This window comes from Haliotis cracherodii, unplaced genomic scaffold (assembly GCF_022045235.1).
Source record: "Haliotis cracherodii isolate W230 unplaced genomic scaffold, xgHalCrac1.p SCAF_14, whole genome shotgun sequence".
Classification (NCBI taxonomy): domain Eukaryota; kingdom Metazoa; phylum Mollusca; class Gastropoda; order Lepetellida; family Haliotidae; genus Haliotis; species Haliotis cracherodii.
The window spans coordinates 24,910,857-25,055,035 of NW_027266269.1; the positions used below are offsets into that span (position 1 = coordinate 24,910,857).

The 144,179-nt window shown below is 41.2% G+C and overlaps 3 protein-coding genes across 3 annotated transcripts; 2 read left to right on the top strand and 1 right to left on the bottom strand.

Annotated features, from left to right (window-relative positions):
- Positions 1-20,481: 20,481 nt before the first annotated feature.
- On the top strand, positions 20,482-104,543 carry LOC139460323 (serine-rich adhesin for platelets-like). The gene is made up of 10 exons (XM_071241815.1): positions 20,482-20,784; positions 33,395-33,469; positions 57,357-57,377; positions 66,302-66,325; positions 68,438-68,461; positions 69,825-69,848; positions 92,009-92,023; positions 101,406-103,086; positions 103,648-104,276; positions 104,412-104,543. The coding sequence occupies exons 1-10, from the start codon at positions 20,482-20,484 to the stop codon at positions 104,541-104,543; spliced, it is 2,928 nt and encodes a 975-aa protein (XP_071097916.1).
- A 1,027-nt stretch (positions 104,544-105,570) lies between these two features.
- Positions 105,571-107,085, bottom strand: LOC139460324 (uncharacterized). Its single transcript, XM_071241816.1, has one exon. It carries the CDS (start codon positions 107,083-107,085, stop codon positions 105,571-105,573), a length of 1,515 nt encoding a protein of 504 aa, XP_071097917.1.
- An 8,812-nt stretch (positions 107,086-115,897) lies between these two features.
- LOC139460326 (uncharacterized) lies at positions 115,898-121,547 on the top strand. Its single transcript, XM_071241817.1, has 3 exons — positions 115,898-116,052; positions 117,078-117,383; positions 121,481-121,547. Exons 1-3 carry the CDS (start codon positions 115,898-115,900, stop codon positions 121,545-121,547), a joined length of 528 nt encoding a protein of 175 aa, XP_071097918.1.
- Positions 121,548-144,179: the final 22,632 nt, after the last annotated feature.

The window sequence follows — 144,179 nt, forward strand, 5'->3', positions numbered from 1 at the left end:
TCTTTCCTTATAAATGATATAGTTGAATATTTGTGTTTTGACAATTTAGAAGTGCATTGGTACTGATTTGTTGGAATTCTTTTCTTTACTCTGGCAAATGATATTGTTATGTTTCATGGCACCATTATAGGTTGACAGAGAAAAGAAAAATTAACTACTTGTTGTTACTAATCGCAATTAAAAATCAATGTGAAAAGTCATGCAGAAAGGAAATCCCATTGATATATCTTTCTATAAATATTTGGAGTTTTCTTCTGACTCTTGGTGTATCACTCAAGAGACATTATCACAGCAGGCTGTCACGGTTTTGTCAATTTTAAAAAAATCTACAATACACAATTTTGTTATTCTACCTATACATGTGTTCATATATTTGATGAGAAAAATTAGGGGATTCTATCCTTCACCTCATATTCTCCATGTACATGATATATTTCTAAAGTACCAAGTGTACCAAATATTTTCGCGAAGGCGTCTAAGACCGAAATTCTCTCTAAGTGAATCAAAATATGAATTATTGGATGCGACTATTATCAATATGACAATATTAGTTACACATGTGTATTTCTATCAGTATAAATCATCAGAAAAGGCTCTAGGGTTTTGCACTTAAAAGGAAGGAACTTATTCATTAAGCCTTGGTTTGGGTTTACCTTGGAAAGAGCAAGATTTTGGAAATATGAGGCGTTTTATTGGTTTGATCAAACAGAGATGTGTTGACATTGATAAACAATCATGGATGGATAAATCGGGACATGACTCAAAGCTCAGATATTACAGAAATATTATATTATGGCATAATTAAAAAGTACCTTTAATCTGTGCATGTTGATGCTTACCGTAGAGCAAACAACAGTTTAATGATTGAAGATGGGGGAAACGTAATATTCCAGATATAAATACTGATACCCCGTCACACAGGACTAACTACCAACTCAGTACTGATACCCCGACACACGGGACTAACCACCAACTCAATACTGATACCCCGACACACGGGACTAACCACCAACTCAATACTGATACCCCGACACACAGGACTAACCACCAACTCAATACTGATACCCCGAAACACGGGACTAATCACCAACTCAATACAGATACCCCGACACACCAGACTAACTACCAACTCAATACTGATACCCCGACAAACAGGACTAACCATCAACTCAATACTGATACCCCTACAAACAGGACTAACCACCAAGTCAATACTGATACTCCGACACACGGGACTAACCACCACCCCAATACTGATACCCCGACACACAGGACTAACTACCACCCCAATACTGATACCCCGACACACAGGACTAACCACCAACTCAATACTGATACCCCTACACACAGGACTAACCACCAACTCAATACTGATACCCCGACACACGGGACTAACCACCACCCCAATACTGATACACCTACACACGGGACTAACTGAAGCAGGTGGGGTGATAGAGGGGTGGTAGGTGAATGTCGATATGACTGCATGAAGGAGGGTTGTTGTTAACATCCAAGACAACGATTCAAACTGACAAAAACCTAACACCAAGAAGCAGCAAAGTTTTAAGTAGTTTGCATAGATTAGATTTCTGATAGGCGTTTGTAATAGGTCTTCCGTCAGTGAATGTGTGCTGAAATCACATAATACAGTTTGAAGTGATGACATTCGGTTGTAGATATAACTATGATATATAACGTAGTATATGACATAACAGTTTGAGTGACCAATCAATTTACTCTGTCGTTTTTACATATGTCACAAACATGTTTACTTATACAGTCAATTTGTCATCTATAAGAATAGAAAAATGGATAGAAAAGTCCATAGGTTTCGAAGTGCGGAAAAACGGTTAGCTGGGTAGACATCTTAATAGTGCCTAAAATCAAAATCGAAATATGTGGTTACTAAGCCTGTTCTACTAAAACATCCAAATATTTGGTTAATTATCATATGTGTTGATCTTATCTTAAAGACAATACTGTTAAGAGATATTGGTGCAATAGACAATATCGGTATTGAAGAAAGTACTTGTTGTGTTTCAGCCCGAAGTCAATACAAACTGTTACATATTCAACTGCCATAAGCATAATATTATTAGTAGAGGTAAGGAAAGAAGCACCACAGAAACATTCTTACCTTATTTGTTCGGTATTTATTAAATCTGCCGTTATTCTCTCTTGAGTGATGGTGAAACAAATTCATCTATGGAGAGACATTCTTACCTGAACTGATTCTGTGTCCACCCACTGAGTCTGAAAGATGAGCTGTGCAAAAATCGCATTATACTTCATACTGCTTTCAATTCAACACTGCATTTTGCTTCACCAACTTTCGAAACTACATCCTCTTTTTTGACAAATGTCACTGTGACGGGTGCAAAATGATATTCTCCTTGTTTGCGATACATCCTCTTCCATGTTGCTTACTTAAAGGTGCTACTGTGAGTTATGCAAAGTTTAGTATTGTCGTAATCTTATTTCAACTATTCCTTCCACGAATTGTATGATATTATTGTTTTGTGAACACATGCTTGAATGCTTGACGGGGACAGAACATGACGAATTATGATACATCTGCTCTTCTGCTTGTTGTCATTATGACTTGAACATTTTGAGCAATTTGCTTTGTGTGTCTCGATGGGATGTCAGTCAAAACGGACCAGCACCTCAACACGGACAAGTACATCGACTACTAATAAAGTGGTACATGCATAGCTAGAAACCAAAGTGCTAGGGCAGCCGATTTCCTCAATTCTAGTTTCTTTTTAAGGTACCCCTCTACGGCGTATACTCGTTGCTACATGAGCTGCAATATACTGGCTTCATATATCGATCAACCGCCGTCATATACATGTAGCTGGAATATTGCTGAGTGCGGCGTAAAACAGCAAACCGACCAACCGACCATATATCGATCATTGGGTACAGAGGACCTAGATAGTACCAGTGTGCCTGTCTGGTTCATTCATAATTTAAAAGCCGTTGCGCACGTAAAAAAACCATTCACCTGCTTAAAACTGACTCGATTCATGAGCTATTTTTGGCCGATTTGGGACCACTGATCTATTCAAATATAACGTACTACTCCAAAACGATTAAATAACATCCGATTCTTTCATAATACGTTTGATAAACATGCTTTTGGTAGAATATAATAGCATTGTCATTCGTCGCTCTATGTATTATAGCATCAATCGCTTCCGATGTACACATGTATATATAATAAGAGTCCTATACAAACCACCCTTACTCAGGAAACGTTTCCAAAAGTGACACACGTTTTGATACTTCCTGAGGGAGCACCTTCAATTCATATTGAGAGGATTTTAAAAAATCTATTGTTTAGACCTTTAATCTGATAAACACAAAGCCATATATGATCTATAAAGTTCTGTTGTGTTGAAACTTGATATAAAGATGGGACTATGCTCTTCTGTTTCATTTGTCAATATGTTTCAAAATTATGTTTTTAACTGGGAAATTGTACAAATTGGCCTGGTCATCTGGAGACGCAGAGCTATCCTCTCAAAGTTTCGTAGTCATAATGAATTATCATTAGTTGATTGTTCTTAGTGACCGTGCAAACATGCGTGTAGACGAGATGTTAATATGATTAAAAACCAGGCATAAAGCGGAACGGGGTAGTTGAATCATAAATCCGACAATATTACATTCTTCATCACTCGTAATAGTCTTTTCTGAAACAAAGCAGAATGAACAATTGCTTAGCAAAAGAGAAAAAATACTGTGTTTCATCAGGCATAATCACATATTCAGGAGGAGAATCTGCAATGTCGAATGTTTGTCAATGCAAAAGGTAATATGTTGCATAATAACAGTTGGTATAAAGCAAAATGCAATGTTGAATTATTGAAAGTAATATGCAAAACAATGTCATTTTAGCTGAGATCCTCTTCCGTACATGAAATATCAATCGGTACACATGGTGACATATTCAACGGACATATACATATTAATTTGAAAGATTCAAATGTATCAATACGTCCATCTATTAACTGGAACATGTACAAGATGAATACCTACAAATCCACACCTAGATACCTAAACATGTACCTACATACCAAATTATGTACCTACATACCCACCCTGATCACTACACACGCACACAGATACATTCATATCCAATTATATACTTACATACACAGTTTGCACCTGCATATTCAACCATGCACGTACATACCCCATTATGTACCTACATACCCAATCATGCATCTTCATACCTAATCATTTACCTATATACCAAAACATGTACCTACATTCCCAACGTGATAACAACATAGCCAATCTGATAACTACATACCAAATCATGCACCTACACATACAGCCTGATAATTACCTACCCGATCATGCACCTACATACCTGATATTGACATACCCACCCTGATGCCACAAACCAGCCCTTATAACTACCCATTCAACCTGATAACTACTTACCCAAATTGATAACTACTTACGAAATATGATACCTATATCCCTGACATGATACCTACATATCCATCCCGAGAACTACTCACCCACACTTTACCCACCTTGATACCTTAATAACCAATCTGATACCTAAAAAAACACACTCACACCTTCATAACCACCCTTATAAAATCATACACAAACTGATAACTACATACCCACCCAGATTACTACATACCAACCCTAATACCTTAATAACGAATTTGATACCTACATAACCAAACTTCTGTAATATCATACATAACTTGATAACTACATACCCACCAAGATATCTACATACCAACCCTAATACCTTCATAACCAACCTGATATATACATACCCACCCTGATACCTACATACCCAACTTGAAACTTACATACCCACCCAGATACCTACATACCCATCCTGATACCTTCATAACAAACCTGATACCTACATATCCACCCTGATACCTACATACCCATCCTGATACCTTCATAACAAACCTGCTACCTACATACCCATCCTGATACCTACATACCCACCTTGATACATACATACCCATCCTGATACCTTCATAACCAATCTGATACCTACGACCATGTATAATGACAAGAGAAAATCAATCCTGAAGCCAACTTGTGTTTTATATGTATCGACTGCCTAACTGACTGAGGTGTTTCCCTATGACAATCAGATAAAGACGTTGACGACACACTATCCGAGAAGTTAAAGTTCACAGATAACATAACTATTTTATTGAACTGTGATAGGGTGTCACGGTTGGCCCAGTCAACTAAGGCGCCGCGATTCGCTGTGCAGAGTTGCGTCCCTTGTGCTTGCTAGAAACCTATGATTGTGGGTTCGAATCCCGGTTCGCCCCGGTTATGTTTCTAGGTTTGTCAGCACCATAGCCGTGCTCATGGGTTTCACCGAAGTAGCAAGCGTTTGAGACCTGCATCACTTCGGGCTTTCCTCCCACATTAGGCAGACACGCCTTGATATGACTTGAATACTGTTCAAAGCGGCATTAAACAAAACTCACTCACTCACTCGCTCACTGAACTGTTCTAGCTTCAGGAACTCTTTGCCTTTGTATCATAAGATTACAGAGCCAGGTAGTGTCACGTCACTGACTTTAAAATCATAATGGCGGTAACCAATCCATCCCCCCAGGAAGGAAATCAGAAGGTGCGCATAAGGACTTAAAATCTTCTGGGTGAAAGAAATTGTCTACTCATAATATATCATATATGTATAATATATAATCACCAATAGTCTGATTCCAACTACACCATACATGTGTGCTTTCAGTGTTAGCTGGGTCAGGTCCTTGATAAATAAAACAATCCACATCTTTCTCTATTTCCGAATAATATGGGCCACATATATTTATATATCTGATACCTGAAATATCATTTTCACAGTATCTGTGTCATTTGTTTTCGCAATTACAAATAATCTTGGACATGATTTACATACCACATACAGAGATGAAGTCCATGTACATGTACGTGCAATACAACACAACCTTCATTCCCTTAAATGAAAATGCCCAAATCTATATCTAATTGAGGCAGGTTGGCAAACGAAACATTCGTTACAGGTGACAATGACGCACTCATCCCTGCATCCCTGTTTTAGTTCATAGTCATGGGATAAGGAACACAGGGCTCGTGATCTCTTCATTGTGTATTGCGTTCCCGAGTTGGGCGTTATCCTACGCACCAAGTGGTTGAAATATACACGCACAAATGGGCAGCGAACAGCTCATCCGCTTGACTGAAAACTATCTGATTGATCTAATTTTATTTTGGTGTGCACACAATGGAACAGATTGGCTTGTGTCCTCATGAAAACATCTTCTGTTTCAGCAAAGTTTGAAGGAGCTCCGTGTAAGTACCCCCATTTCACTTTCTTCCACCATGCGTGCTGAAACAATGTACCAAATTTAATCAATAGTTGGACATATCAGCTGCCAGGAGAAGCGGAGCGTAGTGTATTGTCTGTGTCCCTGTAGATGTGTAATAATACGGATAATGTTACACACTGGTGGTGCAGCTCACTATCCACCGCTAATAGTGAAACCACAGGCAACCTTATCACATCTTTACTTGCAACTTCTATATTCTGTCATTGACACTTCGGTAGAGATGCTGGTACCTGTTTCACTAGCCTGATAACGGTTCTAGCATCTATACCGAAACGTTGCAAGGAAAGAATCAAGAAGCTGGAAGCAGTACGTCAAATCTGTCTACAGTTAATGCTACAACTTCTAAAATGGCACTATAACATGTTAGAAAAGTGGGTCGTGCAAGGCTTATTACCCGTAGAGACATATACTGTTCAAACTGAGGTCTAGAGAGATTGCCAATCATTGTCTATACGTGTGCCACATCCCCGACCTGCATGTTTAGCTCTACCTGAAGAGCCAAGGTACCTATTCGGTATGCCCCATAATGTACCTTCATACCCAATCATGCACCTTCATACCTAATCATTTACCTACATACAAAAACACGTACCTACATTCCTAACGTAATAACTACATACCCAATCTGATAACTACACAGCCAACCTGATAACTACACGGCCAACCTGACAACTACATACCAAATCATGCACCTACACATACAACCTGATAATTACCTGCCCGATCATACACCTACATACCTGATATTGACATACTCACCCCGATGCCACAAACCAGCCCTCATAACTACCCCTTCAACCTGATAACCACTTACCCAAATTGATAACTACTTACGAAATATGATACCTATATCCCTAACCTTATACCTACATATCCACCCCGACAACTACTCACACTATACCTACATACTTGATACCTTAATAACCAAACTGATACCTACATAACCACACTCATACCTACATAACAACCCCAAAAATATCATACACAAACTGATATCTACATACCCACCCAGATACCTACTTACCAACCCTAATACCTTAAAGAATAAAGAAGCTGAAAGCAGTACGTCAAATCTGTCTTCAGTTAATACAGCTTCTAAATGGGACTATAAGATGTTAGAAAGGTGGGTCGTGCAAGGCTAATTACCCATAGAGACATATACTGTTCACACTGAGGACCAGAGAGATTGTCTCTACGTGTGTCACATCCTCGACCTGCATGTTTAGTTCCACCTGAAGAGCCAAGGTACCAGTTCTGTATGCCTGCTCTGATCTACAGATGGCCATGCCAGATTTGACGGAAATAATGACCAATATCATAAGTGGGAATTGTGATTCGAGTCTTGCAATCCTCACAAAGTAACGTTTATGCCGTTTGCTTTGTCAGCTAAAACACAATAGTCACCCGGAGAGTAAAGACATTTTATGTACGTTTCAATGACTATGTGTCTTTATAGTGGTCAAAAAGTAGTAGCATTTTATGTTTACAAGGAGATAAACATACTGTGTTTTCAATGTCGAGCAAAGTTACATTTCATCGCGCTAAATTGAACTCAAACTGAACGTGCTGTATAACCTGGCCGTACATGTTTATCTCAATTCTACCGTGACAGAATTTAACACGGACTCTTTAATGTTATCAATGAGATTGAGTTTAGCGCGCATGGATTGAGTCCAATGTTTTGTTTGGGTTGTGGATCTGAAAAAAAGAAAACGCCGATAAAAAAATATGACGTTTCCTATGCTGAAAAAAACCCACGAACAATAACTCCTCCACAAGAAGCAGGTGGTCTAGCTGTTATTGTTAAGAGACATATGTCTCGCCTGGTCACAGAAGTAAGGACTAATTGTGATTGTGTCCTTAGGACAAAACATTCATATCATCTGGTGAAAAGTGACAAGGATATATTGGTAGGATGTCAGTACATTCCACCAGAGGGATCTTCTTGTTATGATCACAGCATGTTTGCTTGTTGAGAATATTAGATGAGGTGAGGTGAAATAGCATTAAACTTCGCGTTCAAGAGAATTGCACTTATATAGCGACGTGCATGCACGTGTGTGTTTGGCTGCTTACTCTTACTAGTCCGGACTGATGGCGATTTTTAGTGCTAACCCACTGAGATACATCGCCGCAGTTTAACACGTATACCCCACTCAGACACAGTATACTGACTCCGAGCTGACCAGTCCTCCTTTTAGCCATCAAGTACCATCTTTTAACGTCTTTTGGTATGGCGCGGCTGGGGCGGATGCTCTACCACAAGACCATGAAGGTGGCCCTGTTGAGAAGATGATATTGTAAAATACAGAGATAGCTTTGATGTAATATTGGCTGGAGATTTTAATGCAAGAACAAAAGACCTGACCAGTTTCTTACTCTCAGCCAAATCAGCATTTGGTGTGGAACGTGTCATCAGAATGCAATAGATCTAAGCCTTGGTTCGGACGCCTATGTAAGATCAGTAGGGGGACGGTATCACCAGGCAAAACTTAATTTGAATAAACATAAAGGTTTACATAACAACGAGCAGTATAAAAACAGTAGTCGACCTTATAAGATCGTCAGATTCCTTGCATTTAAGTGAGTGAGTGAGTGAGTGAGTGAGTGAGTTTGGGTTAACGCCACTTTTAACAGTTTTCCAGTTATATCGCGGCGTGCCAGCTTAATGTGGGAGGAAAGCCCGAAGTGATGCCACTTCGGTGAAACACGCGAGTTTGGGTATAGTGCTGACACACCTAGAAACATAATCGGGGCGAACCGGGATTCGAACCAACCATAATAGGTTTCTGGTGTGCCCAAGGGACGCAACTCTGCACAGCGAATCGCGGCGCCTTAGACGACTGGGCCACCCGTTCCCCCTCCTTGCATTTAAACAGTATGTATCTTTGTAATGAATGTTATATTTGTGGTGACACTTTCTGAGCAAAGTACAGATTCTTGTATTTTGGGGTAAAGATAAACGAATGTAATCTTCTGGCAATGTGACAAGGGAAAGAATTGTGAGAAATTAACAACTAAATATTAAGTTACATCAGGACTAATTGCTTTATGAACTGCGAAATATGTGTTATGATTTTTTATATGGTATGTTACTCCATGAATTCAAGTATTTGTACAGTACATGCGATTTGGTAGCTTTTCGTTCAACAAAACGAACAGATAGAAACGAAATTACTATTATCTTCAACAGGGCCATGTTTGCTCATGATAAGACCATCAACATGGGCAAGTAATATTTAAGTGATTGATAAAAGTGCTCGAGTTGGTCCACAATGAATGGTATACTTGCCCTGGGACATGCATTTCATAACGCTAATCGGCAAAGTGCGAGGTGCACTGCGAAAGGCTCGGGGAACAGATTTCACGTGCTTCACGCAGGGCCAACTTACACAGTGGTCTCAAAGTTGAGCATTGAGTTTCTTGATATCTTTCAAAATACCTTTAACAAAACAATGTTTTTTAAGCATTTTAGGTGCTATAACTGTTGGACATGGTTTAAGTATGTCAGACCACTCGAGGGACGCGTGGTTTAACTGAACATGTCTACGATTAGACACTTTGTTTGTTTGTTTGTTTGTTGTGTTACGCCACACTCAGCAATATTCCAGCTATATGACGGCGGTCTGTAAATAATAGAGTATGGACCAGACAATCCAGTGATTGATATCATGAGCATCCATCCATGCAATTGAGATCGATGGCATGTATCAACCAAGTCAGCAAGCCTGACGACCCGGCCCTGTTAGTCGCCTTTTCGGCAGGCATGGGTTGCTGAAGACCTATTCTATCCCGGATATTCAGGGGTCATATCACTTGTTGATGCCATGAGGTTTTCAGATAAGAATAATGTGTGAGTATGTTCTCACACCACCTTTTAGCAATATTTCATCAATATCTTGGCCGGGGACTCCATAAATGGGCTTCATGTTGTCCACATGTGGGGAATCCAACATGGACCACTGGTGTCATACTTATAGACCAGTTTTTACATACTGGAATGCTGATGAGTATGGCGTAAAACGACATCAACTCATTCACTCGTCAGTGGTGTATATGTATTGCTTCGTCCAACACCACTTCAATTTCACAACATGCTATTCTTGTGGCAGTATATTTGGATGTGATGCTCCTCCCTTAAATTACATACTGGTAAGCTGGGATAAGTTGAGTTGTGACCTAATAATGAACCCGTATGAATATGTATGATGTCATCCCACTGGCGCCGTCTATTGTGAAGAAAGGGGTAGTGGGTAGTCCGCGACAAGTTGAACGATTGATATGTGCGTGTCCTGTCTCGGCGAGTTCTTGTGGCGAGTTTAACAGCACATTATAGTTCGTGCTGACGTGAGATACCCTTTGACTGTTGAAACAGTGACAGTAAATGGGCATAGATAACAACAGTTGAGACTTATCGCCACAATGCTTGAGATTCATTTGTCTATTCTTTCTACATGTATTTATGACATTATAGGCCAATTCTCCAGCCTGAGAATGTATGATTTAGCCATGCTTACCTAGCTTTGACATGAATCCACAATGTCATTTAGAAAGTGGTCAAATGTACCAAATGTTACATCTGGGATAGCAGTTTCTTCGAAAAGTACACATTTTAGTGCCTTTCTAGTTTGAATCCCATTCGGGATTCGAACCCACACTCTCAGCGTGAGGCACCTAATCGCTAGCACACAAAGTCAGCGATCTAACCAGCTCAGGCATGGAGAGTTCCACAAAAATGGAAATCGGATAACTGGTAGTCTAGATCACGGACCATGTATACCCCTCTAAAAAGAGTATATTGGCACGGCTCCCATTTCCAAAAGCTGTTAATACCATTTTTTGCAATATGCCATTTGGAAAGTGGTCCAATAAAACCAAAGTTATATTTGGGATAACTCTGTCTTAGTAGAATAGTACGGCGGCGTAGCCTAATGGTCAATGAATAGTATTTTTTCCCGAACGGGACTTAACCAAAAATGTACAAAAATGTGTACTTACAAATGAGTGTTTTCCCAAATATAACATTTGTTAACTTTAGTATCTATATTTTTTTGTAATTAACATCTAACAAACCATGCTTCCCGTCATATAGCTGGAATATTGCTTAGTGCGGCGTTAAACAACAAACAAACAAACAAACACAAATCTAACAATCGACTTCGAATTCTTGTATCAACATGTCACACCGATGGCGAATGTATTTATGAGCAAAACATGTGTCTTGGGGAGCATAGTCAATTTCATTGTGATGACCATCACGTGCACAACGTGTGTACACCAAACCAAATATGTCTGCCCAAATTCGGTGCACCGTTCACTTGCCTCAACCGCAATTCTTGGATTACGAGTAAGATAAGGATTTAAACAGTTTATGATTCTTACCCGCCACGCCGAAACAACAGCTTGCACTTCCCGTTGCAGTAAAATAGCTGGCATGTGAAGCACGGAGAAAGTTTGTTGTGTTGATTTCACGTAGATGATTGAATAGACCTCATTGTCACTTGACACGGGTTACCTGCTGACGTAATCTCAGTGAGTCGACGTTTTGTTTGCTGGCTGGGGAAATATAGTACAATATATCAGGACCATGTTGATGTTGATGTAAGTCACGATATGGCTGAAATATTGCCGATGTGGCTATAAATACTAAATACTCACTCACTCTGATGTTGATGTGTGTGTGTGGAACACACGTCTTTTAAACCAGGCTTACTTCCAAGCTGAAGTTCTCAACATTGCCATCGTTTTGTGCCCCTATAAAATCATTCAATGGCTTCCTACAAATCACTTCTCTCGTTGTGTTACACTGCGTCCAGTGTTTGGTGGATAGAGCGTCTGCCTTGAGAGTGATGGTTACTGGTTTGATCCTCTGGCCGCACCATAGACGTTAACAGATGGTACTTGTTGTTACCCAATCGGCATTTAGAGTGAGGAGTGAGTGAGGTTTTACGCAACCTTTAGCAATATTCCAGCAATATCACGGCGGGGAACACAAGAAATGGACTTCATACATTGAACCAATGTCGGAAATCGAACTTGGCATTTAGAGAATAATACCAGGCGTGGTTAGCTTGAGTCAGAAGAATGTCTCTGAGAGGGGAATTCCAATTAAACTGTGACATGGTATTTCAGTGGGGAGACATGTGTTAGGGGGTTGAGATTGGGAGACATGTGTTAGTGGGTTGGGAAGGGGAGACATGTCTTGGGGGTTTGGATGACTAGACATGTGTTAGAGGGTTGGGATGGGGAGACATGTGTTAGGGGGTTGGGATGGGGAGACATGTGTTAGGGGCTTGTGGAGACATGTGTTACGGGGTTGGGATTGGGAAACATATGGCAGGGGGCTGGGATGACTAGACATGTGTTGGGGGCTGGAATGGGGAGACATGTGTTAGAGGGTTGGGATGGGGAGACATGTGGTAGGGGGATGGGATGGGGAGACATGTGTTAGAGGGTTGGGATGAGGAGACATGTGTTAGAGGGTTGGGAAGGGGAGACATGTCTTGGGGGTTTGGATGACTAGACATGTGTTAGAGGGTTGGGATGGGGAGACATGTGTTAGGGGGTTGGGATGGGGAGACATGTGTTAGGGGATTGGGGATACATGTGGTAGGGGGCTTAGATGGGGAGACATGTGTTAGAGGGTTGGGATGGGGAGACATGTGTTAGTTGGTTGGGGTGGGGAGACATGTGTTGGGGGTTGGGATGAGGAGACATGTGTTAGAGGGTTGGGATGGGGAGACATGTGGTAGGGGGATGGGATGGGGAGACATGTGTTAGAGGGTTGGGATGAGGAGACATGTGTTAGAGGGTTGGGATGGGGAGACATGTGTTAGAGGGTTGGGATGGGGAGACATGTGTTAGAGGGTTGGGATGGGAAGACATGTGTTAGAGGGTCTGGATGGGGAGACATGTGTTAGAGGGTTGGGATGGGGAGACATGTGTTAGAGGGTTGGGATGGGGAGACATGTGTTAGGGAGTTGGGATGGGGAGACATGTGTTAGGGGGTTGGGATGGGGAGACATGTGTTAGAGGGTTGGGATGGGGAGACATGTGTTAGAGGGTTGGGATGGGGAGACATGTGTTAGAGGGTTGGGATGGGAAGACATGTGTTAGAGGGTCTGGATGGGGAGATATGTGTTAGAGGGTTGGGATGGGAAGACATGTGTTAGGGGGTTGGGATGGGGAGACATGTGTTAGGGGGTTGGGATGGGGAGACATGTGTTAGGGGGTTGGGAAGGGGAGACATGTGTTAGGGGGTTGGGATGGGGAGACATGTGTTAGGGGGTTGGGATGGGGAGACATGTGTTAGGGGGTTGGGATGGGGAGACATGTGTTAGGGAGCTGGCATGGGGAGACACGTGTTAGGGGGTTGGGATGGGGAGACATGTGTTAGGGGGTTGGGATGGGGAGACATGTGTTCGGGGGTTGGGATGGGGAGACATGTGTTAGAGGGTTGGGATGGGTAGACATGTGTTAGGGGGTTGGGATGGGGAGACATGTGTTAGAGGGTTGGGATGGGGAGACATGTGTTAGGGGGTTGGGATGGGGAGACATGTGTTAGGGGGTTGGGATGGGGAGACATGTGTTAGGGGGTTGGGATGGGGAGACATGTGTTAGGGGGTTGGGATGGGTAGACATGTGTTAGAGGGTTGGGATGGGTAGACATGTGTTAGGGGGTTGGGATGGGGAGACATGTGTTAGAGGGTTGGGATGGGGAGACATGTGTTAGAGGGTTGGGATGGGAAGACATGTGTTAGAGGGTCTGGATGGGGAGACATGTGTTAGGGGGTTGGGATGGGGAGACATGTGTTAGAGGGTTGGGATGGGGAGACATGTGTTAGGGGGTTGGGATGGGGAGACATGTGTTAGAGGGTTGGGATGGGGAGACATATGTTAGGGGGTTGGGATGGGGAGACATGTGTTAGGGGGTTGGGATGGGGAGACATGTGTTAGGGGGTCTGGATGGGGAGACATGTGTTAGAGGGTTGGGATGACTAGACATGTGTTAGGGGGTTGGGATGGGGAGACATGTGTTAGTTGGTTGGGGTGGGGAGACATGTGTTGGGGGTTGGGATGAGGAGACATGTGTTAGAGGGTTGGGATGGGGAGACATGTGTTAGGGGGATGGGATGGGGAGACATGTGTTAGGGGGATGGGATGAGGAAACATGTGTTAGAGGGTTGGGATGGGGAGACATGTGTTAGGGGGATGGGATGGGGAGACATGTGTTAGGAGGTTGGGATGGGGAGACATATGTTAGGGGGTAGGGATGAGGAGACATGTGTTAGGGGGTTGGGATGAGGAGACATGTGTTAGGGGGTTGGGATTTGGAGACATGTGTTAGGGGGTTGGGATGAGGAGACATGTGTTAGGGGGTTTGGATGAGGAGACATGTGTTAGGGGGTTGGGATGAGGAGACATGTGTTAGAGGGTTGGGATGGGGAGACATGTGTTAGGGGGTCTGGATGGGGAGACATGTGTTAGGGGGTTGGGATGGGGAGACATGTGTTAGAGGGTTGGGATGGGGAGACATGTGTTAGAGGGTTGGGATGGGGAGACATGTGTTAGGGGGTTGGGATGGGGAGACATGTGTTAGAGGGTTGGGATGGGGAGACATGTGTTAGAGGGTTGGGATGGGGAGACATGTGTTAGGGGGTTGGGATGGGGAGACATGTGTTAGGGGGTTGGGATGGGGAGACATGTGTTAGAGGGTTGGGATGGGAAGACATATGTTAGGGGGTTGGGATGAGAAGACATGTGTTAGTTGGTTGGGATGGGGAGACATGTGTTAGGGGGTCTGGATGGGGAGACATGTGTTAGGGGGTTGGGATGGGGAGACATGTGTTAGAGGGTTGGGATGGGGAGACATGTGTTAGAGGGTTGGGATGGGAAGACATGTGTTAGGGGGTTGGGATGAGGAGACATGTGTTAGGGGTTTGGGATGGGGAGACATGTGTTAGGGGGTTGGGATGGGGAGACATGTGTTAGGGGGTTGGGATGACTAGACATGTGTTAGAGGGTTTGGGATACATGTGGTAGGTGGCTGGGATGGGGAGACATGTGTTAGAGGGTTTGGGATACATGTGGTAGGTGGCTGGGATGGGGAGACATGTGTTAGAGGGTTTGGATGGGGAGACATGTGTTAGAGGGTTGGGATGGGGAGACATGTGTTAGGGGGTTTGGATGGGGAGACATGTGTTAGAGGGTTGGGATGGGGAGACATGTGTTAGAGGGTTGGGATGGGGAGACATGTGTTAGGGGGTTGGGATGGGGAGACATGTGTTAGGGGGTCTGGATGGGGAGACATGTGTTAGGGGGTTGGGATGGGAAGACATGTGTTAGGGGGTTGGGATGAGAAGACATGTGTTAGGGGGTTGGGATGGGGAGACATGTGTTAGGGGGTCTGGATGGGGAGACATGTGTTAGGGGGTTGGGATGGGGAGACATGTGTTAGAGTGTTTGGATGGGGAGACATGTGTTAGAGGGTTGGGATGGGAAGACATGTGTTAGGGGGTTGGGATGAGGAGACATGTGTTAGGGGGTTCGGATGGGGAGACATGTGTTAGGGGGTTGGGATGGGGAGACATGTGTTAGGGGGTTGGGATGACTAGACATGTGTTAGAGGGTTTGGGATACATGTGGTAGGTGGCTGGGATGGGGAGACATGTGTTAGAGGGTTTGGGATACATGTGGTAGGTGGCTGGGATGGGGAGACATGTGTTAGAAGGTTTGGATGGGGAGACATGTGTTGGGGGTTGGGATGGGGAGACATGTGTGAGAGGGTTGGGATGGGGAGACATGTGTTAGAGGGTTGGGATGGGGAGACATGTGTTAGAGGGTTGGGATGGGGAGACATGTGTTGGGGGTTGGGATGGGAGACATGTGTTAGAGGGTTGGGATGGGGAGACATGTGTTAGAGGGTTGGGATGGGGAGACATGTGTTAGAGGGTTTGGATGGGGAGACATGTGTTGGGGGTTGGGATGACTAGACATGTGTTAGAGGGTTGGGATGGGGAGACATGTGTTAGAGGGTTGGGGAGACGTGTTTTTAGATGAAGTCCATGGACATGTACGTGTAATGCCATACAATATTCATTCCCTTAAGTGAAAATACCCAAATATATATATATCTAATGACAGAGGCAGGTTGGCAAAAAAACGAAACATTGAAGGTAATCCGTTACAGGTGACAACGGCGCACTCATCCCTGCATCCCTGCTTTCGTTCATAGTCATGGGATAATGAACACAGGGCTTGTGATCTCTTCATTGTGTATTGCGTTCCTGGGAATACCGTGGATTTGGGTGTTATCCTACGCACCAAGTGGTTGAAATATACACGCACAAATGGCCAGCGATTCACTCATGCACTTGCTTGAAAACTATCTGATGAATCTTATTTTCTTTTGGTGTGCACACATTGGGATAAACTGTCTATGTTCTCATGAAAACATCTTCTGTTTCAGCAACGTTTGACCGACCGATATGTAAGTACCCCCATTTCACTTTCTTCCACCATGCGTGCTGAAACAATGTACCAAATTTAATCAATAGTTGGACATATCAGCTACCAGAAGTGCAGTGTAGTGCATTGTCTGTGTCCCTGTAGATGTGTAATAATACGGATAATGTTACACACTGGTGGTGCAGCTCACTATCCACCCATAGTGAAACCACATGCAACCTTATCACCTCTTTACCTGAAACTTCTATATTCTGTCATTGACACTTCGGTAGAGATGCTGATACCTGTTTCACTAGCCTGATAATGGTTCTAGCATCTGTACCGAGACGTTGCAAGGAAAGAATAAAGAAGCTGAAAGCAGTATGTCAAATCTGTCTTCAGTTTATACTTCAGCTTCTAAATGGGACCACAAGATGTTAGAAAAGGGTTATTACCCATAGAGACATATACTGTTGAAACTGAGGTCTGAAGAGATTGTCTATACGTGTCCCACATCCCCGACCTGCACGTTTGGCTCCATCTGAAGAGCCAAGGTACCTATTGGGTATGCCTGCTCTGATCAAATAACACGACCAATATCATGAGTGGGAATTGTGAAATCGGGTCGTGCAATTCTCACAACGTAACGCTTATACCGCTTGCTTTGTCAGCTTATACACAATTTTCACCCGGAGAGTAAAGACATTTTACGTACGTTACAAAGACTATGTGTTTTTATTGTGGTCAAAACGTAGTAGCATTTTATGTCTACAAGGAGATAAACATACTGTGTTTTCAAAGTCGAGCAAAGTTACATTTCATTGCGCTAAATTGAACTGAAACTGAACGTGCTGTATAACCTGGCTGTACATGTTTATCTCAATTCTACCATGACAGAATTTAACACGAACTCTTTAATGTTATCAATGAGACTGAGTTTAGCGCGCATGGATTGAGTCCAGTGTTTTGTTTGGGTTGTGGATCTGAAAAACAGAAAACGCCGATAAAATAAATATGACGTTTCTTATGCTGAAAAAGCGTTTGTTTACATCATTGTACCTTGCTCGCATATATGGCAGACAATGAAAGTGTGTAGCACTGATACTCCGTTTGTCTCCATGAAGCCGATACTTCCATGTCCCTGAAGAAAATGAATCAAGCCTGGCACGGTTTTTGTTGTACACAGCACGTCACTGTTATGAGGTCACACCGCACACGATATGACGTCATAGCTGGAAATAGAACGGCGCCGCATTTTAAGCTCTCTGTTGTCCCCCAAACTTGAAATACATGTTCTTTGTCAAATGGTAAAAATGCAGTGTTTGTGAGGGACAGGCCGTACTTAGAGAACAGAAGAATTTGCTTAGACAGTGACTAACATGATAATAACACTAGAGACATGCAATATCAGAGAGATTGCCCTCCTCTAAGCAATAGCAGAGAGACATCAAACCCACTCATATCTCCACCAGCAACTGTTCAACCTGGGGAAAAGGCAAAGTACAGTGACCCATAGAGGTGTCAAGGAAGAATAACAATAAACAACAAGAATTACAACTACAGTAATACAACAACAACAACAACAATCCCTAAAACATGACTAAGCTGTGTATAAAGTGTATTGATGTGTGTGGACTTGAATCCAAATTGATAAATCTTGACTTCTCTGGTTTTATTAATAATTTGGATATTGGTCTCTTTGCAGAGACCAAACTTGATGACATTCATACTATCAAATCTTCCTATGTGTTATGTTTACACCACGAACAGTAACTCCTCCACAAGAAGCAGGTGGTCTAGCTGCTATTGTTAAGAGACATATGTCTCACCTGGTCACAGAAGTGAGGACTAATTGTGATTGTGTCCTTTGGACAAAACATTCATATCATCTGGTGAAAAGTGACAAGGATATATTGGTAGGATGTCAGTACATTCCACTAGAGGGATCTTCTTGTTATGATCACAGCATGTTTGCTTGTTGAGAATATTAGATGAGGTGAGGTGAAATAGCATTAAACTTCGCGTTCAAGAGTATTGCACTTATATAGCGACGTGCATGCACGTGTGTGTTTGGCTGCTTACTCTTACTAGTCCGGAATGATGGCGATTTTATAGTGCTAACCCACTGAGATACCTCGCCGCAGTTTAACACGTATACCCCACTCAGACACAGTATACTGACTCCGATTTGACCTGTCCTCCTTTTAGCCATCAAGTACCATCTTTTAACGTCCTTTGGTATGGCGCAGCCGGGGCGGATGCTCTACCACACGACCGCGAAGGCGGTCCTGTTGACAAGATTATGTTGTAAAATATGGAGATAACTTTGATGTAATAATGGTTGGAAATTTTAATGCAAGAACCAAAAGACCTGACCAGTTTCTTACTCTCAGCCAAATCAGCATTTGGTGTGGAACGTGTCATCAGAATGCAATAGATCTAAGCCTTGGTTCGGACGCCTATGTAAGATCAGTAGGGGACGGTATCACCAGGCAAAACGTAATTTGAATAAACATAAAGGTTTACATAACAACGAGCAGCTTAAAAACAGTAGTCGACGTTATAAGATCGTCAGATTCCTTGCATTTAAGTGAGTGAGTGAGTGAGTTTGGTTTAACGCCACTGTTAACAGTTTTCCAGTTATATCGCGGCGTGCCAGCTTAATGTGGGAGGAAAGCCCTAAGTGATGCAGGTCTCGTTTACCACTTCGGTGAAACCCACGAGCATGGGTATGGTGCTGACAAACCTAGAAACATAATCGGGGCGATCCTGGAATCGAACCCACAATCATAGGTTTCTGGCGTGCCCAAGGGACGCAACTCTGCACATCGAATCGCGGCGCCTTAGACGACTGGGCTGCCCGTTCCCCCTCCTTGCATTTAAACAGTGTGTATCCTTGTAATGAATGTTATATACTATTAAAAAAAGTAGGGGATATTTCATTTTGCGAACATACTTGTAACAAATGCAAATGAATACGAGACAAAGTAATATAGATCCTTACAGAGGAAATTTTCCAGTGAAATTGCACGACTTTGAATTTGAAGGTTATACCCACCGTGGAAGGAAATTTGAAGGTGGAAACATCAGTTTAATTGTTTTTAAACTCAGTTACCAAACGGGTGACATGCGCCGACTTAAACAAAATGAAAGGTTACGTGCCCTTGGCATGCTACAGGTTGGCACAACACAAACCGTTGTGGCACGGGCGATGAACGTTTCACAGTCTGTCTGTCATAAGCAGATTATTGTCCAGATATCGTGCTACACATTCTGTTAACGATAGACGACGCTCGGGTCGACCAAGGGCGACAACTCATGCACAGGATCGATTTATCCGTACTTTAGCCTTGAGAAATCGTGTCATAACGGCTAATCAGATTAGAGCTCGACTACTAGCAGACACTGGTGTGAGAGTGAGTGCCCAGACGATCAGAAATCGACTGCACAGAGGTCATTTTCACGCCCGACGTCCTCGCGTCATTCCATGTTTGAGAGATCATCACATTAGGGCAAGACGCCGTTGGTGTTGGGATCGTCAACGCTGGGATAATCACCGTTGGAACAATGTAATGTTTTCAGATGAGTCGAGGTTCACTGTGCACTTCCTGGACTGGCGTAGGAGTGTGTCGTCGACGAAACGAACGTTTCCATGATGTTCGTCATCAGACACGATCAATTTGGGGGTGGATCTGTAATGGTGTGGGGAGGCATCACTGCTGCTGGAAGAACAGACTTACATGTTGTTGCCGGACGTGTCACAGACCAGTACTACCGGGACAACATCTTGGCAGCCCATGTTGTGCCGTTTGCACGTCGTCATGGCCGCCGTTTCATCTTCCAGGATGACAATGCAAGCTTTCACAGGGCCAGGATTGTTACAGATTACCTCCAACAGCAGCATATCACCACATTACCATGGCCAGCGCTGAGTCCGGACCTGTCCCCCATCGAGCATGTCTGGAACATGCTTGGACAGTAGTTACGTCAACGTCAACAACGTCCTACCACTGTCAAAGAACTTGGTGCTGCGTTGCAACAGGAGTGGAATTACCTTGACCAAAATGACGTGGGACGCCTCGTAAGGAGTATGCCATGTCGTATCCGTGCCTGTCTAGCCAACGGAGGGGTCTTTACCCGTTATTGACTTTGCTTTCATATCATGGCAACTTTGCTGTTTGACCCTCGGTTTGGTTTTGCCCTTAGTATGGAAAAATCTGTGCTTCACCGGCAGTACCAAAGGTGTGGAATAAATTGACAAATGTTCCCTTAATGTCTTTTCGTCATTTGTTTCCTCTTTGGGTTCACAATTTCCGTGAAATAAATCTTGTAAATCATCTCCCCTACTTTTTTTGGATAGTATATTTGGGGTGACACTTTCTGAGCTAAGTACAGATTCTTGTATTTTTGGCGGTTTAGTCCCGTCCGGGATTCGAACCCACACTGTCAGAATGGCGCACCTAATCGCCAGCACACAAAGTCAGCGATTGACCCACTAAGACACCAAGGCTTCCACGTGATCTTGACAACCAGTATCATTTATCTTGATGATAGAACAATTTCATGAAAAACCTTTGTCGTCGGCGGGATCGGAACCCGCACTGAAGATAAATGAATGTAGTCTTTTGCCAATGTGACAAGGCAAAGAATTATGAGAAATTAACAACTAAATATTAAGTTATATCAGGACTAATTGCTTATCCGTTTATGAACTGTGAAATATGTGTTATGATTATTTTATAGGTATGTGACTCTATGAATTCAAGTATTTGTACAGTACATGCTATTTGGTAGCTTTTCGTTCAACGAAACGAACAGATAGAAACGAAATTACTATTATCTTGATGAGGGCTATGTTTGCTCATGATAAGACCATCAACATGGGCAAGTAATATTTAAGTGATTGATAAAAGTGCTCGAGTTGGTCCACAATGAATGATATACTTGCCCTGGGACATACATTTCATAACGCAAATCGGCAAAGTGCAAGGTGCACTGCGAAAGGCTCGGGGGACAGATTTCACGTGCTTCACCCAGGGCCAACTTACACAGTGGTCTCAAAGTTGAGCATTGAGTTTCTTGATATCTTCCAAAATACCTTTAACAAAACAATGTTTTTTAGGCAGTTGAGGTGCTATAAATGTTGGATATGGTTTAAGTACGTTAGACCACTCGAGAGGCTTGTGGTTTAATTAAACATTTCTACGATTAGACACTTTGTATGTTTGTTTGTTTGTTGTTTAACGCCACAAACAGTAATATTCTAACTATATGACGGCGGTCTGTAAATAATCGAGTCTGGACCGGACAATCCAGTGATTGATATCATGAGCATCGACCCACGCAATTGGGATCGATGGCATGCATCAACCAAGTCAGCGAGCCTGACCACCCGATCCTGTTAGTCGCCTTTTCGGCAAGTATGGGTTACTGAAGACCTATTCTACCCCGGATCTTCACGGGTCATATCATTTGTTGATGTCATGAGCTTTTTAGTTATGAATAATGTGAGAGTATGGTCTCAGGTCACTTTTAGCAATATGTCATCGATATCTCGGCGGGGGACTCCATAAATGGGCTTCATATTGTACACATGTGGGGAATCGAACACGGACCACTTGCGTGATATTCCATACTGGAATGCTGATGAGTATGAGTATGAGTATGGCATAAAACGACAACTCGTCAGTGTTGTAGATGTATTGCTTCGTCCAACACCACTTCAATTTCACAACATGCTATTCTTGTGGCAGTATATTTGGATATGATGCTCCTCCCGTAAATAGCATATCGTTAAGATGGGATAAGTTCAGTTGTGACCTAATAATGAACCCGTATGAATATGTATGATGTCATCCCACTGGCGCAGTCTATTGTGAATAAAGGGGTAGTGGGTAGTCTGCGACAAGTTGAACGATTGATATGTGCGTGTCCTGTTTCGGCTAACAACGAGTTCTTGTGGCGAGTTCAATAGCACATAATAGTTCGTGCTGATGTGAGGTACCCTATGACTGTGAAAACGGTGACCGCAAATGTGTATAGATAACAACAGTGGAGAATTATCGTGACAATACTTGAGATTCATTTGTTTTTCTTTCTACATGTAATTAAGGACATTATAGGCCAATTCCCCAGTCTGAGAATATCAGGAAAATACAAATTCAAGTACTTTTTTCACGGAAACGTGCTAAAATGTGTGCTTTACAAATGATTGTTTTCCCAAATATAACATTTGTGAGCTTTGGTATGTTTATTTGTTCGTGATTAACACTTAACGAAACCAAGCTTGTCGTAAAAGGCGACTATGCTGGTCGTAAGAGGCAATTAACGGCATCGGATGGTCAGGCTCGCTAACTTGGTTGGATCGACTTGCGTGGATCGATGCTCATGATATCAGTCACTGGGTTGTCCGGTCCAGACTCGATTATTTACAGACTGCCGTCATATAGCTGGAATATAGCTGAGTGCGGCTTTAATCAAATGCAAATTCTGTGCACCGTCTTCTTGCCTCAACCGCATTTTTTGAGTTGGTTCTGGATTACCAGTAAGATAAGGATTTAAACAGTTTATGATTCTCCAAGCCTCGGCAAAACAACAGCTTGCACTTCCCGCTTCAGTTAGACAGCTGGCATGTGCATCAGGGAGAAAGTCCGTGATAATCCTGACAGATTGACGTTGGTTTGTTGTGTTGATTTTACGTAGATGATTGAATAAAAATCACTGTTCACTTGACAGGGGTTACCTGCTGACGTAATCCCAGTAAGTCGATATTATGTTTGATTGGCTGGGGAAATATTGTTTCAACATTGCCATCGTTTTGTGTCCTTATAAAATCATTCAGTGGCTTCCTGCCAATCACTTCTCTCGTTGTGTTACACCGCGTCCAGAGTTTGGTGAAAAGAGCGTCGGTCAGTATAGCGATGGCTAGTGGTTTGATCCCCTGGCTGCGGCAAAGACGTTAACAGGTGGTACTTGTTGTTACCCTGCTGGGCGCTCGGCAATTAGAGTGAGGAGTGAGTGAGGTTTTACGCCGCTTTTAGCAATATTCCAGCAATACCACGGCGGGGAACACCAGAAATAGCTTCACATATTGTACGAATGTCGGGAATCGAACTCGGCATTTAGAAAATAATACCAGGCGTGGTTAGCTCGTGTCAGAATAATGTCTCTGAGAAGGGAATTCCAATTAAACTGTGACATGGTATTTCAGTGGGCTAGCACCATAAAACCAGCATTACTCCAGAATAGTATAAGCAGCTACATTCACGAACGTGCATGAACGTCACTATATGAGTGAACTATACTGGACTATTTCTCCTCGTCTGACCTCGCCTCACCATCTACTTGTGTACATATCCTTGCTTCAAATATACCTGTATGTTAATGTATCGTATCTCAAAACCAATGTAAAGCTACATGTCATTCACACACAGACCATGTTGTCAAGAGGTTAGAGGTGCTCATTGACATCTTTAAAGTTATTTCACTGACTCAACACAGCTACCATTCACATTGTGAAAGCATGGACGTCACCTATCACTGTGTATACGGTAGCAGCCATCGTTTGAGAGTGTCCCGTTATCGGCTGCCTGCCATGTATATTGCGCACGTGACCTGAGTGCTAAGGCGAATGCCTGGCATGAATATGAGGATGGTGCCGTGCATGCGAGGGGCCCATATTTTACTAAACCGTCTCAGTGCATCTTCACATGTGAGTCACCAGCAAATCCACCTAATGGTAATCATCCCAATGTCAAGCTCATGTCTGGGAGATATAGTATTGTGGTGGTAGAATAACAAATAGATAGATTTGGACACGCATGACTTTGAGGAATTCCCTGACAACTGAGTTGTTGAACGTGACATACAGATTTCTTATTTGATATCATATATACTATTACACCGTTGGTCATGCCAGTTTATTGAATCAGTCTAATAATAGCTGTTGTTACGTCTAAGCTGTGAAGATCAATGCCATGTAGGTTATACATGATGCCTGGCATGTATTTAGAACCATGTCCACACCTTGCTTCACAAGCCATGCACAGTTTTTACCAGGGGGGAGACACGAGGTAGGGGATGGGATGGTGAGACATATTGTAGGGGGTTGGGATGGGGAGGCATGTGTTAGGGGGTTGGGATGGGGAGACAAGTGGTAGGTGTTTGTATTGGGAGACATGTGGTAAGGGGTTTGTATTGGGAGACATGTGGTAAGGGGTTTGTATTGGGAGACATGTGGTAAAGGGTTTGGATTGGGAGACATGTGGTAGGGAGGTGGGATGGGGACACGTCTTATGAAGGCAGGGATGGGGGAGACATGTATTAGGTGCTTTTGAAAGGAGAGACATGCATTAATGGGTTGGTATACTGGAGGTATGAGTTAGGGATAGGGATGGGGAGATATGTGTTGAGGTTTGTGATGGGGGACACGTGTGGTAGGATGGGAAGACATGTTGAAATAGGATTTGTGATGGGCGAACACGTGTTATTTCCATAAGGCATTTCAGTAACTGAACAGCTTTAAACAAAAGTGGAGAAAATACATGAACCCTATGACACATGCCAACCTTTTTTTATGTGCAATCTTCACCTCCTGAAAAATCCCAAGATGACGCCCTTCTGTCATACGTAGTCTGTTGTTGCAGTACTGACAGACATGTCTGTGAAACATGGATAAACCAGTTTGATATTATATATACAGTCAAATGAGAAGGATTCAGGTCATAGTTTCCTCAGCTAAGTTTCGTCTTAGATTAAATCACAAGAGCTGAAATTCGATTTTGATCACATTGTAGTGATGCTGTTGCAGTACTCAGCTGTCCCTTCACTAATAAAACAACTGTTTTACATCATATACGCTGACAATACTTTATAGGCACATCAAAAGTATCACCTACAGCAAAAAAAAATTAATTTAGTTTTCATGATGAGACACCGCACACAGGATTTTGGTTGAAATTTGGAGTAAGGATTAAGGGTAGGACTGGGGAGACGTATGTGTTATGGTTGGACATATATTTCGTATTATAGTTCTCCCAAACGGGTATTTCATCAGAATAGGTTGCCGAACTCCACCAATTAAAAGGAGGATCAGAAGCTGATTGGGTGTCATCGTATCTAACAGTGAACATACTGCCATCCATTGATTAGCTTTGCCTGGACTCGATTAGTTACAGGACATCCCGGTATACAAAGCAGCTTAGATATTGCTGGTTGAAATACAAACCAAACTATACACAATCCCCCTGAATGTATTTTACAACCATTATTTCTGTATAAGTGTTGCATGTTCCATGGTTTTTCAACGAAACCAGTGAGGAAACAGATCTTAGAATTTACCACTTTGGTGACATCCACGAGTCTGTGGTTAGATGAAATTGATCGTGTATCGTAAATCAACTTAAGGTCTAATGCAGGTTCAACCTCAGGCTTTTATATGAATTGATTTACGGATCCGCCGATCGTAAAAGTCAAGAAAGTATAACAAATATATAATTCTCAATTAAGATTTTTTTTCTTACTGCCGAGTCGGAAAATCCGTCACAGCGGTAAAATTTAGCACAATTTTTTTCATGCCAATCCCGACAAAAGACAAAGATCTCCACAACCCTCAAAACGTGTACACGTTGTGCGACAGGCAAGGGACCAGAGTAGCGGAGGCCAGTTCTCTGTACAGCTGCACTGACATACCGTACTCTCAGCTGTATGTGGGTTGTTTCCGCTGACTTGGGTGATGCATGTCATCGATCCCAATAGCTGGAATATTGCTGAGTGCGGCGTTAAACAACAAACCAACCTCAAACGTATAGGCACTGCTGTGAGGAGTAAGTGCGAGCTGCTTCTGCTGTGATGAAAGGCTGGAAGATAAGTACCGTACTTTGCTGAGTACAGTGCGCACCTCCTCTGGGGATGCAGTATCATTGGTGCCGTCGTGAATTATCTTGTTTGCCGCAGTGGTCTGGTACTGGCTTTATTACAGCCCAAAAAACATTAGCTGACACTCAAACATTATAAGAATGTAATACATCATTGTAAGGCAGGTATACCATGTGCTCATATACTAGTGAGATAAGGACACCAAAACAACAGCAAAGTCACAGATATATCTATTTTACGTTTTGTTTGATCACGTTGTTAATCAGAAACTTCCTCCCGTTGTCCTTTTTGCCCTCTCCCCGCTTTCACAGCCATATCCATCTCCAGAACACTGTACTTTACTTTGGTGAATAGGTTTCTGGAAAACTTATCCTCATCGCTCATTGAATTATTCTGTTTGATTAATAAGATTTCCAGGAGCAGTATATTCTGCAACGTTCTATCATATAGTGATTTATTAGTTGATCTATTTGATTCATCCTCTTGGATTATGCATTATAAGTTTAGTATAGTCAAGTATTTATTCAACATACTGTCAGAACGTTTGGTGTGGCTTGACTTATAGTGTTATTTGTGTCTCCAGACGACAGCTATAGTGTCTCATAAACGTGCTCACAGAATTGCGATCCAATTTTATACATGGCCGCCATTATTTTGTACAACTCAGGTGAGCTCGAGACTTGTGACTTGTGTCTCTATCTTCTATTCTTTAAGCCATATCAATAGTCGCGTTGTTTGACAGTCATATTTGAGTATAGAAATTATCGCAAAGATGCCATAGAAACGTCACTTAACTTTGCTTGACGCTATCAATGAGATTACTGTCATTCAGTGACAAACTATTTATTCAGATGCATTTAGCATCTATGGTTGTCATGTTTCACATGCAGTTTAATGGTTAGGAATTATTCACATAGACATGAGTGTTATGGACTTTTTTAGACTAGCAACAGTATTTATTTACTCCCTTCTCAACAGGCATGTCTAATCTGAGAGATAAGCTATTTAAGTCAGACCATTAGGCTCACACGCCACTTTAAGACTGTCAGTGTTCATTCTTTCAATAGAAAGCAGTTACACCCATGTGACCAGTGTAATTACTTTTGCTTTCTTCGTTGGACATCTTAATGGGAATGAAATCATTGTGTTATATTGATTTGTTATAATTTAGGCTAATCTAGGTTTCTTAATTATACACTCGGCAATGGGGTATTATATGCTTCAACAAATATCAAGTAGATCTTTGAGGATTATTTAATAGTGGTGTCAAGTAACTAACATATTGTATTTGTCTTGTTTATTATTATTATTTATTATTCCGCCATGTTCTGTGGAAGATTTCACACATCAACAAGATTATTAACAATCTGCATGCAGACCAGTGCATACCACAAACCAGTCATAGGTCCAGATATTCACATAGTGAGATCTACACTTGCCTGATATTACTGGAAATGTCATTTTGTGGTGGCCATATTTTATCATAGATCTGATCTTTATTCTTCAAAGGTCTTGAACAGAATATTTTGAATGCTTGCCTAAACAACGTAAGTTGTACATTTCTTGATGACATATCAAAAGTCGCACCGTTATGTGTACACGATCTTACATCTCAGAGTGAGTGAGTGAGTGAGTATGGTTTTACGCCGCTTTTAGCAATATTCCAGCAAAATCACGGCGGGGGACACCAGTAATGGGCTTCACACATTGTACCCATGTCGGGAATCGAACCCGGGTCTTCGGCGTGACGAGCGAACGCTTTAACGACTAGGCTACCCGACCGCCCCTTACATCTCAGAAACTCCGATTTCCGAGATGTTCCTTAAATTTTCAAGCATTATTACATGGAGAAAATACAGTCCTCTTACGTCAAACTGACAACCTGGTAAAAGTGCGGCTTGTTGAGCAACAGTACCTTAGTGCTGTCTTTGAATGATTCCGACCTTTTGAGTGCATCAGTGTTCAACGTCGAAGTATGTAATACTGCAGCCATATACCAACAGACTGTAAATAATCGTGTCTGATTTACAGATCACTTCTGACATAGAAAAAGTTAGTAAGTGTTTCACTCTGAAAAGCTGCAGCCATATTACGACAGCCTGTCAATACTCATGTCTGAGCCAGAAAAACTTGTGGTAAATCAGCTTCATTCAATAAGTAAGATATAATGAGACGCTGAAACAGATCAACATTGTGACCACTCGGTCATGATTTTAGTGAATGACAAGCATGGGTCACTGGGGAACTATTCTGTCATCACATCCCCATACCAGAGGTGTACATGGTCATTCATCTTGTATTACAGTATAGTTCTGTGATCTTCAGTTGCAAGAATCCTGATGTTTGATTTCCAGATTCATGTAATTTATAATCCTTTTCTGTCTACACTCATGCTTGTTTCCTCCAAAATTATGACATTGTTTCAGTGTGTGTGACTTGGGGTAATTGACCAAACAATAAACGGACCACTGGGATTAGAATCAATGTTTGTCGCGTAACAAAATCATGCAGACAATGACATTGGTCAGTTTGTTTACCTTCATTTACCTTGTCCTACCACAATGCATTTATCTTGTGAATGCCTGACCGAAAAGCCTGCCACTGAAAACGTCACTTTAGCCAGAATTACAGCTCAAACCCTTTAGTATTTCAAAGTATTGTAGAAAGTAACATTGCTTTTCCATATGTATCAGTCTTGTATAAGCTACAACCCAAATTACTTAACTCTTAATGTTGGTGTATATATAGTGTAAACAATGCAGCCATTGAGATACTTCTTAAAAGCCAGCACACCCTGTTGGTAATAGAGCGATGCCTTACAATGTACAATCTCTTCATGATTTATCTCATTGTGTCATTATTAAGTACAATCACTTGCCCAAGGACACTATCATGTTGTAACTGTCAAAACAGCACGTCCTGATAACCTGTTGTAATATTCCATATATAAATACTGGTACCCCGACACACGGGACTAACCATCAACTCAATACTGATACCCCGACACACGGGACTACCCATCAACTCAATACTGGTACCCCGACACACGGGACTAACCATCAACTCAATACTGATACCCCGACGCACGGGACTAACCATCAACTCAATACTGGTACCCCGACACACGGGACTAATCATCAACTCAATACTGATACCCCGACACACGGGACTAACCATCAACTCAATACTGATACCCCGACACACGGGACTACCCATCAACTCAATACTGATACCCCGACACACGGGACTAACCATCAACTCAATACTGATACCCCGACACACGGAACTAACCATCAACTCAATACTGGTACCCCGACACACGGGACTAACCATCAACTCAATACTGGTACCCTGACACATGGGACTAACCATCAACTCAATACTGATACCCCGACACACGGGACTAACCATCAACTCAATACTGATACCACGACACACGGGACTAACCATCAACTCAATACTGATACCCCGACACACGGGACTAACCATCAACTCAATACTGATACCCCGACACACGGAACTAACCATCAACTCAATACTGATACCCCGACACACGGGACTAACCATCAACTCAATACTGATACACCGACACACGGGACTAAATGCCAGCTCAATACTGATACCCCGAAACACGGGACAACCCATCAACTCAATACTGATACCCCGACACACGGAACTAACCATCAACTCAATACTGATACCCCGACACACGGAACTAACCATCAACTCAATACTGATACACCGACACACGGGACTAAATGCCAGCTCAATACTGATACCCCGAAACACGGGACAACCCATCAACTCAATACTGATACCCCGACACACGGAACTAACCATCAACTCAATACTGATACCCCGACACATGGAATTTACCATCAACTCAATACTGATACCCCGACACACAGAACTAACCATCAACTCAATACTGATACACCGACACACGGGACTACTCATCAACTCAATACTGATACCCCGACACAAGGAACTAACCATCAACTTAATACTAATACCCCGACACACGGGACTACCCATTAACTAAATACTGATACACCGTCACACAGAACTAACCATCAACTCAATACTGATACCCCGACACACGGGACTAAATGCCAGCTCAATACTGATACCCCGAAACACGGGACTACCCATCAACTCAATACTGATACCCCGACACACGGAACTAACCATCAACTCAATACTGATACCCCGACACATGGAACTAACCATCAACTCAATACTGATACACCGACATACAGAACTAACCATCAACTCAACACTGATACACCGACATACAGAACTAACCATCAACTCAATACTGATACCCCGACACACGGGAATAACTACCACCCCAATACTGATACCCCGACACACTAGTACTGGACTAACCATCAACTCAATACTGATACCCCGACACACGGGAATAACTACCACCCCAATACTGATACCCCGACACACTAGTACTGGACTAACCATCAACTCAATACTGATACCCCGACACACGGGAATAACTACCACCCCAATACTGATACCCCGACACACGGGACTAACCATCAACTCAATACTGATACCCCGACACACGGCACTAACTATCACGCCAATACTGATACCTCGACACACGGGACTAACTGCCACCTCAATACTGATACCCCGACACACAGGACTAACTGCCACCTCAAAACTGATACCCCGACACACTTGACTAACTGCCACCTCAATACCCCGACACACAGGACTAACCATCACTGATACCCTGACACACGGGACTAACCACCAACTCAATACTGATACCCCGACACACGGTACTAACTACCACGCCAATACTGATGCCCCGACACACGGGACTAACTGCCACCTCAATACTGATACCCCGACACACTGGACTAACTGCCACCTCAAAACTGATACCCCGACACACGGGACTAACTGCCACCTCAATGCTGATACCCCGACACACGGGACTAACCATCACTGATACCCCGACACACGGGACTAACCATCACTGAAACCCCGACACACGGGACTAACCATCACTGATACCCCGACACACGGGACTAATCATCACTGATACCCCGACACACGGGACTAACCATCACTGATACCCCGACACACGGGACTAACCATCACTGATACCCGGACACACGGGACTAACTGCCATCTCAATACTGATACCCCGACACACGAGACTAACCATCACTGATACCCGGACACACGGGACTAACTGCCACCTCAATACTGACACCCCGACACACGGGACTAACCATCACTGATACCCCAACACACGGGACTAACCATCACTGATACCCCGACACACGGGACTAACAATCACTGATACCCGGACACACGGGACTAACTGCCAGCTGAATACTGATACCCCTACACACAGGACTAACTGCCAACTAAACTATTGAACTCATGAAGCAGGTGGGGTGATAGAGGGGTGGTAGGTGAATATCGATAAGACTGCATGAAGGAGGGCTGTTGTTAATATCCAAGACAACGATTCAAACTGACAAAAACCTGACACCAAGAAGCAGCACAGTTTTTAGTCGTTCACATAGATTAGATTTCTGATAGGCGTTTGTAATAGGTCTTCCGTCAGTGAATGTGTGCTCAAATCACATAATGCAGTTTGAAGTGATAAGATTCGGTTGTAGATACAACTATGATATATAATGTAGTATATGACATAAAAGTTTGAATGACCAATAAATTTACTCTGTCGTTTTTTACATCATGTCACAAATATGTTTACTTATTGCCGATATTGTGACGTGTGTTGAATTTAACAATATATCTGATCAGCCACGATGGTGTGTTTCGTTATTGCCTATTCCTTAGATTCTCTTTTTTAAAGGGATACTCCAGTTTGAGGTATTCATGGCCAGAAATGATCACTTTACATAATTGTCTCTATTCTAATTATATGGCTGTATGCTATAACCAGTTCATCTTTGGAATGATAGTGCTTACATTTAAAAGACACATCTACTCTCACTTGCTGACAATTGTCTGGGCTCTGTCACAACTACTCTATGACAAATAAATTGACAGATGCAATCAATAATTATTTGTGCTGGATGTGCCGAATACGTCTCTGGAAATGAATTGCATGTGCGGCAAAAACAAAATGTCGTATTTCTGTAGATAATGAACATTGCAGCACCTATTCCCGGACTCAATACTTAGAGTAGTTAAAGACAAATATCAAATGTCATTGGTTGGACGTGTTGTGTGAGACCAAAATACAGGACTGTGACAGTGTAGACTTTGACAATGACGACTTTGACAGTGATAATGGAGACTGGTATTTGGTGAGTGTATAAAAGGAACATGCACAATTGCACATTATGTGGCAGATATGTGTAAAACAAAGATACATGGTTTACCTATACATGAATAAACCATTTGAAATCTTATCTTAGGCCATTAAAGACACCTGCTTGTCAAATTGCAATAAGAATAGAAAAATTGAAAGTCCATAGATTTCGAAGTTCGGGAAAACTGTTAACTATCTTAATAGTGCCTAAAATCAACATTGAAATATGTGGTTACTAAGCCTGTTCTACTAAAATATCCAAATATTTGGTTAATAAGCAGATGTGTTGATCTTATCTTAAAGACAATATTGTTAAGAGATATTGGTGCAAAAGACAATATCGGTATTAAAGAAAGTACTTGCTGTGTTTCAGCCCGAGGTCATGTCTGGAGTGGAGGAGACAAAGGATGGAGGAGGAGCAGAGAAGATGGCGAGGCGTGAATTACTTGTAAGTACAGATATACAGGACTGTGTTGTATATAGGGTGAAGGGTGGACAAACAGTGTTTGTGAACAGATGTAGGATGTGTGAGATATAGGTCCCTAGTTCCAAACACACATACAAACTGTTACAAATTCAAATGCCATAAGCACAATATTATCAGTAGAGCTAAAGAAAGAAGCACCAAAGAAAGTTTTTACCTTATTTTTTTGGTACTTATTAAATCTGCCGTTATTCTCTCTTGAGTGATGATAATACTAATTCAACTATGGAGAGACATTCCTACCTGAACTGATTCTGTGTCCACCTACTGAGTATGGAAGGTGTGCTGTGCTAAAATTGCATTTCACTTCATACTGCTTTCATAATTCAACACTGCATTTTGCTTCACCAACATTCGAAACTACTTTTGACAAATGCCACTGTGACGGGGGATAATGATATTCTCCTTGTTTGCGATACATCCACTTCCATGTTGCGTACCTGAAGGTGCTACTGTGAGTGATGCAAAGTTTAGTATTGTCGTAATCTTATTTCAACTATTCCTTCCACGAATTGTATGATATTATTGTTTTGTGAACACACATGCTTGACGGGGACGTACATGACGAATTATGATACATATGCTCTTCTGCTTGCTGGCATTATGATTGGAACATTTTGAGCAATTAGCTTTGTGTGTCTCGATGGGATATCAGTCAAAACGGACCAGCGCCTCAACACGGACAAGTACATCGAATAATAAAGTGGTACATGAATGGCTAGAAACCAAAGTGCTAGGGCAGCCGATTTCCTCGATTCTAGATTCATTTTAAGGTACCCATCTACGGCGTATACGCGTTGCTACATGAACTGCAATATACTAGCTTCATATATCGATCAATCGCCGTCATATAGCTGGAATATTGCTGAGTGCGCGTAAAACAACAAACCGACCAACCGACCATATATCGATCATTGGGTACAGAGGACCTAGGAAGTACCAGTATGCCTGTCTGGTTCATTCACAATAATTCAAAAGCCGTTGCAGACGTGAAGAAAACATTCACCTGCTTAAAACTGTCTTGATTCATGAGCTATTTGGGGCCGATTTGGGACCATTGATCTATTCAGATATAACGTACTACTCCAAAACGATTGGAGAACATCCGATTCTTTCATAATACTTTAGATAAACATCTTTTGGGTGGAAAATAATAGCAATGTCATTCGTCGCTGTATGTATTATAGCATTGGTGCACATGGGTTTGTTTGAATAAGAGACAAATATTACGAGTCCTATACAAACCACCCTTACTCAGGAAACGTTTCCAAAAGTGACACACGTTTTGATACTTTCTGAGGTAGCACCTTCAATTCATATTGAGAGAATTTTTAAAAATCTATTGTTTAGACCTTTAATCTGATAGACACCAAGCAACATATGATCTATAAAATTCTGTTGTGTTGAAACTTAATATAAAGAGGGGACTAAGCTCTTCTATGCTTCATTTGTCAATATGTTTCAAAATTATTTTTTCAAATTGGAAATTGTACGAATTGGCCAGGTCATCTGGAGACGCAGAGCTATCCTCTCAAAGTTTCGTAGTCATAATGAATTATCATTAGCTGATTGTTTTTAGCGTCCGTGCAAACATGCGTGTAGACGAGATGTTAATATGATTAAAAAAACTGGCATAAAGCGGAACGGGGTAGTTGAATCATAAATCCGACAATATTACATTCTGCATCACTCGTAATAGTCTTTTTTGAAACAAAGCAGAATGAACAATTGTTTAGCAAAAGAGACAAATACTGTATTTCATCAGACATAATCACATTTTCAGGAGGAGATCTAGAGTGTAGTTGGTCAATGCAATCTGCAATGTCGAATGTTTGTCTATGCAAAAGGTAATATGTTGCATAACAAAAGTTGGTATAAAGAAAAACGCATGTTGAATTATTGAAAGTAGCATGCAAAACGATGTCATTTTAGCTGAGATCCTTTTCCATACAAAAAATATCAATCGGTATACATGGTGACATACAAAGAAACAGACTGTCATATTCAACGGACATATACATATTAATTTCGAAGATTCAAATATATCAACACGTCTATCTATTAACTGGAACATGTACAAGATGGATACCTACACATCCACACACGTACCTACATACCTAAACATGTACCTACATACCCAATGATGTATCTCCATACCCACCCTGATCACTACACACGCAAACAGATACCTACATATCCAAGTATATACTTACATACACAATTTGCACCTACATATTCAACCATGCACGTACATACCCCATTATCTACCTACTACCCAATCATGCACCTTCATACCTAATCATTTACTTACATACCAAACATGTACCTACATTCCCAACGTGATAACTACACACCAAATCTGATAACTACACACCCAATCTGATAACTACACGGCCAACCTGATAACTACATACCAAATCATGCACCCACACACACAGCCTGATAATTACCTACCCGATCATGCACCTACATACCTGATATTGACATACCCACCCTGATGCCACAAACCAGTCCTTATAACTACCTATTCAACCTGATAACTACTTACCCAAACTGTTAACTACTTACGAAATATGATACCTACGAAAAATGATACCTATATCCCTAACCTGATACCTTCATATCCACCCCGACAACTACTCACTCACACTATACCTACATACCAACCTTGATGCCTTAATAACCAATCTGATACCTACATAACCACACTCATAACTACATAACCACTCTAAAAATATCATACACAAACTGATATCTACATACCCACCCAGATACCTACATACCAACCCTAATACCTTAAAGAATAAAGAAGCTGAAAGCAGTACGTCAGATCTGTCTTCAGATAATACTACAGCTTCTAAATGTGACTATAAGATGTTAGAAAGGTGGGTCGTGCAAGGCTTTTTACCCATAGAGACATATACTGTTCAAACTGAGGTCCAGAGAGATTGTCTATACGTGTGTCACATCCTCGACCTGCACGTGTATAATTAGTTCCACCTGAAAAGCCAAGGTACCTATTCTGTATGCCTGCTCTGATCTACAGATGGCCATGCCAGATTTGACAGAAATAATGATCAATATCATAAGTGGGAATTGTGAATCGGGTCTTGCAATCCTCACAACGTAACGTTTATGCCGTTTGCTTTGTCAGCTTATACACAATATTCACCGGGAGAGTAAAGACATTTTATGTACGTTTCAATGACTATGTGTCTTCAAAGTGGTCAAAACGTAGTAGCATTTTATGTCTACAAGGAGATAAACATACTGTGTTTTCAATGTCGAGCAAAGTTACATTTCATCGCGCTAAATTGAACTCAAACTGAAAGTGCTGTATAACCTGGTTGTACATGTTTATCTCAATTCTACCGTGACAGAATTTAACACGAACTCTTTAATGTTATCAATGAGATTGAGTTTAGTGCGCATGGATTGAGTCCAGTGTTTTGTTTGGGTTGTGGATATGAAAAAAAGAAAACGCCGATAAAAAAGTAAGACGTTTCTTATGGTGAAAAAATGTTTGTTTACATCATTATACCTTGCTCGCATATATGGCAGACAATGAAAGTGTGTAACACTGATACTCCGTTTGTCACCATGAAGCCGATACTTCCATGTCCCTAAAGCAAATTAATCAAGCCTTGCAAGGTTTTTGTTTAAGACAGCGCGTCACTGTTATGAGGTCACACCGCACACGATATGACGTCATAGTTGGAAATAGAACGGCGGCGCATTTAAGCTCTCTCTTGTCCCCCAAACTTGAAATACACGTTCTTTGTCAAATGGAAAAAATGCAGTGTTTGTGAGGGACAGGTCGTACTTAGAGAACAGAAGAATCTGCTCAGACAGTGGCTATCATGATAATATAACTAGAGACACGCAATATCAGAGAGATTGCCCTCCTCTAAGCAATAGCAGAGAGACATCAAACCCACTCATATCTCCACCAGCAACTGTTCAACCTGGGGAAAAGGCAAAGTACAGTGACCCATAGAGGTGTCAAGGAAGAATAACAATAAACAACAAGAATTACAACTACAGTAATACAACAACAACAACAACAACAACAACAACAACAATCCCTAAAACATGACTGTGTATAAAGTTTATTAATGTATGTGGACTTGAATCCAAATTGATAAATCCTTACTTCTCTGGTTTTATTAATAATTTGGATATTGATCTCTTTGCAGAGACCAAACTTGATGACATTCATACTATCAAATCTTCCTATGTGTTATGTTTACACCACGAACAGTAACTCCTCCACAAGAAGCAGGTGGTCTAGCTGCTATTGTTAAGAGACATATGTCTCACCTGGTCACAGAAGTGAGGACTAATTGTGATTGTGTCCTATGGACAAAACATTCATATCATCTGGAGAAATGTGACAAGGATATATTGGTATGATGTCAGTACATTCCACCAGAGGGATCTTCTTGTTATGATCACAGCATGTTTGCTTGTTGAGAATATTAGATGAGGTGAGGTGAAATAGCATTAAACTTCGCGTCCAAGATTATTGCACTTATATAGCGACGTGCATGCACGTGTGTGTTTGGCTGCTTACTCTTACTAGTCCGGAATGATGGCGATTTTATAGTGCTAACCCACTGAGATACCTCGCCGCAGTTTAACACGTATACCCCACTCACTGACAGTATACTGACTCCGAACTGACCAGTCCTCCTTTTAGCCATCAAGTTCCATCTTTTAACGTCTTTTGGTATGGCGCGGCCGGGGTGGATGCTCTACCACAAGACCACGAAGGCGGTCCTGTTGAGACGATGATATTGTAAAATACAGAGGTAACTCTGATGTAAAATTGGTTGGAGATTTTAATGCAAGAACCAAAGACCTGACCAGTTTCATACTCTCAGCCAAATCAGCATTTGGTGTGGAACGTGTCAATCAGGGTATCTACTGACGTAGACCAGAATGCAATAGATCTAAGCCTTGGTTCGTACGCCTATGTATGATAAGTAGGGGACGGTATCACCAGGCAAAACGTAATTTGAATAAACATAAAAGTTTACATAACAAAGAGCAGTTTAAAAACAGTAGTCGACCTTATAAGATCGTCAGATTCCTTGCATTTAAGTGAGTGAGTGAGTGAGTTTGGTTTAACGCCGCTTTTAACAGTTTTCCAGTTATATCGCGGCGTGCCAGCTTAATGTGGGAGGAAAGCCCGAAGTGAATGCAGGTCTCAGACGTTTACCACTTCGGGTAATGGGGCACCTAATCGCCAGCACACAAAGTCAGCGATCTGACCAACTCAGACACCGAGGCTTCCACTTGATCTAGACTACAAGTATCATTTATCTTGATGATAGAACAATTTCATGAAAAACGTTTGTCGCCGGCGGGATTGGAAACCGCACGGAAGACAAATGAATGTAGTCTTCTGCCAATGTGACAATGTAAAGAATTATGAGAAATTAACAACTAAATATTAAGTTATATCAGGACTAATTGCTTATCCGTTTATGAACTGTGAAATATGTGTTATGATTATTTTATACGGTATGTGACTCTATGAATTCAAGTATTTGTACAGTACATGCGATTTGGTAGCTTTTCGTTCAACGAAACGTACAGATGGAAACGAAATTAATATTATCTTGATGAGGGCTATGTTTGCTCATGATAAGACCATCAATTTTGGCAAGTAATATTTAAGTGATTGATAAAAGTGCTCGAGTTGGTCCACAATGAATGATATACTTGGCCTGGGACATGCATTTCATAACGCAAATCGGCAAAGTGCAAGGTGCACTGCGAAAGGCTCGGGGGACAGATTTCACGTGCTTCACGCAGGGCCCACTTACACAGTGGTCTCAAAGTTGAGCATTGAGTTTCTTGATATCTTTCAAAATACCTTTAACAAAACAATGTTTTTTAGGCAGTTGAGGTGCTATAAATGTTGGATATGGTTTAAGTACGTTAGACCACTCGAGAGGCTCGTGGTTTAATTAAACAGTTCTACGATTAGACACTTTGTTTGTTTGTTGTTTAACGCCACAAACAATAATATTCTAGCTATATGACGGCGGTCTGTAAATAATCGAGGCTGGACCGGACAATCCAGTGATTGATATCATGAGCATCGACCCACCCAATTGGGCTCGATGGCATGCATCAACTAAGTCAGCAAGCCTGACGACCCGGCCCTGTTAGTCGCCTTTCCGGCAAGCATGGGTTGCTGAAGACCTATTCTACCCCGGATCTTCACGGGTCATATCATTTGTTGATGACATGAGGTTTTCTGTTATGAATAATGTGTGAGTATGGTCTCAGGTCACTTTTAGCAATATTTCATCGATATCTCGGCGGGGGACTCCATAAATGGGCTTCATATTGTACACATGTGGGGTATCGAACAAGGACCACTTGTGTGATATTCAAAGGCCAGTTTTTTCCATACTGGAATGCTGATGAGTATGGCGTAAAACGACATCAACTCCTTCACTCGTCAGTGTTGTAGATGTATTGCTTCATCCAACACCACTTCAATTTCACAACATGCTATTCTTGTAGCAGTATATTTGGATGTGATGCTCCTCCCTTAAATAGCATATTGGTAAGCTGGGATAAGTTGAGTTGTGACCTAATAATGAACCCGTATGAATATGTGAATATGTGCCGTCTATTGTGAAGAAAGGGGTAGTGGGTAGTCCGCGACAAGTTGAACGATGGATATACGCGTGTCCAGTTTCGGCTAACAACGAGTTCTTGTGGCGAGTTCAATAGCACATAATAGTTCGTGCTGATGTGAGGTACCCTATGACTGTGAAAACGGTGACCGCAAATGTGTATAGATAACAACAGTGGAGAATTATCGCGACAATACTTGAGATTCATTTGCTTATTCTTTTTACATGTAATTTATGACATTATAGGCCAATTCCCCAGTCTGAGAATGTATGATTTGGCCATGCTTACTTATCTTTGACATGAATACATAATGTCATTTAGGAAGTGGTCAAATGTAACCACCGTTATATTAGGGATAATACTTTCTTAGCGGAATAGGGTGGCGGGGTAGTTTAATGGTCAAAACATTCGCTCGTCACAGCGAAGACCCGAGTTTGATTTTCCCCATGGGTATAACGCGTGAAGCCAATTTCTGGTGTACCCCGGCCTTGATATTGATGGAATATTGTCGAGAGCGGCGTAAAACCATACTCACTCAATCACTCAGGAAAATACAAATTCTAGTACTTTACTTCCCGGATGTGACTCAACCAAAAACGTACAAAAATCGGTGCTTTACAAATGAGTGTTTTCCCAAATATAACATTTGTGAGCTTTGTTAACTTCATTTGTTCATGATTAACACTTTACGAAACCAAGCTTGTCACAAAAGGCGACTATGCTTGTCGTAAGAGGCGACTAACGGGATTGGGTGGTCAGGCTCGCTGACTTGCGTGGATCGATGCTCATGATATCAGTCACTGGATTGTCCGGTCCAGACTCGATTATTTACAGACCGCCGTCATATAGCTAGAATAGTGCTGAGTGCGGCTTTAATCAACAAACAAACAAGAATCTAACAAACGACTTCGAATTCTGGTATCGACATGTTACACCGATGACGAAAAAGTCTTTATGAGCAACATGTGTGTCCACGGGAGCGTAGTCAATTTCATCGTCATGACCTGCACATGCACAACGTGCGTACACCCTCTCTTCCTGTAACAAACCAAATATGTTGGGCCAAATTCTGTGCACCGTCTTCTTGCCTCAACCGCATTATTGAGTTGGTTCAACTTATTCTTGATCACCAGTAAGATAAGGATTTTAACAGTTTATGATTCTCCAAGCCACGGCAAAATAACAGTTTGCACTTCCCCCTTCAGTTGAACAGCTGGCATGTGCAGCACGGAGAAAGTCTGTGATAATCATGACAGATTGACGTTGGTTTGTTGTGTTGATTTCACGTAGATGATTGAATAGAAATCACTGTTCACTAGACCGAGGTCAATCCCAGTGAGTCGACATTATGTTTGATTGGCTGGGGAAATATAGTACAATATATCGGGACCGTGTTGGTATCGTTGTGTTTGTGGAATACATGTCTTTTAAACCAGGCTTACTTCCAAGCTGAAATTCTCAACATTGCCATCGTTTTGTGCCCCTATAAAATCATTCAATGGCTTCCTACAAATCACTTCTCTCGTAGTGTTACACCACGTCCAGAGTTTGGTGGATAGAGCGTCTGCCTGGAGAGTGATGGTTACTGGTTTGATCCTCTGGCTGCGCCTTAGACGTTAACAGATCGTACTTCTTGTTACCAACTCGGCATTTAGAGTGAGGAGTGAGTGAGGTTTTACGCAACCTTTAGCAATATTCCAGCAATATCACGGCGGGGAACACCAGAAATGGGCTTCATACATTGTACCAATGTCGGAAATCGAACTGGGCATTTAGAGAATAATACCAGGCATGGTTAGCTTGAGTCAGAATAAAGTCTCTGAGAGGGGAATTACTCCGGAATAGTATAAGCAGCCACATTCACGAACGTGCATGAACGTCCCTATATGAGTGAACTATACTGGAATATTTCGCCTCGCCTCGCTCGCCTCACCTCATCTAACCATATTCTTGTGTGCATCTCCTTGCTTCAAATATACCTGCCTGTATGTTGATGTATCGTATCTCAAAACCAATGTTAAGCAACATATCATTCACACACAGCATGTTTTCAAGATGTTAGGGGTGCTCGTTGACATCTTTAGAGTTATTTCAATTACGCAACACAGCTACTATTCACATTATGAACCGTACCTATCACTGTGTATACGGTCGCAGTCATTTTTGACAGTGTCCCGTCGGGTGGTCAGGCTCGCTGACTTGGTTGATGCATGTCATTGTATCCCAATTGCGTGGATTGATGCTCATGATATCAATCACTGGATTGTCTGGTCCAGACTCGATTATTTACAGAACGCCGTCATATAGCTGGAATATTGCTGAGTGCGGCGTTAAACAACAAACCAACCAACCAATGACAGTGTCCCGGTATCGGCTGCCTGCCCTGTATATTGCACACGTGACCTAAGTGCTAAGGCGAATGCCTGGCATAAAGTTTAGGATGGTGTCGTGCATGCGAGGAGCCGATATTTTGCTAAGTCGTCTCAGTGCGTCTTCGACCGCCTCCGCAGTCATACCAAAAGACCTTAAAAGATGGTACTCGTTGTTACCCTGTCTTCTGCCCGGCAACAAGGACTGGTCGGCTGGGAGTCAGTATACTGTGTCTGAGTTGGGTGTTCATGTTAAACTGCGGCATGGCATCTCAGTGGGTTACCGCTATAAATCGGCATCAGTCCGGACTAGTACAAGCAGGCACACACACACGCACGCACGCACGCACGCACGCACGCACGCGTGCGCGCGACGTCAAACCCCAATTTCACATCACCTCAGTGCATCTTCACATCTGAGTCACTGGAAAATCCACCTCATGGCAATGTCAAGCTCATTTCTTGGAGATATAGCATTGTGGTTGTAGAATAACAAATAGATAGATTTGGACACGCAGGACTTTGAGGAATTCCCTGACAATAGAGTTGTTGAACATTACATACAGATTTCTTATTTCATATCAAACATACTATTACACCGTTGGCCATGAAGTTTATTGAATCAGTCTAGTAATAACTGTTGTTACGTCTAAGCTGTGAAGATCAATGCCCTGTAGGTTATACATAATGCCTGGCATGTATTTAGTACCATGTTCACTCCTTGCTTCACAAGCCATACACAATTTCTACCAGGTTACACTGCATTGTTACACTAGATGAAGTGTGAAGAAGTAACTTAGTTTTTGTACCTATTCGTATCTCCCAATGATCACATTGTTTATTTCAGGATCTGAGGGACGATTCATCGCTAAGTGTAATTATTTACCTTAGTTACAGAACACTGATGATATTCAGCTTAGCTTGCCTATCCATAACTAAATTCCCTTCTTTTGATACATGTTTCAAAGTAATCCTACATATCTGAATCCACTGACATGAATTTCGATTTTCTGTTTCAGAAGCAGCTTGAGGAGGAATTAGCGGTTAGTATATATTCTTTCCAGGTTTATGCCTTTCCAAAAACCCAGATTTGATATCTTCTTTTAAAACGTTCTATCATAATTGTGTTATGTTAGAAATGATCTTCGGGAACCCCTGACTGTGGAGGCAACTAACCGTATCAGCTTGTCAGGCTCACATACTTGGTTGATGCATGTCATTGTATCCTGATAGTGTAGATCGATGTTTATGATTGTCTGGTGCAGATTCCATTGTTTACATATTGACAATATGGAGCAGGAATAATGAAGAGAGTGGCATCAAAAATAAAAAACCCAACAACAAACAAACAAACCAGCTAAATGTCAGCATAGTCACACGTAACACAATATCAACAGCACATAATAGAGTGTGGTACTCACAGTCAAAAGTTCGACACTTTAAAGACATATTTATGTAGACGCAGATATAGATGTGTCAGTGTGTCAGAGTGTCACAGTCCACGCAGTGTACGACCTTCCACTAAACATGTCTCTGTAGATTTAGGTGTATTGCTTTCAGTGTGTAATACTCACAATCCTCTCAGTGTATGACGCTCCACTCGACATGGTTCCGTAGATGCAGGTGACACAGGTGACTCACATTCCACTGTGTACGACACAGTATTAGCCATGTTTCTGTAGGTGCAGCTGTGAGAAAGTGAGATTATCACAGATCACTCAGTGTATGACCCCCTACGAGACATGTTTCTGTAGACGTGGGTGTGTGTGTGTGTGTGTGTCAGAGTGAGATACTCTCAGTCCACTCAGTGTACAACGCTCCACTGGACATGTTTCTGTGGATATAGGTGTCTTGGTGTCAGTGTGAGATAATCACATTCCACTGTGTATGACACAGTACTACACATGTTTCTGTATATGTAGGTGCAGCTGTGTGAGAGTGAGATAATCACAGTCCACCGTGTACAACACAGTACTACACATGTTTCTGTAGATGTAGGTGCAGCTGCGTGAGAGTGAGATAATCACAGTCCACCGTGTACAACACAGTACTACACATGTTTCTGTAGATGTAGGTGCAGCTGCGTGAGAGTGAGATAATCACAGTCCACCGTGTACAACACAGTACTACACATGTTTCTGTAGATGTAGGTGCAGCTGCGTGAGAGTGAGATACTCACAGTTCACTCAGTGTGCGACTCTCCGCCAGACATGTTTCTGTAGATGTAGGTGTAGCAGTGTTAGAGTGTGATACTCACAGTCCAATCAGTTCACGTCCCTCTACAAGACATGTTAATGTAGATGTAGGTGTAGCTGTGTCAGAGTATATTTGGTTGGGATTGGAATACGTGTGTTAGGGGGTTGGAATGGGGAGACATGTGGTAGGGGGTTGTGATGGGAATGCGCGTGTTAGGGGGTGGGGATGGGGATACATGTGGTAGGGGTTGTGATTGGGAGCCATGTGTTAGGGTGTTGGGATGGGGAGACATGTGTTAGGGGGCTGTGATGAGTAGACATGTAATAGAGGGTTTGGATGGGAGAGACATATGTTAGAGGGTTTGGATGGGAGAGACATGTGTTAGGGGGTTGGGATGAGATAATCACAGTCCACTCGGTGTATGGAGAGACATATGTTAGAGGGTTTGGATGGGAGAGACATGTGTTAGGGGGTTGGGATGAGATAATCACAGTCCACTCGGTGTATGGAGAGACATATGTTAGAGGGTTTGGATGGGAGAGACATGTGTTAGGGTGTTGGGATGGCAGACATGTGTTTTGGGGAGATACATGTGGTAGGTGTTTGGATTGGGAGACACGTGGTAGGGGGTTGGGATGGGGAGGCGTCTTAGGAAGGTGGGGATGGGGGAGACATGTATTATTTGCTTTTGAATGGTGAGACATGCATTAATGGGTTGGTATAGTGGAGGTATGAGTTAGGGATAGGAATAGGGAGATATATGTTGAGGGTTGTGATGGGGGACACGTGTAGTAGGATGGGAAGACATGTTGAAAGAGGATTTGTAATGGGCGAACACGTGTTATTACTAGAAGGCATTTCAGCAACTGAACAGCTTTAAACAAAAGTGGAGAAAAAACATAAACCCTATGACACATGCCAACCTTTTTTTGAATATGTGCAATCTTCACCTCCTGAAAAATCCCAAGATGACGCCCTTCTGTCATACGTAGTCTGTTGTTGCAGTACTGACAGACATGTCTGTGAAACATGGATAAACCAGTTTGATATTATATATACAGTCAAATGAGAAGGATTCAGGTCATAGTTTCCTCAGCTAAGTTTCGTCTTAGATTAAATCACAAGAGCTGAAATTCGATTTTGATCACATTGTAGTGATGCTGTTGCAGTACTCAACTGTCCCTTCACGAATAAAACAACTGTTTTACATCATATACTCTGACAATACTTTATAGGCACATCAAAAGAATAACCTACAGCACAAAATAATTAATTTAGTTTTCATGATGAGACACCGCACACAGGATTTTGGTTGAAATTTGGAGTAAGGATTAAGGGTAGGACTGGGGAGACGTATGTGTTATGGTTGGACATATATTTCGTATTATAGTTCTCCCAAACGGGTATTTCATCAGAATAGGTTGCAGAACTCCACCAATTAAAAGGAGGATCAGAAGCTGATTGGGTGTCATCGTATCTAACAGTGAACATACTGCCATCCAATGATTAGCTTTGCCTGGACTCGATTAGTTACAGGACATCCCGGTATACAAAGCAGCTTAGATATTGCTGGTTGAAATACAAACCAAACTATACACAATCCCCCTGAATGTATTTTACAACCATTATTTCTGTAAAAGTGTTGCATGTTCCATGGTTTTTCAACGAAACCAGTGAGGAAACAGATCTTAGAATTTACCACTTTGGTGACATCCACGAGTCTGTGGTTAGATGAAATTGATCGTGTATCATTTGTCGTAGTTAAAATCAACTTAAGGTCTAATGCAGGTTCAACCTCAGGCTTTTATATGAATTGATTTACGGATCCGCCGATCGTAAAAGTCAAGAAAGTATAACAAATATATAATTCTCAATTAAGATTTTTTTTCTTACTAACGAGTCGGAAAATCCGTCACAGCGGTAAAATATATCACAATTTTTTTCATGCCAATCCCGACAAAAGACAAAGCTCTCCACAACCCTCAAAACGTGTACACGTTGTGCGACAGGCAAGGGACCAGAGTAGCGGAGGCCAGTTCTCTGTACAGCTGCACTGACATACCGTACTCTCAGCTGTATGTGGGTTGTTTCCGCTGACTTGGGTGATGCATGTCATCGATCCCAATTGCGTGGATCGATGCTCATGATACCAAACACTGAATTGTTTGGTCCAGACTCGATTATTTACAGACCGCCTTCATATAGCTGGAATATTGCTGAGTGCGGCGTTATACAACAAACCAACCTCAAACGTATAGGCACTGCTGTGAGGAGTAAGTGCGAGCTGCTTCTGCTGTGATGAAAGGCTTGAAGATAAGTACCGTACTTTGCTGAGTACAGTGCGCACCTCCTCTGGGGATGCAGTATCCAGGAAACAGATATCCGAGTATTATGACCAGTCAAAAAAAACAAAAAAACTTGGTCAATGAAACTATGCAATTTGCGACATGACGTTTTACGATTTGATGACAAGCCATGTGATGAAGAACGAAGCGTGGTTTATTTCCCAATAAAACATTGTTCTGTCATCTTGTCATTTCTGGAGATGCGAACATACGCTCGCAGCTTGATGACATTGTATAATTGACGACGTTATTTTTTAGAGGGAAGTGTCCAGTAAGTTATTCCCCTATAGATGTAGCTGGGCACCGCAGATAAATACAGTGTCCGAACGATTGCATCCAAAAGTGGGAGAGATATGACAATGGCGGTAATGGGAGAAAAGGTACAGATAATATCGACGCGAGGATTATGAGAATATGCGGAAATACTTAACTCCCCCTGTTCATAAAATGGACTTGTCCAACGTTGCCGAGGTTTCTTTTGAGGAAGTCATCATTATTAAAACACGAGTCAATATTTAAAGCTTGTAATTTTTTCAACATCTTTAAATAGTCTGTACAAAATGTTGATATCTCAAATAAGAAATAAACAGCTCTTGGTTGTTGTTTATCATACAATAAAACACTGCAGGGAGAGTAAATCACTCGGGACTGCACCCTTTATTTATTCTCCCGGTATAAACGATAAACAATTCCCACTCGTCGTTTATTTCTTATGTATGCAATAGTATATTACCATCACAGACAAGAATAGGATTTCTCAGGCATCTGACAACTGAAATGTGTTCACAATTTTCTGGGGGTCAAAATTGCATAAATTGCAGGAGAAATTCAACATTTGACAAAATTGGCTGTAACATTTTTATAAAGTCTTTGAACTATTCAAATAGTGTCTTTGATTACAGGTAAAATGTTCGGTTATCTGAATTTGGCAAACGTCTTGTTTCATATAACTGTTATTCTAATTCCCAGTCGAAACATTGATAAAAATCCTACTCACAAGATTTGAAAATTAATTAAAAAAAACATGATTTGAATCCATGCTTTTACTGAGAAAGTTATGCAGGAAAATGTGGGAACGAAAATCTTGTTTTTCACCCCTGGCCAACTGACAAGTAGACATGTGGACATTTCCAAATTTGACGGGTTAGTGACAAAAATGCTATTATTACTTGCCCGTGAAGAGATCACCCGTTTAATAAACATACAGCTGTATAACACATTGTGTAATACCAAAAAAACGTGCTTATGTACTCTCTGAACACGTTTCACGAACAAATATTGAAAGCTCTCAACATCCCTTGGCTTATTCAACGATACTGTGTGTGGAGATGATAGATCACTGAGAGGAGCTTATACACACTCGATGACCCCCGCAACCTTGTTGCTAGGTTGACGTCACATGGCATTGTTTCGCCGAAGGATCTTGCAAAAAAAATTCCACAAATTACGTCATCGTGTAGGTGTCAGCCTATTCACACCCAACAGTATAATTCTTCAAACGTTATAAATGGCCAGTAATAAATAAAATACTAAACTCGCTCCCGTGTAAAACCAATTTTATGAAACTCGTGAATAGTTGTGGTATCTGACGAGCGAAAGCAAGTCAGATACAACTATTTACTCTTTTCATAAAATTGGTATTACACGGGAGCTCGTCTAGTATTCTATATTTCCCTGTTTTTGTACGTGAACAATGACCTTCTTATGAATATGGAAATGGTTTTGTCGCTTTTATGTATTGGTTGACTGATTGGTTATCACATAACTTAAAAAAATGCACTGCTTTACATACGTGGGTCTTTGACCAATACTGATGTTATCCAATCCTGATATCATTCAGCATACTTTGCCAACTACCGGGTCAGTACAGTTGTTTTGTACTGGTCAAATACTATCCTACTCAAGGCGGATGTTGTTTATCCCTTCATTGGTGCCGTCGTGAATTATCTTGTTTGCCGCAGTGGTCTGGCACTGGCTTTATTACAGCTGACACTCAGACATGTAAGAATGTAATACATCATCGTAAGGCAGGTATACCATGTGCTCATATAATATTGAGATATGGACACCAAAACAACAGCAAAGTCACAAATATATCTATTTTACGTTTTGTTTGATCACGTTGCTTATCAGAAACTTCCTCCCGTTGGCCTTTTCACCTCATCGCTCATTGATTTATTCTGTTGGATTAATAAGATTTCCAGTAGCAGTATATTCTGCAACGTTCTATCATATAGTGATTTATTAGTTGATCTATTTGATTCATCCTCTTTGATTATGCAGTATAAGTTTAGTATAGTCAAGTATTTATTCAACATACTGTCAGAACGTTTGGTGTGGCTTGACTTGAGTGCTATTTGTGTCTCCAGACGACAGCTATAGTGTCTCATAAACGTGCTCACAGACTTGCGATCCAATTTTATACATGGCCGCCATTATTTTGTACAACTCAGGTGAGCTCGAGACTTGTGCCTTGTGTCTCTATCTTCTATTCTTTAAGCCATACCGATAGTTGCGTTGTTTGACAGCCATATTTGAGTATAGAAATTATCGTATAGATGCCATAGAAACATCACTTAACTTTGCTTGACGCTATCAATCAGATTGCTGTCATTCAGTGAAAAACTATTTATTCAGATGCATTTAGAATCTATGGTTGTCATGTTTCATATGCAATTTAATGGTTAGGAATTATTCACATAGAAATCAGTGTTATGGACTTTTTTAGACTAGCAACGGTATTTATTTACTCCCTCCTCAACAGGCATGTCTAATCTGAGAGATAAGCTATTTAAGTCAGACCATTAGGCTCACACGCCACTTTAAGACTGTCAGTGTTCATTCTTTCAATAGAAAGTAGTTACACCCATGTAACCAGTGTAATTACTTTTGCTTTTTCGGGGACTGAAATCATTGTGTTATATTGATTTGTTATAATTTAGGCTGATCTAGATTTCTTAATTATACACTCAGCTATGGAATATTACATGCTTCAACAAATATCAAGCAGATCTTTGAGGATTATTTAGTAGTGGTGTCAAGTAACTAATATATTGTATTTGTCTTGTTTATTATTATTATTTATTATTCCGCCATGTTCTGTGGAAGATTTCACACATCAACAAGATTCTTAACAATCTGCATGCAGACCAGTGCATACCACAAACCAGTCATAGGTCCAGATATTCACATAATGAGTTCTACATTTGCCTGATATTACTGGAAAATGTCATTTTGTGGTGGCCATATTTTTATCATAGACCTGATCTTTATTCTTTGAAGGTCTTGCACAGAAAATATTGAATGCTTGCCTAAACAACGTATTTATAGCACAAGATTAACTAGTCAGTTGGGCTGCAGCCAGCCAAGATTTTCTTAGGGATCGCTTGATCATGAGCAGGCAGGACTTGTTAATATTTCCATTGCTGGGGTAGAATACTGTCCCAAGTAGCTAAGGTTCTACTTTTGTGAGTCATTAAAATACGCACAAGGTAAATAACTAACCTTCTAACTTGACGTCAAAGCATGGAGCAAACGCTTCCTACCATTTCATTCACATCGACGCTGGTGTCAGTAAACAATGTAGCAGTAACGTGTGTAACTAATTAGATTACGAGAGTAGGAAAACTACATTTGTGCTTCACCAGATGCATTACACACCCCACAAACGTGCACACCTATCATCAACCATCAAAGAGCTTACACACGACACACGACCTCCCACGCCTATCACAAACCATCAACTATGTTTATACTATTATCTCAAATTATTTGTCTCTTTATAAGGGTAGATTGTTCTGTGTTTTTATTGATTTAAGTCAGCTTTCCATGACATTTTTAGGAGGTGTCTGTTTTGTAAATTATGGATTGGAAATGTGAAATGTAAAATATTTCGATTAATTAGCAACATGAAAGTGAAGTCAGGTGTTGCACTATTAGGTGGCAACACAGTTTTTCTAATTTGGTGTTCGGCAGTTGTCGCTGTTCTTATTTTCTTTCCTTATAAATGATATAGTTTAATATTTGTGTTTTGACAATCAGAAGTGCATTGGTACTGATTTGTTGGAATTCTTTTCTTTACTCTGGCAGATAATATTGTTATGTTTCATGGCACCATTATAGGTTGACAGAGAAAAGAAAAAATAACTACTTGTTGTTACAAATGGCAATTAAAAATCAATGTGAAAAGTCATGCAGAAAGGAAATCCCATTGATATAGTATCTTGCTATGAATATTTAGGAGTTTTCTTTTGGCTCTTGGTGTATCACTCAAGAGACATTATCACAGCAGGCTGTCACGGTTTTGTCATTTTTAAAATCTACAATACACAATTTTGTTATTCTACCTATTCATGTCTTCATATATTTGATTAGAAAAATTGGAGGATTCTATCCTTCACCTCATATTCTCCATGTACATAATATATTTTTTCTAAAGTACCAAGTGTACCAAATATTGTCGCGAGAGGCGTCTCAGACCGATATTCTCTCTAAGTGAACCAACATATGAATTACTGGATGCAACTATTATCAATATGACAGTATTAGTTACACATGTGTATTTCTATCAGTATAAATCAGCAGAAGGGCGGTAGGGTTTTGCACTTAAAAGCAAGGAACTTGTTCAATTAGCCTTGGTTTGGGTTTACCTTGGAAAGAGCAAGATTTTGGTAATATGAGGCGTTTTATTGGTTTGATCAAACAGAGATGTGATGACATTGATAAACAATCATGGATGGATAAATCGGGACATGACTCAAAGCTCAGATATTACAGAAATATTATATTATGGCATAATTAAAAAGTACCTTTAATCTGTGCATGTTGATGCTTACCCTAGAGCAAACAACAGTTTAATGATTGGAGATGGGGGAAACGTAATATTCCAGATATAAATACTGTTACCCCGACACACAGGACTAACCACCAACTCAGTACTGATACCCCGACACACGGGACTAACCACCAGCTCAATACTGATACCCCGACACACGGGACTAACCACCAACTCAATACTGATACCCCGACACACAGGACTAACCACCAACTCAATACTGATACCCCGACACACGGGACTAACCACCAACTCAATACTGATACCCCGAAACACGGGACTAACTGCCAGCTGAATACTGATACTCCTACACACGGGACTAACTACCACCCCAATACTGATACTCCTACACACAGGACTAACCACCAACTCAATACTGATACCCCGACACACGGGACTAACCACCACCCCAATACTGATACCCCGACACACGGGACTAACTGCCAGCCCAATACTGATACCCCTCGAACAGGACTAACTGCCAGCTGAATACTGATACTCCTACACACGGGACTAACTACCACCTTAATACTGATACTCCTACACACAGGACTAACTGCCAGCTGAATACTGATACCCCGACACACGGGACTAACTACCACCCCAATACTGATACTCCTACACACTGGACGAACTGCCACCCATATACTGATACCCCTACACACGGGACTAACTACCACCCCAATTCTGATACACCTACGCACAGGACTAACTGCCACCCCAATACTAATACCCCGACACACAGGACTAACTGCCAGCTGAATACTGATACCCCGACACACAGGACTAACTACCACCCCAATACTGATACCCCTACACACAGGACTAACTACCACCCCAATACTGATACCCCTACACACAGGACTAACTGCCAACTAAGCTATTGAACTCATGAAGCAGGTGGGGTGATATAGGGGTGGTAGGTGAATGTCGATATGACTGCATGAAGGAGGGTTGTTGTTAACATCCAAGACAACGATTCAAACTGACAAAAACCTAACACCAAGAAGCAGCACAGTTTTAAGTAGTTTGCATAGATTAGATTTCTGACAGGCGTTTGTAATAGGTCTTCCGTCAGTGAATGTGTGCTGAAATCACATAATACAGTTTGAAGTGATGACATTCGGTTGTAGATATAACGATGATATATAACGTAGTATATGACATAAAAGTTTGAATGTCCAATCAAATTACTCTGTCGTTTTTTACATATGTCACAAACATGTTTACTTAAAAAGTCAATTTGTCATCTATAAGAATAGAAAAATGGATAGAAAAGTCCATAGGTTTCGAAGTGCGGAAAAACGGTTAGCTGGGTAGACATCTTAATAGTGCCTAAAATCAACATCAAAATATGTGGTTACTAAGCCTGTTCTACTAAAACATCCAAATATTTGGTTAATTAGCATATGTGTTGATCTTATCTTAAAGACAATACTGTTAAGAGATATTGGTGCAATAGACAATATCGGTATTGAAGAAAGTACTTGTTGTGTTTCAGCCCGAAGGCAATACAAACTGTTACATATTCAACTGCCATAAGCATAATATTATTAGTAGAGCTAAAGAAAGAAGCACCACAGAAACATTCTTACCTTATTTGTTTGGTACTTATTAAATCTGCCGTTATTCTCTCTTGAGTGATGGTGAAACAAATTCATCTATGGAGAGACATTCTTACCTGAACTGATTCTGTGTCCACCCACTGAGTCTGAAAGATGAGCTGTGCAAAAATCGCCTTATACTTCATACTGCTTTCAATTCAACACTGCATTTTGCTTCACCAACTTTCGAAACTACATCCTCTTTTTTGACAAATGTCACTGTGACGGGTGCAAAATGATATTCTCCTTGTTTGCGATACATCCTCTTCCATGTTGCTTACTTGAAGGTGCTACTGTGAGTGATGCAAAGTTTAGTTTTTTCGTAATCTTATTTCAACTATTCCTTCCACGAATTGTATGATATTATTGTTTTGTGAACACACATGCGTGACGGGGACGTACATGACGAATTATGATATATCTGCTCTTCTGCTTGTTGTCATTATGACTGGAACATTTTGAGCAATTTGCTTTGTGTGTCTCGATGGGATATCAGTCAAAACGGACCAGCACCTCAACACGGACAAGTACATCGACTACTAATAAAGTGGTACATGAATAGCTAGAAACCAAAGTGCTAGGGCAGCCGATTTCCTCAATTCTAGTTTCTTTTTAAGGTACCCCTCTACGGCGTATACTCGTTGCTACATGAGCTGCAATATACTGGCTTCATATATCGATCAACCGCCGTCATATACATGTAGCTGGAATATTGCTGAGTGCGGTGTAAAACAGCAAACCGACCAACCGACCATATATCGATCATTGGGTACAGAGGACCTAGTTAGTACCAGTGTGCCTGTCTGGTTCATTCATAATTTAAAAGCCGTTGCGGACGTAAAATAAAACATTCACCTGCTTAAAACTGACTCGATTCATGAGCTATTTTTGGCCGATTTGGGACCACTGATCTATTCAGATATAACGTACTACTCCAAAACGATTAAATAACATCCGATTCTTTCATAATATGTTTCATAAACATCTTTTGGGTAGAATATAATAGCATTGTCATTCGTCGCTCTATGTATTATAGCATCAATCGCTTCCGATGTACACATGAATATATAATAAGAGTCCTATACAAACCACCCTTACTCAGGAAACGTTTCCAAAAGTGACACACGTTTTGATACTTCCTGAGGGAGCACCTTCAATTCATATTGAGAGGTTTTTAAAAAATCTATTGTTTAGACCTTTAATCTGATAAACACCAAGCAACACATGATCTATAAAGTTCGGTTGTGTTGAAACTTAATATATAAAGAGGGGACTATGCTCTTCTGTTTCATTTGTCAATATGTTTCAAAATTATGTTCTCAAATGGGAAATTGTACAAATTGGCCTGGTCATCTGGAGACGCAGAGCTATCCTCTCAAAGTTTCGTAGTCATAATGAATTATCATTAATTGATTGTTCTTAGTGACCGTGCAAACATGCGTGTAGACGAGATGTTAATATGATTAAAAAACAGGCATAAAGCGGAACGGGGTAGTTGAATCATAAATCCGACAATATTACATTCTGCATCACTCGTAATAGTCTTTTCTGAAACAATGCAGAATGAACAATTGTTTAGCAAAAGAGACAAATACTGTATTTCATCAGGCATAATCACATATTCAGGAGGAGAGTGTAGTTGGTCAATGCAATCTGCAATGCCGAATGTTTGTCAATGCAAAAGGTAATATGTTGCATAATAACAGTTGGTATAAAGCAAAATGCAATGTTGAATTATTGAAAGTAACATGCAAAACAATGTCATCTTAGCTGAGATCCTCTTCCGTACATGAAATATCAATCGGTACACATGGTGACATATTCAACGGACATATACATATTAATTTGAAAGATTCAAATGTATCAATACGTCCATCTATTAACTGGAACATGTACAAGATGAATACCTACAAATCCACACCTAGATACCTAAACATGTACCTACATACCAAATTATGTACCTACATACCCACCCTGATCACTACACACGCACACAGATACATTCATATCCAATTATATACTTACATACACAATTTGCACCTGCATATTCAACCATGCACGTACATACCCCATTATGTACCTACATACCCAATCATGCACCTTCATACCTAATCATTTACCTACATACCAAAACATGCACCTACATTCCCAACGTGATAACAACATAGCCAATCTGATAACTACATACCAAATCATGCACCTACTCACACAGCCTGATAATTACCTACCCGATCATGCACCTACATACCTGATATTGACATACCCACCCTGATGCCACAAACCAGCCCTTATAACTACCTATTCAACCTGATAACTACTTACCCAAATTGATAACTACTTACGAAATATGATACCTATATCCCTGACATGATACCTACATATCCACCCCGAGAACTACTCACCCACACTTTACCCACCTTGATACCTTAATAACCAATCTGATACCTAAAAAAACACACTCACACCTTCATAACCACCCTTATAAAATCATACACAAACTGATAACTACATACCCACCCAGATTACTACATACCAACCCTAATACCTTAATAACGAATTTGATACCTACATAACCAAACTTCTATAATATCATACACAACTTGATAACTACATACCCACCAAGATATCTAAATTCCAACCCTAATACCTTCATAACCAACCTGATACCTTCATAACAAACCTGCTACCTACATACCCATCCTGATACCTACATACCCACCCTGATACATACATACCCACCCTGATACCTTCATAACCAATCTGATACCTACGACCATGTATAATGACAAGAGAAAATCAATCCTGAAGCAAACTTGTGTTTTATATGTATCGACTGCCTAACTGACTGAGGTGTTTCCCTATGACAATCAGATAAAGACGTTGACGACACACTATCCGAGAAGTTAAAGGTCACAGATAACATAACTATTTTATTGAACTGTGATAGGGGGTCACGGTTGGCCCAGTCAACTAAGGCGCGGCAATTCGCTGTGCAGAGTTGCGTCCCTTGTGCTTGCCAGAAAACTATGATTGTGGGTTCGAATCCCGGTTCGCCCCGGTTATGTTTCTAGGTTTGTCAGCACCATAGCCGTGCTCGTGGGTTTCACCAAAGTAGCAAGCGTTTGAGACCTGCATCACTTCGGGCTTTCCTCCCACATTAGGCAGACACGCCGTGATATGACTTGAATACTGTTCAAAGCGGCATTAAACAAAACTCACTCACTCACTCGCTCACTGAACTGTTCTAGCTTCAGGCACTCTTTGCCTTTGTATCATAAGATTACAGGGCCAGGTAGTGTCACGTCACTTACTTTAAAATCATAATGGTGGTAACCAATCCATCCCCCCAGGAAGGAAATCAGAAGGTGCGCATAAGGACTTAAAATCTTCTAGGTGAAAGAAATTGTCTACTCATAATATATCATATATGTATAATATATAATCACCAATAGTCTGATTCCAACTACAACATACATGTTTGCTGTCAGTGTTAGCTGGGTCAGGTCCTTGATAAATAAAACAATCCACATCTTTCTCTATTTCCGAATAATATGGGACACTTATATTTATATATCTGACACCTGAAATATCATTTTCACAGTATCTGTGTCATTTGTTTTCGCAATTACAAATAATCTTGGATATGATTTACATACAACATACAGAGATAAAGTCCATGTACATGTACGTGCAACCATAATAAGTGGTTGAAATATATACGCACAAATGGGCAGCGATTCACTCATGCACTTGCTTGAAAACTATCTGATTAATCTTATTTTCTTTTGGTGTGCACTCATTGGGATAAACTGGCTTGTGTCCTCATGAAATCATCTTCTGTTTCAGTATGATGGCCAAGAGATCCATGTAAGTACCCCAATTTCACTTTCTTCCACTATGCGTGCTAAACAATGTACCAAATCAATGGGTGGACATATCAGCTGCCAGGAGAAGTGCGGTGTGGTGTTTTGTCTGTGTCCCTGTATATGTGTAATAATACGGATAATGTTACACACTGGTGGTGCAGCTCACTATCCACCAATAGTGAAACTACAGGCAACCTTATCACCTCTTTACCTGCAACTTCTATATTCCGTCATTGACACTTCGGTAGAGATGCTGGTACCTGTTTCACTAGCCTGATAACATCTGTACCGTAACGTTGCAAGGAAAGAATAAAGAAGCTGTAAGCAGTACGTCAAATCTGTTTCAGTTAATGCTACAACTTCTAAAATGGCACTATAACATGTTAGAAAATTGGGTCGTGCAAGGCTAAGTACCCATAGATACATATACTCTTCAAACTGAGGTCTAGAGAGATTGCCAATCATTGTCTATACGTGTGCCACATCCCCAACCTGCATGTTTAGCTCTACCTGAAGAGCCAAGGTACCTATTCGGTATGCCCCATTATGTCCCTACATACCCAACCATGCACCTTCATACCTAATCATTTACCTACATACCCAAACATTTACTTACTTTCCTAACGTAATAACTACATACCCAATCTGATAACTACACAGCCAACCTGATAACTACACAGCCAACCTGATAACTACACAGCCAACCTGATAACTACACAGCCAACCTGATAACTACATAGCCAACCTGATAACTACATAGCCAACCTGATAACTACACAGCCAACCTGATAACTACACAGCCAACCTGATAACTACATAGCCAACCTGATAACTACATAGCCAACCTGATAACTACACAGCCAACCTGATAACTACATAGCCAACCTGATAACTACATAGCCAACCTGATAACTACACAGCCAACCTGATAACTACATAGCCAACCTGATAACTACACAGCCAACCTGATAACTACATACCCAATCTGATAACTACATAGCCAACCTGATAACTACATAGCCAACCTGATAACTACATAGCCAACCTGATAACTACACAGCCAACCTGATAACTACACAGCCAACCTGATAACTACATAGCCAACCTGATAACTACATAGCCAACCTGATAACTACACAGCCAACCTGATAACTACATAGCCAACCTGATAACTACACAGCCAACCTGATAACTACATAGCCAACCTGATAACTACATAGCCAACCTGATAACTACATAGCCAACCTGATAACTACACAGCCAACCTGATAACTACACAGCCAACCTGATAACTACATAGCCAACCTGATAACTACATAGCCAACCTGATAACTACACAGCCAACCTGATAACAACATAGCCAACCTGATAACTACATACCAAATCATGCACCTACACACACAACCTGATAATTAACTACCCGATCATGCACCTACACACACAACCTGATAATTAACTACCCGATCATGCACCTACATACCTGATATTGAAATACCCACCCTTATGCCACAAACCAGCCCTTTTAACTACCTATTCAACCTGATAACTACTTACCTGCATTGGTAACTACTTACGAAATATGATACCTATATCCCTATCCTGACAGCTACTCACACTATACCTACATGTACATACCCACCTTGATACCTTAATAACAAATCTGATACCTACACAATCACACTCATACCTACACAACCACCCTAAAAATGTCATACACAAACTGATAACTACATACCCACCCATACGCTACCTATATACCAACCCTAATACCTTAAAGAATAAAAAAGCTGAAAGCAGGACGTCAAATCTGTCTTCAGTTAATACTACAGCTTCTAAATGGGACTATAAGATGTTAGAAAGGTGGGTCGTGCAAGGCTTCTTACCCACAGAGCTATGTGCTGTTCAAACTGAGGTCCAGAGAGATTGTCTACACGTGTGCCACATCCTCGACCTGCACGTTTAGTTCCACCTGAAGAGCCTATTCTGTATGCCTGCTCTGATCTACAGATGGCCATGCCAGATTTGACGGAAATAATGACCAATATCATAAGTGGGAATTGTGAATCGGGTCTTGCAATCCTCACAACGTAACGTTTATGCCGTTTGCTTTGTTAGCTTATACACAATATTCACCGGGAGAGTAAAGACATTTTATGTACGTTTCAATGACTATGTGTCTTTATAGTGGTAAAATAGTAGTAGCATTTTATATCTACAAGGAGATAAACATACTGTCTTTTCAATGTTGAGTAAAGTTACATTTCATCGCGCGAAATTGAACTGAAACTGAACGTGCTGTATAACACTTGGCTGTACATGTTTATCCCAATTCTACCGTGACAGAATTTAACACAAACTCTTTAATGTTATCAATGAGATTGAGTTTAGCGGGCATTTTAGGTTGTGCATCTGAAAAAAAGAAAACGCCGATAAAAAAATATGACGTTTCATTATGCTCAAAAAGTGTTTTTTTACATCATTATACCTTGCTCGCATATATGGCAGACAATGAAAGTGTGTAACACTGATACTCCGTTTGTCACCATGAAGCCGATACTTCCATGTCCCTGAAGAAAAATGAATCAAGCCTTGCACGTTTTTGTTGTACACAGCACGTCACTGTTATGAGGTCACACCGCACACGACGCCATAGTTGGAAATAGAATGGCGCCGCGTTTTCAGCTCTCTGTTGTCCCCCAAACTTGAAATACACGTTCTTTGTCAAATGGTAAAAATGCAATGTTTGTGAGGGACAGACCGTACTTACAGAACAGAAGAATCTGCTCAGACAGTGGCTATCATGATAATAACACTAGAGACATGCAATATCAGAGAGATTGCCCTCCTCTAAGCAATAGCAGAGAGACATCAAACCCACGCATATCTCCACCAGCAACTGTTCAACCTGGGGAAAAGGCAAAGTACAGTGACCCATAGAGGTGTCAAGGAAGAATAACAATAAACAACAAGAATTACAACTACAGTAATACAACAACAACAACAACAACAACAACAACAATCCCTAAAACATGACTAAGCTGTGTATAAAGTTTATTAATGTATGTGTATGTAAATTGATAAATCCTGACTTCTCTGGTTTTATTAATAATTTGGATATTGATCTCTTTGCAGAGATCAAACTTGATGACATTCATACTATCAAATCTTCCTATGTGTTATGTTTACACCACGAACAGTAACTCCTCTCGTTAAGAGACATATGTCTCACCTGGTCACAGAAGTGAGGACTAATTGTGATTGTGTCCTATGGACAAAACATTCATATCATCTGGTGAAAAGTGACAAGGATATATTGGTAGGATGTCAGTACATTCCACCAGAGGGATCTTCTTGTTATGATCACAGCATGTTTGCTTGTTGAGAATATTAGATGAGGTGAGGTGAAATGGCATTAAACTTCGCGTCCAAGATTATTGCACTTATATAGCGACGTGCATGCACGTGTGTGTTTGGCTGCTTACTCTTACTAGTCCGGACTGATGGCGATTTTATAGTGGTAACCCACTGAGATACCTCGCCGCAGTTTAATACGTATACCCCACTCACTGACAGTATACTGACTCCGAACTGACCAGTCCTCCTTTTAGCCATCAAGTACCATCTTTTAACGTCTTTTGGTATGGCGCGGCCGGGGCGGATGCTTTACCACAAGACCACGAAGGCGGTCCTGTTGAGAAGATGATATTGTAAAATACAGAGATAACTTTGATGTAAAATTGGTTGGAGATTTTAAATGCAAGAACCAAAGGACTGACCAGTTTCATACTCTCAGCCAAATCAGCATTTGGTGTGGAACGTGTCAATCAGGGTATCTACTGACGTAGACCAGAATGCAATAGATCTAAGCCTTCGTTCGTACGCCTATGTATGATAAGTAGGGGACGGTATCACCAGGCAAAACGTAATTTGAATAAACATAAAAGTTTACATAACAAAGAGCAGTTTAAAAACAGTAGTCGACCTTATAAGATCGTCAGATTCCTTGCATTTAAGTGAGTGAGTGAGTGAGTGAGTTTTTGTTTAACGCCGCTTTTAACAGTTTTCCAGTTATATCGCGGCGTGCCAGCTTAATGTGGGAAGAAAGCCCGAAGTGAATGCAGGTCTCAGACGTTTACCACTTCGGGTAATGGGGCACCTAATCGCCAGCACACAAAGTCAGCGATCTGACCAACTCAGACACCGAGGCTTCCACTTGATCTAGACTACAAGTATCATTTATCTTGATGATAGAACAATTTCATGAAAAACGTTTGTCGCCGGCGGGATTGGAACCCGCACGGAAGATAAATGAATGTAGTCTTCTGCCAATGTGACAATGTAAAGAATTGTGAGAAATTAACAACTAAATATTAAGTTATATCAGGACTAATTGCTTATCCGTTTATGAACTGTGAAATATGTGTTATGATTATTTTATACGGTATGTGACTCTATGAATTCAAGTATTTGTACAGTACATGCGATTTGGTAGCTTTTCGTTCAACGAAACGTACAGATGGAAACGAAATTACTATTATCTTGATGAGGGCTATGTTTGCTCATGATAAGACCATCAATTTTGGCAAGTAATATTTAAGTGATTGATAAAAGTGCTCGAGTTGGTCCACAATGAATGATATACTTGCCCTGGGACATGCATTTCATAACGCAAATCGGCAAAGTGTGAGGTGCACTGCGAAAGGCTCGGGGGACAGATTTCACGTGCTTCACGCAGGGCCAACTTACACAGTGGTCTCAAAGTTGAGCATTGAGTTTCTTGATATCTTTCAAAATACCTTTAACAAAACAATGTTTTTTAGGCAGTTGAGGTGCTATAAATGTTGGATATGGTTTAAGTACGTTAGACCACTCGAGAGGCTCGTGGTTTAAACATTTCTACGATTAGACACTTTGTTTGTTTGTTGTTTAACGCCACAAACAGTAATATTCTAGCTATATGACGGCGGTCTGTAAATAATCGAGTCTGGACCGGACAATCCAGTGATTGATATCATGAGCATCGACCCACCCAATTGGGATTGATGGCATGCATCAACTAAGTCAGCAAGCCTGACCAACCGATCCTGTTAGTCGCCTTTCCGGCAAGCATGGGTTGCAGAAGACCTATTCTACCCCGGATCTTCACAAGTCATATCATTTGTTGATGACATGAGGTTTTCTGTTATGAATAATGTGTGAGTATGGTCTCAGGTCACTTTTAGCAATATTTCATCGATATCTCGGCGGTGGACTCCATAAATGGGCTTCATATTGTACACATGTGGGGAATCGAACAAGGGCCACTTGTGTGATATTCAAAGGCCAGTTTTTTCCATACTGGAATGCTGATGAGTATGGCGTAAAACGACATCAACTCCTTCACTCGTCAGTGTTGTAGATGTATTGCTTCATCCAACACCACTTCAATTTCACAACATGCTATTCTTGTAGCAGTATATTTGGATGTGATGCTCCTCCCTTAAATAGCATATTGGTAAGCTGGGATAGGTTGAGTTGTGACCTAATAATGAACCCGTATGAATATGTGAATATGTGCCGTCTATTGTGAAGAATGGGGTAGTGGGTAGTCCGCGACAAGTTGAACGATGGATATGCGCATGTCCTGTTTCGGCTTACAACGAGTTCTTGTGGCGAGTTCAATAGCACATAATAGTTTGTGCTGATGTGAGGTACCCTATGACTGTGAAAACGGTGACCGCAAATGTGTATAGATAACAACAGTGGAGAATTATCGCGACAATACTTGAGATTCATTTGTTTATTCTTTCTACATGTAATTTATGACATTAAAGGCCAATTCCTCAGTCTGAGAATGTATGATTTGGCCATGCTTACCTAGCTTTGACATGAATACACAATGTCATTTAGAAAGTGGTCAAATATAACCATTGTTATATTAGGGATAATACTTTCTTAGTGGAATAGGGTGGCGGGGTAGCCTAATGGTCAAAAGATTCGCTCGTCACAGCGAAGACCCGAGTTTGATTTTCCCCATGGGTATAATGCGTGAAGCCAATTTCTGGTGTATCCCCGCCGAGATATTGCTGGAATATTGCCGAGAGCGGCGTAAAACCATACTCACTCAAACACTCAGGAAAATACAAATTCTAGTACTTTTTTCCCGGATGGGACTCAACCAAAAACGTGCTAAAATGTGTGCTTTACAAATGATTGTTTTCCCAAATATAACATTTGTGAGCTTTGGTATGTTTATTTGTTCGTGATTAACACTTAACGAAACCAAGCTTGTCGTAAAAGGCGACTATGCTTGTCGTAAGAGGCGATTAACGGCATCGGATGGTCAGGCTCGCTAACTTGGTTGGATCGACTTGCGTGGATCGATGCTCATGATATCAGTCACTGGGTTGTCCGGTCCAGACTCGATTATTTACAGACCGCCGTCATATAGCTGGAATATTGCTGAGTGCGGCTTTAATCAACAAACAAGAATCTAACAAACGACTTCGAATTCTGGTATCGACATCTTACACCGATGGCGAAAATGTCTTTATGAGCAACATGTGTGTCCACGGGAGCGTAGTCAATTTCATCGTCATGACCTGCACATGCACAACGTGCGTACACCCTCTCTTCCTGTAACAAACCAAATATGTTGGGCCAAATTCTTTTCACCGTCTTCTTGCCTCAACCGCATATTTTGAGTTGGTTCTGGATTACTAGTAAGATAAGGATTTAAACAGTTTATGATTCTCCAAGCCTCGGCAAAATAACAGCTTGCACTTCCCCCTTCAGTTGAACAGCTGGCATGTGCACCACGGAGAAAGTCTGTGATAATCCTGACAGATTGACGTTGGTTTGTTGTGTTGATTTCACGTAGATGATTGAATAGAAATCACTGTTCACTAGGCCGAGGTCAATCCCAGTGAGTCGACATTATGTTTGATTGGCTGGGGAAATATAGTACAATATATCGGGACCGTGTTGGTATCGTTGTGTTTGTGGAATACATGTCTTTTAAACCAGGCTTACTTCCAAGCTGAAATTCTCAACATTGCCATCGTTTTGTGCCCCTATAAAATCATTCAATGGCTTCCTACAAATCACTTCTCTCGTAGTGTTACACCACGTCCAGAGTTTGGTGGATAGAGCGTCTGCCTGGAGAGTGATGGTTACTGGTTTGATCCTCTGGCTGCGCCATAAACGTTAACAGATCGTACTTCTTGTTACCCACTGGGCATTTAGAGTGAGGAGTGAGTGAGGTTTTACGCCACCTTTAGCAATATTCCAGCAATATCACGACGGGGAACACCAGAAATGGGCTTCATACATTGTACCAATGTCGGAAATCGAACTGGGCATTTAGAGAATAATACCAGGCATGGTTAGCTTGAGTCAGAATAAAGTCTCTGAGAGGGGAATTACTCCGGAATAGTATAAGCAGCCACATTCACGAACGTGCATTAACGTCCCTATATGAGTGAACTATACTGGAATATTTCGCCTCGCCTCGCTCGCCTCACCTCATCTAACCATATTCTTGTGTACATCTCCTTGCTTCAAATATACCTGCCTGTATGTTGATGTATCGTATCTCAAAACCAATGTTAAGCAACATATCATTCACACACAGCATGTTGTCAAGATGTTAGGGGTGCTCGTTGACATCTTTAGAGTTATTTCAATTACGCAACACAGCTACTATTCACATTATGAACCGTACCTATCACTGTGTATACGGTCGCAGTCATTTTTGACAGTGTCCCGTCGGGTGGTCAGGCTCGCTGACTTGGTTGATGCATATCATTGTATCCCAATTGCATGGATCGATGCTCATGATATCAATCACTGGATTGTCTCGCCCAGACTCGATTATTTACAGACCGCCGTCATATAGCTGGAATATTGCTGAGTGTGGCGTTAAACAACAAACCAACCAACCAATGACAGTGTCGGCTGCCTGCCCTGTATATTGCACACGTGACCTAAGTGCTAAGGCGAATGCCTGGCATAAAGTTTAGGATGGTGTCGTGCATGCGAGGAGCCGATATTTTGTTAAGTCGTCTCAGTGCGTCTTCGACCGCCTCCACAGTCATACCAAAAGATCTTAAAAGATGGTACTCGTTGTTACCCTGTCTTCTGCCCGGCAACAAGGACTGGTCGGCTGGGAGTCAGTATACTGTGTCTGAGTTGGGTGTTCATGTTGAACTCCGGCATGGCATCTCAGTGGGTTAGCGCTATAAATCGGCATCAGTCCGGACTAGTACAAGCAGGCACATGTCGCGTGCGCGCGACGTTAAACCCCAATTTCACATCACCTCAGTGCATCTTCACATCTGAGTCACTGGAAAATCCACCTCATGGCAATGTCAAGCTCATTTCTTGGAGATATAGTATTGTGGTTGTAGAATAACAAATAGATAGATTTGGACACGCATGACTTTGAGGAATTCCCTGACAACAGAGTTGTTGAACATTACATACAGATTTCTTATTTCATATCAAACATACTATTACACCGTTGGCCATGAAGTTTATTGAATCAGTCTAGTAATAACTGTTGTTAAGTCTAAGCTGCATAAATCAATGTCCTGTAGGTTATACATGATGCCTGGCATGTATTTAGTACCATGTTCACTCCTTGCTTCACAAGCCATACACAATTTCTACCAGGTCACACTGCATTGTTACACTAGATTAAGTCTGAAGAAGTAACTTAGTTTTTGTACCTATTCGTATTTCCCAACTGTCATATTGTTTATTTCAGGCTCTGAAGGACGATTCATCGCTAAGTGTAATTATTTACCTAAGTTAACATCAGAAGAACACTGATGATATTCAGCTTAGCTTGCATATCCATAACTAAATTCCCTTCTTTTGATACATGTTTCAAAATAATCCTATATATCTGAATCCACTGACATGAATTTCGTATTTCTGTTTCAGAAGCAGTTTGAGGAGGAATTAGAGGTTAGTATGTATTCTTTCCAGGTTTATGCCTTTAAAAATCCCAGATTTGATATCTTCTTTTAAAACGTTCTATCGTAATTGTGTTATGTTAGAACTGATCTTCGGGAACCCCTGCCTGTGGAGGCAACTAACCGTATCGGCTTGTCAGGCTCACATACTTGGTTGATGCATGTCATTGTATCCTGATAGTGTAGATCGATGTTCATGATTGCCTGGTGCAGATTCCATTGTTTACATATTGGCATTATGGAGCAGGAATAATGCTGAGAGTGGCATCAAAAATAGAAAACGCAACAACAAACAAACAAACCAGCTAAATGTCAGCATAGTCACATGTAACACAATATCAACAGCACATAATAGAGTGTGGTACTCACAGTCAACAGTTCGACACTTTACAAGACATATTTCTGTAGATGCAGATGTAGATGTGTCAGAGTGTCACACTTACAGTCCACGCAGTGTACGACCTTCCACTAAACATGTCTCTGTAGATTTAGGTGTATCTCCTTCAGTGTGTAATACGCACAATCCTCTCAGTGTACGACGCTCCACTGGACATGGTTCCGTAGATGCAGGTGACACAGGTGACTCACATTCAACTGTGTACGACACAGTACTAGACATGTTTCTGTATGTGCAGCTGTGAGAGAGTGAGTTAATCACTCGCCTCGCTCGCCTCACCTCATCTAACCATATTCTTGTGTACATCTCCTTGCTTCAAATATACCTGCCTGTATGTTGATGTATCGTATCTCAAAACCAATGTTAAGCAACATATCATTCACACACAGCATGTTGTCAAGATGTTAGGGGTGCTCGTTGACATCTTTAGAGTTATTTCAATTACGCAACACAGCTACTATTCACATTATGAACCGTACCTATCACTGTGTATACGGTCGCAGTCATTTTTGACAGTGTCCCGTCGGGTGGTCAGGCTCGCTGACTTGGTTGATGCATGTCATTGTATCCCAATTGCGTGGATCGATGCTCATGATATCAATCACTGGATTGTCTGGTCCAGACTCGATTATTTACAGACCGCCGTCATATAGCTGGAATATTGCTGAGTGTGGCGTTAAACAACAAACCAACCAACCAATGACAGTGTCGGCTGCCTGCCCTGTATATTGCACACGTGACCTAAGTGCTAAGGCGAATGCCTGGCATAAAGTTTAGGATGGTGTCGTGCATGCGAGGAGCCGATATTTTGTTAAGTCGTCTCAGTGCGTCTTCGACCGCCTCCGCAGTCATACCAAAAGACCTTAAAAGATGGTACTCGTTGTTACCCTGTCTTCTGCCCGGCAACAAGGACTGGTCGGCTGGGAGTCAGTATACTGTGTCTGAGTTGGGTGTTCATGTTGAACTGCGGCATGGCATCTCAGTGGGTTAGCGCTATAAATCGGCATCAGTCCGGACTAGTACAAGCAGGCACACGCACGCACGCGTGCGCGCGACGTTAAACCCCAATTTCACATCACCTCAGTGCATCTTCACATCTGAGTCACTGGAAAATCCACCTCATGGCAATGTCAAGCTCATTTCTTGGAGATATAGTATTGTGGTTGTAGAATAACAAATAGATAGATTTGGACACGCATGACTTTGAGGAATTCCCTGACAACAGAGTTGTTGAACATTACATACAGATTTCTTATTTCATATCAAACATACTATTACACCGTTGGCCATGAAGTTTATTGAATCAGTCTAGTAATAACTGTTGTTACGTCTAAGCTGCATAAATCAATGCCCTGTAGGTTATACATGATGCCTGGCATGTATTTAGTACCATGTTCACTCCTTGCTTCACAAGCCATACACAATTTCTACCAGGTCACACTGCATTGTTACACTAGATTAAGTGTGAAGAAGTAACTTAGTTTTTGTACCTATTCGTATTTCCCAACTGTTATATTGTTTATTTCAGGCTCTGAAGGACGATTCATCGCTAAGTGTAATTATTTACCTAAGTTAACATCAGAAGAACACTGATGATATTCAGCTTAGCTTGCATATCCATAACTAAATTCCCTTCTTTTGATACATGTTTCAAAATAATCCTATATATCTGAATCCACTGACATGAATTTTGTATTTCTGTTTCAGAAGCAGCTTGAGGAGGAATTAGAGGTTAGTATGTATTCTTTCCAGGTTTATGCCTTTAAAAAATCCCAGATTTGATATCTTCTTTTAAAACGTTCTATCGTAATTGTTTTATGTTAGAACTGATCTTCGGGAACCCCTGCCCGTGGAGGCCACTAACCGTATCGGCTTGTCAGGCTCACATACTTGGTTGATGCATGTCATTGTATCCTGATAGTGTAGATCGATGTTCATGATTGCCTGGTGCAGATTCCATTGTTTACATATTGGCATTATGGAGCAGGAATAATGCTGAGAGTGGCATCAAAAATAGAAAACCCAACAACAAACAAACGAACCAGCTAAATGTCAGCATAGTCACACGTAACACAATATCAACAGCACATAATAGAGTGTGGTACTCACAGTCAACAGTTCGACACTTTACAAGACATATTTCTGTAGATGCAGATGTAGATGTGTCAGAGTGTCACACTTACAGTCCACGCAGTGTACGACCTTCCACTAAACATGTCTCTGTAGATTTAGGTGTATCTCCTTCAGTGTGTAATACGCACAATCCTCTCAGTGTACGACGCTCCACTGGACATGGTTCCGTAGATGCAGGTGACTCACATTCCACTGTGTACGACACAGTACTAGACATGTTTCTGTAGGTGCAGCTGTGCGAGAGTGAGATAATCACAGACCACTCGGTGTATGACCCTCTATGAGGCATGTTTCTGTAGATACTCACAGTCCACTCAGTGTACGACACTCCACTGGATATGTTTCAGTAGATATGGATGTCTTGGTGTCAGTGTGAGATAATCACATTCCACAGTGTACGACACAGTCCTAGACATGGGTGCAACTGTGTAAGAGTGAAATAATCACAGTCCACTCGGTGTACGAGTCAAACCTCTACGAGACATGTTAATGTTGATGTCGGTGTGTCACAGTGTGATACTCACAGTTCACTCAGTGCACGATCCTCTACTGGACATTGCTCTAAAGATGTTGGTGTAGCTGTGCCTGCGTGTGATACTCACAGCCCTCTCAGTGAACGACCCTCCACTGGACATGTTTCTGTAGATGTATGTGTAACTGTGTCAGGGTGTGATACTCACAGTCCAATCAGTGTACGACTCCCCGCCAGACATGTTTCTGAAGATGTAGGTGTAGCAGTGTTAGAGTTTGCTACTCACAGCCGACTCAGTGCACGTCCCTCTACAACCCATGTTAATGTTGATGTAGGTGTAGCTGTGTCAGAGTATACTTCTCACAGTTCACTCAGAATACCACTCTCTACTTTGCACGTTTCTGTCAATGTGATATATGTAAAGAGACCAGAGAAAATATAAGAAAAATAACAGAACTTGATAACTTGATGTATTTTTTCCATTTGCAGGCCAAGAATCATGCAGTACATAGGGTAAGTAAAGCTTAATTAATTGAAGACTGTGTAAATAGTGCTATTGCACACGACTTTTACTGGAATATGTTACTTTTCTTTACCCTTAATAAGTAAATAAAGAATTGCTTCCCTTTGTTTGGCCTCAAACACTATTCATTCCCTTTGTTGTTTATCAAACAAAAAAATATTAGTTTCATCCTTTCTAAATCCATTAATTTAATCTGACTATAATCCAACTGAAATATTTTAAACTAAGAAATTATTCGTGTGTTGTCATGTATTTATGAAGCGGCCCAGAGCTCGAGGTATAATTACCTGACACCTATCCCGAGGTGATGACCTCACACCAACCTGTGCATTCTCACAGGTGGAAATGTCACCCGAGTTGGTCTCAAAATATTGCTGTTATTGTTCTTAATTGACATGGGCGTTGATGGGGTTACCTATTTAGGATATGTACTGCATTATATTTGTTTGGAGTGAGTGAGTGAGTTGGGCCGCTTTTAACAGTATTCCAGTTATATCAAGGCGTGTCAGCTTAATGTGGGAGGAAAGCCCCAAGTGATGCAGGCCTCAGACGTTTATCACTTCGGTAAAACCAACAAGCACGGGTATGGTTCTGACAAACCTAGAAACATAACCGGGGCGAACCGGGATTCGAACTCACAATCACAGGTTTCTATCGTGCCCAAGGAACGCAACTTATTTGCTTGGGATATTGATGGAATAGTTAAAAGCTATGAAACGTACTGGAAGATATAACTGGTTTAACAAGGCTGATAACTAGCACAGACTGCGTTGATCCTCCCTTTGATATGTGTGAGTTTAAATGTTGTGCTATGTCTTGTCACAAACCCTTTACAATTAAGCAAGATAGACACAAAAAGTTTCAGCTGACGTACGTAATATATTAACGGGTGTTATTCATTACAATGACACTGAGGTTGTTTGAAACCCCATAGCTTGGACAATTCGGTAATTCGCTCAATGGAAACTAATAAATGGTTTTTCTCAAACTCTTGAAAATGTAAAAAAACTGTTTGCATTTCCCAGCACAGACACTAAATGTAATGTGACATGCATTATGGGAGCAGCGTTGACAAACCAAACGAAGCGTCATTATGTTATTTTAGAAGATGCACATCCAGAATTTTCTCCATATGATTTTGGTGTGTGGATTGTATGTTTTATGAAGACTACATTATTTTCATTTTAACAGAGTCACGTTCATATATTAGGGGGTTGGGTTTGGGAGACATGTATTAGGGAGTTGGGACTTGAGACATGTGTTAGGGGGTTGGGATTGGGAGACATGTATTAGGGAGTTGTGATTATGAGACATGTGGTAGGTGGTTGGGATTGGGTGACATGTATTAGGGGTTTGCGATTGGGAGACATGTATTAGGGGGTCGGGATTATGAGATATGTATTAGGGGGTTGGGATTATGAGATATGTGGTAGGGGGTTGGAATTGGGAGACATGTGTTAGGGTGTTGGGATTGGGAGACATGTATTAGGGGGTTGGGATGGGGAGACATGTATTAGGGGGTTGGGATTGGGAGACATGTATTAGGGGGTTGGGATGGGGAGACATGTGTTAGGGTGTTGGGATTGGGAGACATGAGTTAGGGGGGTGGGATGGTGAGACATATGGTAGGTGGTTGGGATTGGGAGACATGTGTTGCGGGGCTGGGGCTAGGAGACATGTGTTTGAGGGTTCGGATCGGAAGACGTGTGTTGCGGGGTTAGGATTCGGAGACGTGCTAGGGGTCGGGGAAGACATGTGTTAGGGTGTGGTTACAGGGGAGATATGTGTTGCGGGGTTGGGATGGGGAGACTTGTGTTAGGGGGTTGGGATGGGGAGACATGTGGTAGGTGTTTGTATTGGGAGACATGTGGTAAGGGGTTTGGATTGGGAGACATGTGGTAGGGAGGTGGGATGGGGACACGTCTTATGAAGGCAGGGATGGGGGAGACATGTATTAGGTGCTTTTGAAAGGAGAGACATGCATTAATGGGTTGGTATACTAGAGGTATGAGTTAGGGATAGGGATGGGGAGATATGTGTTGAGGTTTGTGATGGGGGACACATGGGTAGGATGGGAAGACATGTTGAAAGATTTGTGATGGGCGAACACGTCTTATTTCCATAAGGCATTTCAGCAACTGAACAGCTTTAAACAAAAGTGGAGAAAATACATGAACCCTATGACACATGCCAACCTTTATTTGAATATATGCAATCTTCACCTCGTGAAAAATCCCCAAATGACACCCTTTCCGTCATACGTAGTCTGTTGTTGCAGTACTGACAGAGATGTCTGTGAAACATGGATAAACCAGTTTGATATTATATATAAAGTCAAATGAGAAGGATTCAGGTCATAGTTTCCTCAGCTAAGTTTCGTCTTAGATTAAATCACAAGAGCTGAAATTCGACAGTGATCACATCGGAGTGATGCTGTTGCAGTACTCAACTGTACTTTAGAGGCACATCAAAAGTATCACCTACAGCAAAAAATATTTAATTTAGTTTTCATGATCAGACACCGCACACAGGATTTTGGTTGAGAAATTTGGAGTAAGGATTAAGGGTAGGACTGGGGAGATGTATGCGTTATGGATGGACCTTTATTTCGAATTATAGTTCTCCCAAACGGGTATTTCGTCAGAATAGGTAGCCGAACTCCACCGATTAAAAGGAGGATCAGAAGCTGATTGGGTGTCATCGTATCTAACAGTGAACATACTGCCATCCATTCATTCGCTTTGCCTGGACTCGATTAGTTACAGGACATCACGGAATACAAAGCAGCTTCGATATTGCTGGCTGAAATACACACCAAACTATACACAATCCCCCTGAATGTATTTTACAACCGTTATTTCTGTAAAAGTGTTGCATGTTCCATGATTTTTCAACGAAACCAGTGAGTAAACAGATCTGAGACATTTACCACTTTGGTGACATCCACGAGTCTGTGGTTAGATGAAATTCATCGTGTATCAGTTGTCTTAGTTAAAATCAACTTAAGGTCTGATGCAGGTTCAACCTCAGGCTTTTATATGAATTGATTTACGGATCCGCCGATCGTAAAAGTCAAGAAAGTATAACAAAAATATAATTCTCAATTAAGATTTTTTTTCTTACTGCCGGAAAATCCATCAAAGCAGTAAAATATATCACAATTTTTTTCATGCCAATCCCGACAAAAGACAAAGCTCTCCACAACCCTCAAAACGTGTACACGTTGTGCGACAGGCAAGGGACCAGTGTACAGCTGCACTGACATACCGTACTCTCAGCTGTACGTGGGTTGTTTCCGCTGACTTGGTTGATGCATGTCATCGATCCCAATTGCTTTGATCGATGATCATGATTCCAAATACTGGATTGTCTGGTCTAGACTCGATTATTTACAGACCGCCTTCATATAGCTGGAATATTGCTGAGTACGGCGTTAAACAATAAACCAAACTCAAACGTATAGACACCGCTGTAAGGAGTAAGTGCGAACTGCTTCTCCTGTGATGAAAGGCTGGAAGATAAGTACCGTACTTTCCTAAGTACACTGCGTACCTCCTCTGAGGATGCAGTATCCAGGAAACAGATATCCAAGTATTATGACCAGTCAAAAAAAAAAAAAAAATGGTCAATGAAACTATGCAATTTGCGCCATGACGTAGGAACGATTTGATGACAAACCATGTGATGAAGAACGAAGCATGGTTTATATCCCGATAAAACATTGTTCTGTCATCTTGCTCGCAGCTTGATGACATTGTATAATTTACGACGCTATTTCTTAGAGGGAAGTGTCTAGTAAGTTACTCCCCGTTCGCTCCCGTTTAAAACCAATTTATGAAATTCGTGAATAGTTGAGGTATCTGACGAGCGAAAGCGAGTCAGATACCACAACTATTCATAGTTTCATAAAAATGGTATTACACGGGAGCTCGTCTAGTATTCTATATGTCCCTGTTTTTGTACCTGTACCTGACGGATGCCAGTGGTGGGGCAGGATACGCTTACCTTTTCCAAAACTCCTGGTATAATCACTATTTGATAGTCATTCATAAATATATGCTTATGGTTTTGTCGGAATGGTACAATAGACTATGCTTTGGGCACAGATTTCCTATGAATATGGAAATGGTTTTGTCGTTTTTATGTATTCTGACAATTCTTCCATTGGTGTAACTGGTCGGAATGAAATCCGATTAAAATAGAGGTGGATGGTCACTTGAAAATCCTGACTGATTAGGAATCACATAACTTAAAAAACAGCACTTCTTTACATACGTGGGTCTTTGGCCAATACTGATGTTATCCAATGCTGATATCATTCAGCATACTTTGCCAACTACCGGGTCAGTACAGTTGTTTGGTACTGGTCCAATACTATCCTACTTAGGGCGGATGTTGTTTATCCCTTCATTGGTGCCGTCGTGAATTATCTTGTTTGCTGCAGTTGTCTGGCACTGGCTTTATTACAGCCCAAAAAACATTAGCTGACACTCAAACATGTAAGAATGTAATACATCTTTGTAAGGCAGGTATACCATGTGCTCATATACTAGTGAGATTATTTCATCCTATCTAAAATACAAAATATATTTTAAGATGCATAAATGTACATCATTGTTGAAAAAGAAAATATTGTTTTTGAAAAAAATGCCTAATAAGGTTGATTGGTGCCAAACCATCTTTATTTTCATAATTTTTTCTGCTCCCTATAAGAAATCAAAATAGTTAAGAAAAAATATGAATACATATATTACTTTCTTGAGTTTGCATAGATTTAGGTATGACTTAATTAATACATTCAAGTTTTAACAGGGTAATGTTATTGTTTTTCAAATGAGTTTCTTAATTGTTCTGAAGTCTTCATGTTTAGAAAAAAACAAATAATTATAGGCCAAAATACATAAATTATATTGATCTGGATAAACTCCACCCGTTGAAAGGGAAACAACTGCTGTGGTTGCAAAACATCTTGGTCGTGAGATGTACGGTTCGTCCTGCAAATATTGATCGTTTCCTGCATTAAAATTGAGTATTGTTTTAGATACAAATTATCTGAGTGTTTATTTTCTTAAAATATGAATTTAAGTCTCGATTATTTTAATATAACTTTGTAATATGTTTTGATCGATCGGCTCTAGATCAACACTTCGTTATAACGTCACATTTCTTATGTGGTTGATAGTTATTTTAAAAAAAAATACCAAATAGTATGGTTTGTTTCACTATTTCATCGGTATTTTTACATGAATTACCGGTAATTAACTGTTTCATTAGCTTTGTTATTAGCCTTGAAAACGCCCAGTAAAGAATTACCGGAGTCGCTCACCTGGTCCTGTAATATCCATTAGTTATCTCTCTTAGGTTACCGTCTTCTCATTCTGCTACTGAATCTGGTACTTTGGGAAGCCGAAATTCTCTGATATATCTCCACATATCACACCCCTTCTTCCCCTACAAATATTCTCTCGGTCACCAACTTTCGCGGAGATGGAAAACATCGTCACTACGGTAATGTTTTGCCAGCTGGGGATTTCCTGTACTAGACGACCTCGGGTATCCCCGATCCGAAAATAGTGCCGTCAATTATTTTTAGCCAGCCAATCAAAACGCGATGACACAACTCTCCACTCTCAGCAAACCAATCAGATTGGGTGACAAAAAAAAACCCACTGCGAATAAACCACTGCTGGCGATTGAAGATCAAGTCCTGTTATGGGAGAACTACATTTATGCTTCACCAGATGCATCACACACCCCACAAACGTGCACTCCTATCATCAACAATCAAAGAGCTTACCTCCCACGCCTATCACAAACCATCAACTATGTTCATGGGCGGATACAGAAGGGGGAGGGGGGAGGGGGGTGCCCCCCCTTTTTATTTCGAACAAAATCTTTATTTCTGTATAAATTACCACCAAAGACAATAAATAGATCCTAATTGTGCAACCCCCCTTTTCAAAAAAGCTGTATCCAATGATGCTTATACTTTTTTTGGGGGGGGAGGTGTCTGTTTTGTAAATTATGGAATGGAAATGTGAAATGTAAAATACTTCGATTAATTAGCAACATGAAAGTGAAGTCATGTATTTCAGTATGAAGTGGCAACACAGTATTTTTAATTTGATGTTCGGCAGGGATATCAGATGTCGCCGTTCTTGTTTTCTTTCCTTATAAATGATATAGTTGAATATTTGTGTTTTGACAATTTAGAAGTGCATTGGTACTGATTTGTTGGAATTCTTTTCTTTACTCTGGCAAATGATATTGTTATGTTTCATGGCACCATTATAGGTTGACAGAGAAAAGAAAAATTAACTACTTGTTGTTACTAATGGCAATTAAAAATCAATGTGAAAAGTCATGCAGAAAGGAAATCCCATTGATATAGTATCTTGCTATGAATATTTAGGAGTTTTCTTCTGACTCTTGGTGTATCACTAAAGAGACATTATCACAGCAGGCTGTCACGGTTTTGTCAATTTTAAAAAAATCTACAATACACAATTTTGTTATTCTACCTATACATGTGTACATATATTTGATGAGAAAAATTAGGGGATTCTATCCTTCACCTCATATTCTCCATGTACATGATATATTTCTAAAGTACCAAGTGTACCAAATATTGTCGCGAGAGGCCTCTTAGACCGATATTCTCTCTAAGTGAACCAAAATAAGAATTATTGGATGCGACTAATATCAATATGACAGTATTAGTTACACATGTGTATTTCTATCAGTATAAATCGGCAGAAGGGCGGTAGGGTTTTGCACTTAAAAGCAAGGAACTTATTCATTAAGCCTTGGTTTGGGTTTACCTTGGAAAGAGCAAGATTTTGGAAATATGCGGCGTTATATTGGTTTGATCAACCAGAGATGTGTTGACATTGATAAACAATCATGGATGGATAAATTGGGACATGACTCAAAGCTCAGATATTACAGAGATATTATGTTATGGCATAATAAAAAAAACCCCTTAAATCTGTGCATGTTGATGCTTACCGTAGAGCAAACAACAGTTTGATGATTGAAGATGGGGGAAACGTAATATTCCAGATATAAATACTGATACCCCGACACACAGGACTAACCACCAACTCAATACTGATACCCCTACACACGGGACTAACCACCAACTCAATACTGATACCCCGACACACGGGACTAACCACCAACTCAATACTGATACCCCGACACACAGGACTAACTACCACCCCAATACTGATACTCCTACACACAGGACTAACTGCCACCCCAATACTGATACTCCTACACACAGGACTAACTACCAACTCAATACACACGGGACTAACCACCAACTCAATACTGATACCCCGACTCACGGGACTAACTGCCACCCCAATACTGATACCCCTACACACAGGACTAACTGCTAGCTGAATACTGATACTCCTTCACACAGGACTAACTGCCAGCTGAATACTGATACCCCTACACACAGGACTAACTGCCAGCTGAATACTGATACTCCTACACACAGGACTAACTACCACCCCAATACTGATACTCCTACACACGGGACTAACTACCACCCCAATACTGATACTCCTACACACAGGACTAACTGCCTACCCAATACTGAAACTCCTACACACAGGACTAACTACCAACTCAATACACACGGGACTAACCACCAACTCAATACTGATACCCCGACACACAGGACTAACTGCCACCCCAATACTAATACCCCTACACACAGGACTAACTGCCAGCTGTATACTGATACTCCTACACACAGGACTAACTACCACCCCAATACTGATACTCCTACACACAGGACTAACTGCCACCCCAATACTGATACCCCTACACACGGGACTAACTGCCACCCCAATACTGATACTCCTACACACAGGACTAACTACCATCCCAATACTGATACTCCTACACACAGGACTAACTGCCACCCCAATACTGATACCCCTACACACAGGATAATACTGATAACTGCCAGCTGAATACTGATACCCATACACACAGGACTAACTACCAACTCAATACTCATACCCCTACACACTGGACTAACCACAAACTCAATACTGATACCCCGACTCACGGGACTAACTGCCACCCCAATACTTATACCCCTACACACAGTATTAACTGCCACCCCAATACTGATACTCCTACACACAGGACTAACTGCCACCCCAATACTGATACCCCTACACACAGGACTAACTGCCAGCTGAATACTGATACCCCAACACACAGGACTAACTGCCAGCTGAATACTGATACTCCTACACACAGGACTAACTACCACCCGAATACTGATACTCCTACACACAGGACTAACTGCCAGCTGAATACTGATACCCCTACACACAGGACTAACTGCCAGCCGAATACTGATACCCCTACACACAGGGCTAACTGCCACCCAAATACTGATACTCCTACACACAGGGCTAACTGCCACCCCAATACTGATACCCCTACACACAGGACTAACTGCCAGCTGAATACTGATACCCCGACACACAGGACTAACTACCAACTGAATACTGATACCCCGACACACGGGACTAACTACCACCCTAATACTGATACTCCTACACACAGGACTAACTGCCAGCTGAATACTAATACCCCGACACACAGGACTAACTGCCAGCTGAATACTGATACTCCTACACACAGGAATAACTACCACCCGAATACTGATACTCCTACACACAGGACTAACTACCACCCGAATACTGATACCCCTACACACATGACTAACTACTAGCTGAATACTGATACCCCGACACACGGGACTAACTACCACCCCAATACTGATACTCCTACACACAGGACTAACTGCCAGCTGAATACTGATACCCCTACACACAGGACTAACTACCAACTCAACTATTGAACTCATGAAGCAGGTGGGGTGATAGAGGGGTGGTAGGTGAATGTCGATATGACTGCATGAAGGAGGGCTGTTGTTAACATCCAAGACAACGATTCAAACTGACAAAAACCTAACACCTAGTCATGGATACAACCGTTAGTGCACATGGGTTTGTTTGAATAAGAGAGAAATATTACGAGTCCTATACAAACAACCCTTACTTAGGAAATGTTTCCAAAAGTGACACACGTTTTGATACTTCCTGAGGTAGCACCTTCAATTCATATTGTGAGGATTTAAAAAAATCTATTCTTTAGACATTTAATCTGATAAACACCAAGCAATATATGATCTATAAAGTTCCGTTGTGTTGAAACTAAATATAAAGAGGGGACTAAGCTCTTCTATGTTTCATTTGTCAATATGTTTCAAAATTATATTTTCAAATGGGAAATATGAACGAATTGGCCAGGTCATCTGGAGACGCAGAGCTATCCTCTCAGCTATCCTGATCACTACACACGCACACTGATACCTACATATCCAATTATATACTTACATACACAATTTGCACCTACATTCTCAATCATGCACCTTTGTACCCAATCATTTACCTACATACCGAAACATGCACCTACATTCCCAACGTGATAACTACATACCCAATCTGATACCTACATCGCCAACCTGATAATTACATACCAAATCATGCACCTACACGCACAACCTGATAATTACCTACCCGATCATGCACCTACATACCTGATGTTGACATACCCACCCTGATGCCACAAACCAGCCCTTATAACTACCTATTTAACCTGATAACTACTTACCCAAACTGATAACTACTTACGAAATATGATACCTATATCCCTAATCTGATACCTACATATCCACCCCGACAACTACTCACCCACACTAATCCTACATACCCACCTTGATACCTTAATAACCAATCTGATACCTACACTCATACCTACATAACCACCCTCGAAATATCATACACATCCTGATAACTACATACCGACCCAGATACCTACATACCAACCCTAATACCTTCATAACGAACCTGATGCCTACATACACACCTTGATACTTAAATAACCAATCTGATACCTACATGACAACACTTGTACCTTCATAACCATCCTTATAATATCCTACACAACCTGATAACTACATACCCACCCAGATACCTACATACCAAACCTAATAGCTTCATAACCAACCTGATATATACATACATACCCTGATACCTACATACCCAACTTGAAACCTACATACCCACCCTGATACCTACATACCCATCCTGATACCTTCATAACAAACCTGCTACCTACATACCCACCCTGATACCTACATACCCACCCTGATACCTACATACCCACCCTGATACCTTCATAACCAATCTGATACCTACGACCATGTATAATGACAAGAGAAAATCAATCCTGAAGCAAACTTGTGTTTTATATGTATCGACTGCCCAAATGACTGAGGTGTTTCCCTATGACACACTGATAAAGACGATGACGACACAATATCCAAGAAGTTAAAGGTCACAGATAACATGGCTATGTCTATTTTATTGAACTGTGATAGGGGTCACGGTTGGCCCAGTCAACTAAGGCGCCGCAATTCGCTGTGCAAAGTTGCGTCCCCTGTGCTTGCTAGAAACCTATGATTGTGGGTCCGAATCCCAGTTCGCCCCGGTTATGTTTCTAGGTTTGTCAGCACCATATCCGTACTCGTGGGTTTCACCGAAGTGGTAAATGTCTGAGACCTGCATCACTTCGGGCTTTCCACCCACATTAAGCCGACACGCCGTGATATGACTTAAATACTGTTCAAAGCGGCATTAAACACAACTCACTCACTGACTCACTCAATGAACTGTGATAGCTTCAGGCACTTTTATCTTTTGTATTATAAGGTTAGGTAAGAATACAGAGCCAGGTAGTGTCACGTCACTTACTTTAAAACAGTTAAAAATAGCAATAGAAATATGTACTTTACAAATCATAATGGCGGTAACCAATCCAATGCACTCTGGATAGAAATCGGAAGGTGCGCACAAGGACTTAAAATCTTCTGTGTGAAAGAAATTGTCAACTCATAATATATTATATATCATATGTATAATATATAATCACCAATAGTCTGATTCTAACTACAACATACATGTGTACTGTCAGTGTTAGCTGGGTCAGGTCCTGGATAAATAAAAAATCCACATCTTTCTCTATTTCCGAATAATATGGGCCACATTGTTTATATATCTGATACCTGAAATATCATTTTCACAGTATATGTGTCATTTGTTTTCGCAATTACAAATATTCTTGGATATGATTTACATACCACATGCAGAGATGAAGTCCATGGACATGTACGTGTAATGCAATACAACCTTCATTCCCTTAAATGAAAATACCCAAATCTATATCTAATTGAGGCAGGTTGGCACGAAAACGAAACATTGAAGGTAATCCGTTACAGGTGACAACGGCGCACTCATCCCTGCATTCCTTATTTCGTTCATAGTCATCGGATAAGGAACACAGGGCTCGTGATCTCTTCATAGTGTATTGCGTTCCTGGGAATACCGTGGAGTTGGGTGTTAGCCTACGCTCCAAGTGGTTGAAATATATACGCACAAATGGCAAGCAATTAACTTATCCACTTGCCTGAAAACTACCTGATTAATCTTATTTTCTTTTGGTGTGGACTCATTGGAATAAACTGGCTTGTGTCCTCATGAAAACATCTTCTGTTTCAGCAACGTGTGGACAAGTTCCATGTAGTTATAAGTACCCCCATTTCACCTTCTTCCACTATGTGTGCTGAAACAATGTACCAAATCAATAGTTGGACATATCAGCTACCAGAAGTGCAGTGTAGTGCAATGTCTGTGTCCCTGTAGATGTATAATAATAATAATACGGATAATGTTACACACTGGTGGTGCAGCTCACTATCCACCCATAATGAAACCACAGGCATAACCCTATCACCTCTTTACCTGCAACTTCTACATTCTGTCATTGTGACACTTCGGTAGAGATGCTGGTACCGGTTTCACTTGCTTGATAACGGTACTAGCATCTGTACCGAAACGTCGCAGGGAAAGAATAAAGACGCTGAAAGCAGTACGTCAAATCTGTCTTCCGATAACACTACAGCTTCAAAATGTGACTATAAGACGTTTCAATGACTATGTGTCTTTATAGTGGTCCAAAACTAGTAGCATTTTATGTCTACAAGGAGATAAACATACTGTGTTTTCAATGTCGAGCAAAGTTACATTTCATCACGCTAAATTGAACTGAAACTGAACGTGCTGTATAACCTGGCTGTACATGTTTATTCATTTTATAAAATCTTCGTTTGTGTGATGTTTACACCAAGAACAGTAACTCCTCCACAATAAGCAGGGGGTCTAGCTGCTTATCTTATAGAGACATATGTCTCACCTAGTCACAGAAGTAGGGACTCAATTGTGATTGTGTCCTAAGGATAAAACATTCATATCATCTGGTTAAAAGTGATAACGATACATTATTATGATGTCAGTACATTCCACCAGAGCGATCTCCTTGTTATGATCACAGCATGTTGAGAAGATGAGGCGATGCGAGGTGAAATGACGTTTAACGTCGCGTCGCCACTTATATAGCGACGTATAGTGTGTGTTTGGGTGCTTGAACTAGACCGGTCTGATGCCGAATTTATAGTGCTAACCCATTGAGATACCTCGCCGCAGTTTAAAATGTATACCCCCCTCAGACACAGTATACTGACTCCGAGCTGACCAGTCCTCCTTTTTATGGTGGCCGAGAGGGGACATGCTTTCTCGCTTTATCGCTTTCTCGCAGTATATATTCCCTCTTGTGGGTTTTAATCATAAAAGAGACCTGAGATTTTTCCACTCTCATTTCAAATTATACATATATAGGGAATGTTGAAATTGTCTCACTATCTACCTAAATATAATTTAACAGTACAGACAAATGTGCTTTTATAACAATCCGCGTATTTCTGCGTAAAAAAGAAATTGATTGATTTATGGCCCTATTTAGCCCCCAGGCCAAGTTATCAAAACAAATAGCAAATAACACCGCTCAATAGCGCTGAGTAGTACGTACTTCCTAAAAAGCAATAGTGTTTTCCTAAAAACAACGCTTATATCAATGTGTATTCTGTTTGCGGAGTAGATGTCATCAAAGTGGAAGTCCTCACCCAAGCAATGGTAATACTACCGGATGTCCATTATGTAATTTCTAGTTTCGGGATGACATATTGTTCTCAGTAACCGTAATGTGGAAATAGATAGTTAATTGGTTTTATATTCAAGTGGGTATTTCCGCTATTCAAAGTGTTCAGTGAGGCCGTCTTATCAACAGTCATTTCTGAGAAATAAATGCAAAGTATAATTACCGTATTCGACGTAATAAGCGCCCTGCTCTAATCAACGCCCACGGGGATATTTGCTAATATATTGGCTAGTGAAAATCCCAATTAGCTCCCCTTCCGATTGATTAATGTACCCAAGACCTATTTATTCGCGTATAATACGCACTCGTGCGTTATATGCACACTTAATTATGGGCAATTAAATTCGGTAAAAATATATCTGTCCTACATAAACATTTCAGGCTGTCAGCATAAACCACGAAATTTATCTTTCAACTCAACTTCTTTTTCACCAAAATATTATTCTAATTTTGAGAGCGCCCTGGGCGCTTATTACAACGAATACGGTTATTATGTCTACGCTAATTTTTTTGCATTTATAATTAATTCTAACGTTAATTTCAAGATTTACAGTACATACTATTCAAAGAAGTTAAAGAACACCCTATTCCTTCATATGACTATGGTAAGTCATTAGAGGAATCGAGAAAGCGATAGAGCGAGAAAGTGATAAAGCGAGAAAGCGATAGAGTGAGAAATCGATAAAGCGAGAAAGCGATAGAGCAAGAAAGGGATAAAGTGAGAGAGCGAGAAAGCGAGAAAGCGATGTCCCCTCTCGGCCACCATACCTTTTAGCCATCAAGTACCATCTTTAAACGTCTTTTGGTATGGCGCGGCCGGGGCGGATGATCTACCACACGACCACGAAGGTGGTCCTGTTGAGAAGATGATGTTGTAAAATATGGAGATAACTTTGATGTAATATTGGTTGGAGATTTTAATGCAAGAACCAAAGACCTAACCAGTTTCTTACTCTTAGCCAAATCAGCATTCGGTATGGAACATGTCAATCAGGGTCAATCTGCTGACGTAGAACAGGATGCAATAGATCTAAGCCTTGGTTCGGACGCCTATGTAAGATCAGTAGGGGACGGTATCACCAGGCAAAACGTAATTTTAATAAACATAAAGGTTAACATAACAAAGAGCAACCTAAAAACAGTAGATGACGTTATCTGATTGTTAGATTCCTTGCATAAGTTAAACAGTGTGTATCCTTGTATTGAATGTTATATACTGAACCGCAAAAAAAAGTCACCATGGATAGATGTATGAGAAACCTTATTTGTCCAAACACTGTATACATACTTTGAGACATATTAAAAAGATGAAACTTGGCAAAACTGATCATCAGTGTTGAAATTAAAGTGTCTAATGTTCTTAAAGAAAAACACAACACTAGTCTCTGAGAAAATGGCATCACAAGTCAGTATCTCGTGTGTCCGCCATGTGCAACGTGCAACGTCGATACATGGAATGTATGAGGAGGTTGATGAAGGCCATAGGCACTTCAGCCCACACTCTGAGGAACGCCTGACGCAGTTCAGCTGCAGTCGTCGGCCTTGGTCGGACGTCATTCAGCCGTCTTTGAATCTCGTCCCATAAATCGGGACTGAGGGCAGGGCACTGCATGGTTCTGATGCCATTCTGCTCGAGGAAGTTTCTTGTTGCTCTCGCAGTGTGGGCATGGGCGTTATCATGCTGAAACTCGTGGTTGCGGCGACGTGCCAAATGAGGTATGGCGTGTGGTCTCAAGACTTGATCAATGTACCGAGCTGCTGTGACACCATTGCCTCTCCATGGACCGATGTTCTGGAAGACCAGAGGGCCGACCCCCTGTGCGAGAACAATTCCACCCCACACCATGATGCACGGACCACCCAACGAGTCTCTCAACAACACAAGCATCCGAATAACGTTCCCAACGGCGTCGCCAGAATCTCTCTCTGTCATCTGCTGTCGAGATACAGTAACAGCTCTCGTCTGAGAAGAGGACTCGTCTTCACTGCTGGTGGGGCCAATACTGGTGCTGTGTTGCCCACTGAAGACGGTCCCTGCGATGACGTGGTGTCAGAATGGGTCCTTGGTGTGGCCTGTGACAGTGGAGGTGTCTGCTCGCCAATCCGCACTAATGTGTCGCTGGTGTGTTCCCATGGTCTGTCGAGCAGTTTCTTGCAGCAATAACAAAGTGATCTTGAAGATGCTTTCGCACAATCTGACGATCCTGACGTCGGGTGGTGACCCTTGGTCTCCCACTACGTGGTCGGTCATCTGTTGTGTTGGTGGTCTGGTACCGTTACTGGAGTCTGTATATGGTCCTTACGTGGACTTGAAATACATTGACTACTTGCCGGGCGGTTTGTCCAGCTTGCAATCGTCCAAGGGCTTTGTGTTGCTGATTTCTAGTCAATCAAGGCATGTTGTATCAATTCAATAACGAATGAATGTTATCCGATCTGGGTGGATGGGAGAACGCATGTGCATTTCAATTTGCACGGAACTCACGTGCATCGGGTTATCATGGTTATTCCATGATGCGTTTGTGCGATCGGTTTTATTGTAATCTGCTTTGGTTTTTTTACATCCAGTTTCATTTTTCCGGACAAGGCAATGTTAAATTTTAGAAACTTTGACAAAAATTACCCAGATATTTAAATGACAACTTTTCATGCAATGTTACTTGGGGTGACGTTTCTTTTGCGGTTCAGTATATTTGGGGTGACACTTTTTGAGTAAAGAACAGATTCTCGTACTTTTGGGGGTTGAGTCCCGTCCGGGATTAGAACCCACAATGCCAGAGCGAGGCACCTAATCGCCAGCACACAAAGTCAGTGTTCTCACCCACTCAGCAACCGAGGCTTCCACGTGATCTCGACTACCAGTTGTCAGACTTTCATTTTATGAAACCTCGGTGGCTCCTTTGTCTTTGACTGTTGTCTAACTTTGACTGTGGTTAAGCACCACATGACAATGATGAACTTGATAATGATAAATGATATATAAATAATAAAATAATATACTCTTGAAGTAATGTCTGTATGAATGTATGGATGGGTATTAAAATAATGAATCACTAGATTTGCCAACGTCGGGGAGAAATTGAAATTAGACCTATAAGAAAACCTGTATTGAAGCTATCGGCCTTATAATCGAAGATATGGAATTAAGAACCCAAACAAAACCTTATTTCTTAAAACTGCGCTCCGGTATTTTATTGACCAGTTATTTACCCATTAATGGGTAAAAACATAATGGTTTGATGTTTATATTCATATATATTTTATCAAGGGGATTAAATACATCGGGCATAAAGACATGTCACTATGTTGCCAAAACGGCAAGATAAAACGTCTCACAAATCACATGAAAATAATTAATTACCTTTTGGTTAAGAAATATTCGAGTTACTAAAAATTGTATGTGCACTGGTGCAGTATCGTTCAGTTGTTAAGTTTACACGCCCCACTCAGCAATATTCCAGCTATATGACGGCGGTCTGCAAATAGTAGAGTCTGGACCGGACTATCCAGTGATTGATATCATGAGCATCGGTCCACGTAATTGGGATCGATGGCATGCATCAACCAAGCCAGCAAGCCTGACCACCCGATCCCGTTAGTCGCCTTTTACCGCAAGCATGGGTTGCAGAAGACCTATTGTAGCCCGGATCTTCACGGGTCATATATCATTTGTTGATATCATGAGGTTTTCAGTTATGAATAATGTGTGAGTATGGTCTCAGGTCACTTTAAGCAATATTTCATCGATATCTCGGCGGGGGACTCCATAAATGGGCTTCATGTTGTACACATGTGGGGAATCGAACAAGGACCACTTGCTTCATATTTAAAGGCCAGTTTTACCATACTGGAATGCTGATGAGTATGGCGTAAAACGACATCAACTCCTTCACTCGTCAGTGTAGTAGATGTATTGCTTACATCCAACACCACTTTAATTTCACAACATGCTATTCTTGTGGCAGTATATTTGGATGTGATGCTCCTGCCTTAAATAACATACTGAGAAGCTGGGATAAGTTGAGTTGTGACCTAATAATGAATACTCATGAATATGTATGAGGCAAGCCCACTGGCACGTACCATTGTGAAGAATGGGGTAGTGGCGAGTTCTTGTGGCGAGTTCAATAGCACATAATAGTTCGTGCTGATGTGAGATACCCTTTTTATTGTGGAAACAGTGACAGCAAATGTGCATAGATAACAACAGTTGAGACTTATCTCCACAATGCTTGAGATTCATTTGTCTATTCTTTCTACATGTATTTATGACATTATAGGCCAATTCTCCAGCCTGAGAATGTATGATTTAGCCATGTCTACCTAGCTTAGACATGAATACACAATATCATTTAGAAAGTGGTCAAATGTACCAAATGTTACATCTGGGATAGCAGTTTCTTCGAAAAGTACACTTTCTCGTACCTCAGCGTGACCTGCCGTAAAAGGTGACTATGCTTGTCGTAAAAGGCGACTATCGGGATCGGGTGGTCAGGCTCGCTGACTTGGTTGATGCAGGTCATCGTTCCCAATTGCGTGGATCGATGCTCATGATATTAATCACTGGATTGTCTGGTCCAGACTCGATTATTTACAGACCGCCGTCATATGGCTGGACTATTGCTGAGTGCGGCGTTAAACGACAAACCAACCAACAACCTCAGCGTGAGGCACCTAATCGCTAGCAAACAAAGTCAGCGATCTAACCAACTCAGACACCGAGGCTTCCACAAAAATGGAAATCGGACAACTGGTAGTCCAGATCACAGACCATGTGTACCCCTCTTAAAAGAGCATATTGGCACGGCTCCCATTTCCAAAAGCTGTGAATACAATATGCCATTTAGAAAGTGGTCAAATATAACCAAAGTTATATTTTGGATAACTCTGTCTAAGTACAATAGTACGGCGGCGTAGCCTGATGGTCAAAGAATTCGCTCGTCACGCCGAAGACCCGGGTTCCATTCCACACAGTGTAAGGGGGTTGGGATTGGGAGACATGCGGTAGGGATTTGGGATTGGGAGACATGTATTAGGGGTTCGGATGGGAAGACACGTGTTGCGGGGTTAGGATGGGGAGACGTGCTAGTGGGTGGGGATGGGAAGACATGTGTTAGGGTGTGGGGATGGGGGAGACATGGGTTGCGGGTTTGGGATGGGGAGACATGTGTTAGGGGTTTGGGATTGGGAGACATGTGTCAGGGGTTTGGGATAAGGAGACAATTGTTAGGGGGTTGGGATGGGGAGACATGTGGTAGGTGTTTGGATTGGGAGACATGTGGTAGGTGCTTGGATTGGGAGACATGTGGTAGGGGTTTGGATTGGGAGACATGTGGTAGGGGATGAGGGAGACATCTATAGGTGCTTTTGAAAGGAGAGACATGCATTAATGGGTTGGTATAGTGGAGGTATGAGTTAGGGATAGCGATGGGGAGATATGTGTTGAGGGTTGTGATTGGGGACACGTGTAGTAGGATGGGAAGACATGTTGAAAGATGATTTGTGATGGGCGAACACGTGTTATTATATGACACATGCCAACCTTTATTTGAATATATGCAATCTTCACCTCCTGAAAAATCCCCAAATGACGCCCTTCTGTCATACGTAGTCTGTTGTTGCAGTACTGACAGACATGTTTGTGAACCATGGGTAAACCAGTTTGATAATATATATACAGTCAAATGAGAAGAATTCGGGTCATGGTTTCCTCAGCTAAGTTTCGTCTTAAATTAAATCACAAGAGCTGAAATTCGACAGTGATCACATCGGAATGATGCTGTTGCAGTACTCCAACTGTCCCTTCACTAATAAAACAACATCATATATGCTGAGAATACTTTATAGGCACATCAAAAGTATCACCTACAGCAAAAAATATTTAATTTAATTTTCATGATGAGACACCGCACACAGGATTTTGGTTGGAATTTGGAGGAAAGGATTCAGGGTAGGACTGGGGAGACGTATGTGTTATGGTTGGACATTTATTTTGTATTATAGTTCTCTCATGCGGGTATTTCGTTAGAATAGGTTGCCGAACTCCACCGATTAAAAGGAGGATCAGAAGCTGATTGGGTGTCATCGTATCTAACAGTGAAGATACCATCCATTGATTCACTTTGCCTGGACTCGATTAGTTACAGGACACCGTGGTATACAAAGCAGCTTAGATATTGATGGCTGAAATACAAACCAAAATATACACAATCCCCCTGAATGTATTTTACAACCGTTATTTCTGTAAAAGTGTTGCATGTTCCATGGTTTTTCAACGATACCAGTGAGTAAACAGATCTGAGACATTTACCACTTTGGTGACATCCACGAGTCTGTGGTTGATGATGTCTTCAGTTAAAATCAACTTAAGGTCTGATGCAGGTTCAATCTCAGGCTATTTTATTAATTTACGGATCCGCCGATCGTAAAAGACAGGAAAGCATAACAAAAATATAATTCTCAGTTAAGATTTTTTCTCTTACTGCCGAGTCGGAAAATCCGTCATAGCAATAAACTATATCACAAATTGTTTCATGCCTATCCCGACAAAAGACAACGCTCTCCACAACCCTCAAAACGTGTACACGTTGTGCGACAGGCAAGGGACCAGTGTAGGCCAGTTCTCTGTACAGCTCCACTGACATACCTTACTCTCAGCTGTATGTGGGTTGTTTCCGCTGACTTGGTTGATGCATGCCATCGATCCCAATTGCGTGGATCGATGCTCATGATACCAATCACTGGATTGTTTGGTCCAGACTCGATTATTTACAGGCCGCCGTCATATAGCTGGACTATTACTGAATGCGGCGTTAAACAACAAACCAACCTAAAACGTATAGGCACCGCTGTAAGGAGTAAGTACGAGCTGCTAATGCTGTGATGAAAGGCAACGCTGGAAGATAAATACCCTACATTTCCTGAGTACAGTGTGTACCTCCTCTGGGGATGCAGTACCCAGGAAACAGATATCCGAGTATTATGCCCAGTCGAAAAATAGCAAACTTGGTCAGTGAAACTGTGAAAATTGCCACATGACGATTTACGTATAGACAACGCTGTGGGGAGTAGGAACGATGTGATGACAATCCATGTGTTCCCTGGCTGGAGATAAATACTACTATTTTCCATTCTCTATCGGTCCCTCAGGGAAGTCAACACCGACAGTATCATATGTGAAAGCATGTCATACGCAGACAATAGGAGATGTTCGTCCCATGTTTGACGATGATACAATCATATCAGATATGATGTGTGGAAAATATGGTAATTCCGGAGAGAGGCACGACGGGGTCGACACTGAAGCCATAACTCCAGTTTTCAAAACTGTCAGATTCTTCCACATATAGTGTTCATGTTCAGTTCAGTGCTTTTAAAACATTATTCTGTTGTACATCACGTAGCTCTTTGGCTGAAATATTGCCGATGCGGCGTTAAATCTTAACTCACTCACTAGTATATCACAGGATATGGTTCATGTAGCTGAGGTCCCCGAGGCAGATGCAACAGTCGTACTAAGAGGTATCCAAACCAATCAGCGATCTCGAAATGAAGTCTTCCCGCGGCCTTGCTATTTCAATCGCGAAAACAATAACAGCCAAATTACAACAAATATTACTTTTGTCGAGTTATGGTATTGATGATAAATGTATCTATTCTCTGACAACTAAGCTTCGTTGGCGATAATCTGATTATTGTGGCTGTAAAAATAGAGATGTGTTCACACAATTTTGCCGAAATCAATTCAAGCTATATTAACATGATTTTTTAAAATTATATACATAATATAATATATGTGGTGCATCGCTAGTAATGGATCTATGACGTCACATCTCTGACTTTTCATGAGCGTCGCTTCACACAACAGTCCAGCTTGTTCGTGTGTGCATCGAACAATCTGATATTTCTTGAATATGAGTAATTTTACACATATCAGCCAACATGTATGGTATTCGCGTTTCTTTTGTCGATGAGTATGTTTATAGCTTCCCAATCAAAGCAATGTGATTTAGATTTAATCATAAGATTAAGAATGGTAATACTGATAATTGTAATTTTACCTTGGTGCTGTGGCTATGACATAGATGTTCATTGGATGAATGAATATTAAACAATGAGAACAGGAATTTTGAAGCCAACGAAAGGCTGTGAATATTGATGTCAGTTCATACCATCAGTTTCAATTAACTGATCAAATATAACGTTTGACACGTTTAATGAGGTCAACAGTGTGGCCACTCGGTCATCATTTAGGTGTTTTTTTATGACAAGCATAGAGTTCTAGGTACAAATGCATAATGACATCCACATATTATGACATCCACCCGTGACAGATATATTCGACTCTGTTGTCCGACTTTAGCGGGGATTTCTGTAGAATATGGAAAGGGTTTTGATGCTTTTATTTATCTTCTCTCGTGAATGTCTCCCCCCCCCCCCCCCAATGAATAAATAAAATAAAAAATAATGACGTGTTTGAATTTGTCACTTTGTACATTCCTCCCACATTAATAACCGACCAAGACTCCAATGTATGTCACAGCCAAACCATTTAGACAATGACATTGGTCGAATGGATATATAGCCATATCGCAATGCAATTATTCAGGTCAAGCCTCACTAAAGGACATCTCCTCTTTAACATTGAAAACATGTTTTATGACTTGCACCCAATGTTACATGAACTGTATCATCGATAGTTTATAGAATGTAAACAATTCATCCACTGACGCCTCTTAGAAGGTTCATTGTGAATACCCCCACTGACTATACCTGATTCGGAAGGGAAATTTACCTTGCATTGTGGAACGTGGGTTTATTTCTGATGATGGATCTGATTGTCCCCATCAAATCTTGACTACAACCACTTATCATGGGACATTATCATGTCAACACTAACAAAACTGCACGCCTATTCGGGTATCGTTTTGAGTAACCCTTGCCTAACATAACATATATCATTTGTACGAATCATATTTTTCATTTGTTTTCTCTGTTTCAGGTTATCCTTGCTGATGTAAGTATATATTCTATTTACAATGTGTGGTTTACAATTTAGACCAGTGATGATGAAAACTACAATGAGCACATAGTTTTTGATGTATGGTTTACTTCATGGAGAGACGTCGGTGTACTCATCTCCAAGAGTATGGTAGACAAAGCAACAACAACACACAATAACATGTTCCTAATGGCTTGAACCTGTTTGATTACGTATTTTTATTAATACCAAATGCTTATCGATCACAGATGTGGCTGGTGCACATACACGTAGTTGAAAACAACGCCTCTTCAGACGCAGTTCCGACCTCACGGACACGTTCGATCCATTCTTACATTTCAGAATATTAATCTCCCTTACAATTCCCGACTGTTTCACCGTAATGTTGCAGCAAATAGTTTCCAGATACAGAAATAACTGCCACTAAACACACCTTGCTACTCTTCAAAGTCATTTAATATCGAACTTATGACGAGGATGCTACACTAAAGTGACTTTCATCTCAATGAGAACAAACAAACGCCTTACATTTAGGAAAAGCAGATTATCCTGTTACTGTGGTGGCACACTCTATCTCACTAACTGGATATTTGTCACCGTAAACATATACTTACGTAAAAAGACAATTTTCTGCACATAAAATAAATAACAACATACATAAAAAAACATTTATTCTAAAAGGGAATAATGTATGTTTCATTACATATTCATGAAGACATCTTTAAGGTCGTGATTTACAGTTCGCATGTGCATTTTTTAACATAAAAATGTGCATAACATTTACGCCACTTTAGCACATTTGCTTATTTCCGCCAGTACTTAATCAAATATACCCGGATTTCCTTAGACGCCTTATTAGCTTCTGTTCATAGGTTCTCCGTTCTCCCATCATGCACTGTTAGTGGGATAAATGTGTTGTCTTACATATGCTAATCCGGTGTTCGGTAGGACCTTTCAAGTGTAACACATACTCGTCGAGTTCATTCTAAGTAAAGTGATGCCTCTCATGTCTTATATCAAGACTACTGGAACAATGTTATCTGCACGTTGTGCCATCAATCCAACCCATCACCTAGCATAACACAGATGTAGCCCCGACCTTTGGGTGCTTCCAGTGCAATGATTAATGTAGATTATGCATTACCATTACTTCAGCATGTTCCGTGTCATATGTAGGCAAGTAGTGATAGAAACTGAGTGGGCTGTTTGGGACAGGACTTATAACGACATTGACTTTTTGAGCGACACGCTTTATTCAGTGACTTGATACAAACACAACACATGGCTCGATAGGCTGAGCACGTGTCGTGACGTAATACACAAGTGATGTCATTGCTACATGACACGAAGTGCGTATGATATATGTACATATATAAGATAGCTACAGGATAATTCGCAAAGAGTAATGAAGAACGAAGCTTGGTTTATTTCCATATAAAACAGTGTCCTATCGCCTCGTTATTTTTAGAGATTCGAACATACACTCGCAGCTTGATGACATCGTATGATGGACGACTTTATTTTGAGAGGGAAGTGTCTAGTGAGTTGTTACCCATAGATGTAGCTGGGCACCGCAGATAAATACATTGTCCGAATGATCGCATCCAAAACTGGGAGAGATACTAAGACAATGGCGGTATTGGAAGAAAAGGTACAGATAATATCGACGTGAGGATTATGAGAATATGTCATCATTCTTAAAATATGGGTAAATATTTATAAAACTTGTACATTTTATGATCATCCATCCTTAAAGAGGCTGTACATAATATTGATATCTCATAAGATATAAACGACTTCTGGTCGTTGTTTATCGTACAATAAAACATTTCAGGGAGGGAGATTAAACCTCTCGGAGCTGCGCCCTTCATGGTCTATTCTCCCTGCAGTGTTACTGTATGATAAACAACAACCACGACTCGTATTTTTCTAAAATAAGCAATAGTATATTACCATGACTGACAAGAATAGGATTTCTCAGGCATCTGACACCTGAAATATGTTCACAAGCTGAGGCTTTCGAGAGAAAGAAATGCAAATTGAATAATATGTGTTTACTTACATCTCAGTACGTCATTCCAGATACACAAAAACATTAAACGTAAGACGCTTAAGAGCAAGAAATTTTGGAAGAGAATTTATGGATGTCAACTTCTTTATTTTGAGGAACATAACGTTTCGGAGTATAAGCTTATTCCTTCATCAGGAAAATCAGGATTAAGCATATACTCGGAAACGTTGTGTTCCTAATAATAAAGAAGCTGACATCCGTAAATTCTCTTCCTTATGTGTATCACTTCTAAATGCCTTCAAAAACTAGATATATTGGATCACAGCTAACGCTATTGTCTGCTGACCTCATTCTTTCATATGTTATTCAGTATCAGATAAAACATACCTATTTACACAGACCTTGTAAAAATACCGGAATTGTTTTCAGTTTCATGGAGCATGAAATGGAAGATAAATACTTGCGTATCGGAGAGATGAGGGGATACATTCATCACATGCATTACATGTGCACAGACGTGGGCGAGATGAAAGTTCAGGGATGGGAGTTAGGACCTTGGAGACGTATGTTCTTGGGTGGGATATAGGGAGGAGGAGATACGTCTGTTGGGGTGGGAGTTAGGACTGGAGCGACGTTGATATAAGGGTTGTAATGTTAGACTGTTAGACCTTGGGGAGGCGTAAGCGTTATGTTTGGATTAAGCAATAGGGGAGACCTATGTCTATTGTCCCATACCAAAATTGTATAATTATATGAATGTAAGATGTATGTATAGCAGTTAGCGAACAAAACATTGAACACTTGTCTTATGTTAAAACTGACTACTATGGGGAGATTATGCCTGCCGTCAGCACCACTCACAGTAATAACCTGGCCCGCCTCGGATAGTAAAACCACCCTCTTATAATAATATGAACAGTAGTAATGACTGTCATCATTTTCACCTTTACTCTTCTGTCATAGGAACAGTCAGAAGGCAATGCGCAGTTCAGCCATAATTGCAGCATTAGACATGTCTCCTTTACATTTGAGCATGCTCTTTTCTCCAAGATTTCAAAGTGCGTCATGCGACTCTTGCTCAGAGGTTATTAATTTGATCACAGTTACAGCATACAAGGCCTCAGTGAAGCTTTCAAAACGTTTTGAAGTAGACATGTGGACATTTCCAAATTTGGCGGGCCAGTTACCAAACAACGCTATTCCCTGTTTTTGTACGCGAACAATTGACCACCCGCCTTTGCACGTGTTCGTGACGGGTGCCAGCAGTGGGGCACGATACGCTTACCTTTTCGAAAAAACCTGGTGTCATCACTATATTCACTTTATTCAGATGTATTGTAGGCCATAGGCCCATGATACAATGGTTACAGTGTGGTAATGGGAGTTGGAGATCCCAACAGACTTTGCCTTAGATTCATAGCTTTCAGAATATACATGGCTAGTTTCTTAACAGTAAATGGGTTGGTAGATGACATTAAAATATTGTACTTATGTCTTGTCGGGAACTCATAATAATGCAAGGATATATATTCTGACCTCAAAGCTTGATAACAATCACAAATTAAAATAAAGTGATACTCATCTTCGATATAACCATGTTTACAGACAGTACAAACTCTTTCTTCTCTAGGTTCCTTGTTATGTCTACCTGATTCAATTCTTAGATGATGAGAACTACATCTGAAACGTGCCATAATACTTCTAAATTTATCACATGATAGCCTTGTAATATACATTTCAACACCAAATGTTTGCTTATACAAAGAATAATAATATGATTTCGAACTTTCATGTATAGCTGAATGCCAGTCTTGTTGGTACGATAATTTTAGCCTCACAAAAAAATCCTTTATGAACAAAGGTATATTTGCAACACACTGTTGATCCCATATAAAACCAAATCCTGCTGACACAATTATGTGTCTAATTTTGGAAACCCAGTTTACTTTACCATTACTTACAGCTTGCAGTTGCATATTATAGCATTTCTTTACGTATCTAGATTCTGGCATTTTCAAAATTTTGCACCAATATTTAACAACTCTTTTATAAGCATAAATGTATAGAGGATATCGGCCACATTCACCTCTTATAACGTGATTTGAGGTGGAGACCTTAACACCTAAAAAGCGCTTACAAGCCATCATGTGGATACTTTCAATATCATTACAAATTTCAGGACTCAGACCCCATATTTCTGCTCCATATAGCAAAATTGGGCTAATTTTGGTATCAAATATTTTAAAAAATAAATCAAAGGGCATGGGCTTAAAGTTGGACAGAGATTTCAGTATGCCACATAGTACTTTCTTAGCTTGTAGTGCTGCAACCTTAACATGTTTACCCCATGATAAAGTTCTTGTAAAAGATAAACCTAAATATTTGTACGAGGTTACACACTCAAGACTGGAACCATCAAAGTTCCATTTCTCATACTTTGATAAAACACCACCTTTTTTAAAAACAATGACTTTAGTTTTTTCCAGATTAACACACAAATGGTAGGTATCACAAAAATATTTTAACGTATCAATACGTTTCTGGAGACCATAAACAGTGTCGGAAAGCAAAACAACATCATCTGCAAATAATAACAAAAATAGTTGAATAAGTTCAGGATGAAGCTGTATGCCTGTTGAACAAGATAACTCTATATCCATTGCCAACTCATTTATAAGCATAGAAAATAATAATGGACTTAAGACGCATCCCTGCCTTAAGCCAAGAGGACAATGAAATTCTTCAGAGAAAATATTATTTGACCTTACACTAGCCTTAACACACTTATATATATGTCATCACTATTTGATAGTCATTCATAAAGATGTGCTCATGGTTTTGTCGGAATAGTACAATAGACTCTTCTTTTGGCAGAGATTTCTTACGCAGATGGAAATGGTTTTGTCGCTTTTATATACACTGGCAATTCTCCCATTCGTGTAACGATTAAAATAAGGATCGGATGGTCACTTGGAAATCCTGACTGATTCGGAATCACATAACTACAAAAGGTGCACTGCTTAACGTACGTTAGTCTTTGGTCAGTACTGATATGTTATTCAATGCTGATATCATTCAGCATACTTTGCCAACTACCGGGTCAGTACAGTTGTTTGGTACTGGTCCAATACTATCCCACTCAGGGTGGATGTTGTTTATGCCTTCATTAATGCCGTCATGAATTATCTTGTTTGCTGCAGTGGTCTGGCACTGGCTTTATTACAGGCCAAAACACTTTTTTGCTTACACTCAAACATGTAAGAATGTAATACATCATTGTAAGGCAGGTCTATCATGTGGTCGTATACCAGCGTGATGAGGACACCAAAACAACAGCAAAGTCACAAATATATCTATTTTACGTTTTGTTTGATAACGTTGCTAATCAGGAACTTCCTCCCGTTGGCCTTGTCGCCCTATCCCCGCTTTTGCCTCCATTTCCATCTTTAGAACACTGTACTTTACTTTGGTGAATAGGTTTCTGGAAAACATATCCTCATCACTCATTGATTTATTCTGTTGGATTAATAAAATGTCAGGTAGCAGTATAGTCTGCAACGTTCTATCGTATAGTGTTTTATTAGATGATCTATTTGATTCATGCTCCTGGATTATGCATTATAAGTTTGGTATAATCAAGTATATTTTTTCAACATACTGTCAAAACGTATGGTCTGGCTTGACTTGTGTGCTGTATGTGACAACTATTGTGTCTCATAAACGTGCTCACAAAATTGTGTTCCAATTTTATACATGGCCGCCATTGTTTCGTACAACTCAGGTCATATCAAAAGTTGCATTGTTTCACAGTCATATTTGAGTATAGAAATTATCGTATAGATGCCATAGAAACTTGAGTTTGTTTTGATGCTACAGGGGGTGGGGATATATTCAACATCATGAGGTACATGTGTCACTAACACAGACGTTGGGAGATACAGGGGATATATTAAGTATCATGTAGAACATGTGTCACACAAACGTGTGGAGATACAGGGGATATATTCAGTATCATGTGGTACACCTGTCACTTAGACAGACGGGGAGATACAGGGGATATATTAAGTATCATGTAGAACATGTGTCACACAAACGTGTGGAGATACAGGGGATATATTCAGTATCATGTGGTACACCTGTCACTTAGACAGACGGGGAGATACAGGGGATATATTAAGTATCATGTAGAACATGTGTCACACAAACGTGTGGAGATACAGGGGATATATTCAGTATCATGTGGTACACCTGTCACTTAGACAGACGGGGAGATACAGGGGATATATTCAGTATCATGTGGTACACGTGTCACTTACACAGACGGGGAGATACAGGGGATATATTCAGTATCATGTGGTACAAGTGTAACTTACACAGACGGGGAGATACAGGGGATACATTCAGTATCATGTGGTACAAGTGTAACTTACACAGACGGGGAGATACAGGGGATACATTCAGTATCATGTGGTACAAGTGTAACTTACACAGACGGGGAGATACAGGGGATACATTCAGTATCATGTGGTACATGTGTCACTTACACAGACGGGGAGATACAGGGGATACATTCAGTATCATGAAGTACATTCTCATTTACACAACAGACGGGGACATACAGGGGATATATTCAGTATCATGTGATACATGTGTCACCTACACAGACGTGGGGAGATACAGGGGATATATTCTGTATCATGTGGTACATGTGTCACTTACACAGACGTGGACATGCATGGGATATATTCAGTATCATGTGGTACATGTGTCACTTACACAGACGTTGGGAGATACAGGGGGATACATTCAGTATCATGTGGTACACGTGTCACTTACACAGACGGGGACATACAGGGGATATATTAAGTATCATGTGGTACATGTGTCATTTACAAAGGCGGTGACATACAGGGGATATATTCGCTTTCATGTGGCACATGTGTCACTTAGACAGACGGGGAGATACAGGGGATATATTCGGTATCATGTGGTACAAGTGTCACACAAACGTGTGGAGAAACAGGGGATATATTCAGTATCATGTGGAACATATGTCACACAAACGTGTGGAGAAACAGGGGATATATTCGCTTTCATGTGGTACATGTGTCACTTACACAGACGGGGAGATACAGGGGATACATTCAGTATCATGTGGAACATGTGTCACACAAACGTGTGGAGAAACAGGGGATATATTCAGTATCATGTGGAACATATGTCACACAAACGTGTGGAGAAACAGGGGATATATTCAGTATCATGTGGTACACCTGTCACTTACACAGACGGGGAGATACAGGGGATATATTAAGTATCATGTGGAACGTCCGTTCAGACGCAGTCATTACTAACAGATAAGATCACTTCTCACACGGTATAAGAATAATCTCATCATGATGTCAGATTGGCATGTCGTAGAATTCCATAATATTCTCGTTTAATGATACAACACATAACTTCCAGATGTAGTCATAACTGGCAAAGAACTATTGCTACTCATCAAAATCAGTTTGGAAATAAAAACATCTTGACCTGATAACAATCGGAGAGAAAAAGGCATGGATTCTGATTATGGATGAGGTAGTTACAACTTTTGGAAGCAGCACACAGTTAAAAGGGTTTTCAACCACATACTACACATATGGCGCGAAACCTATTGGTTTTTAATTCCATGGCAAAAGTTCTACATTTAATCCACAATATGCTGTCCTACATAAAGAACCCTTTCCATGTTTGTTGCCGTCACGTTTTCACCTGATACGATTGTTATATGTAACCCCGCCGTAAAGCCAGTAATTTAAGCACCACGACAATATGCAAATTGTGCCCTCGTCATACGAATTAGAATGCGAAACACACGGGTTGCACTGCCATTACAAAATGGTCCAAATAATTTAAATCTGGTTATCTGTTAACCAGGTATTACAGGCTGTGCACCTTTACTGATTTAAAAAAAAGGTTCCATTGTAAGCTTTCCAACAATGAAAACATGTATATGTAACGAATGACAACGAGATTTAAAAAATGTTCCTTTTTAGCTTTCCAATAATGCATACATGTATGTAACGGATGACAATGCGATAACATATTAGGATAAGAGTTTGGACTGGCGGAGAGGTATTCGTTAGTGTGAGGGTTAGGACTAGGGGAGATATATATGTTAGGGTTGGAGATAGGACTGGATGAGATATATGTAGGCGTTACAACTGGGGAAGATGTATGTGTTAAGGTGGGAGTTAGGACTGGGATAGGTGTATAATATTGGGTGGGATTTAGGACCGGGAGACGGCGGAAGAATTATGACTACGTTCAGCCAATTTCATTCTAATGGCAGACCACGTCGAAGCAAAAGGTTTCAAATCACGTACATCTCAATTGTCCTACGACGGGCGCATAGAGAATCAAACGGAAAATCTCCATGTACTACAAAGTGTCAACTTTCCACTATAGCAAAGGGGCGGTTAAAGCGTTAGCTCGTCACGCCGAAGACCCGGGTTCGATTCCCGACATGGGTACAATGTGTGAAGCCCATTTCTGGTGTCCCCCGCCGTGATATTGCTGGAATATTGCTAAAAGCGGCGTAAAACCATACTCACTCACTCACTCCACTATAGCAAATGCGCGTCGAGTGATCGCTGCCACGTTGAGATCGGTGTATCAATATACAATATTTGGTGCAAAAAAGTGTGTATGTTTTAACCCAGATAATATAAGACGATTGTTCAAACATAGTTAATTTAATGGATGCCCATTTAGATCGTTGAAATAACCTGGCGTCACAAATATCTGTATGCAAGTTGGATAAAAATGACTCACTTGGCGTTTGAAGGTTTGCGAGAATGACTTTTGTCAGTGTCAGTGCCTAAAAACTCCTTCTCGTGCCTAAAGATATTGCTTTTTCTGGAAATCTAAGAATAATAGTGTTACGGCCGCCCGGAATGAGATGTATACCATTTACAATGTGTGGCAGTTGCTTCCATTCTAATAGAAGAGACATGACAGACAAAGGGACTGCATATAACAAAATTATGTGAACAAGTTAAAATCGCCAGTTTCCTCCAGATAGATTATTGTGATTTTAAAACACCGATAATCCAAAACCTTAAGTAAACTTTATCCAAAGCTATATTCTAAAAGCCTGTGAAACCTCAGATATAAGGGTACCAAGCCCCAAATAAATGTAAATATGTCATACGATTATCAATATTTCAACTCATAAGTTTATTGTACCAAGTACAAATGACAGAAGATTTCAGAATAGATATGATAAACTAAGTATAGTGATAGTTGTTAGGAAAGAGGAATATAACAGAAACAAATGTGAAAGAAAATTTGAGCAATGTGAATATATATTCTGTATAACATTCTTGTATTTCTATTCAGTTTGAACGGTTTCGTAAGCTGAGGAAACGGGAGGAAAGAGAAGTCCAGAGTGCAGCAGAGCAAATCAAGACCGAGACACAGGAACTCCAACAGGACACAACCTCACAGTCAGACCCTAAAGTAACGCACACGGCAAGATTCATTCAGACGATGAGTGAGGAGATGCTGAAACAGAAGGAGAGACTCTCTGACAACAACATGTCAGCAAAAGAAACTTGTAGAGAAGTGAAGATTGTCGTGCAACAAGTCACCGACTTAGTTAAGGACAAGTTGCAGCCACTGAGTGAGGACGCAAAACTGAAACTGGAGTCACTGATCAAGAACTTCCGTAAGATGACAGCCAGCATGTGGAAACTCATGTTCTGTGCTCTTCTGTTGTACAAACTGAGAGAAGTGCTGGATTCATTGAAGTCTGATTCCTACAACATCTCCCTCAGCAGTGGTAGACTCAAGTATGCATTTAAGATGGCGTCGATGTTGGCCCTGTGGTTGTCTCACGATGTTGAGAGCAACCCTGGGCCAGAGTTTAACCATAGAACATGCTTCGAAATGCTGGTTCGGCGGTTTTCAGAATCTCTCAGGGAAGACCTCGAAATTGGTGGAACTATCTGGTCCGACAAAGTTGCCAAAGCAGCTTACAATGCCGGATTTTCAAACAAGTTTCGTTGGAAAAATCCGTCAGGGAAGAACAAGGACAGCCTCCCAGATCTGATAGAGAGGGCTGAGGAACTTGGAAGAGTTCTGACAGAAAGGAACTGTCTCCCGAGAGATTTGGCACCTTTCGCTGTTAATCTTGACCACCAAGAAACTCAGGACAGACTACGGCAGCACTTCAAGACAGAGAACTACAGGAATGCTGTATTTGCTCTAATTAGTGAACCAGACTTCACCTCCTCAAACACTGAAGAAATTCGTCACTTGACACAGTGGTTACAGGACAAAATGTCAGATAATACAAGTCAGGACACAGCAAGGTCACCACCACTCACAACAACACATTCCGAGTTTAGCCAACTAGCAGACTCCCAGTCTGTAACCAACTCCATCATTTCTAAAATTGATACACCTTATCAAAGCAAGAGAAGCCAAAGAAAGAAAAACAAGAACCCCAAAACAAAGCAGATCAGTAATGTAACTGCTTCAGAGATGTGCATAGCTACTGGAATACCTTGTCATGACATGTTAACGGGTGGAACAATGGTAGAGGGGGTAGAGACAGACAGTACCCCAGGGAGACTGTCTAACAGTCACTGTACACTGTCTACCAGCACACCAGACACAACAGACATGTCACATCAGGATCAGAACATCATGGAAGCAGAGACTACGTGGAATAGTGACTTTGTACGAATGACGTTAGAAAATATTCGAGAAAATGAAATGAAATCCACGCCAGGTACGTCAGGAACTGATTCGTCACATGCCTCGGTAGCTGAGCATGCTAAGATATCAGACAGTAATTCCTTTGATGAAACTAACGTCAACAATAACTCGGAAGTACCAAGTCAGGAAGGACAGAGGAATGTCGACTTGTTGCCGCCATCTCCCAGAAACTCTTGTGATGTGAATGATGGTGTTGAAATGCCATTTGATATACTAGGACACATCAGTCTCACATCAGATACATCCGATGAAACTTTTTACGCAGACTTATCATCTGGTCTCTACAATTTCATGCAAGGCGATGATGTAAATACAGTAGTCACTGAAACTGACACTGGAATGAATGATGTCCTGCTGCCGACAGATACAGCTGATGAAGCTTTGCTAGCAAACATTGGAAATGATCCCTACTCTGTGATGACAGGTGATGATAGGAATACGTCATCCAGTGACTCATCAAATCCTGATAACTCCCCAGATGATGAGGATGCTGCAGATGAGGGTTGTGAAGATGAAGAAACTGATACATCTCAACCCTCACATGAAGCGGGTGTACCCACTGAGAACAACCACTTGGATCAACCGAATACAGCAACTGACAGATCATGTTATGAACATGTTATGATGTCAGACGTTGATTCCTTTGATGAAACTAACGTCAACAATGACTCGGAAGTACCAAGTCAGGAAGGACGGAGAAATGTCGAATTAGTGTTGCCATCTGCAAGAAACACTTGTGATGTGAATGATGGTGTTGAAATGCCAGGTGATATGCCAGGACACATCAGCCTCACACCAGATACACCCGATGATACTTTGGATGCAGACTTATTATCTTTTCTCATCAATTGCATTCAAGGCGATGATATAAATACACCAGTCACTGACGCTGACACTGAAATGAATGATGTCCCGCTCCTGACAGATACAGATGATTGTGCGTTACCAGCAAACATTGGAATTGATCCCTTCTCTGTGATGACAGGTGATAATAGCAATACGTCATCCAGTGACGCATCAAATCCTGAGAACTCCCCTTATGATGTGCCACAACAGGATGCTGCAGATGAGGGTTGTGAAGATGAAGTAGCTCAAACATCTCAACCCTCACATGAAGCGGTCGTACCAACTGAGAACAACCAGTTGGATCAACCGAATACAGCAACTGACAGATGTCAAGATCAAAATAAAGATGCGTCAAGAGAAGAGAGAACGGAGCGACACGAATCACAATCAGTCGCGGGTCTTGGTGCAAATAGACGAAATATCAAATCGACAGACACTGAGACAGACAATGAGATGCGTGTTATAACACCTGGGACAGACACCGAGATGCGTGTGATAACACCTGGGACAAGCACACATGTGTCTGAGATTGAATCACAGGCAGATGAAAGGAAATCAGCTGAGGAAAACGAATACATTACCAAATCTGGGTTGCAAGAGAATTTACAGGAACTTGAAGCTACATTGAATACCCTGAACCAAGTGAGTATCAACTGAAAATATGTAAATAAATAAATAAGTATATCATCAGTAACATTTTGTTGATCACAGAATAGGTGAATTCTTTACAACAATACCCATCACTGAATGTTTGACTTAAACAAGTAATTTTTTTAGCAGGTTCACCTTGGCGAGTCGGACACTTCACTGGGGAGTATCAGTGCTAGTGGGGGAGTTACAGAGGAAGCAGGAGGCCGCAAACGGAAACGTCAACAGCAGCATCCCCCAACTAAGAAAAAACGACAATAGAAGATCTCATGTGGAGTGAATGTGTTACAATAAAGAAACACCCTGTGACAAAATGAATGTGACGTCTTTGCGCAATTGGGATCGATGACATGCATCAAACCAAGTCAGCGAGTCTGACCACCCGATCCCGTTAGTCGCCACTTATGACAAGCATAGTCGCCTTTTACGGCAAGCATGTGTTGCTGAAGACCTATTCTACCCCGGATCTTCACGGGTTTATTGCACGAGTAGCTACACATGAAATAAACAGTGTCTGATTGGTTGCAGTATAATCACATCCATATGTACAATGACTACTGATGATGCCACCTCAGTATATAATACTGAGTATTTTTTTGTGTTTACTGGGCTATGTTGTATTATTTTAAAGTCTGATAACGTCCAGGTGTGAGGTTGGATAACAAATGCCAATGTCTAGAGGGAGGATGATGTTTAAATGTATCATAATTATAGCACAAAACACTGCTCTTTTTGTGTGAAGTTTCAAGTGTCAAGTGTCCTTGGATTAGTTTGACGGAATATCAACCTCATAAAATATTTTTATAAAAAATTATTATTAAATATATGGTTACTTTACTTTAGAAGGATAGAAACTGGTATATTTGATGACGTGATTGTGATTGTGTGTATATGATAAATATTGATCAACTTGAAAAGTTGTGTCATTTACATATTCAAAATTGTTTTCTACTTTGTCATTTATCGAGATATGACATGAGTGTCTGTACATTTCTATCTCCCAATGATATATATAGTTTTAGTACAATTATTAATACAAATATCACAATTTATAGTGTGATGCTTTTCTCTTTCTTGATTTTTGTCTGTAGATAAAATCCTCATATTAGTGAAATAAATTTTTTAATCATCTTTCTTATTGTTCTTCTTAATGAATCAAAAAAAGTTATTCCAAAACAAAAACCATCACAAGAACCCGGCGTTTGTCACAAGGAACCAACAATTGAATGTTCTGGGGAGGGAAAGCTTGGATTATTTTCAGAGACAGAAAATATTTTTGGTCACCACTTCAAGGCATGCACTTTGTGTAACAAACAACATAAACTGTATTACATAAAAAGAACATTTTATTTGCATACAAATGTTTGGCATCATAGGGAGGCTGCCTCGGTTGCCTGCTGTGAAACCCTGAAGTCGTTGTGACATGGGTATTGTGAAACCCTGAAGTCGTGGTGACCTGGGTATTGTGAAACCCTGGGGTCGTGGTGACCTGGGTATTGTGAAACCCTGGGGTCGTGTTGACCTGGGCAGTGTGAAACCCTGGGATCGTGTTGACCTGGGCAGTGTGAAACCCTGGGGTCGTCGTGACCTGGGTATTGTAAAACCCTGAAGTCGTGGTGACCTGGGCAGTGTGAAACCCTGGGGTCGTTGGGTCCTGGGCAGTGTGAAACAGTAACGTCACGGTGACACGGGTAGTGTGAAATGATAGGGTCGTGGTGACCTGGGCAGTGTGAAACCCTGGGGTCGTCGTGACCTGGGCAGTGTAAAACCCTGAAGTCGTGGTGACCTGGGCAGTGTAAAACCCAGAAGTCGTGGTGACCTGGGCAGTGTGAAACCCTGAAGTCGTGGTAACCTGGGCAGTGTAAAACCCAGAAGTCGTGGTGACCTGGGCAGTGTAAAACCCAGTAGTCGTGGTGACCTGGGCAGTGTAAAACCCAGAAGTCGTGGTGACCTGGGCAGTGTGAAACAGTAACGTCACAGTGACACGGGCAGTGTGAAACTCTGGGGTCGTGGTGACCTGGGCAGTGTGAAACAGTAACGTCGTGGTGACACGGGTAGTATGATACAGTAATGTCACCGTGACACGGGTAGTGTGAAATGCTAGGGTCGTTGTGACCTGGGCAGTGTGAAACCCTAGGGTCGTGGTGACCTGGGCAGTGTGAAACCCTGGGGTCTTGGTGACACGGGTAGTGTGAAACCCTGGGGTCGTGGTGACACGGGTAGTGTGAAACTCTGGGGTCGTGGTGACCTGGGCATTGTGAAACCCTGGGGTCTTGGTGACACGGGTAGTGTGAAATGCTAGGGTCGTGGTGACATGGGTATTGTGAAACCCTGGGGTCGTGGTGACCTGGGCATTGTGAAACCCTGGGGCCGTGGTGACCTGGGCAGTGTGAAACCCTGGGGTCGTGGTGACCTGGGCATTGTAAAACCCTGAAGTCGTGGTGACCTGGGCAGTGTGAAACCCTGGGATCGTCGTGACCTGGGCAGTGTAAAACTCTGGGGTCGTGGTAACCTGGGCAGTGTGAAACCCTGGGGTCGTCGTGACCTGGGCAGTGTAAAACTCTGGGGTCGTGGTAACCTGGGCAGTGTGAGACAGTAACGTCACGGTGACAGGGGTAGTGTGAAACCCTGGGTTCGTGGTGACCTGGGCAGTGTGAAACAGTAACGTCGTGGTGACATGGGTAGTGTAAAACACTAACGTCATGGTGACATGGGTAGTGTGAAATGCTAGGGACGTGGTGAACTGGGAAGTGTGAAACCCTGGGGTCGTGGTGACCTGGGCAGTGTGAAACAGTAACGTCATGGTGACACGGGTAGTGTGAAACAGTAACGTCATGGTGACCCAGGTAGTGTGAAATGCTAGGGTCGTGGTGACCCAGGTTGTGTGAAACCCTGGGGTCGTGGTGACCTGGGCAGTGTGAAACCCTGATGTCGTGGTGACCTGGGCAGTGTGAAACCCTGGGGTCGTGGTGACACGACTAGTGTGAAACTAACATCACAGTGACACGGGTAGTGTGAAATTCCAGGGTCGTGGTGACCTGGGAAGTGTGAAACCCTGGGGTCGTGGTGACATGGCTAGTGTGAAACAGTAACGTCTTAGTGACACGGTTAGTGTGAAACAGTAACGTCTTAGTGACACGGGTAGTGTGAAACAGTAACGTCTTAGTGACACGGGTAGTGTGATACAGTAACGTCTTAGTGACACTGGTAGTGTGAAACAGTAACGTCTTAGTGACACGGGTAGTGTGAAACAGACACGTCTTAGTGACACGGGTAGTGTGAAACAGTAACGTCTTAGTGACACGGGTAGTGTGAAATGCTAGGGTCGTGGTGACCCAGGTTATGTGAACCCTGGGGTCGTGGTGACATGGGCAGTGTGAAACAGAACGTCATGGTGATACGGGTAGTGTGGGGTCGTGGTGACCCAGGTAGTGTGAACCCTGGGGTCGTGGTGACCCAGGTAGTGTGAAACCCTGGGGTCATGTTGACCTTCGTAGTGTGAAACCCTGGGGTCGTGGTGACCCGGGTAGGAGGAATGAGTGTCCTGGGGTTTTGAGGACTGGACTTTTGTTAGAAATAAAATGAAAGGGATGTACTGGTCCTGGGGTCCAATGACCCGGACGATCCATAGGGGTATGCTGGTGTTTGGGTCGTGCTGACCGGACACTGCCTTGCTTAAGTAATGAACTTTGAGGACCACAACCCTCTCTATGCACTGAGTATGGAGTACCATGTGACACCCGAATGAGGTTGTGCAGCAGCCGAAAAAAGCCCCACAAGCAATGTAGAAGAGAATATAAGTAAACCAAAATGCTGAAACATGAAATATTTATAGAATAACCCACGAGGTACGAGTGATTACGGAAAATATGTCACGAGTGAAATTAATGTTTTAAGTTCCGAGCTTTAGCGAGGAACTTAAAACATTAATTTCACGAGTGACATATTTTCCGTAATCACTCGTACCTCGTGGGTTATTCTATTTATTACCCATATTCATATTAAAGACGTGTTTCAAGAAAAAAACAATCAACTGTCGCCGATCAAGAATCAGCTGTTTTGTATCAATCCGCGTGTGCAAAAACACTGTCCACTCATTCCAACCGCATTACTCAATGGGCGATCTTTTTCAATTTATCTTCCCTTCACTAACCCGCTAGGTGCGCTGACCCGGACGGTCCAACCTTAAACTGACGGCGCATGTGGTATGCGCGATACGAGCACTACACGTTACTGTGATGCCTATAGACAGTTAACTAGTATAACCTTCACCTCTGTCGGCAACGGTCACGCTTGTGTGTGGACAGTATATCTTTTCGCCTAAAAAAATATTTATCTATTGCCATGTCCGGAAACAAATGTTCTTTGATTTAATGATACATCAGGGATGACCACGACTGATTATATTGTATAGTTAACTCCTAGATAGGCGTTCGAAGCGATGCGGTGAGATCAGCTGATCGTTCATCCCAGGTCGCTTTGTTGACGTTTTGCAATCGGTACTGAAAGTGTTGCCCTTGATGTATGAATATCACACTTTTAAAAATTAATTTTGTATACGTTCCTCCTATATCTATGTTGTAGCATCGCCGAGCAGGCTACATCATATGCATGAATTTCAGTAAGTACAGCTGTGAGGCGATACGGTACGCGAAATGTGAAGGTCTCATGCAACGTTGCCCGTTGCCTCAATGTTGTGAATATTGACAGCAACACATGTAAGTATTTGTCAGATAACAGAGAGCAATGGGAAATGTTCTCAAGAAATTGTAAGAGTAACAGGCACTGTAAAATTACGTCATCAACTAGATATCATGATACAATGTTCAAAATAAAAGAAATGGAAATAACTGAAATCTGTTTTGATATTTAAGGGTTAGTTGGTGCATGTTGTAGAAAAGGATTTTATGTATGAACGGTGGCTGTTTGTTGCCAAATACTACCATGATCATATTTCAATATGATCAATGAAAGATATATATTATTTTGGCCTTTTTTGAATTTTACAAAGTAGAAAGAAAGATTTCAGACACAGAGGACCCTACATATTTCAGTTAAAATACATATTCAAGAGTATTTGTACCAACTACAATTTTTATAAAATAAAACAATATATTCATACTAATTGTCAATCTCTATAATGTTGATTGTATTAACAATGCAGTGTCTACATCCAGTTTGCATTGAAAATAATCATATGATTGTGACACAGTTAAAACTGATTCTTAACTTCATTAGACCTTTCTTTTTATGTTTCCTTGTTCTAATCTGATGTTTCAAATTCCAACATAAACAAATGATTAATGTTATTCTTTTTTCTCTTCACACCAAAAGATATCTGCATTGCACAATGACTCTTATTTTATGTAATATCTTGGCACACTTGTGCATGTGTACTAGTATTTGATTACACATGCATGACTTTTTAGCAGTCATCTGTTTCTGAACTGAATAGTATGCCAATAAAGATAAGTAACATAAAAAAAGGACTCTGGTATACTTTCAGGTTTGGAGAATCAATCAATTCATTGTGAAAACATTTTTAATTTCTTACATAAGTTACTTTGATCTTGATAAGATCAAAATAGATCCAAATTAAATTGAGGAGATTAAATTATACAGTCTAATTCATTTCAGCCAGTCCGTCTAAAATCCGGTCCTATTTTTCAGGCAATAATAAATTAATGAAAATTTAAGAAAGAATATATACCTTGCTTGAGTGAATCAGTCAATATGCATATTGGCTGAAATTTTTAGTCAAAATACATATTGGGCCTGATTATAGACACTGACTGTAACATGTGTAAGTATAATCTGTTATATTCAAAACCAAATAACACAAATAAATCTATTTATCTACATGGAATGACTGTGGGGTTCAATTTGCATTTATTTAACCATCAGAAGATTTGATGATAAACTTTCTAAATTCATATTTGCTAGATGATAATAATATCTACAAAATATACTTAATACTACAGGTGTCTTGAGGCAGTGTTGAATGAAAATCAGGATATTTGGATACAGTAGGGTAGTGTGTGGGTTTGTATGGGAAATAATTTGTCAACATTAAAATAAATATTATGTTACTAAAACAAGAAGATAAAACTATGATTTAGATCTATTTATGCATCATACACATTTTGTGGGGTAGCTTGTATGATTTGTTGTTTGTTGGGACAAATCTCTGTAATTTACTACTATTTTAAGAGCATGAGTATCAGAATTCTGTAAGAAATGATGGATGAATGAATTAACACCTGTGATGACTCAAAGCGCTTAATGGTGGAACACATGTTATAGGGGCAGAATAATATGGGTAAATCTCTTATTTCAAAGTATGATGAGCGGTATGTATATTGTAACTGAGTGCTTAATAGATGCATGATAGATGTTCATTTGGCCTATTTCTAAAAAAATAATATAAATTTATATATTCAGATGCAACTTTAATTTTGATATAAAAAGTAACATTTAAAATCAGTTGTTTTATTATATTGAACGTTATTTCTTCTTAAATTATTTGTAAAGGCACGAATGTAAACTTACTATATAGATCATTGGTAAAGGCCTGTCAAAGATGTCTGTGTGCTGCAAATGTTGGCGTATCACTAATTTTATTAAATTGAAGTCCATGGTAGTATTTGTTGTGATTTGAATGCTTGAATTGTTGTGGGAAATAACATAAAGGCTGATAAATAAAATGAGTTTGCATTATTTCATCGATGCAATATGTAAGCCCAGACTGACTAATGCCTCGCTGTTTTCTGACGTAGAAAATACCGTGGCAATATACCATTTTTCATGACGTGTTTCCCGCTATATTCCAGAGTGACAATTCGTCTTGTAGTTGAAGACCCAACAAATGTTGATATTATAAACTAATAATCACTACAAAATATGTGCTAGTTAAAAATATTCAGTTGTAAACGACCGTTTTTGAACGAAGGTGCAACAGGACAACTCTTTAGCTTGGCTCCGTCTCTACATGTCAGTAGTTGTCGCAGCGCGCATTGATCCGGGAACCAGACCGGAAGCGACAGTTTGGACCGTCGCTTATATCATTTCAAAAGGAGAGTTATTGCCCTTTGGAACAAAAAGATCGCCCATTAACGTGTTGTTACGCGTGAAAAATATAGTTTTGTAAAAAAATTGTAAAGATCACATTATTGCAGTTATATTTCTGTCCGATTTACACAGCATACACTTTCTAGCATTGATAAAGAAGACAGGTTTCCAAAAAGGTTCATCAGGTTTTTTTAATCAAAGCTTGTTTTGACAAGATCTCGTCACTGACAGACAGCCCCCGTCGTGCATCGGCAGATACACGCATTTCACATTGAGAAGAGGAAACACGGAAAACCTGTCAATTTTTTTATGTGTCATTTGACAAAAATGCCAAAACCTTTAACAACAACATAGATGTAATGTACAGAAGTCTTGTTTGTTAGAGAAAAGTTACGAAAAGAAGCTAAACTTTGAAAAGTACGATTGCTGTCGCAGTGTCGGAATGAATGACCCGACTTGACCCAGATATGAGACAGCCGAAACCAGGAATGACAAGAGAACCGGTTACAGTTTAATCCGGACAACAAGTTTAATTAACATCGTGTGTGATTTGAGACAAGTGTCACTGATGGGAAACATGTGCATGTGGGATTTCAGGAGGATTTGTCAAACGCGAAGTGGACACAGTCAGATGACGGGAGTTTGTTGATATTTTGATGTGATTCATAATGGTCGAATACCTGTTGATAGACAAACACGGTATCTGGAGATTTGGTGCTAAGCTGTCCGCATTCACGGAGTTCATTTAGTTCAATATCGGACACAGGATCAGCTCGCTGGGGTAAGTTTTCGGCTCGCTGGGGTAAGTTTTCCTTTCCTTGTATTTTTAATTATTTTTGTTTTGATTTCAAAACCTCCGAGTTCAGCAAAGTGCGTCGATTTTGCAACCAGATGCTGGTAATCATGTCGCTAAGGTAACACTCTAGGCTACCCTTGATCTCCTTCAAAGTAGACAGTTCGAATTCTGAACTGTCTGATGTGCATGCCGAAATGATAAATTTGCAAATAATAATGTTGCACCTTTCCTGTGTCATTAACCCTCATAGTCATATATACATAATTATGGTCAGTGGACGTCAGTCAGAATGCATACCGCTCAGCGCCGTACTTTGCAGACGTCGCGGTTACGAAAAACGTATACATTGTATAAAAAGGTGTCACGTCCTCATTTCTTCACACAACGTTACAAAATTGTACGAAATAGTGTATCTTTATGATGTCTTTCGGAAAGTCTAAATGTCGTTTCAAAATGAATTTGTTTTTATTCTCATGCCATCGTTGAAAGTGTGAGAAGTCATATTTTTCGTGCTTTTCTTACCTTTATACATTTGTGAACTAAGTTCATGTCAACTTGTCAAGTTTAGACTTTTTCATCGTGTTTTCATTTTCATTGGCAGTTATCGATGCCATCATCGTTCACAAAGGCAAACCTGTCTATACAAAGTCCGGTTTTTGGATTCGGGTGGTCGAAAAATTCATCACACAGCAAGCCCTCTAACACAGACGCAAACCAGGACTTGGTGGTGATGATCTTGGCGCCCTAGAAACAGTTTCTGGCAATCTTGGAACTTCAATCTGGCCATATGCAGTTTTGACAACAAAGACATTAAATGTGTTCAGAGGTTGAATTATACGAATAACTTTTCATGTCAGTCAGATCTCCGTCCGCTTTAACGAGGTCATTTACTTTGACAGGTCTCAAATGGCCAGCCATGTTTGTTTACAAACGGGGACGTAGTTTTGGTTTTTACCGTAAAATGAAAATCATGTGAAATAAAAGGAAAAATTGATAATTTGTAATCATGTTGTTAATATGAAACTATGTGTCTTGTCTTAAAAATCTCGAATCAGTGAGATTGTAGCACGTAAAACATCTGAAGGGAAAGGCGTGGATTTGTGAATGAATGGGATGAGAAAAAAATAGTTCCGTTGTCCAATGAAAATTGATCTTTGTTCCACTGACCAATCAGCTTCGAGAATCACTAATTGCACACTGTGCAAATATCAAAAAGTTATTACACTGCATATTTGAGCCCATATGGGTAATAAATAAGAATATGATAGCCTTGCTGGATCATGTCCATGGTATTGTACTGTAAATTGAGACATCGATCTATATGATAATATAATACACATCAATTGGTGAAAGAAACCATTTGGAAAAGGCGTATTGCACAAGTAGCTACACATGAAATAAAGAGTGTCTGATTGGCTGCAGTATAATCACATCCATATGTACAATTACTACTTGTATGTTTGATTGGTTATTGTTTAATGCCGCACTCAGCAATATTCCAGCTATATGACGGCGGTCTGTAACAAATCGAGTCTGGACCAGACAATCCAGTGATTGACATCATGAACATCGATCCATGCAATTGGGATCGATGGCATGCATCAACCAAGTCAGAGAGCCTGAGCCTCACGAATGTAGAATTCTCAGCAAGTTTAATTCAGATCCGGAAGGGCACCTAATTTATGTTGTGGGGTGATTACAAAATTTAAACGCAGAAGTTTACCCAGAAACAGGTAAAATAAACCAGGCAATACAACAATAGGTAAAGGCCCTGAATCTAATGTGATGTTTCAATCGCGAATGCCTTGAAACATGTCTGTCTCTATTCTGGAATCCAGGAGAGTGATTCTGCTGCGCGCGGCTGCTTTGTATTAGTACCATCAAACATACATGGCGCATAGGTGTCTGGTATAACACATGTGCACCAAGGTATTCATTAGTGAGTGAGTATGATTTGACGCCGCTTTTAGCATTATTCCAGCAATATCACGGCGGGGGAAACAAGAAATGGGCTTCACACATTGTATCCATTTGGGGAATCGAACCCGGGTCTTCGGCGTGACAAGCTAACGCTTTAACCACTAGGCTACCCGACCACCCCAAGGTATTCATTAACTTAAGACTGTTACCATGCAAAATCCAAATTCAGTATGAAGACTCACAGAATCAATTCAGCATGATCACCCTAACAAGTACAAATTATTGAGTTTAAAACTGAGAACTGGACAGGCGAAAACAATGGTCAGCAGATTAAATTAATGTTGCAGTTTAAAAAGAGATGTAACATGTCTTATCACCCAATTGTCCCAATTAAAATGAATAGGCCTTGCCGATTAGCACCTGAACACGACCATATGGTGACCCCGATGTGTCCTCAAAGCCTGACGTTTAACAAATATCTAATACAGCACAGATAGTTGATATGTCATAGACATATCTGGCATGGTGGTGATTTTCATCCTCACCTCCCTGTCCTCCTCAGCTGAGTGCGTGAGTGAGTATGGTTTTACGCTGCTTTTAGCAATATTCCAGAAATATCATGGCGGGGGACACCAGAAATGGGCTTCACACATTGTACCCATGTCGGGAATCGAACCTGGGTCTTTAACCACTAGGCTACCTGACCGCCCCCATGCCTATGACAAAACCTGACTGTAGTACAGACTTTATCAGCGTCCTAAGCCATATCACATTACTGGAACAAACAGTGGCCAGTTTCCAGTCAACCTCGACTCAGGTGCAGTTAGTGCAGACTTTATCAGCGTCCTAAGCCATATCAAATTACTGGAACAAACAGTGGCCAGTTTCCAGTCAACCTCGACTCAGGTGCAGTTAGTACAGACTTTATCAGCGTCCTAAGCCATATCACATTACTGGAACAAACAGTGGCCAGTTTCCAGTCAACCTCGAATCAGGTGCAGTTAGTACAGACTTTATCAGCGTCCTAAGCCATATCACATTACTCGAACAAACAGTGGCCAGTTTCCAGTCAACCTCGACTCAGGTGCAGTTAGTGCAGACTTTATCAGCGTCCTAAGCCATATCAAATTACTGGAACAAACAGTGGCCAGTTTCCAGTCAACCTCGAGTCAGGTGCAGTTAGAGCTGGAGGTAACAAAAAGAGACCTCAAGACAACACAGTTAAACTAAGGACAACAACGAGTGATCTTACAGCCATTCAGTCGCAACTAGAGGCTACAGGGACAGATTTACGGACCACTCAGTCAGATCTAAAGACATCTGTGTACAACCTGCACGCTACCCAATTGGAACTGAACGCCACCAATGACCATCTGAATTTGATTCAGTCAGAACAACCAGGTCTGACCTTGAGGCTTCTAAGTTACACCTCAACACATCAGTAGAAGATCTACAAGCAACATACCCGTGATGATCCGGGATAGAATAGGTCTTCAGCACCCATTGCCGTAAAAGGCAATTATACTTGTCGTGATTGGCGACTAACGGGATCGGGTGGTCATGCTCGCTGCAATTGTTGATGCATGTCATCGATCCCTATTCCGTGGATCGATGCTCTTGATGTCAATCACTGGACTGTCTGGTCAAGACTCGATTACTTACAGACCGCCGTCATATAGCTGGTGGAATATTGCTGAGTGCGGCGTTAAACAACAAACCAACCAACAACAAGCAACAAAGTTGGAACTGAATACGATCGCGACCAAGTTGAAGGCCATGACGGTGGAACCTCTTGACAACCAAAGCAGAACTACAGATCAACCAGCCAGACATGCAAGGAATCAAGAATGGTCTACAAGACACCCAAAAGGAATTAACAACATTTGTGGCGGCTCTAAATATGCCTCGAGACGAACTTGAGACCACAAAATCACAACTCCAGATTGAACAAACATCTCTGGCTAACATGTGCCAAATTCTGAGACAGTAACTGATACTGTTGTGTATGAATGTTACCAAGACCTGAAACTTGGTGATTTTGTGGACATTGAGGAATTTGTTTTCCTTCCCTTGTTTAATTGTAGTTTTGTTATGACATTTTCACGTTTCATACTCGGCATTAGCCCAGCTGTTTCACGATGGCCTGTAAATAAACTAGCCTAGACCCGAAAATCCAGTGATTTATATTCTGAGGGAATTCAAGATCCAATTCCGGGTGCGAGGACCCGTGACTGCCATCAGTCAAGTTAACGAGACTGACCGGTAGAGGTTTCTGGGGACCTGTTCTCTCCTGGAATCCTCACGGGGCCTGCTATATTATTGAACTGTACGATTTTATTATGTCAGTGTTTTGGCATACCTCTCATTGTATAGAATAGATGCATTTGGAGGTGCAGGAAAATTCTGGCATGCTTGGCCAAGGTTCAAATTTAAAAACCACCCTGATACAGCTGGAATGTTTCTAACTTTTGCATTAAAGAAAATGCACACACTTACTTATCTTAATCTTACAACGGGACATCTTACAACAGAGCGACCTGTGCAAATCCGGGTTAGAACAGGTCTTCAACAACCCATGCTTGCCGTGAAAGGCGAATAACGGAATCGGGTGGTAAGGCTCGCTGACTTGGTTGATGCATGTCATCCATCGTATCCCAATTACGTTGATCAATCACTTGATTGTCTGGACCAGACTCTATTTTTGTCTACACAACGCTGTCATATAGCTGGAATATTGCTAAGTGCGGCGTTAAACAACAAACAAATCATAAGAGATCGAGGATCGAGTTACCACTTCTGATTAGCTGGTTGGTTTCGTGTCCTCACATCACCACGACAGCGTGAAGTGCTGCTCATTATATCACTGGTTCATCTTAACCTGTCTAGATTACTTATATAACTTTGTGTTTTACCGTTATAAATGCTAAATGCGGTGCAAAACAATAACCACACACATCTACATTTTAGGATTCTTAAACCCTTGACGAAGCCTTCTTCGTGCATCTTTCCAGTGATGATGAAGCTCTGCGTGAATTACGAATCCCATTTGACCGAACGCTCTACAACAAGAAACACGGCTACGACGTCTCATCGGGGACGTTCACTGCCCCAGCGGCTGGAACCTACATGCTCTGGCCACAGCTGCAGACCCACGTGTCCAATGCCACCCTTGCCTATGTCTACATACAGCAGGACTCCAGCTACATGGGAGCTGGATGGATTGACATCAACAAGGATGTCTATGTGGGAGGCTCCTCTGCTGTTGTCGTCAACCACGTGAGGAAAGGGGGGAAGGCATGGGTGATGATAAATAAGCAGTATAAGATCTTTGGTTCAATTAGCTTTCCGGCGTCATACTTTGATGGCACATTTGTTGTCGTTGGTTTGTTGTTTAACGCCGCACTCAGCAATATTCCAGCTATATGACGGCGGTGCACATTTGTTGTCAGTGATTCAGGTGTGGGTGTGGGTGCGGGTAGCCCAGTGGTTAAAGTGGTTAAAGCGTTCGCTCGTCACGCCGACGACCCGGGTTCCATTCCCGACATGGGTACAATGTGTGAAGCCGTGATATTGCTGGAATATTGCTAAAAGCGGCGTAAAAGCATGCTCACTCACTGGTGCGGATTGGTGGAGCTGTTAGGGATGGACTTATCTTTTGGTTATGGATTGTAATAAGTGCTTGGCATTTGAAAAACGGAACGTGTAAATAGTTCAACAGGTGTTCCATTGTTTTGTTGGTTGGTTGGTTGTTTAACGCCGCACTTAGCAGTATTCTGTGATTAATAAAGTCTGAACCAGACAATCCAGTGATTGAAACGATTGTGTGTGTTCGTGCGTGCGTGCGTGCGTGCGTGCGTGCGTGCGTGCGTGCGTGCGTGCGTGCGTGCGTGTGTTTGTTAAACGCCGCACCCAGCAATATTACACTACTAAGACGGCGATCCAGTGATTGGCACCATGGGCATCGATCCACGCAATTGGGATCGATGACATGCATCAACCAAGTCAGCGAGCCTGAACACCTGATCCCGTTTGTCGCCCTTTACAGCAAGCATGGGTTGCTGAAGACCTTTTCTACCCCGGATCTTCACGGGTCCTTCAAAAAGTTACACGACCGCCTCCGTGGTCTAGTGCTAGAGCGTCCACCCAGAGAGCGGAAGGTCCGGGGTTCGATCCCCGGCCGCGTCATGTTAAAAGATGGTACTTGCTTTTACCCATCCTAGCGTCCGACATTAAGGGATTGGTCGGCTCGGAGTCAGTATACTGTGTCTGAGTGAGATATTCATGTTAATTTGCGGCATGCTGTCTCAGTGGGCTAGCGCGGTTAAATCGGCATTCGGCCGGAACAAGCAGCCACACACAAACCTACATGACCGTAGCAATATAAGTGCCATAATTTTGGACGCGACGTTAAACCGCATTTCACTTCGACTTATAAAGCTACACACCACACAAGAGAACCAATGAGTCTGTCCCAATTGCGTGGATCGATGCTCATGATGTCGATCACTGGATTGTCATCGTATCCCCATTGCATGGATCGATGCTCATGATGTCGATCACTGAATTGTCTGGTCCAGACTCCATTATTTACAGACCGACGTCACACAGCTGGAATATTGCTGGGTGCGGCGTTAAACAACAAACCAACAAACAGTGAGCGATGACACAAGCACAAGCGGAATAGTACAAGCAGCGACACACATACAAAGACAGACAGACACGTAAATACAAGTGCAATAATATTAAACTCAACGTTAAACCTCGTTTCACCCCACCCCAGTGGGGTCGGGTAGCCAAGTGGTTAGAGCGCTCGTTCGTCACGCCGAAGACCCGGGTTCAATTCCCGACATGAGTACAATGTGTGAAGCCCATTTCTGGTGCCCCTCGCCGTGATATTGCTGGAATATTGCTAAAAGCGGCGTAAAACCATACTCACTCACCCCACCCTAACCCACGCAGTGTATAAGTATTTTACAGACGATTTAATCAGTTCGCAAATAAAATACGCGCCGAAACAAATTCCTATTTGGATAAATTGGCTGAGTTGTCACGATTCCCCAACCCTTCAGAGTTTATAATACGAGCTACTGGATTGACACGAGGTGTCACAAATATTACCCTGCCAGAGGAACCTCACCACGAGGCGACAATACTTCCGGTGTCAAATGACAAAAAACGGGAATCATTTGTCTTTTGGAGGTCTTGTGTTAAATCCAACGCAACGATACACACGAGGGTGAGCGTCAGAATAGGCAGCTGAGAGCTAATTGTTCGGTGGAGAAACCTCACCACCGCGTTTTACTTAAATAGTAGAAGCACTGAAATTAAGGACGAGCATGGACTAAGCAAATTTGAGCCCATTCATTTCGATGATCAGTTACCAGAGTTGCCTCCCTTACACTGTTGACGGCATCATATTAGTTCAAGTTTCAAGTCAGTTCAACTAAAACTGGATTGAGTGTGTGAGTAAGAGATTGGTTTTACGCCGCTTTTAGCAATATTTCAGCAATATCACGGTGGGGTACACCAGAAATTGGCTTCACGTATTGTACCCATGTCGGGATTCGAACCCGGGTCTTCGGCGTGACGAGCAAACGCTATAGCCACTAGGCTACCCGACCGCCCCTTAAAACTGGATTGAACGTAATAGAAAACTGAATTGGACATAATTGAAACTCTATTTTTAATTGTGTTTTACCTTATAATGGGTGGGTTTTTCGGCAGGATAAAACCAACGGATAAAAAACGATATCCGTCGGGGTCATATGCGGATAGCCATGCAAATATCAAAGGTCAATACGGGACGGGACTACTTTCATTGTCTACAAGCACACATAGCGTCGCTCTTGTTATTCGGCGATCGAGTCAGAATTAGCCATCGAGAATCTGGAAAAAGTACAAGGATAGTACAAAGGATAAGAATGGTGTAATATGCTGAAAATCAATGTATAACTGTGACTAGGGCATTTAACGAGTTTGCGCAACTTTGGAGATATAAATTGCGAAACAATTTAGCGAGGACACGAGCCTCGCAGGATCAGTTTCCGTATCTGTGCTTGAAGACCTCTGCGGCTTGGAACCTTTTCTCCAAAATAAAACAGATGGATCGGGCCGAAATACGTCCAAATTGTTACTTTGTTTCGTTTTGTCGCTGTGTATACATCTGACTGCACTTCGTAACGTTAAAAGAGGACAGGCAGACCCTTCACAAACGTGACGTCTCTTAGACTAGGGCTAGAGTAGCTTCTCCTATTATAAAGGGCAGTTAATTTATCGGACGAATTGCCGCCAAAGGCAAGAAGAAACAATTTGTGTACGTAATTATTGTTTTGCCTATATTTAGTTACGCCACTGTATAAGAAAAAAGGTTTCAGTTGGAACTATATTCATTGTTGTCACCCTCTGACTGACATATCACTTACCTTCTGACGTAACATATATCAATGCGCACATTCCAGCTAAATTTCCAATGTCAAGATAAAGTTTGCTAGAGATGGGAAGCGATATTTAGAGGGCGGATTGAAGAATGGCATTATATGATAAAGAGGTTATCACGCTTTTGTGTTTGGGGATTCTAAATATCCTGTATTAGGAGTAAACATTGTATTTAGTGATCCTTGGCGAACTAAATGCAGAGTGTTTTGTCCTTATACAGGATATTTACCATCCCCAAACACACTCGCGTGATAACCTCTATATAAGTAATGTGTCAAATGAACAATATTTTCTTCACTTATTTATGTACTGTTCAGCAAGTTATTTCTGAAAGGACAAGAGAGTTTGGGGATAACATCTTTATTCTATTATGATTCGAAGTTTCGGTACTGATCTTTCTTCAAGCAGGAGTGATCAGTTTACACAGCTGTTGGAGGCTCCTGTGACTGACTTTGTTAAAGGTATATTTTACAGACGCTTCATACTCTTGAAGATCCGGGTTACAATAGGTCTTCAGCAACCCATGCTTGCCATAAAAGGCGACTATGCTTGTCGTAAGGGGCGACTAACGGGATCGGGTGGTCAAGCTCTCTGATTTGGTTGATGCATGTCGTCGTATAACAGCCACTGGTGCCGCTACGATCGAGCGCAGGAATTCCAACCAAGTTCGGCAAGGGTGGAAACTGGACTTTTTAAGTCAGTTAACTCTCTCACCTCGGGAAGATGCTTGGACACAATTAATGGATTAGGATACCAAATGTTATCTCGATTTTGTTTGCTATTATTTGTAAACGCCTAAACCGATATTATTGTTGCAACAGTTGCTCTTGTTGACGCAGATTTTCCTGAATACACCTCCACCTGTAAGCGCCATCCTTAAGCTAGAGTTGTATTTATTATACGTCTTAACTATCATTGTATGATATGACGATGTAATGAAGTACATTTGAGCTAAGTTGAGTTTCCGCTTGGCCAACAGTGTGACAGCAGAAGTTATCCTGGAGAGGCGAGCCAAGCTCCGACCATCTTCTCTCGCCCTCTTTTAGACATCTATTTTCATATCGCTTCAGACAAAAGAGAGTCAGTTAGATTGAAAGCTTTATTCCAAACAAGTTCCAAGACATGACACACATAGTGAGTGAGTGAGTATGCTTTTACGCCGCTTTTAGCAATATTCCAGCAATATCGCGGCGGGGGACACCAGAAATGGGCTTCACACATTCGAACCCGGATCTTCGGCGTGACAAGCGAACGCTTTAACCACTAGGCTACCCGACCGCCCCATGACACACATAACTCGGGTTATATTGAATATGTCAGCAAACACTGACCTTCACACTGGAACACAAACAATATCAGCGAGCGAGTTTTACGCCGCTGTTAGCGACATTCCAGCAATATCACGGCGGGGGACACCAGAAATGGGCTTCTCACATTGTACTCATGTGGGGAATCGAACCCGGGTTTTCGGCGTGACGAGCTAACGCCTGAAGCACTAGGCTACCCCACCGCACCACAAACAATATCAGGTGGTAAACTCAACGGCAAGTATGTTTGTATATATGTGAGAAATGTTTCACAAGCATGGGTTGCTGATAACCAATTCTAACCCTGATCTTCAATGGGGTGCAACATTTTCACAGCACAGCCTGTATATTTGCTGTGACTGTGCTGCACGTGCATGTCATCCAATCCTGATGGGGTTCGCTTATTCTTGATTAAAAGAAAACAAGTCAGCGTGATGTTTTTTTTCTTTACAAACTGCATTATAACCCCGGCGTCATCTGTGGCATGCAAGGAACCAGGGTGAGTGAGTTGGTGTTCACGCCGGTGTGAACAGTAATTCAGTGATATCGTGGTGTGTCAGCATGATGTGGGAAGAAAGCCCGAAGTGACTCAGGTGTTAGACGCCTACTTGCTCGTCGGTTTCACCGAAGTGGTAAACGTCTAAGACCTGCACCACTTCGGGCTTTCCTCCCACATTAAGCTGACACGCCGTGATATAACTGGAATATAGTTAAAAGCGGCGTTAAACTTAACTCTCTAACTCACTCACTCATTCCCCATGCTGTCTAGTTTCATCGTAACATACCATTCCCCAGGCTGTTTAGTTTCACGGTAACACTACCATTCATTAGGCTGTCTAGTTTCACCATTACATACCATTTCCCAGGCTGTCTAATTTCACCGTAACACACCATTCATTAGGCTGTCTAGTTTCACGGTAACATACCATTCTTTAGGCTGTCTAGTTTCACCGTAACATACCATTGATTAGGCTGACTAGTTTCACCGTAACATACCATTCCCCAGGCTGTCTAGTTTCACGGTAACACTACCATTCCCCAGGCTGTCTAGTTTCACCGTAACATACCATTCCCCAGGCTGTCTAGTTTCACCGTAGCATACCATTCATTAGGCTGACTAGTTTCACGGTAACATACCATTCCCCAGGCTGTCTAGTTTCACGATAACATACCATTCCCCAGGCTGTCTAGTTTCACGATAACATACCATTCCCGTGGCTGTCTAGTTTCACCGTAAAATACCATTCCCCAGGCTGTCTAGTTTCACCGTAACATACCATTCCCCAGGCTGTCTAGTTTCACCGTAACATACCATTCCCCAGGCTGTCTAGTTTCACCGTTACATACCATTCTCGAGGCTGTCTAGTTTCACCGTTACATACCATTCCACAGGCTGTCTAGTTTCACCGTTACATACCATTCCCCAGGCTGTCTAGTTTCACAGTTACATACCATTCCCAAGGCTGTCTAGTTTCACCGTTACATACCATTCTCCAGGCTGTCTAGTTTCACCGTTACATACCATTCTCCAGGCTGTCTAGTTTCACCGTTACATACCATTCCCCAGGCTGTCTAGTTTCAGCGTTACATACCATTCTCCAGGCTGTCTAGTGTCACCGGTAACACTACCATTCATTAGGCTGTCTAGTTTCCCCCCGTGACGCACGACTGCGATACAAGATGCGGAGTGTCCCCGCTCCCTTCCACATTCTATCAGGTGTAATTATGAAATAACAGTTTCCATTCATGGCCATAAAATCCTCTTTCAGACACTGTTAATTTCTCGACAGCTACCCAAACAATTTACACGTCTTGTAACGAAACACAATAGCGACCCCCCTTAAAAATCGGTCTTTGTCCAGTCCCCCCATTTCAATACAATGGCATTAACGCTGCTGGAAGGAGGGACAATCCGTGTATGTTTTGCCGAAACACGTGGTCCCTAGGTTTAAGTATGTACAGTTTGGCTGTCGGGGTTGGTTGGAGGAGTTAAGCAAACAGATTAGAAAGATGAAAAGATTAAAGATCTCGCAGGTGCGACTCGGGGGAAAACGGCTTTGGTGATACTGCTATTCTTGCCAGTGCAATTTAAAACCCCAAACGCGTGACTGACTCTTGATTCTGATGTTTTTCACATTCCAGCGTACGAAGAGATGCATTATGGCTATTTAGCAACACTTTGGCATGACATTAAGAATACAAGCGTGTAGAGGTCACAAGAAGCTAAGCCTTTAATATACCAAACTTAAAGGTCACGTGCGTCGTGGGTCGTGATCCACGAGTGATCCGGTATCAGATCTCCTTATATTGTCACGAAAACGTTTTTTTCTCTAATTTGTACATCGATCAGAACGTTAGGTTTGTAAAACCGTCACGATTATATTAGGTTGGGATTGCCTCAGCTTTAGGATTAAGGATTGTTCTGGGCTTCATTTATAGCTTATATATTTTGAAGATATATATTTTTGAATAAAATAACTTTATTTCTGGGACTGAATGTCAGTCTACTGATAGACATGTGAGCTTAAAGCCGATATAGTCAGTTTTTTTTAGAGTGAGTGAGTGAGTGAGTGAGTATGATTTTAGCCGCTTTTAGCAGTATTCCAGCAATATCACGACGGGGGAACACCAGAACCCGGGTCTTCGGTGTGACGAGCGAACGCTTTAACCACGAGGCTACCCGACCGCCTCAGGTTTTTTAATGGCTCAGGGCATGGACTGACAATATTGCGTTGTTTTATATTTAAACATTTAATTTCGCTTCGTGCTATGAATGAAATTTGCAAGTAGAGTGACAAATAAACCTTCACGTTAACCATCAAGCAAATAACATTTCAAATGTAACAAGAATGTAAGTATTTCATACTTATTTGGTATTCGTGATTTGATCAGCACGGCACTGTATAAAAACTTAACTCAGATAAACCAAATTAATTAATAAAAGAATATCACATTAATCCTGCACGCACGCACGCACGCACGCACGCACGTGCATGTATGTCATAGCATAAGTTCAATAATCTTGAACGCAACCTTAATCCCCATTTCACCTCACCTCACCTAACCTTGGACCAGACAATCCAGTGAAAACATACATCCAAGCGACGCAACTCCACACACCGCGTCAGAGGTGCATCAGACACGTGGGATATCAACAATACCACAAATAATAAAACGCAAGTAGTGTGCAACCTTATTTTCAATATATATTTGAAATAAACAATGTGTTTTGTGAATATTCATAATTAACATACTTAACATAAAGTCATTGCCATTTTCAATTGCCTTTCCGTTCAACTATAATTTTCCCGTTTTACAAGTAAGACGTTTCCCAAAAAATACATTTAACAATTCACCCCCAAAATCAGTTTTGACATCTGTTAAAGTAGATAGGATAAAATACGTTATATCGCCTTTAGTGTTTCTGCTGCTTTTAAGGTGAAGAATTTATTGAACTTAGGTCATCACTGAAGGGGCGGTCGGGTAGTCTGGTGGTTAAAGCGTTCGCTCGTCAAACTGAAAACCCGGGTTCGATTCCCCGATATGGGTACAATGTGTGAAGCCCATTTCTGTGATATTGCTGGAATATTGCTAAAAGCGGCGTAAAATCAAACTCACTCACTCACTCATCACTGAGTCCTGAATAAGGTGAGGTGAGGTGAAATTGGGTTTAACGTCGCGTCCAAGATAATTGCACTTATATAGCGACGTGCATGTACGTGTGTGTTTGTGTGGCTACTTGTACTAGTCCGGACTGATGCCGATTTATAGTGCTAGCACACTGAGATACCATTCCGCAGTTTAACATGAATACCACACTCAGACACAGTATACTGACTCCGAGCCGACCAGTCCTTGTTTTAGCCCCTTAATGCCGAGCACCAGACAGGGTAACAACAAGTACCATATTTTAACGTCTTTTGGTATGACGCGGCCGGGGATCGAACCCCGGACCTTCCGGGCGGACGCTCTACCACTAGACCACGGAGGCGGTAAAACCTGAATAAAGTAAACGGACGTCATTATACCCGCTTTGAAATATATACACCAATCTCTAATACGACCAGACCGCCTCGAACCGTGGTTTAGTGGATAGAGCGTCTGCCTGGAGAACGGAAAGTGGGTGGTTCGATGCCCGACCGCGTCATACCAAAACACGTTAAAATATGTTACTTGTTGGTACCCTGCCTGGCGCTCAGCATTAAGTGTCAGGAGTAGTGGTGTTACGTGTCAAAAAAGTATATCACAAAGAACTACAAGGTCTAGGTTTTGGACAGTGATCTGGCATGTCATGGATCCCAATTGCGTGGATCGATGCGCATGGTTATTTACAGACCGCCATCTATTGCTGATAGCGCCGTCAGACAACAAACAAACAAAATGATATAACGCTTGAACAGCTTTCAACATCTTCCCTTGTACATCCACAGACATATATACCAGATAATTGCGCTGCACAGTGGCGATATGAAATAACCATATCCAGATGCACGTGCTCTGTACCGCAACTCACATGTTCACACACTCTGTTATCGTGGTCTTCATGAAACGAGGTGTTATCAATATCGGTATAAAGCGTGTTGAACGAGTTCCTCCAGTGTTCAAACACAGTGTCAATACCATTATCAAGTGAGCCGTCACACCCTGTTGGTTCAATAGGAATAACGTTGAAGAATATTATGTCATTAGCTAAATCTAAGCGACATATTTTCTTTACAAAAATCTCTGCCGTTGTGATTGATTGATTGATTGATTGATTGATGATTGATCGGTTTGTTGTTTAACGCCCCACTCAGCCATATTCCAGTTATATGACGGCGGTCTGCAAACAATCGAGTCTGGACCAGACAATTCAGTGATTGAGCATGAGCATCAATCCATGCAATTGGGATACGACATGCATCAACCAAGTCAGCAAGCCTGACCACCCGATCCCGTTAGTCGCCTCTTACGACAAGCATAGTCGCCTGTTACAGCAAGCATGGGTTGCTGAAGACCTATTCTATCCTGGATCTTCATGGGTGTCAAGATGTAACGCGTGCAGTATGCGCGAATGACTATAACTGATTGTTTAATGTTTCAAAGGGAGTTAAGCAAGGTTGCATATTGTCACCAACTTTATTTTCTAATTGTATGAACGATCTTGCCACAGGGATAACGAATCTCAGTTGGGGTGTACCATTGGGGTAATGTAATTATATCCATTTTGTTAAACGCTGATGATAGTGTGCTGTCAACTCCACATAAAAAATATCCAAAATTTGTTACATATTGTAAGCACTTGGTGCGTAAAATGGCATACTGGTATTAATGATGACAAAACCAAAATTGTCCATTTTCGGAAGATATCTGTGGTTAGATCTTATCAGTTTTCGTGTGGCAATACTCGTTTGGTATGTGGCACATATCGTTATCTGGGATTGTGTTTAACGAATAGCTGGACAAGGTTGTAAAATACCAAGTAAGTCCGCATGTAGAGCGTTATCTGTTCTATGCACTAAGTAGAGTAAACTACGGTTATAACGAACCTAAAGGGACCACTAATTTTAGTTCGTTATAACCGTAGTTCGTTATAAAGATATATACAGCATAGATACAGCAAATTGCTGGGACCAAAAAAACAGTTCGTTATATCCGCCAGTTCGTTATAAGCGTGTTCGTTATAAACGTAGTTTACTGTATTGTTTATGCTCGTGGTACGCCAAATGATGTTTTTAACGAAGTGGAATAAATCGCTGGTTGTACCAGTTTTGTGTTATGATGCCAGTTTATGGGACTTACATATGATTAAAGAAGCTGAAGTTGTACAGACTAAGGCTGCGAGAATGGTTCTTCGTTTAGGTAAATATGTATCTGTTCTTGCCAGTAGAGGACATGGGAGTAGTGTTCCGTTTCGGTTAAGCGGAAAATAGAATGTTTCAGATATCTTTTCTGATTTAAGTCTAAACATCAAGAATTTGTCGATGGTCTGGGTGTTTTACCACCTCTTGGAATAGTAAAGTAATGAATCGTTTGAGCCAGTATAATTGTGTACACTTACTGGAAATTAAATCGGGCGTTAAACGCTATTTAGGTATATTGAAAAATGTTTTACGTCACGATGACGCAGTTAATTGTCACACTTCGCTTTGGAATATGGGTAATGTAAATTGAAATAAGTTACGTACCTACAGAAAATATACGTGTACACCTTCTGTTGATTTCTATGTTAAAAATGTGATTATAGAGACTATAGCCGTATTTTAGCAATGTTAGATGTGGAATTTTACCTTTGTTAGTTGAGACAGGTAGATATTCCAAGCCTACTATACCACTACCGGGGAGGTTATGCAAATAGTGTGATTGTGGTTTTGTGGACGATAAATGTCACGTTTTACTACAATGCATGTTTCTGATGATTTACGGTATAATTTATTTTGTGCAGCTGAAGAAAACATCCCAATGTTCATGATATATGCGAAGAGGAGAAATTTACTTACTTCATGACTTCAAACATCAACTTGCCTCAACTCTCTCATATATTGATTTACTGCTAGCACGTACTGTATTCACAACATTATAAAGACACAAACGTACAGACGCATGTCGCCACGTGATCAAAACTCAATGATAATGTTCATGGCGGCAAGATGGATATTTCTTGAAGAGCGCACTTTGCAATGTTTGTCATTACTTTAAGTAACATTTCTTATCGTCGGAATGGCTGTTTCCACGTTATAAGTATTAGCACACATGCAACTATCTTCGTTGATCAATAATTGCGATATTTCGTGATTCTGCGAAATATCGCCACGAAACCTAAAATGCCACGAAAATCAATTCATATTTTTATAGTATCACAACAAGCGCCCAGAAGCACCCATACGCATAAACAATTTTTCTTACTTTGACAAGCTCTTTTTTTTCGTGGTGGGGAACTCTCCATTCCTTAAAATAATGGAGCAGATGCCCCGCAGGAGCCGAGGCCCATTATTTTTAAGGAATGGAGAGTTACGAGGATATTCCCCTACTTAAAACACATCCCTGCTTTCTTACTTTCACAAAATATTCTCTTGTGGAAAATATTTTTTAAAAATAAACCAGAACTCTTTGTTGTCTGTATTAATACTGCGTGAGTCGCCCTTGCGGGATGCACGAGGAATGCGTTCTCTGCCGCCGTTGCACGAGCTCCGTCGCGAGCTGATATTAACAATGCATGGTACACGGCTCTTCATAATTTCCTGGGGTCCAAAACAAGTATTTCTTGTCAAAGGTTTGTGTTATTGCTCTAAATGTGAACATCGCTATAGGTAACTTGCTCTAACAATATTATATACATATAATTCTGTGAATTGAGCATTATACAAAATTATGAAAATATTTCAAAGTTAATTTTACACCATGCCTTGATGTGTCGCCGTGGCTTTGGTCGACAATTACACACGTCAGCAAATCAAACGATGTGGGTTCGAACTCCGTCGGCGACATGTTTTCGGACAAAATTTGAAATTATTCACTTGTCAAAATATTTAAAATATAGTTCCGTCTGTTCCAAGTGCAAATTAATTAAAATGTTTGTTCTAGATAATGAAAAGTTGAGAAATAACTTCCATTCCTGAAAAATAATGGAGCGTTAAAACAACAGAATGACGTCACAGATGTGTTTGAATAATGTTTCTATTCAACAACCTCCTTGTAATTTTTTTTTACCATTTAAAGACGACTCATGGTCGGGTGCCCATGTCTAGTCTACGCGTTGTTAATCATGTTATGTGACACTGGTTTTCATAAAATTGTTTATTTGTTTGTTTGATGTTTAACGCCGCACTCAGCAATATTTCAGCTGTGTGGCGGCGGTCTGTAAATAACCTTACGACAAGCATAGTCGCCTTTTACAGCAAGCATGGGTTGCTGAAGACCTATTCTACCCCGGATCTTCACGGGTCTATTGTAAATTGACTTAACCATTAAAACACTCTTGAAGATCAGCAACCTATGCTTGTCGTAAGAGGCGAATAACGGGATCGGGTAGTCAGGCTCGGTGACTTGGTAGATGCCATCGTATCCCAGTTTCGTAGATTGATACTCATGATATCAATCACTGGACTGATTGTTTGATCCAGACTCGACTTTGTTGATGCATGTCATCGAATCCCAATTGCGTGGATCGATGCTCATGATGTCAATCGCTGGATTGTCTAGTCCAGACTCGATTATCTACAGACCGCCGTCATATAGCTGGAATATTGCCGAGTGAGGCGTTAGACACCAAAACAAATGTAACCTTTAAATAATTACAAAGGAGAGAAAAGAGGTTTGAATATCTTTATCAAACTTGAAATGACTGCTGACTGATTCGAGTGTAGTACCTCCTTAATAAACAAACAAATCAACACCAGAATCACTAGCAGTAACAGCCAAAGTCGTGAAAGCAGATGAACACAAAATCAAAATTATTGATTTTGCAAAGCAAATTATCAAATCCATATTCTCATTGCACAAAAGACAACTATCGTTTATCAAGTTGAGACTTCTCGTTCTAATATCAAACATTAATGACTTAAGCCCATTTTAGATATAATCCGTGTTATTACTGGGTATTTCAATTATTCATGGATGGGTGAACGGATACTTGATAGCCTTTCTGGCTCTAGCGACACGGAAGAAGCCTGTTTGGCTGAAACCCCAGACATATCATTGCACCGATAAATTGTCTCGATCAGTGAAAGAAACATCGAACAATAAGCTCAAACAACGCCCGAGAATCTAATTTCCTTTATACAAAATACATGTTATTATCTCATATTATCAAGTTCCAATCGCAATCAAGACGAAGTAATGCATTATTGATGTAAAAATTATTCAGCAAAAGAACATTCATAACTTGTGCAGGTTTTGGAGAAAATGAGTTCTAAGCCTCAACACTTACATCAGAGACCAGATAAAGATATGCAGTGTCTGCTCTCATGTTGAAATTATTTCGTGTGTTTGAGACGCATGCTTGTTTTGCTTTGGAGCAGCCTCGCTTTCACCCACCGCCTAAAACGAGGCCAAAACTCAGACGAGGGTCTGCCTCTCTCTCGCTCTGTCGACTTGGGTGGTCTCAATTTCAACGTTGGTGGTCTGCAGTGTGTGTACACGGTTGCGTTTTGGTACCACGACAGAATCTCTGTTCCTGGTTGACAGTTGGTTTCTGTTTGAAAAGTAACGGTTTTAATGCATGACTTATTGATCAGTAATGTTTCCAGTGTAACTAATGTAGTCATCTTGGCAATACGACATACATATAAATATTTGGTTTCTCGTGTGAGTTATATTTTGCCGAAGTCGTTTATTTACTTCGTTTCCCATGGTTTACTATGTGTTTTTCGACACAAACTTGATAAAACAAAAACTTCTTTTGTTATGATGCGAAACGATATCCAACATGAATCTGTCTTATTTATATCCGACGCACACTTTGTCACAAAAGAGCCCAAATGTTGCTTTTTTTAAGTGTGGTTTATTAACAATATGATTTGGTTATGCGCGCCACAACGCGCCTTCTTCGTCATTTTTCGTACCTCCAAGGATAACGGACGGGTCAATATTGTTCAAGGGGTGAACAGTTCGTTGACATTAGATTTAAATTTCAAAACAAGATGTAGCACGTTTCATTTCATGTTTATAAACGTAGACGATTATATAATTAACTATCATATTGACTGTTGTTGCTTTCAGTATACTTGTGAAACAATCACGGAATATATTTCCGTTCTTTAAAAACCTTCCTTCCCTTGACTCTTAGACTAGTCCATTTCAGTCGGAAGCCTCTTCTCACTTGTGTCAGAGAGGAACATTTCGTTATGGATTGTGTGTATATGTTGGGATTCCTGCAGAAAATTAATTCCCGTTAGATTTAGAAGGACATGTAACAGTAAATATTCAGACGGTAAGTATGGGAGAGCTTTGTGTCGTTATTCAGTTCAAGAGTAGTAACACTCGCACTTCAATATCTGTTGAACAACGGAAATATTTAGGTCTCGTCACGATTAGTTCCGAGAATTATATTAATCCTCAGTATGTGTACAATAATACATTTTAGTAATATATTTTAATCAGCTGTTCAAATCGTAGTTTTTGTCAAAAACTGAAGATTTGCCATATTTGCACGATGTCAACGTGACCTACATTTGCGCTTGACTAATATTGTGACATATTTATCAATAATTTTCACTATTTGCCATTAACCGTATTTATAGTTTGTATTCCGCCAAATAAGATGGTATATCGTCTCAAAAAATATGGACTTACTAATACACACATGTTTTAATGAAAACTATTTTTAGAATAAATTTATTCTCAATATTATAAATGATAAAGTGTCATTTATTTGTGTTTTGTGACATATTGTTCACCCGTATTTACGTGTGCATAAGTATGACATACTTTGAACGAAAAAATTGTATCAGTTTAGCAGGGTGGCAATCAGCTGTACCCCATCTCTGAGAAACTCCCACGTTGAGCTTGTACCCAAGGAATTTCATATGAAACCGTAAAGAGATATATTGTGTCATATATGCAATACCATTCATTGCGAATTCTGAAATTCAAAATATCGAAAACAAAATATTAACATAGGATGACGATGGTCATATAAATGATGTTTGACAAAATACTTTACTGTGAAAATTACCTAGATTTAATCCCAAATTATGTGTGTGAGTGTTTTAGTTTTAATTTTTTAAAAAGAGAAGATTTATAACTAACCAGGTGTACTGTGGTGAATTCTATTTATTTATATAAGATGTTTCAGCCCGTTTTTTGTGCTGTGATTAAATGAAGTAGAAATGCATGCTGTGATTAAAGGATGCAAAATTGTGCGTTATTATTAATGCAGTAGTGTGTGTTGTGATTAAAGGATGCAATATTATGCTCTGATTAAAGGATGTAATATTGTGTGCTGTGATTAAAGGATGCAATATTATGCTCTGATTAAAGGATGCAATATTGTGTGTTGTGATTAAAGGATACAATATTGTTTGCTCTGATTAAAGGACGCAATATTTTGTGCTGTGATTAAAGGATGCAATATTGTGTGTTGTGATTAAAGGCCGCACTGTTGTGTGTTGTGATTAAAGGCTGCACTGTTGTGTGTTGTGATTAAAGGATGCAATTTGGGTGTTGTGATTAAAGGATGTAATATTGTGTGTTGAGATTAAAGGATGCAATATTGTGTGTTGTGATTAAAGGATGTAATATTATGTGTTGAGATTAAAGGATACAATATTGTGTGTTGAGATAAAAGGATGCAATATTGTCTGTTGTGATTAATGGATGCAATATTGTGTGTTGTGATTAAAGGATGCAATATTGTGTGTTGTGATTAAAGGATGCAATATTGTGTGTTGAGATTAAAGGATGCAATATTGTGTGTTGTGATTAAAGGATACAATATTGTGTTTTGTGATTAAAGGATACAATATTGTTTGCTCTGATTAAAGGATGCAATATTGTGTTTTGTGATTAAAGGATACAATATTGTTTGCTCTGATTAAAGGAGACAATATTGTGTTTTGTGATTAAAGGATGCAATATTGTGTGTGGTGATTAAAGGATACAATATTGTTTGCTCTGATTAAAGGAGACAATATTGTGTTTTGTGATGAAAAGATGCAATATTGTGTGTTGTGATTAAAGGATGCACTATTTTGTCTTGTGGTTAAAGGATGAAATATTATATTCACGCCAATCATGTATCCGTCACAACATGGTGTATACTAGAAAGTTAATATATATACTGCATTATTGCCTCTGTAAAATTGTTAACTACTTAGTATTTTATATCACGACACATGCAGTATTCGTTTATTTACGACAAATTAGTTTGTTCTTTGGGTTCAGTTATTATATTACATCTAATTGTTGGTATTCCATTCGTTGATGACTAATGAACATTTGATAACTTTGCGAACATATTGAAATGTGTATTCAAAACAACTGCTATTTCAACAGAAAAAACCCAACATTCATTATTTCTGAAATGTTGAATAATAGAATATATTCTTATGGAAGTAAAACATATTATTTGATATGTATAACAGCATCAAATATGTATGGGATATAAAACGAGATCACATTTCATATCATTCATATCCTGAGAGGAATTATTTTACCTATCATGGGCTATCGTGGGACATAAACTTCTCATGAAAAGGGAACGAAGTCTCTTTCCTATTTATGACCACCGATACAGTATTAATGAATTATCAGCAAAATACCTCATGTCCCCATGTGTCCTTCTGGTGAGAGCAAAGTGCGTATGAATACACAGTATGCAAAATGTACCCATACAGCCGCGTCACTTCCCACATGCATACCATAACATCCGTGCGAACTGAAAATAGAGACCGCTGAATTATTTGATAAATTGGCAACAACCATTGGCAAACCTTTCTCAAAACGTAGTCACCTGTTTTTCTCTTTTGTCTTACATCGATGAAACAATCATTTTACGTTGAGATGACATTCGTCACCACTCGTCCCTTTCCGTCACCACTCGCCTCTTTCCGTGACCCGCAAGAAGACTCGAATCAATGATTGTTATGTGCGAAAATACGACAAACCAATCAGAATGCGCGTATGATTTCGAGTTCTTTGTCAAATAATCCCTCAGAAATATTTTTTGATTTTACATATGTCTTGCATCTAAAATTATACCCAAGACACATTTAAATGTGTTCAATCATACTGTATAATTCCGCACATCCCAATGTGCTTTAAATTGCATCTGAAATATATATAATATATGGGGAAATATATGTAAACCCTTACGCAACGAGTTGACAATTGTTTTAGGTATGCCCGTTTGCGCTAAGACGGATCCCGGTCGCAAAAATGGCCACGAGAGGGGCACGAGTCGCTATTCGGCTTGTCCCGGAATAACACGAGTTGGTCACGAATGGCTACTCTCCTGGCAGACGCGCTATCCACTAGACCACGAAGACGTACTGATATTATATAAAATATTACAACATGCCATCATTGCCGGTGGTCCGAACGGGATAATAAAATGTAAAATGTATAACGTATTAATTGCGGTTCCGGAACCCATAATAACATGCAAAAAATAGGTCCGGGTAAAAATGTAGGGTCAGTGGTGGATAATATATAAATAATTATTTGTCCTAACCGTAAAGTATAATTATACTTTTTCAAAGATTTCCAGTACATCGTAGTATAATATTTCCCAGTATAATACCTGTCAAAATAGCGAGTTGGTCACGAATATAGACATAGCTCGGCGAGCTTACCACTGCCGCCTTGGTGAGTCAGGACCACATAGAACGACAGGAAGTTTGTTTCATCTCGCGTAGGACCCGTGCAGATTCGGGGTAGAACAGGTCTTAAAAGTACTGTCGGAAATGCTAGAAAACTGCTTTTCTGGCTTCATTTGATAAATACGAGTCATAGGACTATAACAAGAGCATATATCAAAATAACGCAAATTGCCCTAATCTAGCCTGTCCTAACTGACACTGTGATAACCCTCAAAATGTACTTTTACAGGTAAAATGATGATAAACTTAGACAATATTCGTGTGTTGTCATGCATGTATGAAATGGCCTATAACCTGAGATAATTACCCGACACCTGTCCCGAGGTGATGACCTCACACCGTCCCGTGCATTCTCCCAGGTGCAAATGTCACCGAGTTGGAGGTGGTCTCAAAATATTGCTGTTATGGTACTTAATTGACATGCGTTGATGAGGTAGCAATTTAGGACATATACTGCATCATATTAGCTTGGAAACTAGTTAAGAGCTAGGAAACGGGATGAGTATTGGAAGGTTGTGGTTTTGGAATCCAGAAGTATTTGTTGTTCTACAGATGGTTTCTTGGGGTAGCATTTATCTCCGCAGATGACGTATATGAATCTGTATTTTTGAATGTTGTTTTATGTCTTGACACAAACCCTGTACATTTAGCCAATATAGGCACAACAGGATTGAGCTCACAATGTCTGACTGCCGTACGTAAGCCAACGTAACCGTGTTGTGCTGCCAGCACATATGTCTTGTACTTAACTGATTTTTTATTCCGCCGAATTTTCTCCATGAGTTGAACTTTCGTTTCATATGGTCTGAAGTTGACCAATGTCATGTATTCCTGTATGGTCGCCATCAGACTATTCATGGTTTGGGCGACAGTATCTGATTCCCGGACGTTATATTAACTTGCGTTATCCATGACAATCACACTGACGTTGTTTAAAATGGGTAATAGCTGAAGTTCCAACCAGTCTATGAACACATCACCTCCTATAATTTCCTAATGAAAATTACCGGTTTTCTTTTTCGCCTCGAAAACATCCATCAATAAGCCCCATATCATGGGTTGCAGTGTGCAAAACAATGACACGATTACCTTTACCTGATGGTACCATAGGTGCTTTTTGTCCATCTGCCGATAGCTACATGTAGTCAGTGGAATGATTCATTAAGGTAAATTATCTGGACGCCCTGACTGTGATAGTTATGAATGGTTCGGAGATAATCTGACCTCATAGACAGGATGGAATATTTTCCCCTGAAAAGTGCTCGGTCATCGCCACGCACAGTGTATCGAAATCCCATCTCTTGGAGAGCAATAGTTAGTGCAGTCCGGGAAACATCAATTGTATCTTTAATTCCTCCCAAATTCTACTACAAGTCAGGGTTACCTTCTGCTCATAAAGCTTGTACACTATACGCCTAATCACCCTGTATCAAAGCTGTCTGAATCCTTTTACAGCCCAGTTTTGTTTTTGAGACCACCCCTATACCTGTTTTGTTTTCTTATCATACCGTAGACTTGATGGTATGAATTGAAAACACCATAGCTTGGGCAGTTCTAAATTAATAAATGTTATCCCTCTATCTCTCGAAAGTGTAAAGAACTTGTATGTATTTCCAATTACAGCTTCCATATCGTGTACCTTGGTTATGGCTATGCAAGTGTAATGTAGCCTGCATCATTGGAGCAATGTTAACAAACAAAAACGCAGCGTCATTTTGTCATTTTAGAAGATGCACATCTAGAAGTTTCTCAAAATGATTTTTGTGTGTGGAGTAGATGTTTTATGAAGACTACATTATTATCATTGTAACGGAGTCACGTGCGCATATTTCTATAGTCCGTTTCAGACTGCCATCATTGGATTTAGAATTAATGTGAAATGTTTTCGTTCGAATTTGTCTCCTGTAAACTTGTCGATAGGACTCCTTGTGACTGAAATACTTCAAACCAGAGGTAGGGCGATCGGTATTATATCCCTTTTTAATACGCAAAAAGCAGTTTTCAGCATTTCCGACAGTACTTTAGCAACCCATGCTTGCCGTAAAAGGCAGCTATGCTTGTCTGTAATATCGTCCTTTGTCTATTCGTAGTAGATCTACACACATCGAGACTTCCCTAGGGCTTTTCTGTGTCTTCTCGGTTGATCTTCTCTGACATATACTTAAGGATTTAAAGACCATTTAAAAGCTAAAAGTATGCATAGACACGCTGGCATCTGTTTTATCATAACAAGATGGCGACAGCTGTTTTGGTATTAAAAGCAAACAAACATTATCATGAGAGATTCTTAGCGGCATTAGTATTTGCCACATTTCATCACAACAGTATATAAATGAAATTGTGAAACTGAAAATATTGAGTTGGGTAATTCACCCAGCCCATTAGACTGGATTCCATACAGACAGAGTGAGTGGGGAATTACACCGCTTTTAGCAATATTCCAGAAATATCACGGCGGGGGACACCAGAAATGGGCTTCACACATTTTACCCATGTCGGGAATCGAACCCGTGTCTTCAGCGACGAGCGAACGCTTTAACCACTGGGCTACCCGACCGCCCCCAATACAGACATATGATTAATTTCAGTCTCGCCTCATTACACGATACTGCAATAAAATCATGCAAAGATGAGCCACGCTTTATTGGGTGCGTGTGCGTGTGTGCGTGCGTGCGTGCGTGTATGGGCGTGTGCGTGTGCGTGTGTGAGTTGGGTGTTACGCCGCTTTTAACATTATTCCAGTTATATCGCGGCGTGTCAGCTTAATGCGTGAGGAAAGCCCCAAGTGATGCAGGTTTCAAACGTTTACCACTTCGGTGAAACCCACAAGCACGGGTATGGTGCTGACAAACCCAGAAACATAATCGGGGCGAACCGGGATTCGAATCCACTATCATAGGTTTCTGGCGTGTCCAAGGGACGCAACTCTGCAATGCGAAAGGCGCCTTAGACGACTGGGCAACCCGTGCCGCCCACCCCGCCCACCCCGCCCACCCACCCCAAACACACACACATACACACACGCTTTATTGAGTAGACATACATCCTTACATGGTAAAAATAAAACGTTATTTCCCAAATATTTCAGATTTTCAAGGGAAATGAAACGAGCTTTAGATCTATAGAGATTGTTTATTTTGCTATATTTGAGGCCCATCATTGTTAAATATCCAGACATTAATTATGCTCATCTAGTCTACGTAAAACCAAACAAAGACAGTTGGTCAATATTCGTCTATTTACATTTTGTATACATGGATTTTCAAAGGCCTGATTCAATCACTTTGTTCGGCCATTTTCTTTAAGTTGATCAGACAGCAGGCAATTCTACACGAAACGTTATTTACATGCCTGGAGACCCGTGAAGATCCGGGGCAGAATAGGTCTTCAGCAACCCATGCTTGCCGTAAGAGGTGACTATGCTTGTCGAAAAAGGCGACTAACGGGATCGGGTGATCAGGCTCGCTGACTTGATTGATGCATTTCATCGTATCCCAATTGCGTGGATCGATGCTCAAGATGTCAATCACTGGATTCTCTGGTCCAGACTGGATTATTTACAGACCGCCGTCATATAGCTGGAATACTGCTGAGTGCGGCGTTAAAAAACAAACAAACAAAACCTAGTAAAACACACACATTCAAATGAGAGCGTATCCGTAAACACTTGGTTAAAAAGTGGGTCACAGGCTGCATTGAGTGTGGAGTATATATCGCGACTCATCACGTAAAACATATCATTAAATATATATCTGTATCACACTTGTTAGTCCCACACAAATATATATTGAATTCACATTTTTTTCATCCGTTGCGATTGTGTTAATGGAGCGTATTCCATTAAAAATACATCCTAAGCTGACGATTTACCGACTGAGGCGAAACATCAAACTATCGACCTGACAGTTCTCCAGCTGTGAAAATGTCAGCTGATTTACGGTTCATGCTTATTTCAACAGTGATAAACGTGACGAACGATATGCACGTGTAAAACGAGCGATCAACGGACACACCTGGGTTTTTAACCACCCTCGTCAGCTGAAATATTGTAGAGTGAGTGAGTTGGGTTTTACGCCGCTTTTAACAGTATTCCAGTTATATCACGGCGTGTCAGCTTAATGTGGGAGGAAAGCCCGAAATGATGCAGGTCTCAGACGTTTACCGCTTCAGTGAAACCCACGAGCACGGGTATGGTGCTGACAAACCTAGAAACATAATCGGGCCGAACCGGGATTCGAACCCACAATCATAGGTTTCTGGCGTGCCCAAGGGACGCAACTCTGCACAGCGAATCGCGCGCCTTAGACGACTGGGCCACCCGTGCCCCCTGAAATATTGTAGAAACTATTTCATATTAAAGCATAAAAAAACATATTTCACCCAAATACTGTTTTAAGGGCACCGAATACTAGTATTTGACTATGCCTGGTTAAACAGTCGAATATATTGGCACTTAGTGTGTGGCGTTCGCGCGTTTCTACCCTGTCAATAATACAATCAATGAAAGCCTTTTAGGCCATACCACATAACTTGATGGGAAAATGAACAATTTCCTTTTAAACAGAACAGACGCTGTTTTTAAGCGCAATGTTATTCAAACAGAATGAATTCCTCCGCGCCTGCGCACTGTGCGTGAAAACAGGATATTGGGTTGCAATATGCACAAGAAGTTGTCAAACACAACAGCGGGTTTTGACAGGTATCTGTAAACAAATCTAATTTGATCAACATGAGTGCGTGAAATCGATAACCGAATCAACTCTAATTCGGAATGTTGCACGTGTTGAGATGACGAGGCATGTGGTCAATTTGGCTCTTCAGGAAAAAAAATGTTTCGGAGAGGTTACAGATACATTTGAAGAAGCATGACACTCATTGAATGGACATTGGAAGATCCGTTGTGGAATAGGTCTTCAGCAACCAATGCTTGCCGTAAAAGACCACAATGCATGTGGATAGATGCTCATGATGTCAATCACTGGATTGTCTGGTCCAGACTCGATTATTTACAGACCTCCGTCATATAGCTGGCGTTAAACAACAAACAAATAAACAAATCCAATTAATGAAATATAATATGTGAGTTGTATTTTGTGTTGATCTGCCGTCATTGTTAATGAAATAAAACACATTTTGTATTATTATTCGGTACTTTATGAGCATACAAAATATATTGTAGGTTTGAGTGTGTTTTTACGTCGCTTTTAGCAATATTCCAGCAATATTCCACCAGAACTGGGCTTCACGCATTGCACTTGTTGTGAATGGAACCCGGGCCTTCAGTGTGACGGGCGAACGCTTTAACCACTAGGCTAACCCACAGGTTCAATGAGGGTATAAGATACGGGTGGCTCTCCTTGTGTGTGTGTGTGTGTGGGGGGGGGGGGGGGGGGGGGGGGGGGGGGAAGCGAAGTGATGCAGGTCTCAGACGTTTACCACTTCGATGAAACCCACGAGCACGGGTATGGTGCTGACAAACTTAGAAACATAATCGGGGCGAACCGGGATTCGAACCCAAATCATAGGTTTCTGGCATGGCCAAGGGACGCAACTCTGCAAATCGAATCGCGACGACTGGGACCCCCGTGCGCCCTGTACATAGAAGCATATGGTGACTGTGCTCAGTCAGCAGGTGATGGTAATGTGATTCTTGTATACTCCCCAAGGAGTTGAGAATGAGCACTGAGTCCAAAATGATCAGGTGACTGGGATAATACTCAGTTTACAATTGTTCTCAATTAAATTATCCCCATAATGCCGAGCGCCAGGGAGGGTAACATGTATCATCTCGATGTATTTTGGTATGACGCGACCGAGGATCGAACCTCTGACCTTGCGGCCTCAAAACAGGCCTCTATCCATGGAGGCGGCCACCTTGTAAACGTTTTTTTTGCAGTGAAACACTTGTGTGTAGACGCTACTCTCCTGGCACACAGTCTATTCACTAGACCACGAAGACGCCCTGATAATATGGAAAATATTAAAACGTGCCATCATTGCCGGTGGTCGAACAGGGTAATAAAATGTAAAATCCGGAATGGAAAATAACGTATTAATTGCGGTTCCGGAACCCATAATAACATGCAAAAAAATAGGTCCGGGTATAAATGTAGGGTCAGTGGTGGATAATATATAAATGATTATTTGTCCTAACCGTAAAGTATAATCATACTTTTTCAAAGATTTCCAATACATCGTAGTATAATATTTCCCAGTATAATACCTGTCAAAAAAGTGTCTCGCCATTTCATCAAGAAGTACCTGCACGTCCATTTATGGTTGTGAATAAAGTCTCGATTTACCGTAACAAAAGCCAATCTTAATGAGGTAATCTATCACTGACACAAAGCATGACCGGTTTATCCGGGCTAAGGCGCCAAGCACGCCCGGAGTACCGGTCGCGCTACTTGGTGCCGGTCAAGAAATCAATCGGTTCCTGCAAGCCGATATCGATCAATTTGATGAACGGCATGGGAACCGGCAGTTGGAGATAGCGACGGCTGCAAGGCAAACTGGTTTGACAGGTGAAAATGACACGCGTTGTACATTTTTCTGGTCGGTGTTCTTTGATGTTTTGCTTTCGTACAATGCACTGGCTTGAATTCAATGGGTTTTTTATATGACGCTGAGTCATTTTTTCACTGCATTTTTTCATCATTGTCACATGGATTTTTTTGTCATGTTCTCATTGTTATCGCAACAATTACTAGAACAGCTATGGACGCATCATCACAAGAGTCATCGACAATGACGTCACTATCTTCTTGATAATGTCGATGTCATTGTCTTCATCGTCAATAATTCCGCCCTGAACGCGTTCCCCGCCATTATCATCATCAGTAGTACATCATCATCATCATCATCATCATCATCATCATAAACAACAGCAACTACAATCTTCCCATCGTCGGTTATCTCACATAGTGAGTGAGCACGCCAGAAACCTATGAGTGTGGGTTCGAATCCCGATTCGCCCCAATTATGTATTTCTAGGTTTGTCAGCACCATACCCGTGCTCGTGGGTTTCACCGAAGTGGTAAACGTCTGAGACCTGCATCACTTCGGGGTTTCCTCCCACATTAAGCTGACACGCCGCGATTTAACTGGAATATTGATCAAGTGGCGTTGACACCCAACTTACTCACTCACCCCGTGTAACGCTCGGCCTGAGGGTCCAGAAGAAAGACATTTCTGCCAGCTACGAAGTTTGACATGTCTAATGCAAATGTTATTTATAGGTCATTATAAGTCAGTTTCAATCCCATTATCGCTGACCACAATCGGACGATATTGGTCGAGTTGCCTAGCAACATGATTTATGACACAGTGATAACTGATTTATTCATAATCCATTTGGTAAGTGTTGCAATTCCTGTTAGAGACTTGAAGTACTATCACCGTGCTGCACCCTGCTTTCGTCGCTTTCGGAAGTAATGACAGCTAGCCATATTAGTTTTCATTTTTATTATTTATATAATATATTTTTTAGGACTTTTACAGACTATTTAGTTGGTTGGTTGGTTGGTTAGTTGTTTAACGCCGCACGCATCAATATTCCAGCTATATGGCGGCGGTCTGTAAATAATCGAGTCTGGACCAGACAATCCAGTGATAAATATCATGATCATCGATCCACGCAATTGGGATCGATGACATGCATCAACCAAGTCAGCGAGCCTGACCACCCGATCCCGTTAGTCGCCTTTTACGACAAGCACAGTCGCCTTTTACGGCAAGCTTGGGTGACTATTTAGTAAGACCCGGGCGAGGTAACGGCAGTGTTAAACTACAAAGACTGTTTAGTACGACATTTTAGTTTAACACTGCCGTTACCTCGCCCGGGTCTCGACACGTGTTTGATATGAGCAACATCCTGCGCCAATGACATGCAATCAGACCCGTGAAGATCCGGGTTACAATAGGTCTTCTCCAACCCATGCTTGCCCGCATCCCAATTGCGTGGATCGATGTTCATAATGGCAATCACTGGATTATCTGGTCCAGACTCGATTATTAACAGACCACCGTTACATTGCTGGAATATTGGTGTGTGCGGCGTTAAACAACAAGCAAACAAACAAACAAAGACATGCAATCAACCAAGTCACCGAGTCTGACCATCCGGCCCCCTGAGTCGTCTCCGTGGTCAAGTGACCCGTGAAGATCCGGGGAAGAATATATCTTCAGCAACCCATGCTTGCCGTACCAGGCGACTATGCTTGTCGTAAGAGGCGACTAACGGGATCGGGTGGTCAGGCTCGCTGACTTGGTTGATGCATGTGATCGACCCCAATTGCGTGGATCGATGTTCATGATATTAATCACTGGATTGTCTGGTCCAGACTCGATTATTTACAGACCGCCCTCATTTAGCTGGGATGTTGCTGAGTGCGGCGTTAAACAACCAACCAACCAACCGTGGTCAAGTGGTAGAGCGTCCGCCCGGAGAGCGGAAGGTCCGGGGTTCGATCCCGGCCGCATCATACAAAATAAAATAAAATATGGTACTTGTATTTACCCTGTCTGGCGTTCGGCATTATGGCGCTAAAACAAGAACTGGTCAGCTCGGAGTCAGTATACTGTGTCTGAGTGGGGTATTCATGTTAAACTAACGGCTTGGTATCTCAGTGTGCTAGCACTATAAATCGGCATCGGTCCTGACTATTACAAACAGACACACACACACACACACACATGCATGCACGACGCTATATACAAGTAAGTGCAATAATCATGGACGCGACGTTTACCTCACCTCACCTCACCTCTTGCAACAAGCGCAGGTTGCGGAAGGCCAATTCTAACCCCTAAATTCAACCAGACTGTGAGGGACGATGCCGTATGTTTATTTCCTTCACAGTTGCATCCAACAGTACAATGTTGGAAGCCTATTCTGGGTGACGTGGCTGACATGAGAGCCGTTAGATAGTCCTGCAGTCGAAATATAATAATCTCCGACTTTGTTGTTGAATGTTTATCAGGAGTGAATGTCAAAACACGGTGCTGTATGCCCGTGAAGAAGTGTCAGCGACGGTTCAGTCGATTTCTTCTCAGGGGCAATTATGTGTTTTTG

Excerpts from the sequence above, each read along its gene's own strand:
- LOC139460326 (XM_071241817.1), top strand. The coding sequence starts at position 115,898 with ATGCAAGGAATCAAGAATGGTCTACAAGACACCCAAAAGGAATTAACA. Across the intron at positions 116,053-117,077 it reads ATGTGCCAAATTCTGAGACA|TGATGATGAAGCTCTGCGTG; the intron begins GTAACTGATACT and ends GCATCTTTCCAG. Across the intron at positions 117,384-121,480 it reads TGGGTGATGATAAATAAGCA|TGTGACAGCAGAAGTTATCC; the intron begins GTATAAGATCTT and ends CTTGGCCAACAG.
- LOC139460324 (XM_071241816.1), bottom strand. The coding sequence starts at position 107,085 with ATGACGTTACTGTTTCACACTGCCCAGGTCACCACGACCCCAGGGTTT.
- LOC139460323 (XM_071241815.1), top strand. The coding sequence starts at position 20,482 with ATGTTCGTCATCAGACACGATCAATTTGGGGGTGGATCTGTAATGGTG. Across the intron at positions 68,462-69,824 it reads AGCTTGAGGAGGAATTAGAG|GCCAAGAATCATGCAGTACA; the intron begins GTTAGTATGTAT and ends TTCCATTTGCAG. Across the intron at positions 104,277-104,411 it reads CATTGAATACCCTGAACCAA|CAGGTTCACCTTGGCGAGTC; the intron begins GTGAGTATCAAC and ends TAATTTTTTTAG.